The 136,960-nt window shown below is 53.6% G+C and overlaps 8 protein-coding genes across 16 annotated transcripts; 5 read left to right on the top strand and 3 right to left on the bottom strand.

Annotated features, from left to right (window-relative positions):
* The first annotated feature begins 1,490 nt into the window (after nucleotides 1-1,490).
* LOC308346257 (cytochrome P450 1A2-like) lies at nucleotides 1,491-6,985 on the top strand. 5 transcript variants are annotated; one of them, XM_080808995.1, is made up of 8 exons: nucleotides 1,492-1,544; nucleotides 2,400-2,611; nucleotides 2,738-3,230; nucleotides 3,774-3,894; nucleotides 4,366-4,455; nucleotides 4,720-4,843; nucleotides 5,740-5,826; nucleotides 6,553-6,985. In XM_080808995.1, exons 2-8 carry the CDS (start codon nucleotides 2,412-2,414, stop codon nucleotides 6,848-6,850), a joined length of 1,413 nt encoding a protein of 470 aa, XP_080665121.1. In that variant the 5' UTR covers nucleotides 1,492-1,544; nucleotides 2,400-2,411; the 3' UTR covers nucleotides 6,851-6,985. The 5 variants fall into 5 exon arrangements, with proteins under 5 accessions (XP_080665119.1, XP_080665121.1, XP_080665118.1 ...); XM_080808994.1 differs by having other exon boundaries at nucleotides 1,496-1,544; nucleotides 3,759-3,894; XM_080808993.1 differs by having other exon boundaries at nucleotides 1,491-1,544; nucleotides 2,400-3,230.
* Nucleotides 6,986-34,061: 27,076 nt separating this feature from the next.
* CSK (C-terminal Src kinase) lies at nucleotides 34,062-52,680 on the top strand. The gene is made up of 13 exons (XM_080807811.1): nucleotides 34,062-34,447; nucleotides 47,653-47,732; nucleotides 48,095-48,208; nucleotides 48,326-48,438; nucleotides 48,802-49,021; nucleotides 49,798-49,891; nucleotides 50,079-50,144; nucleotides 50,228-50,327; nucleotides 50,423-50,513; nucleotides 50,957-51,030; nucleotides 51,116-51,311; nucleotides 51,431-51,517; nucleotides 51,792-52,680. The coding sequence occupies exons 2-13, from the start codon at nucleotides 47,718-47,720 to the stop codon at nucleotides 51,972-51,974; spliced, it is 1,353 nt and encodes a 450-aa protein (XP_080663937.1). The 5' UTR covers nucleotides 34,062-34,447; nucleotides 47,653-47,717; the 3' UTR covers nucleotides 51,975-52,680.
* A 5,400-nt stretch (nucleotides 52,681-58,080) lies between these two features.
* Nucleotides 58,081-69,946, top strand: LMAN1L (lectin, mannose binding 1 like; the record flags this gene model as incomplete). Its single annotated transcript, XM_080809375.1, has 13 exons — nucleotides 58,081-58,258; nucleotides 61,187-61,341; nucleotides 61,458-61,565; nucleotides 61,657-61,715; nucleotides 63,036-63,135; nucleotides 63,499-63,619; nucleotides 64,431-64,486; nucleotides 65,078-65,210; nucleotides 65,513-65,664; nucleotides 66,730-66,797; nucleotides 67,886-68,009; nucleotides 68,637-68,768; nucleotides 69,815-69,946. The coding sequence occupies 13 exons, from the start codon at nucleotides 58,081-58,083 to the stop codon at nucleotides 69,944-69,946; spliced, it is 1,518 nt and encodes a 505-aa protein (XP_080665501.1).
* Nucleotides 69,947-70,995: 1,049 nt separating this feature from the next.
* On the top strand, nucleotides 70,996-74,941 carry CPLX3 (complexin 3; the record flags this gene model as incomplete). Its single annotated transcript, XM_080808437.1, has 3 exons — nucleotides 70,996-71,159; nucleotides 72,332-72,419; nucleotides 74,717-74,941. 3 exons carry the CDS (start codon nucleotides 70,996-70,998, stop codon nucleotides 74,939-74,941), a joined length of 477 nt encoding a protein of 158 aa, XP_080664563.1.
* A 5,516-nt stretch (nucleotides 74,942-80,457) lies between these two features.
* ULK3 (unc-51 like kinase 3) lies at nucleotides 80,458-87,455 on the bottom strand. Its single transcript, XM_080809192.1, has 16 exons — nucleotides 87,312-87,455; nucleotides 86,521-86,661; nucleotides 86,314-86,434; nucleotides 85,648-85,752; nucleotides 84,809-84,952; nucleotides 84,511-84,593; nucleotides 83,852-84,007; nucleotides 83,598-83,703; nucleotides 83,357-83,397; nucleotides 83,040-83,142; nucleotides 82,846-82,910; nucleotides 82,682-82,760; nucleotides 82,559-82,599; nucleotides 82,142-82,189; nucleotides 81,742-81,808; nucleotides 80,458-81,624 (listed from the first exon to the last, which is right to left on the bottom strand). The coding sequence occupies exons 1-16, from the start codon at nucleotides 87,411-87,413 to the stop codon at nucleotides 81,608-81,610; spliced, it is 1,419 nt and encodes a 472-aa protein (XP_080665318.1). The 5' UTR covers nucleotides 87,414-87,455; the 3' UTR covers nucleotides 80,458-81,607.
* A 607-nt stretch (nucleotides 87,456-88,062) lies between these two features.
* Nucleotides 88,063-110,297, bottom strand: SCAMP2 (secretory carrier membrane protein 2). The gene is made up of 9 exons (XM_080807416.1): nucleotides 110,148-110,297; nucleotides 98,247-98,315; nucleotides 97,729-97,827; nucleotides 95,825-95,942; nucleotides 95,147-95,275; nucleotides 94,277-94,436; nucleotides 93,144-93,245; nucleotides 89,853-89,973; nucleotides 88,063-89,648 (listed from the first exon to the last, which is right to left on the bottom strand). Exons 1-9 carry the CDS (start codon nucleotides 110,202-110,204, stop codon nucleotides 89,514-89,516), a joined length of 990 nt encoding a protein of 329 aa, XP_080663542.1. The 5' UTR covers nucleotides 110,205-110,297; the 3' UTR covers nucleotides 88,063-89,513.
* Nucleotides 110,298-113,468: 3,171 nt separating this feature from the next.
* On the top strand, nucleotides 113,469-121,904 carry MPI (mannose phosphate isomerase). Of its 3 annotated transcripts, none has more exons than XM_080809296.1 (8): nucleotides 113,469-113,527; nucleotides 114,016-114,143; nucleotides 115,064-115,264; nucleotides 115,979-116,120; nucleotides 116,469-116,651; nucleotides 118,448-118,621; nucleotides 119,565-119,767; nucleotides 120,121-121,904. In XM_080809296.1, the coding sequence occupies exons 1-8, from the start codon at nucleotides 113,512-113,514 to the stop codon at nucleotides 120,337-120,339; spliced, it is 1,266 nt and encodes a 421-aa protein (XP_080665422.1). In that variant the 5' UTR covers nucleotides 113,469-113,511; the 3' UTR covers nucleotides 120,340-121,904. The 3 variants fall into 3 exon arrangements, 2 of the variants coding, with proteins under 2 accessions (XP_080665422.1, XP_080665423.1); XR_013967177.1 differs by having other exon boundaries at nucleotides 113,494-113,527; nucleotides 119,468-119,767; nucleotides 120,121-120,838; XM_080809297.1 differs by having other exon boundaries at nucleotides 113,520-113,606.
* Nucleotides 121,895-127,686, bottom strand: FAM219B (family with sequence similarity 219 member B). 3 transcript variants are annotated; one of them, XM_080809298.1, is made up of 5 exons: nucleotides 127,426-127,686; nucleotides 127,122-127,209; nucleotides 126,367-126,444; nucleotides 125,906-125,954; nucleotides 121,895-124,455 (listed from the first exon to the last, which is right to left on the bottom strand). In XM_080809298.1, exons 1-5 carry the CDS (start codon nucleotides 127,637-127,639, stop codon nucleotides 124,288-124,290), a joined length of 597 nt encoding a protein of 198 aa, XP_080665424.1. In that variant the 5' UTR covers nucleotides 127,640-127,686; the 3' UTR covers nucleotides 121,895-124,287. The 3 variants fall into 3 exon arrangements, with proteins under 3 accessions (XP_080665424.1, XP_080665426.1, XP_080665425.1); XM_080809300.1 differs by having other exon boundaries at nucleotides 125,796-125,954; nucleotides 127,426-127,674; XM_080809299.1 differs by having other exon boundaries at nucleotides 121,897-124,452; nucleotides 127,426-127,672.
* Between the last annotated feature and the right edge of the window lie 9,274 nt (nucleotides 127,687-136,960).

The raw sequence follows: 136,960 nt of genomic DNA, 5'->3' as shown, positions 1-136,960 counted from the left end.
TATGCTACAACATTGATCTCCTAAGAAGATTTCCTACAATATCCTCCCACATAACAGCAATGCTATGTTCACACCTAAGAAAATTCACATGAGGGCAGCCTGGGCAGCTCAGCCTGCTAGGTGTCTGCCTTTTGACTCAGGTCATGATCCCAGGGCCCTGGGATGGAAACCATCCCCCCAGTCTTTGCTCCTCCCTCTCCCTCTGCCCCTCTCCCCAGTTGTGCGCATGCTCTCTCTTTCTCTCTCTCTCACATAAATAAATTAAATCTTTTTTTAAAAAGGAAATTAATTAATTAATTCCATAATATTTTCTAATCTCCTGCCCATGCTCAAGTGCCAAAAATGTCTTTTGCAGCTTTAAAACATTTTTTTCTTGAAGTCTAGGGTTTAGCAAAATTTTACATATAGCATTTGGTTGTTCTGTCTCTAGGTTCTTCATTGTAGGAAGGGACTTTTTAAAATTTGTTTATTTATTTATTTATTAAGATTTTATTATTTATTTATTTGAGAGAGAGAGAACACGAAAGGGGGAAGGGTCAGAGGGAGAAGCAGGCTCCCCACGGAGCAGGGATCCCTATCATGGGACTCCGAGATCACGACCTAAGCTGAAGGCAGACGCCCAACGAACTGAGCCACCAGGCTCCAAGGACTTTTTATTTTTTAATGACAGTGACTATTTTGAAGAATCTAAGTCAGTTGTCATGAGGAACAGACCACAGCACGGATATTCTTCATTTGCTTGTTTTTTTTCAGATTTTAGTTATTTGAGAGAGAGGGAGTAAGAGAGAGCATGAGAGGGGAGAGGGTCAGAGGGAGAAGCAGACTCCCAGCAGAGCTGGGAGCCCGATGTGGGACTCGACCCCGGGACTCTGGGATCATGACCTGAGCCAAAGGCAGTGGGTTAACCAACTGAGCCACCCAGGCACCCTCTTCATTTGATTTTAAGTTTCTTGTCATATCTTACCAAGAGGGAGGAGGGCTGAGGGGTCACCCTTTAGAATGCAGGGTACTTCTCATCTCTTGTTTTCAGATTAAGGACTTGGGCTGAAATTCAGAGGTGTCCGGAGCATGCCTGTTCCCTACCTGGTTTTGCAGGTGGCCAGAGGGGTCCTACAGAGCACCCTTCCTGAGAGGAGGGAATCAGCCTGCTCCGAGGGCTCAGACAGGGTCTCTCCTCATGGGGGCAGTGGCAAAGGAGCCTGGAACAATCCAGGAGACTTTTGCTCCTGGCACCCTGCCTGCCCTGGAGAGAAAAGTCTATTGATCTTGGACCCTGAAAAGAGCTGGGCATTCCTCCCTAGGAGCATAGCAATTCTCTCTGAAGAGCTGCCCTGGGCCCTGGGTAGTAGGCGGAGCTGAGGGATCATGGCCCAAGGCCAAGGGCTGACCCTTCCAGTTTCATGTGGTGACTTTCATATCAGGTGACCAGGGTGGCGGGGCCAATCTGACAGAGGGTGGTATTTATAAAAGGTCCCCTCCCCCAAAGCCAGAAGCTCTGTACCAGCCTCCACAACCCTGCTCATCTCAAGCACGTGCCTCTACAGGTACCTTTCTTGGGCTCATTTTCCAGTCCCTGGGACCTCCCCACTCCCCAATATATCCTGAGACCCAGTGGGGATGGAGGAATGAAGGGACCCTGGGTTAGGTGTAGGAGGTCTGAGTTCTAGTCCTTCCTGCCCAGCTCCAGACCTGTTTCTCCATTTTTCATTTGGCAGCTTGGACAGGGCCATCTCTAAGGACCCTTAGCATGATTCAAATGGAGAGATGGGAAAGGGTCCCCATCAGGCATGAGGGCAGCCATGGCTCTGTCTGTAGCCCAACCTCAGCCTCTAAGATTGTGAGGGGCTGGGGAGGAGATGCTCTTCTTGGACGTGGTAAAGAAGGCCTTGGGGGAGGGGACATCACCAGTCATTTGCATCAGCCCTGGGTGGGACCTTAGCCTGCTTGGTGTTGCTGGGTGGGAGCAGCAACCTGTTCCCTGGGTACGAGGAGGTATTAGCAGGAAGCCAGCCTTGGCAGGGACCCTTTGGCATAATACCCAGTATAAGCCTGAGCTGGGGGCTGGCAAGGGTGCGTCTCTGTTTTGAAGTGTCATTTGCCTCCCCTCCAGCCTCAGAATTGGAGACGGTGGTGATGGGCAGAGGGGAGGGTCAGGACTCAAAGTGCAGACACTCAGGTTGGGCATTTCGAGATTCTTTTCCAAGCCTCAGATTCTGCAATGCTCTCAGGGTGAGCTCCTATGACACAGGAGCCATGGTGGGTGTCACCTGGCCTTTCTGGTGTCCATCTGGGAGCCAAGCACCGAACATATGTCAGTGTTTATTGCTTGAGTGAGTGAACGGATGAAGGAATGAATGGCTCCGTCTTGACATTCAGCCTGGCTCCTCCGTCTTCTCCAGCAGTGAGCACAGATGGCCTGGTCCCCGATGGCTACCGAGCTGCTCCTGGTCTCCGCCGTCTTCTGCCTGGTGCTCTGGGTGGCCAGGACCTGGCAGCCTCGGGTTCCCAAAGGCCTGAAGAGTCCCCCAGGGCCGTGGGGCTGGCCCCTGCTGGGGAACGTGCTGACCTTGGGGAAGACCCCACACCTGGCACTGACGAAGCTGAGCCAGAGGTACGGGGACGTGCTGCAAATCCACATTGGCTCCACACCCGTGCTGGTGCTCAGCGGCCTGGACACCATCCGGCAGGCCCTGGTGCAACAGGGGGACGATTTCAAGGGCCGGCCTGATCTCTACAGCTTCACTCTGGTTACTGATGGCCAAAGCATGTCCTTCAGCCCGGACTCCGGACCAGTGTGGGCTGCCCGCAGGCGCCTGGCCCAGAACGCCCTGAAGAGCTTCTCCACCGCATCAGACCCGGCTTCCTCGTGCTCCTGCTACCTGGAAGAGCACGTGAGCAAGGAGGCCGAGGCCCTCCTCAGCAGACTGCAGGAGCAGATGGCAGAGGCTGGGCGCTTTGATCCCTACAACGAGGTGCTCCTGTCCGTGGCCAGTGTCATTGGTGCCATGTGCTTTGGGAAGCGCTTCCCTCAGAGCAGTGAGGAGATGCTCAGCCTTATAAGCAGCACCAATGACTTTGTGGAGACGGCCTCCTCTGGGAACCCTGTGGACTTCTTCCCCATTCTCCGGTATCTGCCTAATCCTTCCCTGCAGAAATTCAAGGCCTTCAACCAGAAGTTCTTTCGGTTCCTGCAAAATATTGTCCAGGAGCACTACCGGGACTTTGACGAGGTGAGCCCAGGGTGTTGGTGGTGAGGGGGCACCCTGCAGGGCCTGGGGGTGGCCCCTCTCACCCAGCCTCCAGGTACACACACAGCTGAGGGGCCGCCAAGGCCCAGGAAGGCTCTGGAATGCGTTGGATCAGCTGAGTGGCCTGGGACCAATGCCTCTCCCTCTGGGGCCTCCGTTTCCTCATCCAACTGCTTCCCTCTCAGGGTTGCTCAAAGCCCCAAAGATATTTGCCTGTGAATGAGGCCCTGGCAGAGTCCTGCAATGTGGGGGGCTAGTATCAGGAGAAGGCTCTTGTTTTGCAGGAATCTGAACCCAGACATAAGCTAATCCGCAGCTCAGGTGGCACTCGCTTCCCAGTACTCCCCCACAAAGCCCTCCTTTGAAATTTGACCCCGGGGTTATTGGGAGGAAGGGCACCCAGGCTGCTATCAGCTCCCCCTGGAACCCCAGCTTACTGCCTGGAGGCCCTGTGGGAGTGCCATGGGAGGAAGGGCAAGGTCCGACCTGGAAGCGCCAGGATACCCCAAGCTTGTGTCCCCACAGAGCAACATTCAGGACATCACAGGCGCCCTCCTGAAGCACAGTGAGAAGGGCTCCAGAACGAGTGCTGGTCACATCCCCCATGAGAAGATCGTCAACATTATCAACGACATTTTTGGGGCCGGTAGGAACCACACCCATGCCTTTTCCATCCACCAGTGCCCGCTGTCCACACACAGACTTGCCAGGCCCCTGAGTCCGTCCGATCATGGGCTAACCACACAGCATATGGTGTGGGACACAGACCCCTGGCCCATATTCAGGGTCTGAGTCCAGGTGGACCCAAAAACTCCCAGTGGAAATTCAGCTAAACCCCTCTGCCTCTGGGCCTCAGTTTCCCCACCTGAACAATAAGGGGTTCTCTAGCCTGTAAGTCTAGATCCCTGTAATGCCAGCAGCTAATCTTGAAACTAGTGATTCAAATTTGTGTTGAGGAGACCGGGTCTCTACCCTTGGGAAACTCCTGGGGATTGGAGAATGTAGGGGGAAGGAGGCAGAGAAAACCAGAATTGGTGTGTAAGTTCTGGATGCTTAGTAAATGCTGGTTTCTTGTTCTTGTCCTCCTCCCTTCCTCACCTTGTGCCACGCTGGCCAGGATTTGACACCATCACAACGGCCATCTCCTGGAGCATCATGTATCTTGTGACAAACCCTGATATACAGAGAAAGATCCAGGAGGAGTTGGGTATGTGGTTGAGATGCATGAGCTAAGAGAAGTCTTGGGATCCCCAGGTCATTTTTCCCATGTACATATAGCTGTTTTGTGCCTACTATGGGTCACGCCTGGACATACAGTGGTGCCCACCCTTGCCCACCCTAGAACGTGCTAGAGGCAGGGTGGTTAGCAGGCCTCACATATAAAACAGGCATAGTACCATGTAATAGGGGACTTTGACGCCAAGAGGGCAGTCAGGGCAGCCCTAAGCCTTGTCTGGTCTGTGTTCTGCAGACAGAGTGATTGGCAGGGCCCGGCAACCCCGGCTCTCCGACAGACTTCAGCTGCCCTACCTGGAGGCCTTCATCCTGGAGATCTTCCGACACAGCTCCTTTGTCCCCTTTACCATCCCCCACAGGTAAGGCCAGCTTATCCTGCCCTACCACCTTTATAGTCCTCGCCATGTTTCTTCCTCCCATCTTCTTAGCCCTGGCCCTGGCTCAGAGCTTGGCCTCCGTTCTGGCTGTGTCACCAGGTTCCTTACAGACCCTCAACCTCTAGGCTGCCCCTAAGCAGTCCAACCATGATCAAACCACCCAGCTGTCAGGAGAGAGTCACACTCCTGACCTCAGCTCTCCTTCACCTCTGCGCACATTCCCTCCCTGCAAGTACTCTCAACCCAGCCAGGCTGGCCTTGCTGGACCTGGTCGGCAAGACGTGGTCAACCTCCAATTTTGCTTATGCTGGACCTCCTGCCTGGAATGCCTTCTAACCTCTTCTGCTACCAGAATCCCATCCTTGCCCAAGGTCAATCCTGACACAAACTTGCCCTTCACTGGCAGGCTTTCTTGACTCATCCAGCTGGCACAGCTTCACTCTCTGATAGACTGTAGGACTTCCAGTCATTTGTCCTTGATCGTGTCCTGGGATTTTAACAATGTCAAGAGAGCTAGTGAACATTTACTTCTACCCAAATGTTGATCTAGTTATTCCCAGACTAAAAGGCCCGACTCCTCAGCGCGGGAGCCCAGGGTGCCTGTTTCTCGGCTCCAAAGGATGGCCAAGAGCACAGCTGGACACAAGCGAAAGTTTAGTAAACACTTGCTGAGGTTGAAGAACAGGAGCTGAGGGAGGGGGAGGACAGTTTCACCCTCCCCTGCTCCTGATACTTCCTCCCAGTGTGGGATATGGAGACTGTGGAGACTGTGGTGGGCAAGCTATTGGCGTTGGGGGTGGTTAGTCGGAGAAGAAGGTTCCAGAGACATGCCCCGGTGTTCCTGCCCTGATCCTGACAGAGCCCTCTTCCCTCCTCAGCACGACAAGGGACACGGTACTGAAAGGCTTCTACATCCCCAAGGAACGCTGTGTCTTTGTAAACCAGTGGCAGGTCAATCATGACCCGTGAGTATACCTCCCCCACTGAAAACTACATAAGATTCAGCAGACAGGAAGGCTCTTTGTCCCCCTAGGAACTGGGTATAAATAGAGGAATGGGGCCTCAATTGCCATATGGACTCTGTTGTAAGTAGCTAAACTTAGGTCCGTGTTTTTCAAACATCGTACACAGCAAATGACCAGAAGGTTGGTTACATTAGGGGACCTCATCCCCCAAGATTCCACTTTGGTAGGCAAACTGGAGTCCCTCAGGCGATTGTGATGCCAATGGCCCAGCGACCTCTCTTTGGAAAATCCCACTCTGCCTGTAGGTAGGGGGACCATATAATTTACCATCCAAACGGAGGCACTCCTGAGTGTGAAAAGGGATGCTGTCAACAATGACTCGAAAACAATAAAGCGTAAACCAGGATGTACTGCTGATTCCCCTTTATATCGAGTAGGCTGGACATAATGTTTTCCTCCTTTTAATTTCTTTTAGTTGAAGCGTTATTTTTTTAAAATAACAAATAGATAGGATAAAGCACCATTTGCAAGACCAATCGTTTTAGAGAGAGCGTTGTAAAAGAAATAAGCATGAAAGTACAGTTTGGTTCCTCTCTTCACTCTCTTCTCAGTACTCTCAATCTATTCTAACACTTGTGCCACCCACAGAAGTCTCTCCCAAGGCTTTTCTTCCCAGGGTGTCCCCCACCCCAGCCAGAAATCCCATCTTCTCTGTTCCTCTTGCAGAAAGGTGTGGGGAGATCCATCTGAGTTCCGACCAGAGAGATTCCTTACTGCTGATGGCACTGCAATCAATAAGACCTTGAGTGAGAAGGTGATACTCTTCGGCATGGGCAAGCGCCGGTGCATAGGAGAGGTCGTGGCCAAGTCGGAGATCTTCCTCTTCCTAGCTATCTTGCTGCAGCGACTGGAGTTCAGTGTGCCAGCAGGTGTGAAAGTAGACCTAACCCCCATCTATGGGCTGACCATGAAGCACCCCCACTGTGAGCATGTTAAGGCACGGCCACGCTTCTCCACCAAGTGAAGAAGGCACCAGCCAAGGCACCATGCCAAGGCAGGGGGAGGGGTAAGGATCATCCATGGGGCCTCAACCCTTGTTTTTTTCCTTTTTCTTAAATAAAAGCTTTATGGAGGTATAATATACATACCATACAATTCACCTTCCAGTAGCTTTTAGTATGTGCACAGATCTTTGGGCATTCCTGGACCCCGTTTCAACATCAGGGGGAGATCCACACACACACAGAACACCAAGCAATTCTCAAACCCCAACAGGGTGTCCAAGAATTCAACTCAATTCTGACACTACCTACCCAGAGATAGTATGACACTTCACAGGTTAAGAACTCAGTCCTACAAGACTGCCCGTCACCCCTGACGTCAGTTACCAGTCACAAGCCCCAGGCTGTTACTTGTGCTTCTGATCAACCAATTTCAGATTGGAGGTTCCAACGACCTCCTCCTTAATTTGTTTAATTTGTTAGACTGGCTCACGAAACTCAAGGAAACACTTAGGTTTACCAGTTTATTAAAGGATTTGACAAAAGGTATGAATCAGTTGCCAGATGAAGAGATACACAGGGCAAGGTCTGGGGAAAGAGGACCTCCGTGCCCTCTCCAAGCACCCCACTCTCCCCATTTTCTGTGTGTTCACCAACCTGAAGCTCTTGATCCCAGTCCTTTTGGGATTTGATGGCGGCATCATTGCATAGTCAGGACTGACTAAGGCTTTAGCCATTGGCTGACTGATCCTCCAGCCCTTTTCCCCTCCCTGAAGGTTAGGGAATAGGACTGACCCAACACTCTAACCACATGGTTGGATCTCCTGGCAACCTGCCCCTGCCCCTGAGTACAATCCAAATGTTACCTTCATTAATATACCAAAAGATCTCATCATCATTCTCAACACCTAGGAAATTCCAAGGTTTAGGGGAGCCAGGAGCCAGGATCTGTGGGCAAAGACCAAATACATATGAAAAATATATGTTTGGTCATCTGAATGACCAAATATATATTTCTTATAAATCACAATATCAAAACAGAGGTGTACTACTGTACCATAATCAATTTAAGAACCTTCTCATCCACTGGAAAAGAAATCTCATACCTGTTAGCAATCACTCCCTATTTCCCCTTAACCTAGTTCCATATCCCACTAGTTCTAGACAACTACTAAACTACTTTCTGTCTCTATAGATTTGCCTACTTTGGACATGTCATACAAACGCAATTATATAAGTGGTCTTTTGTTAGTGGTTTCTTCACTTAGTGTAATGTTTTCAAGGTTCATCCATGTTGTAGCGTGTATCAGTAAACCCTGGTTTCTTGAGTCCTAAGAGAAGGCCCAGGTTTGTTTCCTCGATCACTGATGGGTACATTGTTCACTGCTCTCTCTTCTCTCCTTTCCTTGTTTGACCCAAGTCTTTGAACACTTGTAGGGAATATGAAGGAAGTGACCCACCCTTGTGGCCAAACCCAGATGGCTGAATGGGGATCCCTCATGTCCCATCTTCAAAACATCTGACTTCTTACAAGACCTTGATTTGTTCATTCACAGCTAGGGGAGCGGAAGCTCCTAGGAAGTGCTTGGGTTATCTGCAAAAGGCCCGGGTCTCATCAAAGGGCACTATCAAAAGATTGAAAACATAAGCCACAGAATAGGAGAAAATATTTGCAAATCATATATCTGATAAGGGATTGATATCCAGAATATACAAGTAAATCCTACAAATCGACAAGAAAACAAACAATTCAATAATGGATAAAAGAGGGTGCCTGAGTGGCTCAGTCATTAAGCATCTGACTTCGGCTCAGGTTATGATCCAAGGGTCCTGGGATCCAGCCCTGCATCTAGCTCCCTGCTCAACAGGAACCCTGCTTCTCCCTCCCCCTTTGCATTCCCCCCACTTGTGCTCTCTGTCTCTCTCAATCTCTCTGTCAAATAAATAAATAAAATCTTAAAAAAAAAAATCTATGAGGGGCACCTGGGTGGCTCAGTGGGTTAAGCCTCTGCCTTTGGCTCAGGTCATGATCTCAGGGTCCTGGGATTGAGCCCCACATCAGGCTCTCTGCTCAGCAGGGAGCCTGCTTCCCCCCCTCTCTCTGCCTGCTTCTCTGCCTGCTTGTGATTTCTGTCTGTCAAATAAATAAATAAAATCTTTTTTAAAAATCTATGATTGGTGCACCAAAGACAAAGTGAAAGAAATCTACACACACCACTACACAGATACACATACACTATATACAAGTTAAGAAAATACAGAAAATAAGTAATTGTGGTAAGTACTACAAAGAAGACTGTCCACTCACTGTTTTTTTTTTTAAAGAAAAGAAAAGCTACACAAAACTGACAAACTTTTAGCTAGACTCACCAAAAAAAAAAAAAAAAGAGAGAGAGACTCAAATCAATAAAATCAGAGGAGGCTTAGAACTGATACAACAGAAATACAAAGGGTCATAAGAGACAACTATGAACAGTTATATGTCAACAAATCAGAGAACCTGGAAGAAATGGATAAGTTCCTAGTAACCTGCTATGCTGTCTGATTTTAAACTACACTACAAAGCTATAGTAATCAAAACAGTATGGTATTTGCATTAAATTTTACACACAGTGTGCCTGGGTGGCTCGGTTGATTAGTGGTTGGCCTTCAGCTCAGATCATGATCCCAGGGTCCTGGGACGCCCCCCCGCATCGGGCTCCCTGATTGGTGGGGAGACTGCTTCTCCTTCTCCCTCTGCCTGCCACTCCCCCTACTTGTACTGTCTCTCTCTCTGTTGAATAAATAAATGAAATCTTTAAAAAAATGATAAAAAATAAATAAAATAAAATAAAACAGAGCTGTAGATAAATGGAACAGAATAGAGAGCCCAGAAGTAAACCAATGAAGGGCACCTGGGTGGCTCAGTCACTAGACTATGTGGCTCTTGATCTCAGGGTTGGAAGTTTTTTTTTTTTTTTTTAAGATTTTATTTATTTATTTGACAGACAGATCACAAGTAGGCAGAGAGGCAGGCAGAGAGAGAAGGGAGGAAGCAGGCTCCCTGCTGAGCAGAGAGCCCGATGCGGGGCTCGATCCCAGGACGTTGGGATCATGACCTGAGCCGAAGGCAGCGGCTTTAACCCACTGAGCCACCCAGGTGCCCCATCAGGGTTGGAAGTTTAAGCCCCACACTGGATGTAGAGATTACTTAAAAATAAAATCTTAGGGGCGCCTGGGTGGCTCAGTGGGTTAAAGCCTCTGCCTTTGGCTCAGGTCATGATCTCAGGGTCCTGGGATCGAGCCCCACATCGGGCTCTCTGCTCAGCAGGGAGCCTCCTTCCCCCTCTCTCTCTGCCTACCTCTCCGCCTACTTGTGATCTCTGTCTGTCAAATAAATAAATAAAATCTTTAAATAAATAAATTAATTAATTAATTAAATTAAATTAAATCTCAGAGGGGGCACCTGGGTGGCTCAATGGGTTAAGCATCTGCCTTCAGCTCAGGTCGTGATCTCAGGGTCCTGGGATCGAGCCCTGCATCGGGCTCTCTGCTCAGCGGGGAGCCTTCTTCTCCCTCTCTCTCTGCCTGCCTCTCTGCCTACTTGTGATCTCTCTCTCTCTCTGTCAAATAAATAAATAAAATCTTTTAAAAAAATAAAATAAAGTCTTTTAGAAAAAGAAAAATTCATGCATATATGGTCAATTAATCTAAGACAAAGGAGTCAAGAACATACAATGGGGAAAGGACCATCTCTTCAATAAATGGGGCTGGGAAAACTGGACAGACACATGCGAAAGAATGAAACTGAACCAGTATCTTAACCCATATACAAAAATAAACTGAACCAAACTGGACCAAAGATTTGAACATAAGACCTGAAACCATAAAAACTCCTAGAAGAAAACATAGGCTCCTATGTTTTCCTTAGCTCCTTGACATTGGTCTTGGAGATGATATTTTGGGTTCTCAAAAGCAAAGGCAAGAGAAACGAAAATAAACAAGTGGAACTACATCAAACTAAAAATCCTCTGAACAGCAAAAATAAGTAATCAACAAAATGAAAGTGCAGCCTACTGAAAGAAAATACTTGCAAATCATATATCCATCTGCTAAGTGGTTACTATCCAAAATATATAAAGAATTCATATAACTCAATAGCAAAAAATAAAAGGAAACAGTAAAAATGGACAGAAGATCTAAATAGACATTTTTCCAAAGAAGATGTACAGATGGCCAAAATGTATTGAAAAGATGCTCAGCATCTCTGATCATCAGGGAAATGCAAGATAAAACACAGTGAGATATCACCTTGCACCTGCCAGAATGGCTTTTGTCAAAAAGAGAAGAAATAACAAATGTTGATGAGCATGTGGGAAAAAAGCAACCCTTGTGTATAGTTGGTGGGAATGTAAACTGGTAAGGCCATTACTGAAAACAGTATGGAGATTCCTCAAAAAAATAAAAACAGAACTCCTATATGACCCAGCAATTCCTCTTCTAGGTATTTTTCCAACAAAAACAAAATACTAACTCGAAAAGATGTATGCGTCCTCATGTCTGTTGCAACATTATTCACAGTAGCCAAGATACGGAAGCAACCTAAGTGCCCATCAACGAAGAATGGATAAAGAAAACGTGATACACACACACACACACACACAACAGAGGAATATCATTCAGCCATAGAAAAGAAGGGAATCTTGCCATTTGTGACAATATGGATGAATCTTGAGGGCATATGCTAAGTAAAATAAGTCTGACAGATCTCATCTGTATGTGGAATCTAAGACAAAAAGTAAATAAACAAATCCAACAATCAAACAAACTGAGCTCATAGATAAAGGGGACAGATTGATGGTTTCCAGAGGGAGAGGGTGGGGGGCGGAGAGTGAAATGGATGAAAGGGGTTAAGAAGTACAAACTTCCATCCATTAAGATAGATAAAATCACTGGGATATAATATACAGCATGGTGACCATAATTATCTATACTGTATTATATATTTGAAAGCTGCAAAAACAGGGGCGCCTGGGTGGCTCAGTTGGTTAAGCGTCTGCCTTTGGCTCTGGTCATGATACCAGGGTTCTGGGATTGAGCCCTTTGTTGGGCTCCCTGCTCTGCAGGGAGCCTGCTTCTCCCTCTCCCTCTGTCTGAACCTCTCCTGCTTGTGCTCTCTCTCTTTCAAATAAATAAACCAAATCTTAGAAAGAAAGAAAGAAGGGAGGGAGGGAGGAAGGAAAGGGAGGGAAGGAAGGAAGGAAGGAAGAAAAAGTTGCTAAAACAGACCTTAAAAGTTCTCATCACAAGAAAAAAATTGTAACCATGTATGGTGGTGGATGTTAACTAGACTTACTGTGGTGACCATTTTGCAACATATACAAACATTGACTCATGTTGTGCACTGAAACTCACACAATGTTTTATGTCAAATTTATCTCGGTTTAAAAAAAGCTAGTAAACAACATGTTGGTGAGGACATGGAGAAATTATAACACTGTGTATTACTGATAAGAATGCAAAATTGTATAGTCACTGTAGAAAACAGTTTGGCAGTTCCTCCAAAGGTTAAACATGGAATCACCATATGACCTCCCCCTCAATTCTGCTCTTTAGGTATAGACTGGAAAGAATGGGAAACATGTGTTCAAAAAACAACTTGTATAGAAATGTTTATAGCAACATTATTCTCCATAGTTAAAAGGAGGAAACAGCCTAAATGTACAACAGCAGATGAACAGATAAACACAATATCACATAGAAATAGAATGGAATATTATTTGGCCATAAAAAGGAATGACATCCTTACCCGTGTTACAACACAGATGGACTTTGAAACATTATGCTAAGTGAACTAAGGTGCAAAAAGGACAGATAGCGTATGATTCCACTTGTGTGAAGCACCTAGAATAGTTAAATTCAGGGAGATGGAAATTAGAATAGTGGTTAGTTACTAAGAGCTGGAGAGGGGGATACGGCATTATTGTCCAGTGGGTAGTTTTAGTTTGGGGTGATGACAAAGTTCTGCAGATGGACAGAAGTGATAGTTGCACAACACTGTGGGTGTACTTAATGTCACTGAATTATAGGCTTAAAAATGGTTACAGTGGGGGCGCCTGGGTGGCTCAGTGGGTTAAAGCCTCTGCCTTCGGCTCAGGTCATGATCTCAGGGTTCTGGGATCGAGCCCCACATCGGGCTCTCTGCTCAGTGGAGAGCCTGCTTCCTCCTCTCTCTGCCTGCCTCTCTGCCTACTTGTGATCTCTGTCTGTCAAATAAATAAATAAAATCTTTTAAAAAATGGTTAAAATGGTAAGTTTTTTTTTTAATTTTAAAATGGTAAGTTTTTTAAAAAAGATTTTATTTTTAAAGAATCTCTACACTTAACGTGGGGCTCAGACTTACAACCCTGAGGTTAAGAGTCTCACACTCTCCAGACTGAGCCAACCAGGTGCTTCTAAAATGGTAAATTTTGGGACACCAGGATGGCTCAGTTGTTAAGTGTCTGCCTTCGGCTCAGGTCATGATCCTAGGGTCCTGGGACGGAGCCCCACATCGGGCTCCCTGCTCAGCGGGGAGCCTGCTTCTCCCTCTCCCGCTCCCCCTGCTTGTGTTCCCTCTCTCTCGCTGTTTCTGTCAAATAAATAAATAAAATCTTTAAAAATAAAATGGTAAATTTTGTCATGTATACTTTACCACCATTTTTTTTTAAGCAAGTAACGCAATGAAATAGTGTGTCAATAAAAAGAAATGAGGTACCAAGACAAGGAAAAGACAGAGAGGAATTGTAAATGCATATCATTAAGAGAAAGAACCAAGTCTGGAAGTTTACCTACGTTATGGCTCCAACTATATGACATCTGGAAAAGGCAAAATGATGGAGACAGTAAGAAGATCTGTGGTTTCCAGGAGTTTTGGGATAAGGTATGTGGACTGGGGGAGAGATGAGCAGACGGAACGCAGGATTTTTAGGGCAGTGAAGCTATTCTATATGATACTGTAATGGTGGATACATTTGTCAAAACTCTCAGAATGCCCAACACAAAGTGAATCTTAATGTAAAACTATGAATTTTAGTTAATAATCTAAATATTTAACTAAATATTTAGCTGAATATTATTTAAATATTGTATAATTTATAAATTATAAATTTAAATTTATAAATTATAATAATATATTATTATTTAAATATGTTATTTAAATAATATTTAGTTAAATATCAATACTGGTCCATCAACTGTATAATAGGTGCCTATTGATGCAAGATGTTAATAATACGGAACCTGGGGGCACAGTCGGTTAAGCGTCTGCCTTCCACTCAGGTCATGATCCCAGGGTCCTGGGTTCGAGCCCCGAGTCAGGACTCCCTGCTCAGCGGGACGTCAACTTCTCCCTTCCCCACTGCTCCACCGCACTCATACTCTCTCCTTCTCAAATAAGTAAATAAAATTAAAAAAAAAAAAGAAAGAAGTTTGCTATGTTCTTTACAAAAAAGAGAAAGCTGTTCATCATGTTTTATCTCCTATGTGTGAACAAGGCTCCTCCCTTCTGCAAAACAGAAACATGAAAACAGACGGGAAAATAGAGCATGCTGAGATTTGGGGCTTCTTCCCCACCCCACCCCACCCCCCGCCCATACACACCAGAAGGACCACCTGCCTCCTTAATGCCCCTCTGGCCTCAGGCTCTTTGCAAGGACACACTTTTATGCTGGAAGGGACCAACTGACTAGTGTGTGACTCCAGAGTACCCACATGGGTGTGAGTGGGATGGAGGAAGGAACATGATGGTGGAATCTTCGGGAAGGGTCCTTGAAGGACATAGGACACAGAAAGAATGGCTGTACCTCTCCAGCTATCATGACCCCCCACTTTCTAGGATAAACTCATCCAGCAACATGGGCAGTAGACTGAGTCTCTGCCAAATGAATCCTACTTTCTTTTGGCCCTTATCACCGTATTAGAGATGCGTTCTTAGGAAAGTAGCTACTCACAGTTCAAACTTAATAAGGTGATCTAAATGGTAAGCAACCTGTAGGTGTTTAGTCCTGGGTAAGTTCACAGAGTGTTATCCCAGCCAGCACCTCTCCCCAAGCAGCTGTTATACACAGCTACAGGATCTCAGTTCTGGACGCTTCTATCCGAGCAGTCAGCACAAAGACTAAGAGGGCTGAGCAAAAGGCCGCCTTGACAGACAGGAGCTGCTACCTGACAGACACCTTCTACACTCTTGTTGACTCATTCCTTCACTGTCGCTTTATTTCCAGTCAAGCCTCGGCCTCCCCTGTCCTACAAACTACAATTCTCTGAGATGAGATGACAATGAGCCAGACCTTCATTTCCAAAGTGTTCCTCCAGTGCCTCTAACATTCTGGAAACAATTATGGTTATCTGTGGCTTTGAAAAATTGATAAATTTAAGGAGTAAAATCAGCTGGAGTCTGTGCTAAATCCTGGAGGGAAGAAAAGCATCTCACTTGAGCTCCAATTGTCTGTATCCATGCCCATCCTCAAACCGAAAGCAAATCTCCAAGGAACCTCCCTCTGAGAGAAAAACCTACCTTGCCTGTCAGATGGAAGAGGTACAGCTCTGCCCCAGGGAATACCAGCCTGAGGGGGACTACAGAGCCCTGCCCCGGGAACTTGAGACTGAGCTGGCATGACCCTTTCCTGGACACCACGAAGTGAGGGAGGAGACACAGCCCGACTGGGGGGCTCCACTCTCAGGGGGGAAATGAGCCTGCTCTGAGACTCCCAGCCTGGAGGGGGAGGCAGCCCAGTCCTGGGAATCTCAGGAAACATGGCCTTGTCTGAGGAAGGACACATTGCCTTGTTCTGGGAGCTCCAGTCTGAGGGGCACATGCTTTTATCCTTCAGAGCCTTTACCTGCTGGAAAACCACTGATGCACCCTTGTGGCACACAGGAAGGCCATAACAAGCCACACTTTGTCAATTGAGGATTCAGCCAAACCCCAGCTGAGTTTCAGGCCCAGCGGTCACTCACGGGTCACCACCCTGGCCAGCTCCCTGTGATCAGGAGTTGGCTTGAGCTTCTCACGCACACCTGGCCAATGTTTAACTCACCCAGGGTGGCCCAGGGCTCCCCTCTGGCCAGAGCCAAAGTCAGAGGAATTGGACAAAGAGACGTTGCAACCCCTCACCCCTGCTAGCCATTCCTGCCCCTCACAGCAGGTTGGAGGCTGACCAGAACAATTGTGGCCTGTCCCTTCCTGGGCAGGCACAGGACACACACCATTCCACCCTCTTTGGAGATAGGGAGTCCCCGTCTCAAAGCATGCTCTGTGACTGGTGGGGGTAGGGGGACACTCAGGGCTGTGACACCTGTATGATACAGAGCCTCCCCCCAGTAGCCAATAGAACCAGAGGGCTTGGAAAGGCAGCTTGATCTGTGAGAGAGAGTTGGAAGGAACTCAAGCTTTGAGAGCCCTGAGCTCAAGTTCTAGGTGTGGGTGACAGGGGGCAAATTCCTCCCTATCCCTGGGGCTCTAACCCCAGTTTTCACCCACCTCCAAAGACTGGAAGCCCAGGCCAAGAGCAACCCACCCTCTCTATCAGCCACCCCCCCCTCAGGCTATAGACAAATGCCTACGTGAAGAAGCCACTAGAACAAAAATTAAGAAGTGGTAACAATAAGATGGCAGAAAGCCTGACCTAAACCCTTCTTGCCTACATACCAACCACCACCAAAAACCCTTGCTTAGCGGATATGATAACCTCTAACCATTTACCCAACATAAAAGGATATTAATGAATCAGTAACTAAGCCCTCGGGTTAATACTTATTTATAATTCAATCACTCCAACACAATCAACATCCCAACATACAAGTCAGTTTTCACTGAGTTGGAATTGCCGCTGAGCCAGGTGGTCCTGACTTAGTCCTTTTACGATAAGGGTGACCTCTCTCCCAGAATCCCCTCAGGCCCTATGCAAATGAATCCAGAGACGCCCAGCTAAGCTTCAGACCTAGGGCAACTTGCTCCCCCAAGGAAAGATGATCCATTTGACAAAGAAATCTGGGGAGGGTACAGACTGAAAGAAGGGTGGTGGGTGCACACCTGGGAAACCAAGCAGAGGCTGGATTTTCCTGGAGTGAAGTTTATTCGGTTCAGAAAGTCCGTCTGTGAGTCTGCCCTCCACCTCATCCCGGCTCTTGTCCCTGAATGGGGACTACCACCAGAGGTCATCACACCCTCAGCTGAGCTCCCCAGACTCTCCATGAGCCCTGCCCTCAAAGTTAGCCCCAAGACCCTGCGTTCCACTTACGCCCCTATGACATAACACCGCAGGCTCTGGGATCCCCCTGGAGCTGGGGCCGTAGCAGTGGGCTTGCAGGCTACGCAGAGGAAGGGAAAACCTTGGGGTAAGGAGCCTGCCTCGTGCAAAACCCTCAGCTTGCACTAGAGAGGGGGGACGCCTTGGGTCCTCTCTGAGGCCACCTGTGCTCTCCTCGGAGGTCCCCCTGAGCCAGCAGATTGCTCTGGTTTTAGAAGGATCACATGGAGATATTTGATAGGTTCCCCCAATGCTGGGCTTTCACCTCTGCACCTCCTACTTCCTTCTGGCGAGGTAATTAATGATTGGAGTGCAATTCCCAGCAGGGCCTAGGAAAGGAAAGGAGATAAGGGAACAGGGCGGCTCACTGAGAGGTCCAAATCCCAGCTCACCCACTAGCCTGGGGTGGTTGCATAACCTTTCTGAGTGTAGCTTTTCTCACGGTGCAACTGGGGATTACGTATAGTCGTGCCCCACAGGCTGCTGGGAGGCTTGATAAGATATGGTGTGTAAAGTGCCAGGTGTTAGGTCGATGCTCCACACGCACACACGCACATACCAGGAATGCTGGGAAGGGTCGTCTCAGGGCAAGACTAGACCCATGACATGCGTGCCGCCTTTGAGGCTGTGTATACAGCAGGTGCACATATGTGAGCCAGCATTCCCGGACCCTACACCCTCTCACTGGGGGCTTGCCAGGGCCTGGACTCAGCCCACTTCCTTCCGCTGCTCCCCCCACCCAGAAGCTGGGGAGGGCTGGGGGTACTGGCGTGCCAGGGAACAATAGGCCCCCAACCCCTTCCGGCTCATTGCGTGAGAAGGAGCTGCCAGAAGGAAACTTACCTCCTGTCGGACGGGCCACCCGCCCCTGACGCCTGCCCCAGGGACGCCTGGAGACCCCCATGCTGCTAAAGGGGAGGAGTTCCGTGTACTCCAGGCCTCTTGCTGTGGGTGCTTTCTGTCACTACCGACCATCCTGGACTGGCTTCCCGGACTGGCCACGAGGCTTTCTGCACCCCCTCTGGTAAAGACACCCCTGCCCCCCTCCCCAAGAGCCCGGGATTCCTGTCTCATCCATCTTGGTGTCTCTAGCACGTGGCCTAGCTCGAGCAGTCCCTGTGAGGGTTGGCCAACTGAGTGAGTGAGCGAGTGCAGGAAGTCAGTCCAGGACGGTCGGTCAGGAGCCCAGTGCTGAACCAGAAAAGATGAGAGAGAGAAGGATCCAGCTTGGGCAAGACTTATACTGAGGACAGTGATGAGATCCGGGCCTCAGAAACTCCTCCAGAGAGCACAAGGCCTCCTGCAGTAGTTGGGGGGGACCCACTAAGGATGGGCTTGCTCTCCCTCAACAGTCCTGCAGGGTTTCACCTGCAGAGCAGTAACTTCACCTGCACCCCGACTTTCTCACTCCAGGTGGGTCCAGCATCTCCCCCTGCAGACTAAGGCTCTCTAAGGTCCGGGAGGAGGATGGGGGAAGGTGGGGGGCTCTTCCTCCCCAATGCCTGTCCACACGCAGCAGCATGCCCTGGAGGGTTCACTCCAGGTGGCCTAGTGACCAGAAGGTCCCAGAGCACAGCCTTGTCTGATGTGTCCTGGAAGCCAAGGTCTGGCTGGATCTTGCCCCAGCTACTTGTTTTCCACGGGTGCCCCCCACCAACCCCCGAGCCCTGGGCAGTGTCTCTGCTTCCCCTGCCTGGGGAGGTGGCACCACTGGGTCCAGGTCTCCAAGGTCTTGGTGTGACTGAGGCCAGTGAGCAGCAGACAGAACATACCTCCCAAACCTGCCTAATTAACCCACAGCCACCCCCACTGTGGAGGAAGCACGAGTCTGGGGACTGAGAGATCGCTCCATTCTCACGATTCTCAGCTCCGGGACAAGGTCTCTCAGGCACGTGAGTGGGCGGTTCCCGTGGCCCGGAGGGCACAGACGATAGCAGACACACCTGCAAACACACGCCTGGCTGCAAGCACGCATGGACTTGGCTGGGGTGCCAATCCACTGAACACACCTGGCAAACTCACGCACCCATATACCGCATCGCTCCAGGCTCACACTTCCCCATGGGCACCTACCCACCGAGAGTGGGCGCCCTCTCCCCCCCACCCCACCCCACCCCACCCCCGCCACAGCCATCTACCCACACCCCCAGGACCAGCACCTGATAGCCACTCCGCACTGGCCCACCAGTACTCTTGGGCCACCCCAGGACCTACATCTTGTGGACCCATACCCTGTCCACTTTGGAGGCTCAGAGGACATTAGGGTTATACCAGGACTTTGGAGATGAACCCCAGGCAAAGCCCAGGAATAACCTGGGCTGTGGGGTCTGGCGCTGTGTAGCCAATGATTTCTGTTCTCAGCAATCCTACCAATTCATTCATTCACTTATTCATTCCCACATGTTTTTATTACCAAGTATTGTTTCCAATCATTGTGGGAAAGAAATGTTATTGAATAAATAATGTTGAAAAAAATCCGATGCTTACCTCCTTCCTAACGCCAAAATAAATTCAAATGGATCTAAAATTTAAATATTGGTCATAAGACCCCACCAGAAGAAAACAAACAACTGATTTTTAAAATAATCTGAAAGCGGGGCGCCTGGGTGGCTCAGTGGGTTAAGCCTCTGCCTTCGGCTCAGGTCATGATCCCAGGGTCCTGGGATCGAGTCCCGCATCGGGCTCTCTGCTTGGCGGGGAGCCTGCTTCCTCCTCTCTCTCTCTCTGCTTGCCTCTCTGCCTACTTGTGACCTCTCTCTGTCAAATAAATAAATAAAATCTTAAAAAAAAAAAAGAAAAAAAAATAAAATAATCTGAAAGCAGAGAAAGCCTTTTTAAATTGGACCCAAGTCCAAAAGCTATAAAAGAAAGGATTGATTTTACTACATAAAAATAAATCATTTCTGCATTGAAAAGAATCATAAACAAAGTCAAAAGACATAGAGTGAATGTGTGCTGGATATCTTCCATTTTGCCCCTTCAGGTCCCCTCTCTACCCTTCTCTACCCTGCTCTTTGTCGTGGGAAGCTGACTTGCAGAAGCCTTATTCACAGGCTCTCGTGCCCTCTGGTTTCTAGCTGGGTTCATGGAATGGAAGTTGTAATGGAAGATGGGGGAATGTGTCCTTTCAGGCTTCCCTCCCCAGGCAGCTCTCTCCCTGGGGCTCAACCATTCCCTCCAGCAGCATCTTTTGGACAACTGAACTGCCTCTCAAGCCCCCTCGATTCCCTGCCTACACCCTTGTAAATAATCCCTGTATTAAACCTCAAATTAAACTGATTTAAGAATGCCCTCTGTTTCCTGCTGGAACCCTGCATGACACACAGATAAAAGGTTAATTTCCTTAATATGCAAAGAGTTCCTACAGAAAAACAATAATCTAATAAAAGTGGACAAAGAACATGAACTAGTAACAGAAGAGGAAAATACAACTGAATTTTAAACTATAAAAGAGATGCCTGGCCTCACTTACATATAATAAGAGAAATATAACTTAAAATGAAAATGACAATTTTTCACCAGTTTGGCAAACATGAAATGCCTGATAACACTGTGTTGGCAAGGGTCTGAAAACAGGCACTCACATTCATTACTGTTGAAAGTGAATTTTAGTTAAAAATTAAACCTCTGGGGCGCCTGGGTGGCTCAGTCAGTTAAGTGTCTGCCTTCGCTCAGGTCATGATCCCAGGGTCCTGGGATCAGAGTCCCATGGTGGGCTCCCTGCTTGATGGGGAGCCTGCTTCTCCTTCGTCCTCTATCCCTCCCCTCTGCTCATTCTCTCTCTCGCTCGCTCGCTCAAATAAATATTTTAAGAAAACACATCTCTAAAAAAGGAATTTGACAATACTTGTCAAAATTCTAAAGAATAGGGGCACCTGGCTGGCTCAGTTGGTGGAGTGTGTGACTCTTGGGGTTATAAGTTTGAGCCCCACATCGGGTATAGCAATAACTTAAAAAAAAAATCTTAAAAGAAAAAAAAAAGGTATACCTTTGACCCAGCAATGTCACTTCTAGAAATTCATCCTCCAGTTAAGCTTATGCAAATGACAATATGTTCAAGGATTTTTTTTTGGGGGGGGAGGCAGGGTCCCATTAATCCCAATAATCTGAAAATGACTACATAAATTATAATAGATCCATACAAAATGTTATGCATGCTATGGAAGATTCTCCAGGACAGTGTGTCTAGTTTTGTTACCATTTATGGTTTTTTTTAAGATTTTATTTATTTGTTTGACAGAGACAGTGAGAGAGGGAACACAGACAGGAGGAGTGGGAGAGGGAGAAGCAGGCTTCCCACTGAGCAGGGAGCCCGATGTGGGGATCGATCCCAGAACCCTGCGATCATGACCTGAGCCGAAGGCAGATGCTGTGGCGCCCCACCATGTTTTAAAAAGCAGTGTACTAATATATGCAGAGACTATGCTGAAAAGATGTATGAGAAAAAGTAAGGCTCTTCTCTAAAGAAGGCAATCACATCTAGAGGACACGAGTTTGAGGGAGAATTCATCCTTTTGTAACTTTTGGATTTTGGACCCTGTTTATAGATTTTCTATTAAAAAAAGGAATTTATATTACATTGATTGAACATCTATTATGTACTAGGTGTTGTGGAGAGGAGGCAATAAAGAAGGTTAGTACAGTTCTCTTCTGGTCTCCTGGAATTTACAGTCTACTAACAAGACAGATACTAAAAACAATAACATACAAATAAATACCCAATTACAAATTATAATGAGTGCTATGAAGAACCAAGGGTGTGGTGTGCCTGGGTGGTGTGGTTGGCTCGGTGTCCAACTCTTGGTCATGACCTCAGGAGACCCAGCCCAATGATGGGCTCCACACTCGGTGCAGAGTCTACTTCAGATTTTCTCTCCCCTGTCCTTCCTCCCTTTGCCCTCCCCCCCATTGCCTCCCTCCCCCGCACTCATGCTCTCTCTCTCTCCCTCTTTCTCTCTCTCTAAAATAAACCTTGGGGTGTCTGCTTTTGGCTCAGGTCATGATCCTGGGGTCCTGGGATCGAGTCCCACATCAGACTCCCTGCTCAGCGCAGAGCCTGCTTCTCCCTCTCCCTCTGCTGCTCCCACCTGCTCTCACACTCGCTCTCGTTCTCTCTCTCATAAATAAATAAATAAAACTAAAAATAAATAAATAAATAAATAAATCTTTTTTGAAAGGGAGGGGACGCAAGGGTGCTATGAAGAGACAAATACGGACGATTACTTTAGCCGGGTTGATCTAGGCAGGCTTGTCCGAGGAGGTAGGGAGAATTAAGTCTATTCCTAAATGTCAAGCTGGAAGGCTTCCTCAAAGCTTGCCACAGTGGCAGTCTTCAGGTTAATAAATTTTGTCCAGTACCAGGGCTCGTTCAAAGGAAATATTCCCACCTGCCCAGCCAAAAAAGTCAGACTTGTGATCTGCGGGAAGGAGAGTGGCCCTTTCACGCACCCCACACAGCTCTGCATCCCTCTCCCAGGTTCCGGCCTTCATCTGCCGTCCTCCCGCTCCCACCCCACCGCAGCCGGGAGCTGGAGCGGAGAGAATGTGGTCCGGGCCGCCCCCTGGTGGCCACTTAGAGAAGCAAAGGCTTCCAGGAGCCGCTGACGGGAGCCCGTCGCCCTGGCGACCCCATCCCATAGAGACGACTTAAGGAAAAGTATGTTCATTTTGCAAATGCAGCTTCTCTCTCTCTGACAAATAAACAAAACCTTTAAAAGAAATAAAATTAGATAGGTAGGTAGATAGATAGATAGATAGATAGATAGAAGGAAGGAAGGAAGGAAGGAAGGAAGGAAGGAAGGAAAATAGGAAGAAAATTTCTGTAGACAAGAGATTGGGCTGGTCCCCACTACCTTCCCCATCATTCCCTGGTTTGATCTACAAAGACCGACCCAAAGCAGAAATTCTCTATCCAACTCCCTGCCAGGAGTTCAACTTACTTCCAGTTTCAGGGAATCATTACCCCTGAGGCTGACCCATCATCTTTTCTGTGCCGGGGTGACCAGGAACACTGCTGGTGTAGACCCTTCCTGGCCTCCAGGAATACTCCCGCTGCTTCCTTCCTGGAGCAATGGGTGAGCGAATGAGGGTTATAGGAGCCCCAAGGGCCCCCGAGAGAGCTGCCCGCTCCAGAAGCGCCTCCACCCTCGCCCACCTCTTCTCAGGGATCTTCTGTTCCAAGAAATGAAATGTCAGAATCCAGAAGATACGTGTCTGGAGTCCGGATGTTCCCCTGAGTCTGCCTGAGAATCTGCCTGGGGTCTGGAGCACCTGCTTTCTGCTGGGCCCCTCCTGCTGCCTTGCCCACTTGGTTCTCATGACACTCTTCGAGGGCAGTATCCTCATGCCCACCAGGCAGATGGGGACAGGGGACAGAAGGGAGGTCCCTCTCCCAGGATGACCCCACCAGTCATCTGCAGAGTTGGACTTGACCTCAGCTTTGCTGGGGCCTCCAGCAGCTCACGTAGAATTCCTTGCACCAAAGCATGACCCCTGGGCCTATGCCAGGCATGCTAAGAAAGCTCAGGCCAGGAGTTTGACCCTCATTTGCCCCCTCATGCCCTCCTTCCCAGGCCTGCCTCCACCCATGCCCCAGCTCTGCCACCCACCTTGGGCTCTAGGACCATTCTGCCCAGACCCTCCTACCTGGACTGTTTCTGGCAGGAAATCACTTTGTACTGGCAACTCCTCTCTTCCTCAAGGGAGGACTGGCAGGCGAGCTGTAAACCTCTCCCCCAGCTCACTGCCCTCTCATGCCCAGCAAACCCAGGACCTGTGGTTCGCCTCTGGAACCACTGTCTGAGAGCCTCTCGTGGGGTAGGAGAGAGAGCCCAGGCTTTGGGATGGTCCTGCAAATCACCTCTGTGAGCCTCTTTTGCTATACAGGTGAGATCTAGAGACCACTGTTTTCCTTGAAAGATAATGATCAAATGAGATCAAGCATACAAAAACCGAGCACACAGTAAGTGTTCCAAAAAGGGTGCCGTCCTTCTCGCCTTCCCTTGCTCTGTTATTCAGGAGAAACCCGGCGAGGTCAGCAAGGTCCCCCACTTAGCACGTGCTCTGGAAAAAGCCCTCCCAGAGCCAGGCGGACAGCCGCTAGGAGTGGTTCCCCGAAGGGCTGATTTCTGCCTTTCTGTGAAGGGATGACCAACCCGCCCAGGCTTTCCGGAAGTGGCATTGTCTCTTCCCCTTCCAGCTGCCCTTTGTTCCCTGTCCTCATCTACATCGGCCAGGCTTGCCCACAGCATGACTTGCAACACTCTCAGTTGGAGAGGGTCAGCTCTGGCTCTGGCCCTAGTTGAGTCTGGAACAGGGTCCTATCCAGGCCCCTACCTGCCAACTGTTTCCAGAAAAGACCTGCCCCAGCTCTGGAGACAGGGCTCTGTGACACAGGCCCGCCTCCCTCGCCTCTCGTCTCCCCTTTTCCTTGGGAATCTCCTCTCTGGCCACCAGGGGGCGCTGTTCCCCCTCCGACCCGGTGAGCCCACAGACCAGCACCTTCAGAGCCCAAACTCGCTGGAAAAGAGAGCAGAAGGCAAGTCATCGCAGGGAGTGCAAGAAGAAGAAAATGACCTTTGTCTAATCGCCCTTATGAATCTGACACTTCCCACGCAGGACCTTACCTCATATTCCTGCCACACGATGGGTGTGGGGGCCGCGCTACTGGGGAGGCTTCGAAGTGACAAACGGAAACTGACCTCCGGCTCACAGAGGCAAGAAATAATCGTGCTGTGACCAAAAGCAGCAGCAAAGGCAGACAACCATGCTGGGGAAGTGGCAGTCCCCCGAGGGAGACAGCCACAAGAAGACAGCTAAGATCAGGCCTTCGGTGTGGTTTGAACAGGATGCTGTCCCTGGCCTCTCAGAAAATAATCTCCAAGGGTCGCTGGTGTTAGGGCACTGCGTCCCTCCGCCACACACCCTCACCCTAGCTGCCATGAAGCCTCGAGTTCTCTGGGCCACGAGCTCAGGGAGAACCGCTCGCTTCTCCCAAGCTTTGGTCCTGTCACCCCAACCTTAATCCTTCACTCATTCAACCAACACTAGGCCCCTGTCAACAGGAAGCACCTAGAACCCAGGCTCCCAGACCCCGGTGGGCCTGACTTCTCCCCAGAGCTGCTACTCTCCCTGCTGCCTGGCCAGTGGAGCTGGGGGTTGAGAGCCAGCTGCACTACCGGGGACTGAGGAACTGGGGTTGCCTGGCCCCAGTGGTGGGGAGAGGGTCTTTAGGGGACAAGACGGCCATCTCTCCAACCAGAACTGGCCCTGCCATGGCTCTGTGCCACCTTGTGGACAGACAGAGGAAAAAGAAGCCAGCCCCTGTCCTCAGAGAGCTCAACCCCCCCAGATACCCACAACTCAGAACTCAACTCTGGGGGCACCTAACAACCAGGGTGTGGGGACACTTCCCTCCAGGCCCCCTGCAGCCCTTCAAGCCTCATTCCTGGTTCAGGGGGCTTCTGGAACCTCCTTCAACTCAGGGAGGGTCCCCTCTCTGCCCAGCTCCACTCCGCTCCCAACCAAGGGAGGGGTCTTTCCAAAGCTTCCCTATTCTCTCACAGGGACAGGGGTTGGCACACAGGCCTAGTCATAGGTGCAACACCTGAGCAAGAGGGTTTGCATGTGATTTGCAAATCTTGACCCGAGGCTCACCAGCGCCCAACTACTCCAGCTTGCCTCCCAGGCCAGGAGAACCTCCTGCTCCTTCTCCGTGCCAGCCCCCACCCCAGGGCAAGTTTCCGACCTTTGCACCTTGGAGAACCCCAGGACCCCTCTTCTTGCTTTCCCCCAAATTGTTTCTTCACAGAAGGCAAAACAGCATTAACTGGGGCATCCAATCTGCAAAGCAGAGCCTGGGCACATCTGGATGGAGGTTGGTTCAGCTCAAAGATGACACTTGGCAGGTGAGAGTCTCTGAGCTGCACTGAGGGTAGGGGGCATCAACCTAGAAGAGGGTTTGTGAGCCTAGCACTCCAGGGGACAACCAAGGAAGCTCTGGCCCTGCCTGATCCCAGGTGTTCTCGAGCCTGGAGAGTAGTACTAGTAAACACACCCTAGATATTTGGTGAACGGCTGAAGGAGGGCTTGAATTAGTAGGGCATTCTGTAGTCAGCTGGAGTGGCAGGCCCAGACAGAAGCCTCAGGGAGCAGTGCTGAGAGCTTAGAGGGCAAGGGATAGGGGGAGCCAGGACCACATAGCCTGTTGGGAGTCAGAGCAAAAATTCTCTTCTGCCTGTTGGAGAGTGAGAGCGTGCTTTGTGCCAAAGCACTGGGTTCTGTGGTTAACTTCTCATGGTCACGGGTTAACATCATAAGTACTCTGTGAGGTGGACCTCCCGTGCCCATTTTATGGAGGAGGAAACTGAGCCTCAGAAAGGTTAAGTGACTTTTGCTTAAGGTCACACAGCTGGGCAGGAGTGAGGCCAAGACTCTAACACAGAGCTGCAAAAAGAAATTCGGTGAGGGGTGCCTGGGTGGCTCAGTCAGTTAAATGTCTGCCTTCCGCTCAGGTCATGATCTCCAGGTCCCGGGATTGAGTCCCACATCGGGATCCCTGCTCGGCGGGGAGCCTGCTTCTCCTGTCCTTCTGCCTGCCGCTCTGCCTACTTGTTCTCTCTGTCTATCAAATAAAGAAATAAAATATTTAATAAAATAAAATAAATTGGGTGATAAGGATGCAGTGGCATCCTGGGTCCTTCCTCCCCTACCCAGGATCTGACGACTGAGCTCCCTCGCGGAATCCCTCTTAAGTTTCTGTATCTGCAAAACGGAGATAACAATGACCCTTACCTTGCGAGTATATTGAGAGGATGAAATGCCCATTAAGACATGTAAAGTGGAAGGAAAAAATGAAACAAGATGGGATCGGGAGGGAGACAAACCGTAAGAGTCTCTTAATCTCACAAAACAAACTGAGGGTTGCCAGGAGGAGGGGAGTAGGGAGAGGGTGGTTATGTGATGGACATTGGGGAGGGTATGTGCTATGGTGAGTGCTGTGAAATGTGTAAGCCTGATGATTCACAGACCCGTACCCCTGGGGCTAATAATACATTATATGTTAATAAAAATAATTAATTTTTTAAAAAGGGACATGTAAAGTGCTGGATGTCTGGGTGGTTCCATCAGTTAAGCGCCTGCCTTCAGCTCTGGTCATGATCCCAGATTCTCGGGGAGCCCAGGATCGAGTCCCGCATTGCACAGTGAGGCATCTGCTTTTCCCTCAGACCCTCCACCGTCTCATCTCATCTCCACTTTCTTTCTCTCTAATAAATAAATGAATAAAATCTTTAAAAGATGGGGCACCTGGGTGGCTCAGTGGGTTAAAGCCTCTGCTTTCAGCTCAGGTCATGATCCCAGGGTCCTGGGATCGAGCCCCACATCAGGCTCTCTGCTCAGCGAGGAGCCTGCTTCCCTTCCTCTCTCTCTGCCTGCCTCTCTGCCTACTTGTGATCTCTGTCTGTCAAATAAATAAATAAAATCTTTAAAAAAAATTTTTTTTAAATCTTAGAAAGAAAAAAGACATGTAAAGAGCTTAGGACAGCACGTTGTTAGCCTCTTATGAGTGTTACCTAGTTATTATTATTATTGTTACCTCAAATTCATGTTATTCATTCAACCAACCTCTGAGCACTGCATTTTAGCCCCCAAGAGCGGATCAGGAGCCCCCACAAAGGGATAGTCAGGGCTGCAATGGTGACAGGGCCCAACAGAAGGGAGGGATCTAGCCTTGGGACCTGGGCTGACCACTGGTGCTTCCCAGAGGACAGAAAGTCAGTCAATTCTCCACCTGTGAGGAGAATATCTTTAAAAATACGAAGGCACAGCCAGCACTATGGTAAAACCCTCAAAGAGCAGGGTCCCTCTGCCTGGGGAGGAGGTCCACAGACGCTCAAGGTCCCGGGAGGCTCGGCTCTGGGGCTCTGCCCCCATGCCCACCTGCCCTGTCCATCACTCCATCCTGGCCTCATCCTTCTTCTCGAAAGTTCTACCCCTTCGAGCTCCACTGCCTCTGCCTGCTTCCCAGGCTGGGTCTGAGCCCTCAGGTGAGGAGGCCTCTGCTCTGAACTCACAGCGCACCCGTACATCCCCTCTAGTAACTCTCATCACCTCGTCTCACACTGGGGCCCCAATCACCAGAACATTCCAAAAAGACAGGGACTGAGGAAGAGAGAAACATGTGCTATGAGGGCAACACTGAGACAGCTGGCAGGGACAACAGGCACCTTAACCAATTCATGCCATGGACTTCACTAGGCAGCCTCCACTTCCGGGAGGTTCTAAGTCAGGCAAGCCAGTACCCATGACTTTTGAGGGCAGACAACTGGCCAGTTAACCCCACTGTGGTGGGGAAGCGCCTGTGTGCGGGTGGCCTCAGGCCACAAGAGTGGGGTCTGCCAGTGCCCCAGTGACCTTTCAGTTGGGTCACCGCTGCTACCAACACCACTAATGCCACAAAGCCACCAAAACACCGCCACCAAGACTTCGACCACCATCACGTCAGAAACAAAGACTGACTTCCCAGGAAATTGCTGTGGGGCAAAGAGGGGCAATGAAGAGAACAGACCTTAATCTGACATTAAAAAAAAAAAAAATGCTTGCACAAGAGTAAGTGCTCAGTAAATATTGGGCATCACCATCAGTAATAATAACAAGTGCACCCAGCACATAGTAGGTACTCAGCAAACAGCAGCTGCCTGGACCTGGGGAGTGAGAAGTTGGAGGCGGTCAGCCAACAGCCACCTACATTCGTGCACGAGGAGTCGGAGCTGCAGGAGAGGGACAGCTGTGACCCTTCAGGACACAGGTAGGGAAGCTGAGGCCTAGACAGGGAGGCCTCGCCCAAAGTCAGAAGCAAGGTCTGTCCCTAGAGCCTTGGTTTCCTAGGCCAACACCTCATCCTCATGATGAACTCCACCAGCCCGAGGAGGGAGGTGATGTGTTGACACTCCTGGATTCCAGGTAGCCTCGCTCACTCCCAAGGACAGTTCTGTAAGGGTGGGAATTCAGGCTGAAGCTCGAGGGGCCCTGCGGAAGGCCAAGGCCTTGCCCCCACATGAGGCAAGTGCAGCTTCTCGACTTGATGGATCCCGGGAAGCCGGCCATCCTGCAAATCAGGAAGGGAAAGAGGGCCCAGGGGAAGCCCATCCTGGCCCCTGGTTCCCTGAGCTTTTAGCAGCTGTGGGCATCAACATGGCCACCCAGCCAAGCAGCCCCTGGCTTCCCTAGGGATCTCAGCCCTTGACACAGGTCTGGTCTCCCTGGCCATCTTCCCTCAAGACCCTCTTTCTACTGCCTCCACCCCTCACCACCCCCCACCACTCCTCGGGTCAGCGAGACCCCGCAGCACGGCAGTGCCATTCACCGCAGGCCTGAGTGACCCCTGAAGCCCACACCCTTTCCACTTGGTCTCACTGCCACCCGGGGGTCCCCAGCTGCTATTTCTTATCAGTGCCCCTAAGCCTCTTCCCCAGGGACAGAACTTTCTGAACTTTCCGTCTTCCACACCCCCTTTCTGGAGGAGCCTTGTTCCTCAAGTGGAGATAGTGATGTCGAGGCCAAAGAACAGCTCTCAGGGCCGGAGGCCACCGGAGGTGCTGTCAGGCAAGGGCAGCTGTCACAGCCAGCTCAGTCTGAGCACCTGCTTGGCAGGAAGTTAGAAGGGGACTTTGCTGGAAATCTGCCTTTAATCTTGGCTTCCTGTTTTCTGCCCTGGGGGACCGCCCAGAAGGTCTGAGTTTCAAACCATTTCACACCAGCTTCTCTAAACTGTCATCTCAGAGCCAAGGGGGAGGGGAGGAGGCAGGAGGGAGAGAGGAGAGGTCCTTGCCTTCCCAAGGGACCCTGGGAACACAGAGCAGTCCTGCCATAAAGGTGCTTAAACTCTGGACTTCCGGCAACCAACCACCAATCCAACTCCTCGGAGAGCTAGCCTTGCTTATGTTGTTAAAATGCAGCCAGGAGTCCTGAGCTCCGTGCTCCCCATCCTGCGTTTCCAGCCTCTCTTTTTTTACTCCCCCCAGGGTGGAGACTAGTGGCCCAGCCTGGGAGAGCGAATGCTGAGTCTACCAAGCAGAGCGGAGGTGCTCCTCTTAAATTTCCTCCCCAGCCCTAAAACCCAAGAACCTTCCTCCTGGGATGATTTCCTTGCCTACAGTCTGCTGAGTTCTGAGGCCATTTGGTGCTCCAGGCTTTGGAGGTCCTCAGACCCGAATCCCAGTCCTGGAAGGGTAGGACTCTGGGGAAGTTCTTTACATCATTCAAGCCTCAGTGGCCTTGTCTATAGAACTTGGCTCCAAACGCCAACCCGACATCTCCACGTCTCACAGGGGCCTTACCCCAGTTTGTCCAAATCAGCTCTTGAGCGCTCCCCACACTTCCCCTCTCCCAAGTCTTCCGCACCACGGCAAAGGAGCCCCATCTTTTCTCAGATGCTCCAGCCATACCCAAGGATTAGGCCTGTTTTCTCCTGTGGCCTCACTCCCCACAAACAGCACCCGAGCAAGAGCTGTCACGTGGCTCTTCTTTGTCCATGGGGGCCCATGCCCATCACCTCTGGGTCCCCACTAGCCTTATAATAAAATCCAAACCCTGGGGCACCTGGCTGGCTCAGCTGGTTAAGCATCTGCCTTTGACTCAGGTCATGATCCCTCCTGGGATCAAGCCCCACATAGGGCTCCCTACTCAGTTGGGAGCCTACTTCTAACTTTCCCTCTGCCCCTCCCCCTGCTTGTGCTCTCTCTCTTTCTTTCTGTCAAATAAATAAATACAATCTTTTAAAAAATAAAATAAAATAGGGGCACCTGGGTGGCTCAGTGAGTTAAAGCCTCTGCCTTCAGCTCAGGTCATGATCCCAGGGTCCTGGGATCAAGCCCCACAATGGGCTCTTTGCTCAGCAGGGAGCCTGCTTCCCCCCACTCTCTCTCTCTGCCTGCCTCTCTGCCTACTTGTGATCTCTCTGTGAAATAAATAAGTAAAATCTTTTAAAAAAAATATCTAAACTCGTGTAATAAGACACCTGGCCCACAAGGCGCCCCAGGATCTGGCCCCTTCCTCCAATACCTCTCTCCCCAACTTGTGGGCTGTGTCCCCTTGGCCTTCTGACCAACCTTCAAGCTGCTGAGCCTCTGTGCCTGGCTCCGCTAGTCTGTGCTCTTCCATCCAGCATTCATGCCTTCCTGTCTTCCGCCACAGCATCTAATCACCCCATTTGCTTATCCTGCTGGGCGAGAGCCATGGGGGCCTTGCTTGTGCCTTCATCTCCAGCCTCCAGGACCATGGCAAGCACTTAGTAGGTGTTCAATAAGGGTTTGTCAAGTGAGTGAATGCTAAGGGACTGGGGCAGTAGGAAGTTAGCTCTCCCCCTAGAGCGCACCCAATGGGCCAGGGTACTTTATTGGTTTGTCTCCTGGACCTGGGGTTCAGGGAGGGTAAAAAAAAAAAAAAAAATGTATTTCATTCTGCTGTGGAGAGGCAGAGCCAAGATTCAAACGCAATTCTATTTGACTCCAAAGTTCACACTCGTGGCCGTAGCAAACCAAGGGAGAAAATCAAATGTGTAGGGGATAAAGGAAGATGGCTTGGTGACAAAACTGGGACAAGAATTAGAACATTTTCCCCAAATCCCCACAGTCCTTTCCCATTTCACCAGCTGACCCTGTGGGGGGAGGGGAGCTGTCAACTTCTCCCTTTCAGAAGCCTTCTGCAGAGCTGCTACTTTCCTCCAGGCTGAGAGGTGGCCCCACACAGCTCTCCCTTATCATTCCATCTTGACCTCAGAGGAAAGAAAGGGAAACCAACCAGGGCTAAGCACCCTCCCCCACCGCCACCCCCAGGGCGGTTATCTTGCTGAATCTGCAGCATCTCTCATGAGCATAAGGATATTTTGAGCCTCATCTTACAAAAGAGGAAACTGAGCTCAGAGACCTTAAGTAGTTAGCCCAAGGTCACACAGCTAGTCAGTGGCTCAGCTGAGATTTAACTTAAGATTTGAACCCCCAGTCCGTGCTTTTTTTCCATTACACCACAGCACTCTCTGAGACTGGATATCTCCTCAAAGGGTAGAGGTGTGATTACTACCTCCCCCCTTTTTAAAAATAATTAATCAATTTTTGAGAGAGCAGGAAGAGTGCCCATGTAGAGGGTGGGGGACAGAGGGGGAGGGAGAGAGACTCTTAAGCAGGATCCACTACCCAGCGCGGAGCCCAACGCCGGGTTCGATCTCATAACCCTGAGATCATGACCTAAGCCAAAATCAAGAGTCAGACACTTAGCCGACTGCACCACCCAGGCGCCCCTATTTCCCTCCTTGAAGGGCTAGCCCCTTACTGGGAAGCTGGCCCAGGGGTGCAGTGGGTCACAGGGCAAGCCTGTGGTTTGTCTGGGGAGGCACACCCAACTCGTGCTCCTGGCATTTGAGGCTCTCTGCACACTCAAAAACTCTGTCTCTCCAGCTCACTCTCCCCAGGGCCCATTACTGTCCCTCTCATTCGTTCAGTCTGGGTATACTACACTTTGCCAGTATGCCTCATTTCCCCCACCAGACAGTGCCCCTCCTCTCTGCCCACCCAACCCTGATTCTTCCTCCAGGGCCCAGTCCCTAAGAAGTGTCTTGATGCCTCCTACCTACGCAGAGTCTGGTTTCTCCTCCATCACTAACCACCGCCCCCCGCCCTCCCAACACACACAACCACACACACTGTCTGCTTCTGTAGCTCAGAGCAGACCACTTCCCTGCTCCTCATTAACTATGACATGTAACAGTGGTACTTAGCTGAGGGCTGATCATGTGCCAACCACTGCGCACTAAGCACTTCAAATGATTTAACTCATTTCCTCACCACAAAGCCTTAAGAAATTGGTGCTATTATTTCCCCCATTTTACCAAGTGGGGAAACCATAGCACAGAGTTTAAGTAACTTTCCCAATGTCACACAGCTACTGCCAACAACTTCATTGCCTCCAGGCTGAAAATAAAGTCCAATAAAGTCCCACGATGTTCGTTGGCTCTCTTGTCCCTGCAGAGACCCCCATCTTCCCCCACTCTCCTGAACCCACCCAGCAAACTGCAGCCATACTGAGCTATTTAGGGTTCCCTGAGCCTTCAAGTCATTCCCTGCCTTCCTCCTGGCTGTTGTTCCCCCACCTGGGCTCCCAGTCCTACTAAGCCTTCCCGCTGGCCCTCCCCTCTTTCTTCTTCCTGTGGACTTCCCACACCACCTCTCCACCTTTCTCAGCAGTTTCTTCGCACTTGTTTGTTGGCCTGTCAGTTATCCTACTGAGAACCCCCTGACAGTAAGGTGAGGTGGCCTAGCAGACTTCAGAGCAGAACCTGTCACGTTGTCACGTTGTCAGAGCCAGGAAACATTTGAACGAGTGAATGAATGCTTACTAGTAGCCGCGAATGAGGCCTACTCTTCACTACAGATCCGAGGACAGAAGCCCAGGTCACGCCTCAGTCGCCTCTGCATCGGGGGACCGGAGCCCAGAGAAGGCTCTGAGGTCGCCCCACTGCGGCCTGGTGGGCCCTCGCGGGTGGGACCTTCCCGAGCGTTCAGCGCGGGCCCGCAGGTGGGGGCAGGGCGTGGGCGCGGACACACCCCCCGCAGTGCCGCCGGTGCCCAGTAGGGGGCGCCGCTCCTCCGGCCCACGCCCCGCCGCGCGCCGGGCAGGCCCCCTCGCGCAGGCGCGCTGCCGCGGGCGGAGGATCCGGGCCGCGCTTCCTCTCGCCAGGCCTGCGAGCTTCCTCCCAGCGGAGCCCCGGGCAAGCCGAGCTTGGCCGCCGCCGCCGCCGCCACCGCAGCCGTCCTCCCGCTCCCGCCCCACCCCGCACCCTGCCCGGGGGGCCTGCCGGGGTGGGGTCCGAGCGGGGCTGCCGCCCCGCCGCGCCGCCGTCGGGGCCGTCCCCCGGCCAGCCGTCCCTCCCGCCCCAGCCAGCCAGTGGTCGCCAGAGCCTCCGGGGCGTGGAGCGCGGGGAGACTCCGCGGCCCCCGATCCAGCGTCCGGGGCAGCCCCCGGCAGCCCGCGCGACGTTCCAAACTCGAACCTCGGTGGCGGCGTTCGGAAGCGGAACTCTGCCGGGGCCGCGCCGGCTACATTGTTTCCTCCCCCCGACTCCCTCCCGCCCCCCTTCCCCCGCCTTTCTTCCCTCCCCGACCCGGGCTGCGCGGCCATCCCCCTGCCTCTGTCTGGCCGTCCCTCCTCCCCCTCTTTTCGCACCAATACCTCTTTGTACCGCACCCCCCCGGGGACCCCTGCGCCCCTCCCCTCCCCCCTGGCCGCATGGACCGTCCCGCAGGCCGCTGATGCTGCCCGCAGCGAGGTGGCCCGGACCGCAGTGCCCCGAGAGAGGTGAGTGCATGGAGAGTCTGGAGGGGGTGGGCGTCCGAGTGCTTCCCGAGGGAGTGAGGGTGGAGGTCGCGCGTCCCGCTTCTGTTGCTTCCGTTGCAGCTGCGGTCACGTCCACTCCCATCCCCCACCTCCCTTACACCCCTCCTTCCCGGTTCGAATTCTCCCGGGAGTCACTGTCAGCCCGACTGGGAGGGGATCTCACCAAGGAGGTGCTGCCCTGTGAGCCCCACGGACTTGTCTCTGGCCACTCCGAGTCTGTCCGCGCTCCTTGCCTCCCCCTGTGTCAGGGCTGGCTGGAGCCTGGAGGGAGGGGGCAGCATGGGTCAGGACCCTGGAGAATGGACACTTTGCCGTTCCCTGCCTGTCCAGGCCCTCCCTGCAGGTCCCCTAGCCTGCCTTGTTCTGAACCCTCCTTCATTTCCTCACCGAGGAGCCAGCTGGCTCTTCTTAGGAAGCCCAGGGCCCACCACCTCCCTTGAACTTGCCAGAGGTTGAGCCTCTCTGTCTCCCAGAAGACCAGGCCTAAGCCAAGGGACCTGTGACCCTTGGGTGGGGAAACTGGGCAGGGCGTCTATGTGGGTGGACATAACACTGGGCATTAGGACGATGCCCCCACCTCCTGGCAGCCTGGTCATTTCATTCTCCCAGACTCCTCAGGGCCCAGGCCAGGTGTCAGGAAGAGGCGTGTCCAGCCACCAGAGCCTTGGAGCATAACTAGAGGTTCACCTCCCCTCCCATTTTCGGGACTAGTGTACTGAGGCTCAGGGGATGGAGTTGCTACCCCAGGTCTCTGGCAGAGTCAGGCTGTCTGTCCTTTCATTCTCTGCTCCACAGAGCTGGACTGCCGTGGGTGGAGGGAAACCAGGCAGGTACCTTCACCCACCAAGGACCCAGACCCCCAGCTTGACTCAAGGGACTTTGTGGGGTGAACACGTGCTTCCCAAAGAGGGCTTCCGGGCCCAGCTCTGCCAAGGTCTGGGCTCAGGCAGCATAGGTACTACCCGTGGGATTTCCCCTGGGTGCCTGAGGTGGGTCCCACCAGCAGGGGATGTGGTGGGAAGGGGCGCCATGTCTGGTGTGGCCCTGGTACTCAGCTGAAACAGCCTGGTGGTCGTCCTGCCCCAGGCCTCCCACACATGTGGCCCAGCTGGCCCAGGAACATGAATGGGATCCAGATGGGGAAGGTGAGAGCCCCGTTTCCACAGCCTTGGCACAGGAGTGTTGCCAGAGTGGGCACCATAGGGGCTCTTTTCCAAGCTCCCCACACTTGGGTGGTTCCAGTGTCTTTCGTGGTGGGGCCCTAACAGGAAGAGGGCAGAGGCAGCAGGAGGGAGGCTGGGAGTGTGGTGGTATCCTCTTGCTTCCCGGAGGGTAGGAGGTTCCCTGGAGGATGTTGAACTGTGTCTGGGCCTGCTTGGGGCCACTGGTAGTTTTGTCCTGCTCAAGACTTTGCCCTTAATGTAGAGTTTTTTCCCAGTTGCCCTGACATGCATAGTGGAGGAGACCCAGATGTGGTGGGCCTGTGAGTCTCCCCACACCCAGCCCTAACTTCTTTCCAGCCTGGGGGCCTGGGGCTGAGGCCCAAAGGTTGGGGGTTTTCCTACGGACTGTGAGCTGTATGGGGACGACCCCTGGGTCCCCAGGCCTTTGTAGAAAAGGATCTGGCTTCAGGTTAGCACAGTTGCAGAGATGTGTTTTTTTATCTAGGGAGTTTGGTGTCTTCCTGCCTCTCGGAAGTGGCTGCTCTTCTCTCTGTGTTGGCTTAGGGGTGAGGAAGGACCAGATGATGGTCCCCAGGGCCACTGCAGGGGGCACCGGACCTCAAGAGGCTGAGCCACCGTGGAGCAGCCCTGAGTACAGATGGGGGCTGAGGCCCAGGATTCACAGTGTGGGACGCAGCTGCCTGAGCAAACTGCCAGCTGGCCTCATAAGGCAGAACAGCCTGGGTCCAGTTCTGGCCTCCATCTTTTGAGGCATTTTGAAGCCTTGACATGTAGTCCCCAAAGAAAGAGGTGTTTGGTCTGAGGGTCCAGGAAAGAGAAGGTAGGGAGAGCCCTGCAGGTGCTTGAGGGGCTGTTCCATATCTGAAAGGCCATCCCATGGAAGATGTCCCAGAGGTCAGGGCTGGATCTGGGGGCAGTCAGATCCCAGGGAAGCAAATGTGAGCTCAGAAGAAAACTATGTTCGTATTACTTTCTTAATGCATAAAGTAGCAACACAGCACCACAGAAAACTTAGAAAACACCACAAGAAACACAATTTCTTCATCAGAGGAGCAACTGTTTGCATTTTGGAGTTCCCTCCCTGTCCTTTCCTGACTTGTTTTTTCCTTCCTTGCTGTTGTCATTTGAATATGTGCACCATGACACCTTTTTTCTTTTCAGTTCTGTGTCTCTGGGCATTTTCTCACGCTGCCACACAGGGTGTAACTTCGCCACCGGATTCCAGGCCTCCCCCAAACCTCCCTGACTACTAAGCTCGTTGTTCCACGCCACGGTGGGCACTACAGCTGGTGGGACCACAGGCCCCCAGAGCAGCCTGGGGTATGGCAAAGGGCGGGCAGCTTGGCACCCAGCCGATGTGGTCCCGGGCCCAGCCCCACCGTTAAGGCTGGTCACCTCAGAGATGGGGATCCTTTGCCACGGGGTGGCCATACATGGGGCAGAGGGCGATATGAGGAGTCTGAGCGAACTAACCAAGGTACTAGAAGGTACCCAGCACCGCCCCTAGCCTCGGGTAAGCACTTTGTAAGGAGAGATTGGCATTGTTCACAGAGTACCCACTGCAGGCTTCCTCGGTGTGTGGGGATGACGCCTGGGCCAGGGAGGGCTAGCCTTGGTCCATGGAGCCCTTCGAAACTCTCTATTCTTGAGGTACTGGACTATGCTGGCCAGTGCCTGTCCCACCTCCTTGGCCTTGGCCTTCCCCGTTCCCCATCACCACGGCGCTGGCTGGTCCAGGACCTGGACCTGACCCTCCCTGTCCCCCTTTGGTCTCCCGGCTCCAGAGCTGACTGGACAAGGCCTCTCCTCTGAGAGCCTGCCTGCCTTCTCCCCCAAGCTAGCTTCTGCTATTTCCTAGGCCACCCCAGGTTTCCCTAGCAGAGCTGGAGGCCTACTTAGCTTGGGAAAACCACTACTTGGGCAATGAGCCCAGGCATCCTAGCCCCAACCCAGGGATGGCATGCCAGCCTCATCTCCCTACCCTTTCCCAGTGGTGGGGGTGGGGCGGGGAAGGGAAGAAAACTGGTGGTGGCTGGGGTGGGGTGGCAGGGTTTCTGGCCTCCCAGATGGGAGTTGGAAGGGAGCATAGGTGCTCTACAAATCAGTGGGGAAGTCCTGTGTGTTAGCAGCCTCCTCTTCACCAGGTGCTACCTGGGTCTGACCTGAGTGTATACAGCTGTGACACCCCCTGCTTCCTCTTGCTGGGCTTCTGCGGAGACCAGAGTAACTGGGAGTGCCCTCCTGGAGCCACGCCTTGAGCAGTAGGAGGAAATCAGTCTCAACTTGGCATTCCTGGGCCTGAGAGACCATAGCCCCAGGTGACCCTAGGGTTATCCAGGACTAACCTAGGCAGGAGGTCCTCCGCCAGGTGGCCCATTCAGTGCAGAGATCCCCCAGGCACCTGATCTCAGATTCTAGCTGCTAGAGTTCGCCTGTGGAGTGTCTCCCTCCTCCCTGGTCTTGGTGCAGGGGAAGTGGGCATTACAACTACCCTCCTGTCCTGCAGCTTGGGCTGGGATGAGGTCACTGGGTGGGGTCCCCTCCAAGATGCTGGCCTGGCTGGGGCAAGCCCTTTGGGTGTTTCTTGGTCCCCCCGCCTTGGTTGGGGACAGGATGGGTGGAGGAGCAGGCTGCCCCCAATGGCGGGCAGGGAGCACTGCCTTCCTCCCTCCTCTCCTGTGGGTCCCTTCATTCAAGGGCTGGAAATAGAATCCGCTAAGTAATGATTAAAGTCAAATTCAGACCTAAAAATAAAGAGCTGGTAAAGGAAGAGCTAGTGTGCTCCCTGCGTGGCTGAGGGGAGAAGCGAGCAGGGCGAGGCTAGCTTTCCGGGAGAGGCCAAAGCCTGCTGGGGGATCAGGACTCCTCCACCAGTGGGGGGAGGGCATCTCTTTTATCCGGCACCAGTTGGGCAGTCTAGCCACACCAGGGAGAGAATCCCATTTTTCCCCTGGGGAGACTGAGGCCCAGAAGGGGGAAGTGTTTTGTCCAGGCACTGCCCAAGAGCTGTCCTTGGCAGGCACCCAGGGACCTGAGGGCCCCACGCAGCCCAGTTTGTCCTTTCTGCCTGCTCAGTTTCTCTTCCTGGTTTTGAGGTACTGTGATGAGAGGAGCTTCTCATCACACACCAGCTATGCACGCCTCGGGGGTGCTGGGCCTCCGACCGCAGCTTCCCTCCGTCCCCCTGCCCCCCCCCATCTCCGCCCCTTCCGTGATCAGGGCCCAGAGCTGCAGGAACAAGCAGAAGAGAGGCACCCCCCCCACCCCTGCCTGTGCTGCTCTCCGCACAGTTGGAAGTTTTGTAGGGGTGAAAACCTGGGTGTCATCTGATGCCTGCTCACCCTGGCTGCTGCTTCTCAGGCCTGCCCAGCCCCACCCCCGGTCTCTCTGTTGGTCCTGGGCACCTGTGCTGGCGTCCTGTGCCATAGGGAGACTGGAAGGGAGAAGGAAGGAGGAACCCCGAGAGCTCCCCTGCTGGCCAGCAGAGAGCAGACTCAGAGAGGAGTCGGGGAGCCTGTGGTTCAACTTCCTGTCACGGCTGGTGGGGAGCTCAGAAGCCGGGGGTCTGCGTAGGCTGGAGCAGCCAGGAGGGCTTCCTGGAGGGGAAAGGCCATGAAAATCAAGAAGTTTTGAGCTCCTTGCTTGGAGTTTCTGCCTTCTCTAGGGTTGCTCGCTTCACTAGTAGCTAGATGGCCGTGGGCAAACTCTTGGTCTCTCCGTGCAAAGCAGAATATGGCAGATGATTAAGGAGTGGGCACATGAATGTAACCTCTGCTTCCCTGAGCAGGAGGGCCAAGCTCTAGGCAGATCTCCCTTCAGCTACCTGCTCTCACCTAGCTGCCCATTTCCAGAGGGTCATTTGTCCTGCCCAAGGAAAGGCTGGGGGTTTTTCTGACCAAGTTCAGACAGATCGGAGTTCAAATCCCTACTCTGCCCCCTTGGAAACTGGACAGCTGTCAGCCTGGTTCCTCCTGTGTCAAACAGCGATAAACAGTAAAACTTCACAGGGATTTTTGAGGATTAAGTAACTAACACAGGGTTGGGCCAGTGGGCCGTCATCCCCATGTTTTCATTCCCATGGTCTTGTGCCCATTTCATTTCATTTTCATCACCCATCCTGCCAGGGGAGGGTGTTGATAATCTCCTTCTCCATCAGGTGTGTAGCAAGACTGTAAGTCCTTTGTGTTGGGCCCCCATAGCTTTACCTTTTGAGCTATGTGTTTTGTGGGTCCCAGTCCTGAGACAGACCAAGAATCTGGGGGCCAAAGTTCTAGGCAGTTCCTGAGCCTCTGGGCCTCAGCCCCCCACCAGTAATGTGCATAGGAGACTTCAGGATAAAGGACAAGGACACTCATGATTTTTAAGTGGCTGTTGGAAGTCAGCGCTGAGAGGCTGTATGTAAATGTAGGCAAATGGTCATGCAAAGCCTGCAGCCTGTGCTGGGGGATAGGGGGACAGAGGCCTGTGTGAGGGCCCTGGGGAAGGCCCGAGTCCCTGCTGCCCAGTGCATGTAGGTAATTAGGCTCCTGAGCGGTAATTAGAAACCTTTCTGGGCCAGAAGTGTCAGCCTCACACCGCAGCGGTGCCCGGGGGAGGCGGCTTCCCATTAGCCTTCTCTCACGCCAGCCCCCATCTCTCCCAAACCACTAGAGGGGATTTCCGGTCCCAGGAGTCACTGGGGGCAGGAAAAAGACAGTGAGTTGCTATAATTTCGTTTCAAACATTTTTTAGCCATTAAGTCACCCCTACCCTTAGGGCAGGGGTCCTGAAGACTGAGGGAGGCCTAGGCGAGTGGGGAGGGAGGGCAAGCAGCACACCCAGGAGCCAAAGCAGGGCCATCCTTCCAGCCCTTTCTTCACCCCCAGGGACATCTGGGCGCCTCGGAGGGTCTTGCGTGCCAAACTGCAGTGCCTGACCCTGAGACGCGTGTGCAGTGGGTATGCTGAACACTCTGGGCCGCCCTCCTGGGTCAGCAGGCCCCTCCAGCCCCACAGCTTCACGGTCTGGTGTGTGGCCTGGGTGTCCTTTGCAGAACCAGAGGTGGGGCTGATCTTACTGCTGCCAAACCAGCCCAACTGCTGGCAGCCCCGCCCTCCTCAGGTGCTCTGCCACCCTATCTGAGGGGCGTGCCTGAATCTGGAAGCTCAGTTTTGCTTGTTATCTGTCCTGTGACCTGTCAGAACTTCCGGGCTGGTTCAGAACCTTGATGCACCCCCACCCTGAGCCGCCTTCTGCCGTCATTAACTCTTCCATACCACAGTTTTGGTAGCTTAATCCTGGCCTAGTCTAGCACCTGCCCCACGCCCTCCCCGCCCCCCAATTGCTTCCACTGAAATCCTCCCAGTTCCAGCTCCCCTCCCCTTCTTCTCAGAAGCTTTCCCGGGTTGCCCCTGTCTCTTCTGTCTGTGGGGACTCCAAGTACCGCTGGCCATGACTGACTGCCTGGTAGCCAGGAGGACAGAAGCAGGGCAACATTTTGGTGGTGGCCTTAGGCTGGGCCCACCAGGGAGACAGATGAGTGGGGTTCCTAGAGCCCCCTAGGGTCTCAGGGGTCCTTTCTTCCTTTCCATCCTGGCTCACCTAGCAGGGGCTGGTCCACAGTGAGGCTCCAGGAACCCTGGCTCAAACAATGAGAAAGTATAGTGAACCTGCTTGTTGCTCTGGCAGCTGCCCCTGCCCCCAGACTCTCCAGCTGGGTCCTGTGGCAGAACCAAAGTCTCAGGGGGCCGTGGCCTGAGTTCCCCCAGGTCTCTTGTGCACTTCCCTTTTCAGTGGGTATTTTTAGCTGGGTGTAAACAGTTACTGAAGGCTCCCACGCCCCACTGGGCAGTGGAGTTTTGGTGAAGGGGGCAGGGCAGGAGACCCTTGACCTGCCCCAGCCTCTGGCACATGCTAGGCTGTGGTGGTCCATGGCTGCCCCCAGGGCAGGGAAAGAGCAGCCTGGGAGTTTTTGGGCTCCCAGTTCTCCTCTCTTCCCCCCTCCCTGCCAGCCAGGGCTACCAAGAAAGGCCTGCCTGAGGCTGCAGCCACTGACCTCAGTGCTTGGGCACAAAGCCCAGCCTGTTCCCGGGACCCCAGCACAAGGGCTGCTGGGAGCAGAGTTTGGGGCAGGAAGTCAGAGTGAAGCGCTGACTTCACAGAGTTCCAAAGCCCCCGTCCCCTGGTCCTCGGCGGGTGTGCCGACAGCTGCTGTCCCTTTGGCGTTAAATATAGTCCTGGCAGTTAGGGGACCTTGGTGTGGCACGGCCTAGCTTCCTCTCCTTTCCTTTGTTGGTTCATTCATTCATTCGATACTCATTTACTGAGCAGCCACTCTGGGCTCAGCCCATGCTGGGGACATGAGTCAGCTCCCAGCCTTCCCCCCGCAGAGCTCCCAGGCCAGGATCAGTGAGGTTCTCACCAGAGCCCAGGGATGTGTGAGAGGCTGTGGAGGCCTGGAGCCGCGGGCACAGCTGGGGAACCAAGGAAGGCTCTTGGCAGGGGGGTGGGGTTCAAAAAGTGGTTTATTTTCAATCTTATTTTTAGGGAGAGGATAGTAATAGATACATGCGGTTTTTGAAAAAAGAGGAAAAAAAGTCAAAAAGAACAAAATAGCAAATACACAGTGAAAAGTAATTTTCCCTTAAACTTGACTCCCCCCACTTCCCAGCCCAGAGACAACTTGTGTTGCCAATTTCCTGGCTTTCAAGGATAATCCGTGTGTATTTGAGTTTAGGGATGATTTGTATGTCCCCTGCACCCTGTCTGTTTCCACAGCCTCGCATTCGGAGTATTTAAACCTACTAAGAAGCCAAACTAGGGCGCCTGGCCGGCACTGTGGGTGGAGCCCTCGACTCTTGATCTCGGGGTCGTGAGCTTGAGCCACGTGGGGCATAGAGATTACCTAAAAGATTAATAATAATAGGGGCACCTGAGTGGCACAGTTGGTTGAGCGGCGGACTCTTGATTTCCACTCAGGTTGTGATCGAGGCTATGAGATCAAGCCCCTCTTCCGGCTCTGCACTCCACGGGTAATCTGCCTGTCCCTCTCCCTGCACTTGTGTGCGCCCTCTCACATGGTCTCTGAAATAAAGAAATAAAATCTTTAAAAATATTGGCAATTATCATAAAAAGCTGAAATAATCATATAAGGAATACCCATACATCCTTCACGCATATTCACCAGATCTTAACATTTGGCCGCATTTGGTTTACCTCTTTTATATACCTAGATGTGTGTACGTGGGGCTTGGTGCTGGCTCGTTTGAGTGTCAGTTACAGCCATCTATCTTTCATTTCCAAGTCCTTTAGCATGCACTGCTTACATAATCAGAGCACCGTGATCACGCTTAAGAAAATTGCTGTTAAAGTTCCCTAATATTACCTAACATTTCCATTTTCCCAACTGTCATCCACTGATTTTTATAGCTACTATTTTTCTCCCTCTGAGCCAGAATCCAATTCAGGATCACTCATTGAATCTCGTTGTCCTGTTGCCTTTTCCCTTTTTTTCCAGCTTTATGGAGCTGTAACTGACATACAGTGTTGTGTGAGTTTAAGATGTACAGCAAGGGTACCTGATGTACGTGTGTTGCTAAACAGTTACCTCAGTGGGCTTGGGCAACACCTGCTCACCTCCAGTAAATTCCATTTTGTTGTTGTGTCCTGTGTCTCTAGTGTCCTGTTTCATCGAGAACATCCTCCAGCCCCTGTTCATTTGTTTTGTCTTTTCTTTAAAGATTTTATTTTTCATTTGTCAGAGACAGAGCATAAGCAGGGGGAGTAGCAGACAGAGAGGGAGAAGCAGGCTCCCCGCTGAAGAGAGAGCCCAATGTAGGACTCGATCCCAGGACCCTGGCATCACGACTTGAGCTGAAGGCAGGTGCTTAACCCACTGAGCCACCCAGGTGTCCCCTTTGTTTTGTCTCTTAAGACACTAACTTGGAAAGTCCTGGCCAGTTGTTGAGTCTGTGCCTGATGGCATCTTCCTGATTTTAGTCAGGTTGACGGGATCTGTGGGAATCCTACCCCAAAATCCTAGCAGGAGGCACTCGGTGTCATTTCTTTCATCTTTAATTCAGTTGCACGGTTAACAATGTATCTGCCAGGTCTGCCTGTCGTGCAGGGGCTGCTGCTTTCTGGGTAATCTGTGGGGTGGTCCCTGAAAGCCGTGTCCCTGTCTTGTTCCCCCCAGAAGCTTTTTCTTAAGCGACTTCAACTGGCTTTTTGCCGTTTCTGCTTGCTTCGCTGTCTGGTGCTCTGTGCTCTCAACCCCTAAAGGTCTGTTCAGGCCCCGTTACCACCGGAACTGTCATTCCCTCTTAGGGATAGCTGGCTGTCTCTTTACTTGATCCCTCACTGATGGACATAAAGATCATCTCCCAGTATCTTGCTGCCACAGACAGGGATTTTGTAGGCACACGTGAAACAGAAGCAATTCCTCAGGTGCGCCCCGGAGGTTGAGAGGAGGAAGGAAGTTCCTCGGGGTAGAGAAGAGGGAGGGAGTAGAGAGGGAAGGCCAGGCAGGGAGGTGGAAACAGCAGGCAGGACACAGGTCTGGCTGAGGTGTTGGAGAGCCAGCCAGCAAGTCCCAGAAGAGTCAAGTGACTTTCCCAAGGTCATATACACACAGGAAATTGGTGGCAGGGCCTGAAACAGGACTGAGTCCACCACTCCCAGAACAGTGTTCCTGTACTGCCTCCCAAAAGTGGCCTGAAAGGCACGCAGAACCCCTGTGTGCCTGGCCCAGGCAGGCTTAGAGGCCTAGGTTCGCCGCAGCCCCTCCCAGCCATTCTGGCTCTTCGTCTCTGACCCGGAGGGGCTTGGCCCCCCGCCCGCAGGAGGGAGACTGCTAAGCCGCCCCAGGACTCGGGCTCGGGCTTGGGACTTCACCAGGGAAGAGCTGTCAGAGCCCAAGGCTTGCACTTGGCATTTCCATGCAAAGGCAGGTCTTGCTCTTGTTGCAGGAGGTGCCCACTCCAGTCTCCAGAGGCGGCCCTGGCTACGGCAGGATTTTCACCAACACATTGTACAGATGAGAAATCAGGTCCTAAAGTTTTAGCCAGCAGAAAAAAGGGGAAGGACCAGCTCCTTCCCCTGCTTCCCCTCCTTCTATGGTCGCAGCCCCCTGAGGAACCCCCCCACCACTGCAGCCAGCCTTGTCCCTCCTCTGGGCCCTGCTTCTCTCCTCCCCTGCGCTCTCCCAGGCCCACAGCAGCTCCTGGGGCATGGTGCGGGGGGCCTTGGGGCATCTGACACCTGAGCAGGGCAGGGCGCTCACTTGAGGTGTAAACCTCAGGCAAGGCCACCTTGGCTCCTTGACCTTGCTCAGGGTCCCTGTCTGTAAAATGGGGTAAGAGTAGCCTCCATCGTTACAGGATTTGATGAGCCATAGCGTGCCAGGGACAGGGCCTCGCACAGAATAAGTGCTCAGAAAACAGGGCCTATTATTATTTGTATTATTATCATCATCAAGTCAGTGGGGAGGCGGCCGCCGCAGCTGCAGGCTGGGAAGGGAGTGTTTGCAAACTGACAGCCGGGAGGGTGACTAACGGTGCCCTGCCCTCCCTGGTGGTGCAGTGGTGGTGAGTCTGGGGATGGGGGGGTGGGGGAGGCATGGGGGTGTGGAAAGCTAGCAGAGCCCCTGTTCAGAAGGGCCTGAAGATCAGGGACCCAGCCAGCCCTCATTCGGGAACCCTCATTTGGGAACCCTCATTCGAGTTCTGGGCTGTCCACCCCTAACTAGCTATAGGGCTTCACTCAAGCTGTTCAACCTTGTGAGCCTCAGTTTCTACTTCTATAAAATGGGGGTAAGAAGCGCTCACAGCTCACCACAGTTTGTGGACCACAAGAGCCCAGTGGGTGGTTCCTGTCCTCAACTCAGTCATGTGAATGTGTGTTTGGGGTTGGGGGGGGTGGGGAGGCATATCTGCTCAGCTTTGTTGGGCCCCAGTCTCCCTGTGCAGACAGCAGAGATCCATGGGCTGGCCTCTGGGGACAAAAAGCACTGTGTATCCTGGGAGGAAGGGTTGCCTTTTTGTCTGCTGGGGCCGGGGGTTATGTCAAGCCCTGCGCCAGGCCTTCTCAGTCCAGGGGTCTCATTCTGCTCTGTCCACAGCCTGCGTGTGGGGCCTGTCCCTCTCTGCCTGTCAGGGTGAGGGATCTGAGGCTCAGAAGGGTTGAGTCATTCTTCCGAGTTGCAAACTCAACAGAGCCAGGTCTGCCTGACCAGAAGCAGGAGCGAGGCCTGGAAGGGGTCCTGGTTCTCCCTGGCTTCTGCTCTCAGCCACATGCTTCTCTGCTGAGGCCCTGGGAGCAGACCGTGGTTCCTCACTTAGGCGTTTGAAGCCCCTGCTGACCTGCAGGGTAGATGCCAGGCAGGCCACCCCCCCCCCTCCAAACTAGCCCCCGCTAGCAGACTGCCAGTGTGCCCGGATGGTCGGGGTGTGCTTGCCAACCCCTCCTGTAGGCTCACAGCCGGGCCCTTTTCTCTCAGTTGTCCCTGTCTACCTGACCCCCTTGCTCTGCTGTCACCCCAGCCCGGGTCACCCTTCCTGTTTGCCTCCTGTCCCTAAGCTCTCCATTCTTCAGGGCTCAGTTCTGGGGCTCCCTCCTCCAAGAAGCCCGCTGAAGCCCTGCAGTCCTTGTTCACCTCACACGCCCGGGCACATGCGCTCAAGCGTTGCCTCCCCCTACCTGGCCTGGGGGAGGTGGCATTGCAGCCTGGCCCTAGACCTTGTCCATCCTGTTCGATGAGCCCGGGAACAGGACTCCTGGAGGTTTTCTCCTGACACACTGCACCCATGAAGGAGTCTGAGGCCTGTCTGAGCCTCAGCCGCCTCAGTCTCCTGTCTGGCAGCAGAGAGCAGGAGCCCCAGCCCTGCTGCTTCCTGAGACAGGCGCTTGGGCTCGGGGCTGGAGGAAGACAGCGGCGCTGGAGGGGTGCCAGGCTAGGGCCGCAGAGTATGTGTGTGCGGGACAGCGTGGCTGCTGCTCTTGGAGTGTGGCTGGGCTGGAGGCTTCTTGGAAGGGCTCCACTTTACTGGAGTAAACCTACACACCCAAAAGTGCCCCCGTCATAAGGGTGCAGCTCAGTGAGATACCACAAGGGGAACTCACCCCCCTTCTGGTGGCACTAGCCCTTCCCGAGGGCAGTTGCCATCCCACACCGTGGATTTGGCCAGATTTTGAACTTTATGCAGTATAAATGGGATTACACGGCCTGTGTTCTTCTAGCCGGCTTCTTAGTTAATACCACTCGGGAAATTCGTCATCGTGGTTTCGTTACTCAGAGTGTTGGTGTTTGTCGCTGAGCAGAATACCACTCTAAAGCTGCACGGTTTGGCAGCTTACCCCCGATGGGCGTCTGGGCAGCCCCCAGTGCGAGGCTGGCGACAGATCGTGCTGTGCGAGTACTCTCATGCCCATGGCAGTGGACACCTGCCCCGTGTCCGCTTGGGTGTGTACCTAGCAGTGGGGTGACTGGGCCGTGAGGTCGGCATACCTCCGACTTCAGACATATTCCCCGGGCACGTTTTTACAGGCAGCAGAACTCAGAGGCTCACAGAGAACAAGTGATTTTCCCAAGTCACATTGCACGTTCCCCAGCTTCACAGAGCTGCCTTGAGCTCCCTTCCCCCGCAGACCACACAGCTCACATCCGGGCCTAGGGCTGGGAGTGGGGTCAGGTGGCACTGGTGCTGCTCCCCACCCCAGAGCTTCCTTTGCCTCTGTTGGCCATTCGGTCGGGCTGGAAGCCTCCATGGGCCTAGGGTTGGGGACCCCTCTGTCCCTGGCACTCTGTAGCCTTCATGCTCCTGCCTCCCCCTATCCAGTGCTCTCAGGCTGCTGAGGCTGGAAGAGAGGATGGATGGCCCTTGCCTGAGTCCCAGCTCTGGAGATCTTCCGTGCTTGTTCACATCTCCGTGGGGAAGGAATGGGAGCCCAGTGAATGGGCGGGGCCAGCTCCTCACCCCCTCCCTGTTCTTCCCCTTCTCCCTGCAGCTCTCATGGTACCAAGTGGCAGGGTGGCCTTCCTGTGACACGGGGAAGCCAGATCTTCTGAGAAGATGTCGGCAATCCAGGTACCACAGGGGTAGGAGTCTAGGGCAGTTGAGTGCCCCTCCCCCCCGGAGGGGTGCTGAGTGGAAGAGAGAGAATGAGGGCTTGCTTCGATCTGCTCCCCTTGGCTCAACCCTGGCTTTCCACAAAGGAAAATTCAGGGGGCGCTATTAGACGCAGGGCTCTCAAGATGGGAGTACAGATCTGGGGGTGGTGGGGGACTCTCAGCTGGAAGGCACCCAGAGTTCTTGGGGGTAGGGGTGGGGAGTGCCTCTCCTTGGCTCACGAAGGCGGGCCAAGAGGCTCTGACCTTGAGCGTGGGTGGGCAGGTGGGTGGAGATGGCCCCCGGGCTGCCTCCACCTGCCCACCTGTCCTGTCCTGCAGGCCGCCTGGCCTTCCGGTACAGAGTGCATTGCCAAGTACAACTTCCATGGCACTGCCGAGCAGGACCTTCCCTTCTGCAAAGGAGACGTGCTCACCATTGTGGCGGTCACCAAGGTAATGGGGGGCCTTACATGGCCACACCTCATCTGGCCTCCAGGAGTTCCTGCTGGGTCCGGTCTCCCCTGCAGGCGATGGTGGGCCTGAGAGTGTGTCTGGGCTCCCTCTCCCCAGGACCCAAACTGGTACAAAGCCAAGAACAAGGTGGGCCGTGAGGGCATCATTCCAGCCAACTACGTCCAGAAGCGGGAGGGTGTGAAGGCCGGCACCAAGCTCAGCCTCATGCCGTGAGTACTGCCCAGGAGCGGTCGGGGTCTGCGATGTGGGGAGGGAGGAGTACGGGAAGCCCTGGTTCCCCCTAGAGGAGTCAGGGAAACAGAGAGGCCAGAGTAGGAGTGGGAATGTGTGAAGGCTTCAAGACGAGGGGAAGGGAATGGGTGCTTGACCTCAGAGGTAGGGGGTGGGCCTGGGAGGACCGGAGGAGGAAGTGTGGGAAGCAGGAGATGAGGGCCTCCTACGCCTGGCTGAGCCGGTGGGGGCTGTGGTGAGGGGCCAGGCAGAGGGAGCACCTTGGAGAGTGGAGCCTGGAGGACGCATGTGGGGGTTGGTGATCTCGAGCCGCCGTGAGCCATGATCTGGCCTCCCCCCAGCTGGTTCCACGGCAAGATCACACGGGAGCAGGCAGAGCGGCTTCTGTGCCCGCCAGAGACGGGCCTGTTCCTGGTGCGGGAGAGCACCAACTACCCCGGGGACTACACACTGTGCGTGAGCTGTGACGGCAAGGTGGAGCACTACCGCATCATGTACCACGCCAGCAAGCTCAGCATCGACGAGGAGGTGTACTTTGAGAACCTCATGCAGCTGGTCGAGGTGAGCCGGGCCAGCCTTCCAGTTCCGTCCCACCTCTCTTGGCCCCTGGGAGCCTGTGTGTCCCCTGCCTTGACAAAGCTCCTGCTCCGTGCCAGGATTGCCCTCTGACCACCCACAGTGCTGCCATAGGGAGAGCGGCACTGTCCCTATGTCACAGCCTAGGAGACAGGTTCAGAGCAGTGCAGGGACCTGCCGCAGGTCACAACAGCTGTAAATCAGCGGTGCCAGGACTAGAAGCTGAGTCTGGCCAATCCCAGGGCTAGGCTTCCTTCCGGGCCCACAGAACTCCACGCCTGTCCTCCCGAGTTGCGCCCCGATGGCCCCGGGCTCCTGCACCCGCACCCATGTGCCCACGTGGTCCTGTAGCTCCCAAGGCCAGTGCTGCCAGCCCTGTTGAGGCCATATCTGGCTTCCAGAAGCCCCAGTGGCCCCCCCCACGCCTCCTGCTGCTGGGGATGGTCCCAAGCACATCTGTACTGAGATAGGGCTTGCCTTCTGCCTCAGGATGCTGATGAGGCCCGAGGTCCGGAGTGATAGCAACAGCCCTGTGTCTGTCCAGCATTTGGATGTGACTGGGAAGTGGGTCACCAATCTGAGTCTGGGGCCTACCTAATCCTTCCCCTGGCTGGAAGTGAGAAGCCCTCCTCCCAACCCAAAGCAACTCCAGGCTGGGTGGGCTCGGCCTCCACCGCCCTCTGGCGGTTAGAGATGGGCAGTGCATGGGAGTGGCTGGTGGCCCTCTCGGCTGGCCCTCAGTGCCTGCCCTGCCCTCGCAGCACTACACCTCAGACGCAGACGGACTCTGTACGCGGCTCATCAAGCCAAAGGTCATGGAGGGCACCGTGGCAGCCCAGGATGAGTTCTTCCGCAGTGAGTGCCATCCCCGCCCCCAGTCCTCACTTGACTCCCCGCCTCCTCCCACCCAGGCTCCCTGGCACTGCCCCCATCCCGGAGGCTCTGGAGACCTCCAGGGAGCGCCACACACACAGTCCAGGCTGTGACCGCTGTGAGCCCTGCTCTGGCTTCATCCCTCACTGACACCCCCTCCCCCCGCCAGGCGGCTGGGCACTGAACATGAAGGACCTGAAGCTGCTGCAGACCATTGGGAAGGGGGAGTTTGGAGGTGAGCGGGAGGGGGTGGCAGCCGTGGGGGGGCCAAGGGCCTGTGGAGAGTTCTGGGAACAAGCTCTAGCCCTCCTTCCCCAGATGTGATGCTAGGAGATTACCGAGGGAACAAAGTCGCTGTCAAGTGCATTAAAAATGACGCCACTGCCCAGGCCTTCCTGGCTGAAGCCTCTGTCATGACGTGAGCCAGGGCCAAGGGTGGGTGCGGAGGTTACCCCGGGACAGGGAGGAGATGGGGAGGCTCAGCAGGCTCTGACCACCCGCCTCCTGCCCCAGGCAACTTCGGCATAGCAACCTGGTACAGCTTCTGGGCGTGATCCTGGAGGAGAAAGGCGGGCTCTACATCGTCACTGAGTACATGGCCAAGGTATGCACCTGCCCGGAGGGGCCACCCCCATTCTGGAGCTGAGCACCTGGGCCTTCCAGCTGTCCCAGACACCTCACTGTCCTTGGGCCCCTGCTCCCTCAGGCCCCCCTCTCTCTGAAGTCACCTTTTGTCCTGACTTGTCATTTATTCCATGTGACAAGTTGGGTAGCTTGCCAAGCCTCAGTTTCCTCATCTGTGAAATGGAGATAGTATCAGAGTTCCCCTGAGAGATTTATGAGATTTAAGGGCGAATGCACGAAAACAGCTGAGTGTGGTGGCCGGCTCGTAGAACCTGGTACCCATTCAGCACTGAGTCCCGGCCTCTCTGCTCCTCCCCCTCCTCATATCGTCCTCATGTGTTCACCCAGCCCTGCCCATGATTCCAGAGGGCTGGGGGGCCAGTCTGACCTGGGGGGCCGCTTGGTCTGTCTGTCCTGCCCCAGGGGAGCCTGGTGGACTACCTGCGGTCGAGGGGTCGGTCGGTGCTGGGCGGAGACTGTCTCCTCAAGTTCTCACTGTGAGTGACGCAGCACCCACTGGGGGGGACCCTGGCCTGCTGCGGGAGCCCTGTCTGAGGGGACGCGTGTCCGGCTCTCTCCCAGAGATGTCTGTGAGGCCATGGAGTACCTGGAGGGCAACAACTTCGTGCACCGGGATCTGGCTGCCCGCAACGTGCTGGTGTCGGAGGACAACGTGGCCAAGGTCAGCGACTTTGGCCTCACCAAGGAGGCCTCCAGCACGCAGGACACAGGCAAGCTGCCAGTCAAGTGGACAGCCCCGGAGGCCCTCAGAGAGAAGGTGAAACGGGCCTGTCCCCAGAGCCTGAGGAGTGGGAGGTAGGGGTCCTGGGTTCCCCACCCCCCCACCACCTCCCAAACTCCCAGGATCTGACACTGCTCCTCCCACCCGCGTGGCAGAAATTCTCCACCAAGTCTGACGTGTGGAGTTTTGGAATCCTTCTCTGGGAAATCTACTCCTTTGGGCGAGTGCCTTATCCAAGAATTGTGAGTCGAGTGCTGGGGCTGGGTCATGGCCAGGGCCGGGGCATGGCTGGGGCTCACAGTGAGGCTTTTGGAGCACGGAGGAAGGGGTGGGCCAGAGAGGCAGCCTTCCTGGGCCCTGCCTTCTGTTCTTAGCCACAGAGCAGCCCTCAGGACTTTCCAGGAGCCTCCCAGGCCTGGCTCTGAGGCCTGGCTCTGAAGGGGATCCCTGAAGCGGAGTCGGGGTCCGCTGGGGAGTCACGCCCTGCACAGACTGACCCCACCCGCCTGCCCGCAGCCCCTGAAGGACGTCGTCCCTCGGGTGGAGAAGGGCTACAAGATGGACGCCCCCGACGGCTGCCCGCCTGCAGTATACGAGGTCATGAAGAACTGCTGGCATCTGGATGCCGCCACGCGGCCCTCCTTCCTGCAGCTGCGGGAGCAGCTCGAGCACATCAAAACCCACGAGCTGCACCTGTGACCTCTGGCCCCCTCACCCCCCACACCCCCTGACCCAGGTCAGGGGCCTGCAGGGACTGAACCTGGAGAGATTGTGGACCTGGTGCCCCCACTTGCTGGGCCCAAGCCTGAACTGAGCCCAGCAGGCCAGTGGGCCTCTTTCCTCTGCCCCAGCCTGCGCCCCCTCTGGCCCCCCAGAGACCCCGCCTAGGCCTGGCACCTTTTCTCATGGACCCACCCAAGGGGCTTCGGGAGCCCCGCCAAAGGGCCAAGAAGGGAGGAGGCTGGGGAGCGTGAGGCAGATGCCCTCTGCCATGGTCAGGCTTCTCCTGGCCTCCCATCTCTCGCCTTCTTAGAGTTTTATTCCTTTCCTTTTTTGAGATTTTTTTCCCGTGTGTTTATTTTTTATTATTTTTCAAGATAAGGAGAAAGAAAGTACCCAGCAAATGGGCATTTTACAAGAAGTACGAATCTTATTTTTCCTGTCCTGCCCAGGGATTGGGGAGACCAGGCCCCTCTCTAGGGACCCATCGCCCCAGCCTTGTTCCCCATTCCATGTTCCGTGTCCCGTGTCGCCTCGGTCGCCCCGTGTTTGCGCTTGACCATGTCGCACTGTTTGCATGCGCCCGAGGCAGACGTCTGTCAGGGGCTTGGAGTTCATTCGTGTGCCGCTGCCGCCCACCCACCTGCCTTGTGAGATGGAACCGTAATAAACCACTCCATGAGGACACCGCTGCCCAGCCTCGGCGCTTCCTCCGCCGAGCCTGCCTGTCCCGCCCAGCCCCCTGTCCCTGTGCCATCTTGTCCATCCCCCTGTCTCTGTGAGTGGGGCTGTGCTTGCCCTGGGAGTGGAGGGGGGGTGTGGGGAGCACGGCCGGGAGATGTAGCCGCCGCTTTGTGTCAGCTGCACGAGCGAGTGTCCTGTGTCTGCCGTGGGGGAGCCCTCACCACCAACCCTCCCCCACTGTCCTGTTGTGGCCCAGGCTGGGCCCCGAGGCCGTCCTGAGCTTGGGACCCCGTCCACAGGGTCCTGTGTATGGGGCCTAGCTGCCTCCCCTGCCCTGTTGCTCAGGCCAACAGCACAAGGAGGGCTGGAGCGGAAGATGGGAAAGGCAGCCAGCCCCGGCCAGATGGAAGCAGGGCGCCCCGGTTGGAGGCAAGATAAATGTCTCATGCCTCAGAAGGTGCTGCCCCTGGAGGGTGAGGGAGGGGAAGATTCTGAGCTGCTGGCAGTTCTCACGGTTCACCCCAGATATAAGAGCACCGCCACCTCCCAGCGCGTGCCCAGCCTTGTGCCTGAGGATACAGAGGTGGAGGCCTTCCCCACCCCACCTTGGGGGCCACAGATGGAGAATGAGGACCAGCCTTGGCATGTTCTCCCCTCACTCAGGTTGCCCAGGGTCAGTGGTCAGTGTAGAAGCTGTAAAGATTGGGGGAGGCTCATTTCATTCACAGAGACAGGCACCGGCGGTAGGGGGAGGGTGGGCAGGGGGGTCCCCTTGTCTGGTTGTGGCTTTGACCCGGTCCCAGCCAACAGGGCCTGAAGTCCAGGGAGGTCTCAGTTTCGCTGTGTGTCTCGTGTCTGTGCCTCAGCTCCCTGCAGCCCAGCTGCTGGCGTTGGCCCCAACCCCCCAGCCCAGAGCAGCAGCCTCCTCGCCTCCCCCAGTCCATCCTCTCTGCACATCACCAGCCTCATTTTTCCAAGACCACACTATTCATTCAATAGGAGATACTTGAATAGCTGCTTTGTGCTAGGACTGGGGCTCAGCAGCAAAACAGACCTTGTGGAGTTTCCAGTCAGGAGGAGTCACATATACAACTACAAACTGAGAAGTGCTATGGAAAAAACATGTGACGTGGGAATTGGGATCTTGTCTGTAGGTCAGGGAGGGCTTCCTGTAAGAGGCAGCATTAAGCTGAGATCAGGGTAAACAGGAGGTGTGGGGGTTGGGCAGCAGCATTCCAGGAAGGGATGCTGGGACTGGAGGGAGGCAGCTCCATCCAGGGTCTCTGGAAACATGGTGAAGCTACACAGGGAGATTTGAGGTGGAGAGGGGAGGCCAGAGGAAGGGTTGGCTTTTGTCACCCTGAGAGCCATGGGGTGCCAGTAACAGGTTCTGAGCAGGAAGGAACAATCACCCAGGCTGCTGATGGAGAAGTCCCAGGGAGCACAGGGAAGACTGATAAGTGCAGGAGGGGATGGCGGGAGTGGACAGCCTCCAGAGGGACAGGAGAAGCAGCTGAGTGAACTTGCCAGTGGCTTCATGACAGAGGTGAAAACAGGCCAGCCAGCAGGTCCTTTCTTCCCAGAAGACCGGAGTTTGCCCCTGGGTAGCCACAAGGAGGCCGCTGGGGACTTTAGCCAAACCTGAGTTTGCAGGGCTACAGATTCCAAGCCTGGCTTGGCAGTGTGAGTGATGCGGGAGAGTCACCAGTCTTGGAAGATGGAGCTGTAAGAAGAGGAAAGAGGATGAATTAGGGGATTTGAAGGCAGCAGAGGCGTGAGCAAATCTGATGCCAAAGGGAAGGACGTCTATCTGCAGGGGGAGTCTACATGCTGAGGGGACAGAAGACAGAGGTGTGGGCATGGCAGTGATTGAAGGGGGAGCCTTCCTTAGAGTGGGAGGGGTGGCTGACACCTGCCAGAGCACAGGGGGTGCGCCTGCAGTGGGAGCCAACTCCCAGGGAGGGAGCCACAGGCAGCACCGTGGTGATGGTCATGGTCAGCCCCGGGGAGCGTGGCAGGGAGCTCTGATTCAGAGTTTGCTGAAATCTATGGTGGGCTTTCGCCATGGCCAGTGTCGAACCACCAGCCTGACTTTGCTGGCAGGGCATTTTGAAAACTGGCCTGGGTTCAGAGCCCTGCAACGGTACATGGCCATGGAATCGGGACAAAGAACAGGTGGGGGCAGGCGGACAGAGACCCATGGGTCTGCAGCCCAGATAGCCAGGTGTTTCCGGTCTTTCCACCCAGTGGCACTCGAGTCTGCCCCATTCCTTCCTTGCATTCTCTCACTTGGCCTATGGCATTTCTGTTCCCTCCTTCCTTTTCTCTCATCCTTCTGCCGTGTGCTAGCTGCTGGCTTAGCATAGACAAGGAAGACACAGTGTCACCCTCATGGAGCTCATGATTAATAGGGATCCCACTCAGGCTCAACCTGGTGCCCAGAAATCTGGTGAGGTGGAGGGGGCAGGAGGTGCAGGGGCAGAGAATGGGGCGCTTCTGACCACGGAAGAGCATTGCCAGGGCAAAGGTGCTGGGGGGCCCTAGCCTCGTGCGTCTGGTCCTCAGGTGCCAATAGGGGACTTTCAGGAGCACATGAAGCTGGAGAGAAAGCAGGGCCCAGACCCCACCCAGCCCCACAGATCCCATGAGCTTTTACACAAAGACGGCCAGTGGTGAGGACCAAGGAGTGATGTGGTCCTTTCTGCATTTTAGAAAAATGATCCTGGCTACAATCTGGCCCTGGGAGTGGGAGTGTCCGGAGTGGAGACAGGGAGACAGTGGGGAGGCAGCAGCTGGCCAGGCAGGAAGTGACTGGCGACGGCCCGGGCTGGGGAAGCCATCAGAGGTAGAGAGGAAGGTGAACGCAGTCAGCATTTTACTGATCTGAGCGCTTACTACCAGCCAGGCCCTATTCTCAAGACCTTAGAGGTATCATCTCATGTCCCCCCTCTCAGCATGGAGATGCACGTTGAAGAAACAGGCTTGGCAACCAGAGGATCAGGCATGGTGGTCTAGGAGTGGCAAGAGGAAATTGAAGTGGTGGCTCTGATTTGACCAGGTGGGGGAGGGGCTGCCATCCCCGAGACCCTAGCCCAGGACAAGGATTGGCCAGAGGTTGGAGAACAGGAGAGCTCGGGCTGGGGGTATTGTCTGGGGGCCTTCGGGACATCCAGGTAGAGATGTCCCCTGCAGAATTAGGCATTCAGGCCTACAACTCCAGGAGCAGCCTGCTTGATAGCAGAGGTTTGGGGGTCATGAGCAGAGCAATGGCGCTGGAAGCTGTTGGCATGGGTGAACTTGGCAGGAACGCAGTTGGAGAGAGAGGAGAGGCACAAGCGCAAGAAGCCGCCGTGTGAGGGGCCAGGGAGGATGGGTGGTGGCAAAGGAGCCGCTAAGGCCTCCAGGAGCAAGCGGGGGAGGGGAGCAGAGGAAGTGGATGTTCCGATGCCTTCCACAAGGCAGAGACAGGTGGAGAAGCATCCACTAAAAACAAAGAACAGGGTCATTGTCAGGCCTTGCTGGAGCGGTTGTCATGGGGCAGTGGGGGCAGGAGTGAGAAGGACTGAGTGGCAGACCAGGGAGCCGGGCCACACCGGGGCCTGCCTTTCCACAGCGTGGCCGTGGCTGTGCTTGCGAAGGTGACAGGGACAGTGGGTGGAGGTGGCTGAGGGCTTAATGTTGAGAAATGAAGATTTCCTTTTAGTGTGTCCTAAAATTTTCCACTTACCGCCTTGATTTTAATTAATTTGTAGAGCTTCAGTAACTTAATCCTACTGGGAACTTACAAAGTACAGTGGAACTTCAGTTAGCCAGAATTCTTGGCAAATGAGCCAGCCACTCTGGAAAATGAGCATTTATTTGAGTGAAAATATTTGAAATGTAGGATTTCTTTTTTAAAACATTTTTAGTGTGGAAATAATCACATAAACATATGCAGTACAGGGAAGATTCTAATGAATGCCCACATCCTAACCATCCGACTTGAACAGCAGCTCCAGACCAATCCTGTGCCCTCTGTGCCCCCTTACCTCCCACCGAGCTCTAAGCTCTGGGACCCTTGGAAGCAGATCCTAGACATGATATCAATTCATTGGTACAGCTTTCCTACGTTTCTCTAAAAAAACATTTTTTAATACTTTATTTAATACTTATTTTAATTCATTTTAATTAAATTTAAATAATTAAATAATCATTTAATTAAAATTTAATTATATTGTCAATAATATATTAATATATAGTGATAATAATTAAGTATAAATTTAATTAAATGATTAATTTAATTTGATATTTATTTATTTGACAGAGACACAGAGAGAGAAGGAACACAAACAGGGGGAGTGGGAGAGGGAGAGGGAGAAGCAGACCCCCCACTGAGGAGGGAAGCCGACATGGGGCTCAATCCCAGGACCCTGGGATCACGACCTGAGCTGAAGGCAGATGCTTAACCAACTGAGATACCCAGGCGCCCCCAAAACATTTTTTTTAAATATATTTTTTAAAGAGTTTATTTATTTATTTGACAGACAGGGATCACAAGTAGGCAGAGCAGCAGTCAGAGAGTGACAGGGAAGCAGGCTCCCCGCTGAGCAGAGAGTCAGACGCGGGCTCGATCCCAGGACAACCCTGAGATCACTGCTGGAGCTGAAGGCAGAGGCTTTAACCCACTGAGCCACCCAGGCGCCCCCCAAAACACTTTTTAAAAACATGTAACCACAATACCAGTATTACTCTTAAAGTCTTTAACAATAATTCCTTATTTTAATCAAGTATTCATTGTTCAGATTTCCCCCAACAGTCTCATTTTTCCCTAATTGGTTGTTTGAAAGAAGGCTCCAAACAAGGTCCACACATTGCATGTGTTTGCTCTGGCAGGACTCCCTTTCTCTTCATGTAATTTATGTGTGGAGGAAACAGGCTGCTTGGAGGCCTGAGTGTCAGGAATGTGGGACTGAGCTGAGCGCCCCAGCAGAGCAAGCGGGACAGGGAGGGCTGGGGGTGGGTTGTGGATGATGACCAGACGGTCGGGACTCCTGTCTGCAGGAAGGAGGCAGGAGGTGGAGGCCCTGAGCAAAGGGAGAGGCTAGGGCTGCTGGGGGCCAGGGCCCGTACTTAGGATCCCTGATGCCTCGCGGCTGCCGGAGCTGATGGAAGGTGGGAAGATGGCCTAAGCCCAGGAACAGGGGCAGAACTGGGTGGGTGAGAGGCCAGGGGTCAGGCTGGAGATGAGGGAGGGGCTGGGCCTGATGTCAGGCCTAGAAGGAACAGGATGTCTGTGTCAGGGATGAAGGGAGAGGACAGTGCCAGAAACCAGCTCCTCCCCACCTGGCCCTGTCCCCGGAGCCCCTCCCTGCCCTGCCAGCTGCAGCTCCTCCCAGGGGCCCAGACACCAGATCCCTTCGAAATGCTGGTGGTCAGTGGCCCAGAGCCCTTGTTCTGCCTTCTCCTCCTCCTGCTCCTGGGCCCCTACAGCTCTGCGGGGGCCAGTCCTCCTCACAGAAGATTTGAGTACAAGCTCAGCTTCAAAGGACCAAGACTGGCGTTGCCTGGGGCAGGAATACCCTTCTGGAGTCATCATGGAGGTGAGGGGTCGGGTAGGGACCCTCTGGAGGGGCTGACCAGCTCTAGGTGGCTGTGACTCGGTGGGGAGTGGGCCTGCTGATGCCAGCTGCTGCCCAAGATGGGGCCAGGCCTGGGCAGGCAGTGGCCTCAGCCCCAGGAACCCTCCCAGGCTCGTCTTCCTTCTCCACCACCACAACACCACTGCCATCCACCAGTCTCCATTTCTCCCCTCTGCCTCTCTCTTTCTCTGCCCTAGGACTTCCCTCTTCTCCTTTTGCCTCCCCTTGGACCCCCTCTTCTTCCTCTGCCTGTTGGACCCATAAGCACACACACGCTTGCTCACATGCTGAGTCCCAGACACACAGATGCAAGGGCAACTCGGACCAGCACCTGCCTCCCTTCTCCCTGCACCTTGCTGCCCGGCCTGTGGATGTCCGTGAGAACTGGGGGCTGCTGGAGGGAGGTACCCTCATGGCCAGCTGTTTTGCCAGAGAAGGCACCAGCTCTGCCCTGTGTCTGTGTTGGTTGGAAGCAGGCGTGAGAGCATGCTTCAGAAACTTCAGAAACTTCCAAGCCTAGGCCTCCATAGTCTGTCTTCTACTTGATCTTGTTTAAAAAGGATTTTTTTTTCCCCTGAGGCAGGGCTCAGTCTCACAATCCTGAGATCATGACCTGAGTCAAAATCAAGAGTCGGATGCTTAACCCTTCCGAGGACTTACAAGGACCCATGTAGTACCAAGGAGCTTAAAATAGGAATGAACAAGACTCAGGCTTAAGGCTGAGGCAGAAGATGAGTCCAGGAACATGGCTTGTCACCAAAACAGGCCATGGGGTCTGCCCACCCTTCAGAGTTGGGCCATGGATCAGGTTCAGAGCCACCCAGCAGGCAAAGCAAAGAGAGAAAGCAGATCCACTATGTACTTCTGTGTCTGTGAGAAAGGGCATGATTCCTGACTGAGACCAGAACGAATATCCCTTTAAGATGACAGACTCTGTCAGAAGGGTCTTTGGACCAATTTTCCTCACAGAGACATGGGAGGTAAACAAGGAAAGGGGCCAATTCTCACAGCACCAAGCCAGACCCTGCCTCAGGCCTACGACGGCAGGGCCTGTAAAACACACCCTGCTCTGGGCCCGGTTGAGTCTGGAGTGTCCCAGACCCTATGGGGGAGCAGAGGCGCATTCTCCAAGATCACATGGTGACATGCGTCCTGTCCATTCGTGCATTCCCTCATCCTTTTATCAGACTTCCCCCATCACGGCCCTCTGTGCCCAGCCCAGAGACACAAGGCTGTCAGCCTCAAGGAGTCATAGTTTGCAGGTGAAGTCTCACAGACAAGCCACGTAAAGCTGAATGCATTAGTGCCCTATACAGCGGACCATCCTTGCCTCCTGCAAGTCACTTCAGAGGCAGTGGTGGCTTCTAAGGACCCCCAGGACATCTGACCGTGCCGCCTCTGAGCCTCCCTGCCCCCAGCCCTGGCCTTGCTGAGCAAACACCCTGGATTAGCCATCTCCGGAAACTCCTGGCAAGGCCTGGGCCTTGGGCCAGGTTCCAGGCTGGCAGGCCAGAGAGGTGGGGAACCAGCTGGGGTGAGGCCTCTGATCTCCTTATCCCTGATTCCTGCCAAGCCTGCCTCAGTTTCCTCCCCTTTCCCTCCTCCTCCCAGACAGGCCTCCCCTAGCCACAGCCACTGAGAATTCACACAGACACACACTCCATCCTCCACCCTTTCCTCATGGTAGGGCCAGCCAGTTCCCACCTTTGCTTTCATGCTTTCCCCTAGGTCCCCCACCCCCCACCAGAAAGCCCCCGGCCTCATCTGGCCACACCCGAGTCTCTCCCTGCTTCCATAGCCTGGAGTCCTGAACCCCAGCGTGGCTGTTCTTGCAAAGCACTCTGCTGTGTCCTCTGGCCTCGGGCACTTCCTTTTCCTTCTCAGGGCCTGTTTTCTCACCTGAGATGTGGAAAGGGGTGACACAAATCTCTCCTGTGGTAGAAAAAGCTGACGCTTGAACAACACAGGGGCTGGGGAGCCGAGCCCATACACAGTGCAAAATTAGGGTATAACTTATGAAAGTTATAAAACTTAACTGTTCATAGCTTGACCAAAAGCCTTACAGATACCCAGATGGCCAAGTAACACATATTTTGTATGTTATATGTATTATATACCAGATTCTTATAAAAAGGTAAGCCAGAGAGAAGAAGGTGTTATCAAGAAAATCATAAAGAAGACGGGAGCCTGGGTGGCTAATTCCGTTAAACACCCAATCCTTGGTTTTGGCTCAGGTCATAATCTCAGGGTCCGGGTATCAGGCTCCACACCCAGCACGGAGTCTGCTCGAGACTCTTTCCCCCCCACCCCCGCTTTCCTTTCCCCTCCGCTCCTCCCCCTGTTCACGCACGTGCTCTCTCACACTCTAAAAAAATTTTTTAAAAAGAAGGAAAAAGAAAATCATAAAGAAAAAAATACATTTACAGTATCATACTGTATTTATCAAAAACATTTGCATATAAATGGACCTGCGCCATAGGTGGCCCTATTGTTCAAGGGTCAGCTGTACTTGGAATCCCATGGAGCTGAGTTCGAATCCACTTAGTTCCTTAACCGTTCGGAGCCTCAGTTTCCTTGTGTAAATGGGGTCTTTAAAAAGCAGGCCGTACAGACTTGTAGAGAGGCTTGCATGAAAAGTCAGGTAAAGTACCACCCCGTGGGTCTGCAGTCCGTTGCCCTCCCCTGGCAAAGCCCGCAACCCCCTGGCTGTGCTGGGCTCCAGCTCCTCCTTCCTCAGTGGGTTCCCGCGTCCAACAGGCCTGTTATTTACTGGCAGGCCTTGGTGTTCCCTCCCTTCCCCCGCTCCCCGGTCCCAGCCCAGGCCAGAGAGACAATGATGGGAGAAGTGGGGACCGTGGGGCCCCAGGCCTGAGCTGCCCCGGTCCGCAGATGCCATGCTGGGCCTGGAAGAAGTGCGGCTGGTCCCGTCCATGCAGAACCGCAGTGGCGCCGTGTGGAGCAGGGTCCCTGTCCTCTTCTCTGCCTGGGAGGTGGCGGTGCAGATGCGGGTGACTGGGCCAGGGCGCCGGGGAGCCCGGGGCGTGGTGAGTGGCCCCAACCAGGGCCTGGCAGAGGGGGTGAGGCAGGGAGATGGGTGGTGAGCCTGAGGTTCCGCTGTCCTGAGGGACCCCCTGGGGACTGAGCCGCTGTGGACCCGCAGGCCGTGTGGTACACCCGGGACAGGGGCCAAGTAGGCTCCGTCCTGGAGGGGCCAACCTCGTGGGACGGCATCGGGATCCTGTTCGACTCCTCGTCTGAGGACACCCAGGTGAGAGTGATTTCCCACCCCCCACCATCCACACTGTCCCCCTCCTCCCTGTAGCTCAGGCTGCCTATCACACCCCCCTACCCCCGTGCAGAACAGCCCCACCGTCCGTGTGCTGACCAGCGATGGACACACTCGCTATGAGGCGCATGGGTAAGGCCCTGTCTGGACAGACTCCTACCCCTCTCCTGGGCCACGTGGGCCTCAGTGGTTACCCACACCGCCAACTCAGGCCCCTGCCCCAGCTTCTGATGGGATCCCCCTACCCTACCCCACCAGGACTGTCTCCTCCGCGAGGGCCTCTTATCTGAGCTGCTTGCTGCTGCCCTGAACTCCCTCCCGCTTTGTCCCAGCTGGGCCCAGTAACTGCCCCACTGAATGCTCAATTCGTTCAACCTAACAGCTCCCACTTGGTGGGGGACAGATGTGAAAGGACACAGGGCGGAGCCTGTGCTGAGCGCTCTCACTCACATCTCACCTGGTCAGCAACACTCCGCAGAAGGGGGCATTATTACTCCCCAGCTACAGGCAAGGACCTTCAGGCCCAGAGAGGTGGAGCGACATGCCGGAGGTCACACAGCTCTGTGCAGAGCTGAGATTTGAGGCCAGGTGGCCCACGCCCTGCCCCGCTGCCCCACCGCCTGCCGGCCAGCGCCTTCCCTTTCTCCCAGATGACGTGGCTGCCCTTCCCACCCAGCCCGGCTGCCTCCTCAGTGTTTCTCAGCAAACATCCCTTAGCTCATAAGAATTAGAGTAATTGCGGTGTTTATGGAGCAGAGCTTACCTGTGTCCCGGGCGCAGCGCCAAGCACTTTGTACTCACTGTCTTAGTTAACCCTCATAACAAGGTTATGAGGTAGTTTCAATTATTATCCTCATTTTAAAGATGGGGCAACTCAGGTCTGGAAGGACCTGGTAATTTGCCCAAGGTCACACGGGCCGCTGCTCAAGCTGTGGCTTCTCCCGGCTCTGGGCCGCCTCCCTCTCGGCTGAAGGCAGCGTGACTGCCTGGTCTACGCGGCTCTGGGCCCAGAGAAACTCGGGACCTCTGGGGCACACAGAACTCGCCTCGTGCTGCCCGGCCTGAGTCTGTCCTGCTGCTTCAAGCTTGGAGAAGACTTCCCAGAGGCACAGGGGGACGTGGAGGTTAAGGGAGGGACGGTGGGAGGATGCGGTGGGCCTGGGGGGCTGAGGGCGTCCCAGGCTGTCTCCCTGAGGGAAGAGTCACAGGAAAGGCCCCTTCTGTAAACTCCGAGTGGCAGCACTCTGCCTGGCAAGGCTGGCTTCCCTGCTCCTCGCTCTCTCCTACTAAAGAAGCAGACTACATCAAGAGAGACTCAAGCTAGACCATAGGGACACGTCCCATTCCCCGGGTCACCCAGTGGGGGGCGGGGGTTGCTGCAGGCCCACGCAGAGTGGCCCCTGGGACCCCCCCACCCCCGCCACCACCTGGCTGGATTCCAAGTGCCCACAGGGACGGAGCTGGCAGCGAGCTGGGCGCCTGCCACTGGGATTTCCGCAACCTACCATACCCCTTCAGAGTGCGGATCACCTACTGGGGGCAGCGGCTGCAAGTGAGTGCCCCTTCTGCTTTCCTGCTTCTTTGGGCAGGGAGGGGCTGACCGTAGGGCTCAGAGCTACAGAGCTGCTATGAGCGCACCCGTGACCCCAGCAGACTGGTGCCTGTGACACCACACGGGGTCTGTTGCACAGAGGGGCTGCACTCTGGTCCCTGCACACACTGCGAACTCCCAGAGCACACACTTAGGGGAGCTAGCGTGAGACCAGGTGAACGTGTCCCTCCTTGCCGTTCTGACATCGGGCCCCGTGGCCGCCTTTAGAACCAGGAGAGCCATTGGATCAGAGGTGGGGACGATGCCCACTGCTGGGGTCAGGGGGTTCCATGTGCAAGGGGCTCAGTTCTCTGTGCCCCTCAGGTGTCCCTGAACAGTGGCCTCACTCCCAGCGACCTAGAGGAGGTCTGCGTTGACACGGGGCCCCTGCTCTTGGCTCCTGGAGGTTTCTTTGGGGTCTCGGCAGCCACCAGCACCCTGGCAGGTGAGGGCCTTCTGGGCAGGTAAGAGCAGAGGAGTGCTACCTAATGTCCCATGACCCACCCTGAGCACACCCTCTAAAGAGCTCTGGGTGTGGGTCAGCCACTTCCTCTCCATGTGGCCTGCACGAGCCCTCTCTGGGCTTCTGTTACCATCGGGAAGCTCATGTCTGCCTTGCAGAGTTGCCTGAAGTCTCAAATAGGATAAAGCACAAGAAGTCTTTATTCCAAGAATGGCTCTATAGGTGCCCCTAGCTGGGAACTGTGGGGCAAGTGGAAGAGGGACATGAAAGACATTTAGGGGGCTGGAGCAAAAGGATATAACATCATGAAGAGTCCACGGAGGGACCCACAACTGGAAATCAGGGTGCAATTCGAGAGTGGCAGTTCTTGAAGGCCAGGACTTTTGTCTTTAGACTGTAGGCACTAGGGAGCCATGGAAGGTTCGTGAGGAGGAGAGTGACATGGTCAGAGCCATGCTGAGGAGGCGGCCATTGTGTGGTTGCTTCTGTCAGTAACAGCCACGCTCTGGGGCCCAAGGGTGTCACTCAGCCTGTTGCCCTAGCTCTAGCCATTCACCACGGGCCCATCTTTGGCTCTGTGTGTGAGTCAACCCTCACAGCGCCCCCCATCTGCTTGTCTGGCCCTCACACATTTTCTATGAAGTGAGCAAGATGGGGGCTAGAGTTGCCCAAAGTCACCCAGATCTCCTGCCTACCTGGAATGTAATGATGCCTGGGGGGAGGGGGAGGGCTGAGTAAGTGGGCCACTGGGTGGAGGGGGCGTCTTCCCTTCCCTTCTCTCTCCTCTTTCCAGATGACCATGACATCCTGTCCTTCCTGACCTTCAGTCTGAGTGAGCCGGGTCCAAAGGTGATGCCAGCCCTGAGCCAGCCTTCAGGGGAGAGCTGGGGGAGACACAGCCCAGGGACACTTCCCTGCCCCAGATGCTTCTGCTCACGCCATGTGCAATCAGTCCTGTCATTCCAGCCTTTATCTCTAAGACTATCTCTCTCTCTCTCTGAGCTTTGCTCAGAGCAGGCCTTGTTTCAGGCAGCGCTGGGGGCCAGAGGTGACCTAGAGCTAGGCCCTGTCCCACAGCACGTCCACAGCTGGCTGGGGGTTGTAGAAGCACGGAAGAGCGGTCCTGACCCGCCAGGGGGAGCAGGGATGGCCACCTGGGAGAGATGAGCTTGAAAGGGCGATAGAGGTAGCTGAGCAGAGGAGCAGCAGGGACAAAGGTCTGAGTCCTGAGAGAGCTGCTGGGGCCCAGGCGGCCGCAGGAGGGAAGGCCGTGGGGACTGGCCGCAGCAGAGCAGGACAGAAACAGCAGGGCCCGCTGGCTGAGCTGAGGGAGACCCAGCTGGGGTGCTCCAGGAGGGGGAATGGAGACCTTGTGGGAAGCTCCCCTCACCCGCAGACCTCCCATGGGTTTCAGGCCTGAGTTGTGTCTTCTTTTTCCAGCCTCCCCCACAGCCCTTTCTGGAGATGGAGGAGCTCCGGCTGGTGAGGCAGCTGGAAGGGCTTTGGGCAAGGCTGGCCCTGGGCACCGAGGAGCACGTGATTCCACAGCGGAGCTCTGAAGTCCAGGAAGAGGGTAAGGGAGCAGGGAGGTAGGGCAGGGTCCCATTTGAGCATTGCAGGGTCCTCTTCCCTTCAAAGCAGGAGCTTTTTAATTAATGGGGAGATGAAGATCTGAGGAGGCCATATCTAGCAGACCCTGGGTCCCAGGAACTCTGTCCTATCCCCACCCCACCACCAAGACATAGCTCTCCAGGGGAGAGTCTAGCAGGCAGAAGCCATGCCTTTCTGCTCCCCCTCTCCAAGGAGCCCCCAAAAGATAGGATCTGCTACCCTGTCCCAGCTGGCTGCCTGTTCCAGCTCTGCCCCAATCTCCAGGGGAAAGAAGCTTTGGGCTGGCAGAGACGCTGGGCAGACACCGCCAGACCCTGCAGGCTCTCCAGGGTCTATCTGAACAGCTGGCCCAGGCTGAGAGACAATGGAAGAAGCAGCTGGGGTCCCTGGGCCGGGCCAGGCCTGTGGGAGCCTGGGTGAGTGGCCCCTTGGGCACCCACGGCCCTGCCTGCAGGCCTGGATAGGACAGCTCCCTCGGGGACTGGGTCCCGCCTCCAGGGGGCTCCCTCTGTCCAGAAAGAGGGAGCACTCTACTTAGGAACGGGTCTCCCCCAAGGTCTGGAGGGGGAGGAGAGCTAGGGAGCAGTGCTGCAGGGGGCAGGGTGGGGCGGACCTGCCGGGCAGGGGAGCGTGCAGGAGGGTAGCCCACAGATCCACACGGCAGGGCTTGGGAGGGGAGATGCTGGGCATTTGGACGCAGGCTGTAGACATGTGCCAGAAATAGACTGGGTGCTAATTTGCATGTAGCTCCACATGTGATTTGGTTCACACATGGCTTGCTTCATGCTCAGATGGACCAGAATCCTCGTTTCATCCCCACTGCTCTCCCGGCTTCTCCTCCAGGGAGCCGTGTCCCATGGCACGCCCAGCCCGGGGCCTGAGAGCCCGGGACTCATTCAAGCTGTGAGATGCCGGGCAGAAGAAGCCCGTGGCTCCTGGGGGCTTGGCTGGGCTCTGGCAGCTCAGGTCTTTCATCTCTTGTCCTCAGGCCAGAGCAGCTGAGGCTGGGCTGCTGGAGGGGTGATGTGGGGATGGGGCCGTACTCCAAGGCTAGGCCCAGAGCTCCTCCCGCCAGAGTCTATCCACCGCAGAGAGGGGAGGTCACTTCTCCAGGCCACTCAGCAAGACAGAGACCCAAGCACTGAGAGTTGTTCAGCACTGGTCCCATCTTGCGCTGTGCCCCGGGGGGTGGTAGGTAGCAGAGGACTGGACTGGGCCTCTGCCTCCTTCAGGGGCAGAACCACTTCTGCAAAGGGCAGAAAGCCTGTGACCCCCAGGGGGAGGGGTTTGAGAGGAAGAGGAATCCAGAAGCCCAGCTGGACAGGGAGAGAAACTCAATGTGTCAGGTCATGTCCAAACTGACCAGGTAAGCTGGCAAGGCCTTCCAGAAGGAAGGGGCTACAGTGTCCTTGGGGAAGAGGGACTTCGGGAAGAGAGGGGCTGTGCTCTGGGCCCTAGAGGACAAGGCAGCATTCCTGCAGGACTTGGCCAAGGTCAGCGCCCTGCTCCATGGACAGAGGACTCTTCTCCAGGACCTGCAAAAGATGAGGTAAAGGCACCTGCCAGGAGGGGTCCTGGTGGGGGGAGGCAGAGAAGCCCTGCTTCACCCACTTGCTCAGCCTCAAGTCCCTCCATCGGCCCCCTATTCCTTTCCTCACTCCCTGAGCATCCAGCACGAAGTCTGACACATGGGGAGGGGCTGGGGCAGAGTTAGGTTTGTCCAGTGGACCTGAACTTAATTGAATCGAGTTTAAAGTCTGAAATTCCTAGTTTAAAAGTAACTCTCCCTGGGAAGAACCCCTCATGAGAGCCCCTATCGGAACCCCATCTTCCCAGGGAGGGCAGGTAAATCTGAACCCTCCTTCAGTGACAGCTCCTGGAAGGACGGGATGTTTTTTGTTTTGCTGGTTTTTCGTTTGTTTTTAAGATTTTATTTATTTATTAGAGAGAGACAGCACAAGCAGGAGGAGCCAGGCAGGGGGAGAGGAAGAAGCAGGCCCCCTGCTAAGCAAGGAACCCCACACGGGGCTTGAATGCTGGATCCTGGGATCATGACTTGAGCCAAAGACAGCCACTTAACTGACTGAGCCACCCAGGCACCCCATGGAGTCAATGTTTTAATGGCATTCTTGCAGGAACCATAACCGAGATCAGGCCCAGCCGAAGAGGGGGCGGTCCCTGACTTCTTTTTGCCCCCCACCAACATCCCACCCTAGGCCAAGCCTCAGGAGCTACCCATAGAGCTCTAGGCACAGGGAGGTCACCTTGATGCCATGGAGGAGGGATCGGGCTGGATGCTGGATTCTGGGTCCCTTACCCACATCTAGACACTTAGGGGTGGGAAGATGGATAGAGGGAGAGGAACTAAATCCCCTGGGGACTGGGGATGGAAAGCAAAGCCCAGGGAGCCTAGAGTTGAGACAGACAACTTTAGGAGACCTTCCTTTGACCTAAAGCTGTCTGAGGATACAGGAAGAAGGTTTGGGGAAAGAAGACCAGCCCCTAAGAAGGGGCCCTATGGATGGTGTCTGTTTCCCACCAGGTGCTGCTGTTAGGGATTATGAGAAGTGGTTAGGGGGTTTGGCTGCAACTAGAAGGCATAATGAGTCATCCCCCTTGGTTTCCATCCCCTACCAGGGATGCTGCTGCCCACGTGGCCTCAAGAGCACAGCTCTTCTATCTGCCGGTGGGCACCAAGCATCATTTCTTAGAGCTGGCCCAGATCCTGAGCCTCCTGCAGAAGGACCTTCAGGGCCCATTGGTGAGTGAGAAGGAAGGGGTACCAGGAGGACCCCATCCTTGAGGTCCGGGCTCAGCCCCCTTCCTCCAGCACTGCAGGCCCTCCTGCCCTCACGCTCCCCTGTTGGGACTGCTGGAAGGCACACGTATGTCTGTATTTGTGATACTCATGTGATCTTCTCTCTGCCCGCTCCGCTCTCTGGAAGCTCCCATGGACTCTCGATGCCAGTAGGGCCCTGAAGACCCTTGGCTCCAACCCCCCTCAGTGACCAGAAGGGAAATGGGAGTCCCCAGAGCTCAGCGGTGAAGCTCTCCCTTCCCTGTGCCCCATCTTGCTCTTACCTTTGCCCTCACCCTCACCCTCACCTTGGCTTTCACTCTTTACTTCTTCTTTCTCAACTCTAGAGCCTTCAGAGCCCTGAAGATCCCAGGCCCTAGGCCTTCCCAGCTGTTCCAACAAACAGAGCCATGGGAGCTAGGGTGGGGGAAGCAGCTTTTTACTCTGACCCCTCTCCAAGTTCCCTGGATGAGAACCAGGGTGCTCCAAGCCTGAGGAAAGGAAGTAGAGCCCACACAGAGCCCAGATTCCAGGTCCCCTTCTTCCTTTGGGTAGGAAGCTGGTCCAAGACTTTAGAATGTACCCTTTCAGAAAACAGCAGCCAAGAACCCTCGCCCACCTGGCCAACTCCTGGGGGCCTCCTCATGCCTACGGCCCAGAATGTTCTTGTTCTTCCTCCTCATTCAGACTGTTGGCTTCTTCTGTTATGTGCACTTCAGGTGGGTCTTCCCATGGGTAAGGCATCCTATGCCCACCTGGCATCTCTTAATTCTGGGTCATAGCCACCCAATTTGAGAGATGGTGCACTGAGGCCCAGGAGGAATGTGCCTGGTCTACCAGCTGGCAAGGAGTGGCCCTCAGGCTAGGACCCATTTTTTCTGATAGGCTCTACTGACCACCAGGTCAGCTCCTGGCCCCATCTAAGTCCTGCCCTCACAGAACTCACTTGCTGGTGTGAGAAACTGACGGGTAACTGATAGTTTTGTGGTCAGTGCCATGATGGCAGGAAGCTCAGGGGCTATGACAGTACAAGAAAAAAAAACACTTGACCCAGCTTGGGGCGATCAGAGCATTGACCTGGAAGAGACCTTGGATATGAGTCATCAAGATAACTAGAAGTTTTCCAGCCTGTCAAGATAAGTAAGGGCATCAATGCAGAGAAAAGGCATGGAAGCATGAAAAAAGCACAATATTCTGGAGAAAAAGTGGCAAGTTCAGTACTGTCAAAGCAAAGTATGGGACCAGTTTGTGAAATTGGGCAAAGAGAATTTAAAAGAGGGAGGAGGTCACTAACTCTGATTGGTCAGTGTTTGTGGAATGAATGAAACATTTAGATATGGAGAGTGTGCTAAGATGCTCAGAAATGGGACTGACAGTCCTTACTGGTGAAATTTCAAGACAAGAAGAATCAGTGTGGTCTGGGGTGGTCCCAGGGGAGAAGTGAAGTGTGCTGAGCTTTAAAAGCAGAATAGAAGAGAGGACAGCCTCCAGGTGAGAACAGCACAGGTACAAAGTGGAAATGATGACAAGCTTATGCATTATGTAGGCTTGCAATGGTGGCCATAAGGCTGGAGCCACCTGGACAGACCTTGAATGCCAGGGGAATAATGTGATCCTGATGGGATAGGCCAGGGGAGCCATAAAAGGCCCTAGAACAGGGGAGACTCTGGGGGAGAGATGCTAGAGAGGTGAATGTGGGAGGCTGTTCTTAAAAGCCCCAAAGGCAGAAATCCAAGTAACCTTCTTCTCCTTTCCCTGACAGTAGGCAGGAGCTGGACAAGAGCCTTTGGGACTGTTTGTCCACAGGCAGACCTCTGTGTCCTGCACCACGAAACCCTGGGGCCCTGGGGGTTCTGAGGAGGCAGCCTCTCTCCCTCAGCATTCACGCAAGACTCACCTGAAAGCCCTGAAGGAGGGGGTAGTGTCTGGGGGTAAAGAGCTTGGTCAGTACTCTCTCCTTTTGGGTGCCTAGCTCCTGCTCACACCTTACTTTTGGCAAGCGCCAGTCTTATTAAAGGTGATTTACATCTCCCCGTGCTTTGATATGCTCATTTACCTTCTGACTTCACCTTAATCCTTCTGAAGGCTTCCACTTTCTCTGGACAGGTAGCTGGCAGGGAGCTCCAAGCAGGCAAGGAGGTCAAGGACTGACTTGATTACCCAAACCTAGATACCCCACAAAACTTGAGCCCTAGAGGATGGAGGGAGAAGAAGTCACAACCGTGTATAATTCTATCCCCAAATTCCTCCAGAACAAAGAGTGGTATCTCCAGGTGTCCTTCCTGGCTCAGCCCAGCCAGCATCACCATGAACAACCTTCTCCCTCTCCACTTTTTGCAGCTCTAGAGTTCAGCGGGGCTGGCCTGTGAGGGAGAGCTCTGAGGCAACCCATGGAGATACAATTGGGATTCCCGCTTTCTGGTCTCCCTCTCTTTCCCAGCGTCCAGCTCATTGAGCAGCTGTTGGGACAGCGGGTTGGGGAGGATGGGGTACGGGCCAGGGCAGGATCTTTGCCCCTTGCTACCACTTGAAACAGCTAGCTGAAATCCTGGCTGTCAGGGACCTGAGAGGGGAGGGAGTGGGGGGAGACTGGGGAGCAGAGTTCCAGGCGCATCAGTGCAGCCCCTTTCCCTGGGGAGCGACCCCACCCCCACAGGCCCTAATCCGTTGTCAGCAATGCCCAGGCGGAGCTTGGCGTGGTAGGAGGCACGTGGGGGAGGCGGGAGAGCGGAGCAGGCACGTGGTCCAGCCTCCTCAGCCCCGTGCATGCCCCCCGCCCCCCGTGAGGAGGGGTTTGGGGAGGTGGGGGCGGGCCTGGGCGGGGGCGGGCGGCGGGAGGCTCAGAGCGTGGGGCGCCTGCCCGCGGCAGGAGCTGTCCGCGAGACCTAGTGCTGAAGTAGGTGCGGACGTGCCTGGCTCCCGGAGCCCGGTGCCAGGGCCAGCGAAGACCATGGCGTTCATGGTGAAGACTATGGTGGGCGGCCAGCTGAAGAATCTCACCGGGAGCCTGGGGGGCGGCGAGGACAAGGGGGACGGGGACAAATCGGCGGCCGAAGCGCAGGGCATGAGCCGAGAAGAGTATGAGGAGTATCAGAAGCAACTGGTGGAAGAGAAGTGAGTGGGATCCTTTCCTGGCTCCAACGACCTTCCCCCACCCCCTCCAGCCACCTGGCCGACCTCTAGGGCGGTTTCAGACCCCGAGTCCCTTACCCTACTTTTCTAGACACGGTAAGAGGCTGGCATGTGCTTTCTAGGCTGCTCCCAGAGCCACCCTATCTCAAACCCAGGACCCCGTCCCAGCTTCGCACTCCGGGCCCAGAGGGAGTGGGGGCAGGGGCAGAAAGGACGTGGGATGGGGTGGGGGCACGTGCATTTCTGACGAAACAGGTAATCCCTTAATCCGATCTGGTCCTAACCGTCTCCATCTTCCAACTGGAGCTCCTCTGAGCCTGAGCTTCTGAGAAAAGCGATGCCGCTGAGGGGGGTCAGAGTCACGGAGACAGATCTTGAGATGGGGCATTCATAGATACTGAGTCTCAATGTCCACTTGTGTGTGGGCAGTGCTGGGGCAGAGAGGCAGCTGGGGCTGGCCCCCTGAGCTAGGCTGCTTAAGTTCAGATCTAGGTTTGTCTTCTTTTTAGATGGGTGACTTTAGACAGGTTACCTAAACCTTCTGTGCCTCAGTTTCCTCTTCTGTAAAATGGGAGTGGTAACCATAAAACTTGCCTTATATATTTATAAGGATTAAATTATTTAACGCATGTAAACTGCATTGCACAATGCCTGGCACATGGTATATCATTAAACATTAGCTATTATTTCGCTTAATCCTGATAATAGTTTTGTGAGTTGCAAAAGAGGGAAGTAAGTGGCGTACCAAAAGTGGCAATGCAGCCAGGACTCAAACCCAAGTCTGTCCCGAATACTTTCCCCCACACGACACAATCTGTCAGGAAGGGAAAAGACAGACGGAGTTGGAGGCTGCGAGGGACACATATTAGGGTCTGCAGAGTGAGCGAGACAGGCTGACGCTCCTGCTGGGAGAGTCCAGTGGCAGGTGCAGAGAAAGGGCCGCGATGACGTGGGGAGAGGCAGCAAAGACTAACCGAGACCCAAGACCCGCCAGGTCGGAGCACCCTCCCGATACACAGCCACAGCCAAGTCAGGCGGGATCGAAGCTGTTAGCGCCGCGGGAAGGGATGCGCGGAGACCCCTCTGCCCTTCCCTCGCAGACCCCGCCCATTCTCTCAGCCCCTGAGATGACTCCGCCCCCGGTGCCCCCGCAGGATGGAGCGGGACGCGCAGTTCACGCAGAGGAAGGCTGAGCGGGCCACGCTGCGGAGCCACTTCCGAGATAAATATCGGCTGCCCAAGGTAAGCTTAGGAGCCTGGGCTGGTAGGCACATTGGGACCCTGAGCTTGGAGCTCCCCACTCTCTCTCCAGACTCTGGGCTCCGCAACTCTCAGCTCCTGAAACTCAGGGAGCTCTTGGTTGGATCCTTCTTTCTCAGAGGAAAGAAGACTCAGAGGCCGGGGCTTGTGCTGCAAGGAAGCCCAGACTTTCCAAGACTGATAGGTTTGTGTTTCTGGAGCCAGTTCAGGCCCCTTCTCTCCCCCATGTTCCCTTCCCCCAAACCCTAATCAGGCCCAGGCAGATGAAGAATCGGAAAGCGGTAGATTTTACCGCAAGGTTGAGTATGAGGTTGAGGTTGAGTACTCTAGGAGCTCCTGCACACGGGGCGGGGAGAGGAGGGGGACAGGGGCGGGGGTAGAGAATGCAGCATCGTCTGTGGTTCAGGCACTCGGTCTTCATCCCCTTATGTAGTCCCTCAATAACGTTTCCAGGTGGCTATCACCCACACTACAAATAAGGAAACTGAGGCTCAGAGAGATTACAAGATGACAAGACCACACAGCCAGCTAGTGTTGGAACGGGGTCAGAGCTCAAGCCTGTGAACACGGAACCTCGGGTTGCTGTAGGACCCCTGGCTGCCATCCAGGGTGGGAGTCCCTCTGCAGAAAGCAAAATGTCCCTTGGTTGGTCAACAGCCAGATGTCTCCTACAGGCATTACAGCACTGGATGTGCATGGAATTTTTGCCTAAGGAGGAAAGTGAGGCACAAGGTACTCCCAGTGCCCAGAATCTTCCACTTAAATTAGAAGATCAGACATGTGAACATCACATTCACTCATTCAACAAATGTTTACTGATCCCTTGGCTGCCAGACTCTCCAGAGGGCACCAGTCTCTCAGAGGGAAAACCAGTCCAGAAAGCCAGGAAAGGTACTGAGTTAAACCCAGCTAGGAATGGAGTCATTGCTCAAATGCTTGCACTAAGCCCATTAAAAGACACAACTCTTGCCATCAGAGAACCTGCATCTAATAAAAGAGGCAAGACTGGGTGCCTGGGTGGCTCCATCAGTGAAGCGTCTGCCTTCGGCTCAGGACATGATCTTGGGGTCCTGGGACCAAGTCCCGTATCAGGCTCCCTGTTCGGCTGTAAGTCTGCTTCTCCCTCTGCCTCGTCTCTCCCCCCTGCTTGTTCTCTCTCTCTCTCTCAAATAAATAAAATCTTTTTTAAAAAGCGGGGGGAGGGGGGAGAGAAGTCTTGGCTGTAACTGAGTAGGACATAAAGTGGAAAGGGCCAGGGTCCCCAAAAGGATAGAGAAATACAATGGCAACCAGTAGGTGTGCAGACAGAGCACAGATATTTGGGTCTGTGATGTAGGTTTATTTATTTATTTTTAAAGATTTTATTTATTTATTTGACAGAGATCACAAGTAGGCAGAGAGGCAGGCAGAGAGAGAGGAGGAAGCAGGCTCCCTGCTGAGCAGAGAGCCCGATGCGGGGCTCGATCCCAGGACCCTGGGATCATGGCCTGAGCCGAAGGCAGAGGCTTTAACCCACTGAGCCACCCAGGTGCCCCATAGGTTTATTTTTTTAAGATTTTATTTATTTATTTGAGAGAGAGAGCACAAGCAGGGGAAGGAGGAGAGGGAGAGAAAGAAGCAGACTCCCCACTGAGCAGGGGGCCTGACACAGGACTCAATCCCAGGACCTTGGGACAATGACCTGAGCCGAAGTCAGCCCCTCAACCGACTGAACCACCCAGGCATCCCCATGATGTAGGTTTAAAGCAAGTGCCCCTGCTTCCTACTTGTGTGACTTGCACAAGTTACTTAAATTGAGTAATTTGCTTACTTAAAACTGAGCCTCAGTTTCCCCTTATTTGTAAAATAGAAATAAGAACACCTACCTCACAGGGGTATTTTGAATGTCAGACATACAATAGGCACTTAATAAATGGTACCCATCACTACGATCAATACATCCTCCAGCGTAGGCAATGATCGCCAGCCTATGAACTAGCTGCCTGGAACAGTTTGATTCTTAAGCATTTCCATTTTGCTTTATTCACTATGTGAGTGTCTTCGGTATCTCAGAGTGAAGTTAGGTGGTATAAAATGCAAGGCGTGAAAGTGCAAGGTCTCCGTGTCCCAAGTGTCCAAGGCTCGATCCTGGGATGTGGGGGTGGGGGCTGAGCTCACCGGAACGTGTGGCTCGAGAATCTAGGGGCTGGGAGCCCAGGCCAGGCCTCCCCCCTGTCCCTTCAACTCTGGGTGTTCCTGGGCCTCCAGCCCCACTCTGCCTCCTCCCCTCTTCCCTTCAGAATGAGACAGATGAGAGCCAAATTCAGATGGCAGGTGGAGACGTGGAGCTGCCCCGGGAGCTGGCCAAGATGATTGCGGAGGACACAGAGGAGGAGGAGGAGAGGGCCTCTGTCCTCGGGCAGTTGGCCAGTCTCCCTGGCTTGGACATCGGCTCACTCAAGGACAAGGCCCAGGCCACACTGGGGGACCTCAAGCAATCAGCTGAAAAGTGCCACATCATGTGACTACTCCCCCTGGGGTTGCCCACTGGGGTGACCAGAGGGCTGGGCCCACGTGAGAGCTAAGAGCATGTCTCAATGTCCAGGGACCCACACCCCATTTTAGTTTTGTTTCCCCCCATCCCATGTTAGCTCAGGACCCTTCTCATCCATGGCCCAATCCTGCCTTCTGGTCTTTCCTTCTCCACTGGGACCAAAGTCCCCATTCCTCTCTTTCCCTCAGGACCCACCCTCTCTACTCAGCTTGGAGAGGCCTCCTAAGATTGTAGGAATATGCCCATCCCTCTCTGGCTGTGGCCCTAAGTTCCTGCACACAGGAGCGCCCATAGAGAGACCTACAGAGAGACGTGGAAACCATGGCATGTGTGGAAGCTTGGGCCACAGACACATCCTGGCAAACACAGACACAGACACAGACACACACACACACACACACACACGCCAGCCCCTCTAGACACCAACACTCAGACATGCTTAGAGGGATCTTTGGGCAGACACCCTCACTAGACCAGAAGCCCGAGGTTGAGCCTCCACGTTCATTCTCCGTGAAAGCCACTGTTCTTTTTGGTCCTCACTGCATCATCTCTAAAATGAGGATGGACTGGGTAATTTCTAAGACTCTTTCTGGCTTGGCCTCCTTGGCCCTCAGAGCCAACCCCGCACTCCTCCTTAGGCGGGACAACAGCTGCAGCCATAGCCAGGAGCGGCTGTCTCTGTGCCGTGGGCTCTGTCTCTCGGGAACTGAGCGATGCTGTGTGAGGGGCTGAGTGCCAAGGATGAAGCTGGCACTGAACGGTAGCCCAGGCGGCTCCAGGCCTTCTCTGGACCCAGGCCCAGGCAATTTCTGTTCTGTTCCTGTAGAACTCTCTCTGGATTCCATAGCTGGATCTCCTCCGTCAGCTCTGTGAAAAATAAAAACTTGAAATGATGTACCTATCTTCCCACTTCTTACAGACCTCCAGGAATTTTGGGGTTTGTAGCGCCATAGCCCTCCTCACCCATAGCTTCATAACAATGCCAGCCTCTGTAAGATGTTCAAGCCCTACCCTTCTGGGCCCCTGGGCAAGGGCGGGGTTCCTGCACAGATGGAAGGTGCCAGGTCCAGCCTGGGGCTGGGTGAAACAGGTCTGGGCTTTGAGGAGGGTGTGGTGTGGTAGCCAGCTGGATGGGGGTGAACGTGGACAAGGTCGGGCCTCCAGGCCATTACTTGGGACCCCAGGAGGGGCTCTGGTTCGATCGCAGCTGCCAGCTGTCTCTGGCACCAACGCCTATCCCCCCTTCTCGATCACAGTGCCAGCTGTCTCTGGCACCAACGCCTATCCCCCCTTCTCACCTCGGAGATGGAAGGTGTAATAAAGAGAAGGCAGGACAACCGCCTCCCAGTCCGGGCACCACTGTGTGGCTTTGAGCAGGTCTCTTTCCCTCTCGGAGCCTATTTTCCCTGCTGTGGAATGAAGAACTACCCCCTCCTAAGTAATAAGGTTTCAAAGGATGACTGTTTGTAAAGCCTTTGGCGTGTGGCAAACCATCAATAAATGACATCTGATTCCTTAAAAAACAAAGACAAACAAAAATGAAGAGCCCAAATCTCATCCTACTTAACTTGTGGGGAGGGGGTCCAGGAAACCAACCACCAGCTGGCCACCCCAGGGTCCTGAGCCGCAACAGGGTGCTACAGACCAAGCCCCGGTGTCCCTGCCTGGCACCAGCTTTCAGAAGCCAACCAAGCACGGCTGTAGGAGGGCTTGGTTTCAGGGCTAAGTTTCCACTGGGCCTCCCTTGTAAAATAAGAACAAGAAACATAAAACCTGTTCAGTAGGTAATGTGGGGAGAAACAGGTGGAAGAGAGAGGAGAGAGAGAGGATGAGGAACGAGGAGGGTGAAGACAGGGAGGGACACAGGCCCAGGACGGGAAGGCTCGAGCTGTCACGCCGAGCCTTCTCTCCCGAGCATCTCCCGGGAAGGGGCCTGGGCCTGGGCCCCTGAGCGGCTCCTAGGCTGCCCCCTGGGCAGTCTCTGGACAAAAACCCCTCCTGACCTTCCCGGAGTGGGAGGAGACCCAAGCCGGAGCCCCAGGCTGGGTGTGTGTGTCAGGGGGGAGGTGCGTGGGCCGCCTCGACCGCGTCAGCAGCAGGGCCCACGTCAGCACTCCACCCTCCAGGGGCCTTCTGCTTAATGGGATTGGACGGACCCTTTTTCCCTCAGTGGTTTGCAGGACCCAGATGAAAGAGGCAGAGGTGGCCGTGGGGGAGGCCGGGGGTTAACACTCACCGAGTCCTCACACACTGAGCTGACTGGGGTCTGGGGTCAGGGAGTGGGGGGACTGCTGAGCCTCCACACTTGTTTCCTCCTCACACCGGGAAACCTCAAGAAGCCCTGGCCTGTCTGTGTGTCCCTGCGCTGGAGGGAGGCGGCTCTGGGGCAAAAGGAGCCAGCTCTGGGGCCCAGGCAGAGATGGGCAGGGAGGACAGGCGAGGAGGAGGGGTCTCCAGGCTCTGCGGGCTTCTCCCGGCCTCCCCTCTTCCTTGCCCTGCTTTCAGGGCTTCTCTGCTAGTCCACGTCCTTCTCATTTGTGTCCCCCACCCACTTCCACCTTGTTCCTGCCTCCTACCCGGCCTGTACTCATACCCTCAGGTGGGGGGCCTCCTCTGTACCGGCCCCCAGTCCCAAGCCCTCAGGGCGTGTCTACAGGACTACCTGCCCACTACTCTCTCCCTGGCTGGTTTCTGCGTCCACTTACTCACACAGTCCCTTGGTCTGTGACTGGGGCACCCGCCTGGTGTGATGGGAGGGCCACAGAGAAAGCCACTTGCCCCCCAACTTCCCTTTTCACAGCCATTAAAACCCTGTCATCGGTACAGCGTAGTCTAGAGTAATTTACCTCCCTGGCCTTTTTCTTTCTCCTGTTTTTTCTTCCCTCCTCCCTTTCTCCTTCTCAAGCTGGCAGGCAGTCTGAGGATACAGGAGAGCTTGAAAGGGGGTGAGACAGCCCCTGTGTCTGGACCCCCTCCACACTTTCAGGAAGAGAGGGATGGCAAAGATGGCTGGCCTGCTCCCCTCACCCCACCCCCATTCTCTGGCCCTGTAATCTGGGCGATTTCAAGAAGATTGGTGACCCTGCCCTGCTCCAGTCCCCTTCTTCTGCCTTCTACCTACCCAGACAGCTCAGGCCTGGTTGTCAGAGGGAGAGGGGTGCAGAGGGAAGCAGTGACTTTCCAGAGGCCAGCTGGTCCCCAGGGAGGATTTGGGAGGATGTTGGGGTTTGGAGTTCAGTGGACTTCCCCTTCCCCCATTGGCCAGATGGTACCTCCTCAGACACAGATGCCCCCTGGCAGGCACCGGGGACATCTGGGGGAATGTTCGCTTGCTGAGCCAGAGGTGCCGGCAGTGCCTCTTGACCCAGCTGATGCCTGAGGTTGGGTTAGGGCCGGGGAGCTGAGTGAGGGGAGTGGGAGGGAGCCACAGAGCCTGCTGCCCTGCCTCTATCCCCGTGCCTGGGGACAGAACTGTTCCCAGAATCCTGCGGGGCAAGGCTCAGGGAGAGCAGGGGAGCCGGGGTGGGTGAGCTGGGGGACTGTGGCGTTAAGGCTGCCTCAGCCTTATTCGCAGGACCTCTGCCTGTGTGTGTGTGACCATGAGTGTAAGTCCATGTAGGGTCTGCACGCGTCTGTGAACCTGAACGTGGCTTTGGTGTTTTTGTGTGTCTGCTGCCCATGGCCTGTTAGTGTCTGTGTGTTAGTGCGTCTGTGGGATTTCAAGTGTGGGTAGGGGTTACTCTAGAGATGTGCTCCTCCCCTCATGTCATAGCCTCAGGACTGGGCCATCTCCCATGTGGGGGCTGGGACAGCAGCTGGCTTCTGGGGACTAGAGTTCTTCTAGGTAGGGGCGCCTGGGTGGCTCAGTGGGTTCAAGCCTCTGCCTTCAGCTCAGGTCATGATCCCAGGGTCTGGGGATGGAGCCCTGCACTGGGCTCTCTGCTCAGCAGGGAGCCTGCTTCTTCCCCTCCTCCCTCTCTGCCCACCTCTCTGCCTACTTGTGATCTCTGTCAAATAAATAAAGTCTTAAAAAAAAAAAAAGAGTTCTTCTAGATGACTGCCTGTAGGAGCCGAAGTCCTGGTCCTTCCGCTTCTTCCTACTTAGCAGAAGAAAGCGCAGGCTGAGCACAGGGAACCCTCAGTCTGCTCCAGAGGCCCATCGGCTGCTCCCAGGGCTGACCCCTTGGGAGGCAGAGGGACCTGAGGCTCAGGGGCTCCCCCAGCTTGGCCCAGTGCTGGCTCTGGGCTTGGGGAACTGAGCGGAAGTGGGAGGATGGGATGGGTAAGGCTCGCAGACGCTGGGGCATGTCTGCTCTGTTTTGCGTACTTTCAAAGTGTTGAATGTGAGAGACAGAAACTCGCTCCTAGGAGGAAAAACATGTCTTTTTTAAAGCAGATTAGCATATTTCCTATAGGTCTCCACCATTCGAAGAGAACCCTAGAGAGCGAGGCCCACCTCCTCTGGCTGGGCTGCCTCCTTCCTTGGCAGGTGGCTTAGACACGACCAGCCTGAGGCCCCAGAAGTTTCCTTCCCCTGGGCTTCCCCCACTGGCCTCGGCTTCCCCGGCCTTTCCTGTCCCTGAAGTGGGGCCCTCCTCCCACCCCCACCTGTAGGAGTTTTGGGCTCTTGTTCGGGCACAGCCAAAGGAGCACAATGCAGACATCACATACACACAGTGGGGTCCGCGGGCCAACGCTTGAGTCCATTATGCTTCTGTTCAGTTGGTCTTTCAAGCCCACCCTTCCTTATTCCCACTCTCCCTCCCATCCAGTCTTCTCCATCCGCCCGCCCACTGGGTCGTCACTCTCCTTCCTTTCCCTCATTTTTCTCATCGAGGCTTTCTTGAGCAGCCCACTCCCAGAGATAATCTGAAGTACATTCCTTTCCCTAAATCTGAAAATAACATTGTGTTGAACTTGTACTGTGCCAGGCTCACATACAGGAACTCCTTTCATCCTTACAAACCACCACCAGCCAGCCACTTACCTTCATCCTCATTTTACCAAGAAACCAGCTAATGGTGGCCCAAGCTTCAGGGCTCTGCCCTCTAGACTACTGCTTGACACTGCCCCCTAATGGCCAGGCCAAGGATTTGGGGGGAAATTAGGGCCCTCCCAGTATGGAAGCCCTTCCCTGGCCACACTGGAGGCCCCCCCCCAAAGGGGGCAGCTCCCTCTCCCTTAACTCCCCAAAGATGCTCCTGGCTGCTGTTCAGACCAAGACGTGGTAGGGGGAGAGCAGGCTGATGGAAACTGTTTCAGCTTGGGGTCTGGGGAGCTGGGTTTTGGCACTAGACCCTGGAGAGAATGCTCACAGCTCCGGCTCACTGCTGACTCACCAGTCCAGGGGACAAGGGCATGGGGAGGCCGGGGGCCTTCCCTGCTCTCCCTCAAGTTTCCCAGCATTTCCTGGGGTCCCTCCAGCCCCAGCCTGTGAACCAGGAGATACCCTCTCTATTTTTTCCAGAGCAAGAAGAGAAGCACAAGTTCAGAAAATAATTTAATAGAGAAACCATGAATTACATTCTTTATACCTCGCCTCCTGCAAGGAAGACGCCACCCGTCCCAAGGAGGCACTAAAGAGCCCAAAGATTACATATCATCAGCACCCTTGTGGACTTTTAAAAAAGAACCCCCAAATAACTCCACTGGGTGAACATTGTTCTCTAGATTAAAGTCACTTTGTCCTCTCAAAAGCCCATGTGGGGAGCTGAGGAGGTATTAACAGCGCCACTGGAGAGCTGGCGAGATCGGGCCCAGAAAGGGGAAAGGACTTGCCCAGGGTCACACACGGCAGGTAGCAGCAACATCAGACCCAGAACCAGGTCCCTGGATTGCTGGCTCTTCCTCAGGAGGTCTGGCAGCCTCCATGTCTCCCCACTCCAAGCCAGGACCAGCTCTGAGGCAAGTAGCGTTGAAGGATGAAGGCTGCAGACCGCTCCCCTTGTGCCCCCTGGGCCAGAGCAGGAACAAGGCATGGCTTTCTTAAATCGGCCCCACCCCTGAAAAGTACATTATTTTCACGTCTGAAAGATTATCTTAAAATACTCAGAGAGTGGGCGAGGGTCAGCTTCCAGGAAAACTGGGCACTCTGTGGGCCTGAGTCCACACCAAGGGGTGGGTGGTCCCTGAGGGTCTTGGGAGTGCCCCGTTCCCATGCAAGGAGGGAGGCGAGTTGCAATAAGGGTTTCCAGGAAGGCAGGGGTGGGCGCAGGGCACAGCTGCCTGCTGAGAGGGGAGGCAAGAACAGAAGTGCCTGCGGAAGGCCCCCTGCCCCGTTCTCAGAGCAAAACTAGAGGCCTCATGTCCCCACAGTGCCAGGCTCAGGATCCGGCAACCACCACATAACCAAAGTCACACAAAGGAATCTCTTCTCCCAGAGTCCTGGTCCCCTTCCCCCAGGGGCCAAGGCCCAGTGCTCCCAACACCGACATGGGCCATCAGACCTCCTGGGAAGTGCAGAGGATCCTGAGGGGGGCTGGGGATCCTGGGATGTGTGTGTGGGGGTGTCTAAGAGTTGCCCATCCAGGAAGCCTGTTCCATAGTGTTCCGGAGGGCCACAGAATTCTGGGCATCAGTCTAAGGGAGTGTGTCCCCAATTAGGGGTGGCTGTGGCCCATCCAGTCATCCCCCGGGGTCACTGCAGGGTGCACGCTGTGGAGAGGAAGCGGGGAAAGTCCATCTTAAGGCTCTGGCACAAAAGCAGAACCCAGGGCCGCCCCCAGCCCTTCCCCCTCCTCGGTAAGGGTCCGACTCCAGGGCAGGACTCACAGCTCCGAACAGACTCCGACAGCCCTTCTTTGTCCAGGGTCTCAGCGGCCCAGTGAGACTCCCTCATCTGTGGAACGTAAAGGCAGTGCAGGGGTGAGAGACAGCCAGATGCGGGCACAGGGCTGCACTGAGCAGCCGCTGAGCGACTGAGCATGAGTGCGAAGGACAGAGACGGCGATGGGGGGACCTTCAGAGGAAGACGGAAGGGGGAGACACACAAGGGGGTGCAGGGGACAGGCAGCCGCAGGCAGAGGGCAGAATGCAGCCAGCCCACAAGGGGGTGCAGGGGACAGAGAGCCGCAGGCAGGGAAGGGCAGGACGCAGCCAGCCCGCAAGGGGGTGCAGGGGACAGAGAGCCGCAGGCAGAGAAGGGCAGAACATAGCCAGCCCGCACGCCCACCTTGACCTGCTCCTTCAGGTATTCAGCTCGAGCCATGAGGTTCTGAACCTGCTGGGGGGTAGACACGCCCATGGGGGTGTGGACCGGAGGGGCCTTCAAACTGCTTTCCTCCTCACTCCCGACGCTCTCCAGAACCCTCCACACAACCCAAACCACGCCCCCTGAGCTCTTTCTCCGCTCCCTTCTCCAGGAGGCCTTTCCAACGGAAGCAGCAGCGCAGCCCTGTCTGTCCCCGTGCCCTGAGCCCCCGCACCTGAGCCCCTGATGGAGCGCGCAGGGCCCCGGGAATTCCCCAAGCTGTGAGGTCTGACTCCCAGCCTTGGAACACCCTGCAGGAAGCTGAGGAGGACCCCCAGCGCGGGAGCAGGGGAAGAAGGGAAGAGGAAGCCTCCCAACCCTCTGAACCACGGCAGGCACCTCAATGTGAAGCAGCTCCCGCCTCCGGCCTGGGGGCTCCGCTACAAAGAGAGGGAGGGTGTGAGGTGAGGGCTGGGCAGCCCGGGGCCTGGGGGCCGGTGGTGGTGGTGGGGGTGGGCTCACCTGCCAGCAGCACCAGCAACTCCCCCAGGCCATGCTGGTACAGGTCCAGGGCATCCTGTTCCCCACCGGCTTCCTCCTCCTACAGCCGCGGGGACAACAGGTCACTTCATGTCATGCCCTGCACTTTTCCTGCCCCACAGAAACCCCTCACACTGGATGCCTACCTTGGCCGTGGCGGCCGAAGCCACTTCCAGGGCAGCAAGGAGGCGAGGCTTGTCCCGGGCCATCTCTGGGATGAGGGCAAAGGCTCAGGGTGAGAGGAGCTGCCTGCTTTCCATCTCAGAAAACCTACCCCATGCTGCTGCCCCCTCAGGCTGGAGGGAAGCTGCTAGGGCCTGAGGCCAGGAACCGGGCCTACCTCTGAGCAAGTCACGTGCAGAAGTCCCCTGCCTAAGCAGGGCCTGATTGGAGGAGGAGACGATGGCTTTGAGCTCCTCAGCCCGGGACACATACTGCCTCACCTGCAGGAGGGGAGGGGCTGATAAGGTGCTGCCCCACCCCCACCTCCCTCCCCGGCACCCACCTCCAGGTTCTGCCCCACGCTGTAAGGACAGGGGGCCACTGAGACGGGCCTGACCCTTCCTAGGAATGAACTTAGTTCTAAGTTCTTAGTTCTAAGAGAGCCGGTCTGCAAAGACCCCAGGATCGCCCACCCCGGGAGAGTCCCTCACCCACCTTTGCCTTAATTGCTTCCTTCCGCTGGGCATCCACTTCATCTGCAGATAGTGGGGGTTTGCGTGAGGTGTCTGCTCTGCCCCCCCACCAAATCCTCTGGGACCCTCAAAAGGACCAAGTGCCAGGTTTACCCTCTGCCTCGTCTCCCACAAAACTCTGGGTGGGGAGCTGCTCCTGGAATCCATCCACTGCAGCTGGGGCTGCCCCACCCCTGCTGCACCCCAGGGCTCCCGGCACTCACAGTGCAGGGCAGGCATGAAGAAGTCCAGTGCTTGGCAGTAGAGGGATAAAGCGGCCGCAGCCTCCCCGTCCTGGTCCTTCTTCACAGCCTGCACCACCAGGGCGGTCTGGGGGGACAGGCAGGTCAGGTGTCAGGCCCACCCCCAGGCTCACCACGAAAGGAGAAGGGCAGGTCCCCGGTGCACCACCGAATGGGGTCGATGAGCGCCCCCCCCAACCTGCCCTCCTCCTCTACCCTCCCGCTGGCCCGTTTACCGCGCGGGCCAGGCTCTCCCTGCTGGGCATGTGCTCCAGGTCCACCCAGGGGTGGGTGAAGAAGTCCTGGAAGGAGATGCGATGATTGGGGTCCCGCTCCAGGAGCCGCTGCAGCAGGTCCCGGCAGTCTCGGGAGAGCGGGGGCCGCAGGGGGAGCTGCAGGGAAGGTGGGAGCCAGATCACAGGGGGCCCCAGCACCTCAGCCCCCAGCCCAGGGGCCGGTCAGGACCACCTGGTCCGGGGATGCCCCAGAGGAACATGTGTGCAGGGGGAGAATTGGAGCCTCGGGAAGAACAGTGACAGGATAAGGTGCTGGGTGCCGGGGGAAGCCATGCCCTCATAGGAAGCCTTGCTGTTGTGAACCCCACGTACTTGCTTCTCCTTCCCCCATCCCTCCTGGGAAGGCTGCGCCTGGCCTGCTGGCTTTGCTCCCACAGGGGGCCCGCACACAATCAGTGGGGCAGTCCCTTTGCGTCCTGTCTGGAGCTGATCTGGGTTCCCAGAACCCTCTAGAGCCTCAACCTCCCCTCTAGAGCACGTCTAGCACCACAAAGCCAGCCCGGAGCCCATGCCCCAGGCTGTGCAGTGGCAGCGAGGGCGCCGAACTCAGGGCCCTGAAGCCCTCTCCCAACAGGTTGCCAGGGCTCTTTGAGACCCACCTCGATAACCCGGTTGCTCCGGATCTTCTCCTCCAGCTCCGAGAACGACCTGGAGGCAAAGGGGGGCTGCCCGAAGAGGGCTTCTGTGGAAGGGAGGCAGAGGGCAGGCTGGGAGGGGACAGGGTCAAGCCTGGCCTGGCCCACACCTTGGGGTCGGGGGGCTGACACCTCTCATGGCAGGGACTCTGGGCCCACGGAGTCACATTCATAAGAACCCCTCAGGAGGGGCCCTAGAGAGGTCTTGCCTGAGGACACATGGTGGAGGTCCCGGGGTTGGGGCTGGGGACAGAGCTCTCACCGTACAGGATGACCCCCACGGACCAGAGGTCCACACGGGCATCGTACTGCCGCTGACACACCATCTCAGGGGCCATGTAGAGCGGGGAGCCACGGAGCACGTGCTTCTCGTCCCAGGGAGACATGTGCTGTGCGAAGCCGAAGTCTGCGGGCAAGAGGCCAGGCAGCAGAGCCCCGATTCTAGCTGCTGTAGCTCCTGCCCTTTAAAGCTTCACCCTGTGCTCCAGGGCAGGGCTCCTCCCCACCCGCCAGGCTCGCCAGGCTCACCGGGATCAATCCTACTCTGCGGCTTTTGCTCACCCCCTCTTTCTCCAAATCCTAAAGCCTAAAACACCCTCCTCCATCTTCCTCTGGGAGCCAGCCCCCTCAGGCATCTTTTTCCAGGAAGCCCACCCTGATCGCATCAGCTATGAGGATAAGGGCCCACCAGGAGTTAGAAGCTGAGGTTTCGCCTTGCTTTCTGGCCTCCCAGCCTCAAGTCCATTCTTGGCCACAGCCACCTCCACCCCCATCCTCCAACACTGTCACAGACTGAGTCACATGTTGAGCCCCAACCCTGGGGACAGACCAGCTCCCAACCCTGCTCACACAGTGAGTCCTTCCTGTCGTCACACATGGAGCCCTGGCCCCTTCCAGTCCATTGCTGGAGTCGAGTGAGGGGAGCCTGAGAAATGTCCTGCCTTTTGGTGGCGGGCCTGTCCCTGCATTTCCCAGCCTGTCATGGCTTGATGACTCAACAGAGGGTGCCATGAGAACTGGGGCTGCTGAGCGAGCCTGGGCAGCGTGAGGCCCCTGTACACCCACCCTCCAAACCTCATCCCTGCTGTTCCAGACTCACACCTGCCAGCTTAAGATGGGGCTTCTCCAAGGAGCTCAGCAGAATGTTCTGTGGCTTCAGATCCAGATGAGAGATATTCCGTTCATGCAGGAACTGCAGGGCACTAGCTGGGGAATAAGACCCACGCGGAGAAACAGGTCAGAGAAGGCCATCCCTCACGGGCCTCTCGCCACCCCGTCCATGCCCCTGCCAGCCTTATATCTGCCCCTTCGAGCCTGCCCAACTGGATTTCTACACTGGCTGCTCTACCAAATGTTTTAATACTTAAATATCAGGTTCCTGCCACTTCTAAGAATTTGCCCCCATCCCTTGACCCCTTCACAAGTCCCCTCCCCCTCCTAGAAGCCTCCCCAGCCCCCCAACCCTTAAAGTCTTGTTCTTTTCCTTGGCAAAGCACTTGAGTCCTACCCTTAGGCCCTGGAACATTCTACGAGTTCCTTATATTAAGTTCCATGTGTGGAAACCCGGACTCCCCACAAACGAGGGCTCCTCTCTCTCTCTCTCTCATGGCATCCTTAAGCCAGGATAGGCACGTGGGAAAGATGGGGCCCTAACAACACAAGCTGAAGCAGAGACAACTACTAAGAACGGCTCTAAGCCTGCAGTGGAGGGTTGAGGAGGACAGAGATCACGAGAAGGGGTATCAGGCGGGGGTCCGAGGCTTTTACCCAACTGCTGCATGAAGACACGGGCCACCTTCTCAGGCAGAATTCTGCGGGTATGAATGAAGCGAGACAGGTCACCCCCTGCGCAGAACTCCATGATGAGGTAGATGTTGTCGCTGTCCCACTGCAGTTATAGAGGCAGAGAGGCAGCTTGAAGAGAATGCCCCTTCTCTAGCTCCCTTTGGGGGTGGCCCCACCCCAGGCCCGCACCTGGAAGTCTTTCAGCTGTACAATGTGGGGGTGTCGGATGCCCTTGAGGATCTCAATCTCTGTCAGGAGGTTCTCCACAGATGCCTTGTTCAGACTCTTCTTGGCCACACACTTTATGGCTACCACCTCACGGGTGTCCTTCTGTGGGGACAGGAGATTTGAGGTTTCTGCCTTGAGAGGGACAGAGCCCATGCCTGGGCCCTCTTGCCTCATCACTGGGCCTCCCCACTCACATCAGCCTCCAGGCTTCCCAGCTTCCCCTTCCCAGGCCAGGGAGGCACTGGGATTCTGGAATCCCGGGCTCCCCACCCAGTCTGGTGTTCTCCCTAATCGATTTCATTGTATTCTAGAGCGCCCCCACGAAGGTGTGTCATTCAGTGTTCTAGAGCGGCGAACTCCGATTCCTAACTGGGTCCAGCCTTCTAGAACCCGGTCCCAGACTCCTTCCAGCCCACCAAGGATCCTCCCTGTTCTGCGCCTATCCTACGCCTATCTGCCAGTGACACCGAGCTTCACCGAGGCCTCCACCTGCCTCTCCAGACAAAACAGGGCTGTGTGGGCGTGCGTTTTTGTTTTTAAAACCTAAGGGTGGCAGTCAGCTCCCAGCTCCTCCACCGAAGCGCGGTCGGCCGCGGGCCACTGCTCGCACGCCGCATCTCGCCTCTCTCTCGCCGGACGCCCATCCGGGCTCGCTCGGGGTCTGGCGGGCACAGGGGCCGGGCCCTCACTGGTTCCCCAGCCCCGTCCCTGCCCGGCGCCGGGCTCCCCAGGGCGCCCTGCCCCGCACCCACCTTGGCGTAGGCTTTGTACACCGTGGCGTACGTGCCGCTGCCCAGGCGCTCGGTGAGAATGAAGCCATCCAGCCGCGGGGGACCCCAGGCGGGCCCCGCCATCCCCGCCGCCCGGTGCCCGCCGCTTCCTGCTTCCCGGCGCCGCGTTCTGGCGCGCAGCCCTGCGGTCAGGGCGCGCGGCCGCGGGCGGGACTCCACGCTGCCCCCAGCGCCGCCCGCCGGGACTGCAGCGCGCTGGGCGGGGCGCTATCCCGCCCCCGCCCCCACGGTCCCGCCTCCCCCAGGTGCTCCAGGTGCCCTTCCGGGTGCCACGCCACTGTAGATCACGTGGTGGGAGCACCGAGGTTCCCTGCGGTCCGAGGCCAGCAAGCGAGGTCGCTAGGAGGGGGGACGGGGGAATCCCACCCAGAATTTATGGCTCACGTGAAGGGCAAGGGGGTAGAAGTCCGGCTGAGCAGGTGTGCCCGGTAAGGGGTAAGAGTCAAAGAGGCTCCCCAGGCTGCCCCTCGGGCAGAACCGGCGGCTCTAAAGTAGAGATACTGGGACAAGAAGGTGCTTTTGGCCAAGTAGTGTCAAGGAGGTGCTTGGCCCCTTCCAGACCAGCCAGAGCAGGGGGGCCAGATGTGGAATCTTGAGTCTCCACACTAACCAGATGTGGAATCTTGAGTCTCCACCTAACCGCGGCAGCAGCTAACTCAGTGCAGGCTCTGTCGGCCACTCCCATCCTCCCAAGTCCACCAGACATGAGGATCAGCGTTGTCTGAAAATGTCTTTTTATTTAAAGCACAAAAATTGAGACATAACATATACATTTGTACATGAAGAAAAAAATACCGGAAAGTGTACAAAACCTTGGTCACTGCCATGATCAGTGGCTCTGGGGCTGAGTGGGCGGGTAGTCTGCACACTGCATGGGGTGGGCCCCAGGTCCCAGGCGCAGGCAGTTGGCCAGCTTTTTGAGAAGTCCCCTCAGGCCACACACCCGCCCCTGTAGATGGCCTTTAGAGGACAGGGTGCAGGTTTTATCTGTGGACTCCCAGGTGCCCATCACACGGGACACACCTGAGGAATCCCCAGGACCAGTGACAGGTGACCTAGGTTCCATGGGGGGGCGTACAGGGGAGCCCTCAGTAAAGTGGCTCATCAGTCCAGCATGAGGGATACAGTTCTGGACTGATTCTTCTGCCCCCCAGAAGAGTCATACACATGAGATATTGCTGAGGGGAGAAGGCAGAGTGGGGAAGAATCTGAGGCCACAGCTAAGGGCCACTGTCCCTCAGGAGGAGAGGAAATCGAAACAAGGCCAAACCACACCAGGATAGTCAGACTCCACCCCCCTAGACAACTGTCAGAGGCTGGGCAAAGGACTACTTGGGGTCAATGTCCTCCAACCCTCCCCATCCCCAAATCCCAGCCAACCCCACTGCACATTCAGTAAGTCAACAGAGGGGAGAGGGCAAGGGCTCAGAGAGGGCCACAGAGGGCACACATACCTCCCACACCAGGAAGGTGCAGGGGGCACTAAAGGGCTATAAATCTGGGAGAAACAGAAGGCAAGGAAGAGCCTGGGAGTGACCATGTCAGAGGCTCTGGAAGCCCAGAGACCACCTCAGAGTGATCTGGGGAACAGAGCTTTCCGTCCACCTGGACTGCAGCTCATCTAAAGGGGGACCTGGGGAGACTACTCCCACCTAGGCAGGAGAGAAAGGCAGGACTGTGGAAGCCAAAGGCTGGGCCTGTGGAGCCAGATACAGGCCAGGCCTGCTGGGGGAGGAGTGGAGTCCCAGGACCCTGGCAGACATAAAACTGCAGCTGGCATGGGCCCAGGTCAGCTGGTGATCCCAACTGTGTACACGTATGTGATGTGTGTGGGTGTGTGTGCGCGTGCACGCACGCATGTACCTGTGTAAGGGGAAGTGAACTACAGTCCCACTGCTTCGAACCTACCAAACCACCACCAGAGAAGGAAAGACAGCTTTTTTTTTTTCCTTTTTTCTCTTGTGTAAAAAAAAAAGTCCCTGTCCCTCCCTCCCCTCCCCTCGGGCAGAATGGAGAGCTGGTAGCTGAGGAAGGAGGAAGGACTGTGCAAGACCCTCCCCAGGTCTGTGCTGGGCATAACCACTGTTTAAGGCACCCACAGAAAGTGCAGCTAGAAGGCAGGCGAGAGAAAAGGCTGGGGTAGAGGAAGGAGAGTCAGGAGGGTTAGTTCCCCTGGAAGGCTCCTCGGGCAGCAGATGAGGCAGCACTGCGGAAGGTCCTGTTGCTGAAGATGCCCTGGGAAAACTCCTCCTGGGCCTGCTGGAAGCTGGCCCCCGTCCGGCGGTACAGGGAGTGCACCTGGGGAAAGAGGCTGCAGTGAGAAGTGCGCCCTGGGGGCCCGCCTGACCTCCCACCCAGAAACTTGGTGACAACAGTCACTGGACCTCTGGGGCCTGGGAGCGGGGAACCCAACTGCCTCCAGGGGTGGGCATCCCCGAGGCAAAGGCAGGAAAGAGCTGCCTGCTTCCTCCAGCTGCTGTTGGCCCAGCACCCACCACTCACCCGCTTCAGAAGGAAGAGTGAGAGCACAGCACACAGGGTGAAGAAGCCAGCCACCACCATCATGATGATCGACACAGCCAAGTGGTCTTCCTTCAGCGTAGACAGGGCTGCGATCCAACCACTGCGAAGGAGGGGGGAGGAGGAAGCCAGAGGGGACACAGTGAGAGGGGGCCCCAGAGGTCCCCATGAGGGGCTCTTTAAGTGGCCGCTGTAGACTGACCGGCCACCACCAGGCACCTCCCTGCGGCACAGAAAGCCTGGCTGCTCACTCCCGAAGCCCATCCCCTGGGAAGGAGGACCAGTGGCCAACCCACTGGATTTATCCTGTCACCTCAGCAACTCCTGCCAGTACCCAGGGCAGCCCCTCTGCCTCCAGTCAGTCATGTCGCCTTCCTGAGCCCCAGTGTCCTTATCTATAAGAGGGGACAGTCTCCCATTTCTGGACTTAAAAATTTACTACAAAGCCACAGTTCTCAAAAACAGTGCCATACTGGCACAAGGACATGCAGATCAATGGGAAAGAACTGAGAGTCCAGAAACAAACCGATACATCGACCATCAACTGATTTCTTTTTTTTAATATTTTTATCATCTTTTTTTAGATTTTATTTATTTATTTGACAGAGAGAGAGATGAGAGACAGACAGAGGGAGAGGGGGAAGCAGGCTCCCCGCTGAGCAAGGAGCCAGATGGGGGACTCAATCCCAGGACCCTGGGATCATGACCTGAACCAAAGGCAGAGGCTTAATCCACTGAGCCACCCAGGCACCCCCATCAACTGATTTCTGACAAGGGTGCCAAGACACCAGTCTTTTCAACAAATGGCGCTGGGCAGCCACACGCAAAACAATGAAGCTGGACCCTGACTTCAGCCAGGCACAAATCTAACTCAAGATGGATCAGAGACCTAATACGAGCTAAAGTTAGAATGCTTAGAAGAAAACAGTTCACTCTCCATGACTCTGGGCTTGGCACTGGTTTTAGATATGACACTGAAAACAAAAGCAACAAAAGAAAAAAACTGGACTTCATCAAAATTAAAACCTGTGCATCAAAGGACAGTATCACAGAATGAAAATATAACATACAGAAGGTGTTAATCTGATAAGTTAGTATGCAGAATATATAAAGAACTCAAAAACAAAATGGCAACCCAATTACCAGAGAGAGACCTGAATAGACATTTCTTCAATGAAGAAACACAAATGGCCAAAAAGCACATAAAAGATGGTCAACATCATTAGTTATTCAGGAAATGCCAATCAAAACCACACTCGGGGCGCCTGGGCGGCTCAGTTGGTGACACACCCTGGGTTTCGGTCTCAGGGTCGTGGGTTCAGGCCCCATGCTGGGCTCCACGTTGGGTGTGGAGCCTACTTAAAAAAAAAGACCACCACAGTGAGATACACCTCTAGGTTGGGAACACAACAAAATAAAATAAGCACTGTTGAGGCTGCAGAAAAACGAGAGCCCTCTTATACTGCCAACGGAAACGGTGCGGCCATATGAGAACCCTCCTACACTGTGGCCGCCCCACCACAGACTTAACACGTGACCCAGCAATTGCACTCCAGATACATACTCCAAAAGAACCCAAACCAGATATTCAAAGGCTTGTACAAAGATGTTCATAACAGCACTGTTCACAACAGCAAAAAGGTGGAAACTACCCCAGGGTGTGTCCACTAAGGAATGGACAGGCGGACGGAAGAGTATTTCGTAAAGAGGAGGGAAGTACTGAGCCATGTTACAGCGTGAGCCTTAAAAACATCACACTGAGTCCGGCATCAAAAGCCCCATACTGTATGGTTCCATTTAGACAAAATGTCCAGAGAAGGCAGATCGAGAGAGAGAGAGAGTGCGTGAGAGAGAGAGCGCGCGTGAGAGAGAGCAGCTTCATGGCCACCAGGGGCTCCGGGAAGGAGGGAACAGGATGCCTGTTAAGTACAGTCTCCTCTCAGGGTGACGCAAATGTCCTAGAACTAACTAGTGGATGGGGCTGCCTAACACTGTGGACCTACTAAACGCCACTGAACTTTTTACTTTAAGATGTGTTAAGGGATCACTAAAATAAATTTTATGTTCTGTGTATTTTATTTTACTTTTTAAAAGATTTTGTTTATTTATTTGACAGATCACAAATAGGCAGAGAGGCAGGCAGAGAGAGGAGGAAGCAGGCTCCCTACCGAGCAGAGAGCCTGATGGTGGGGCTCCATCCCAGGACTCTGGGACCACGACCTGAGCCGAAGGCAGAGGCTTTAACCCACTGAGCCACCCAGGTGCCCCTGTTCTGTGTATTTTATACTCGATAACAAGAAAGGGGGGTTCTATCCACCCAGCCGCGGGGGTCAGGAGGTGAGGTGGGGAGGCACTGGGAAGCCGGAGGGGGCAGGACAGGGGGCCAAGCCCGGACCAAAACGCCAGCCTTCTGACTCCCGGCCTGGGAAGCAAAGAGCACTTACACCACAGCCTGTCTTCCAGGATCTCACTGAGGGTAGTGAGTGATGACATTTTCAAAGAAAAAGGGGCAAGCCCAGAAACAGCAGGGTGAGATGGATGAGGGGTGGCAGGAGGGCAGCGGGCATGCTTGGAGCGCAAGGTGAGTCAGGCCCCTCCTTCTGCCCTGCATTTGCCAGCCCTGCTGGAGGGAAGGGACCAAAGTAGTGCAGCCCTTCCAGGCTCAGGCTCTAAGCCAAGCGGCTGCCTGACCTTTCTGTAATATCCCCTGTGCACTGGGGCAGAAAGGAAAACATCAGCCGGCAGCTTTTCTTTTTGAGGCTAATTTTGAGCTGAGGACTCCAGCACCCAGGAAACTCAAGCCAGCTCTGTGATCAAAGCCAGTCCAGAAGAGGCTGGGGCTCCAGCTCCTGACATTACAGGGTCTCTGGACAAAGTCCAGCACCAAGTCCACAAAGGCCAGGGCCTCTGTCGGCAGCTACCCAAACCCAAGGGCTCGCCTGGGGCCTGTAGAAGCAGCACCAGCCTCTGGGAGGGAACGGCCAGAGCAAAGGAAGAGGATGCAATTCTCCACAGGACGTAGCCCTGGCAGCCTAAGTGTTTGGGGCCAGTCCACCCACAACACCCCAGAAAGTGGTGAACAGGTGAGGCAGCGAGTGGAGACCGGTGAAGAATGGGAGAGGCAGAGGAGGACACCAGGCAGCCTGCCCCCCACCTTCCCAGCCAGAGTGGACGATGGGTCCTCTCGGAGGGCTCTGTGGGAGCGAGGAGACAGGGCAAGGGAGGTCAGGCCACCTCCAAAGCATCACCCCCTCATGCTGCCCCAGGACTCACCTGTCCCCCAGGCCAGGGATGCCTACCAACTGGATGATATAGATCCCTATTTGACAAAAAAATATGAAGAAGAACACGAAGAAGCTGAAAGAGTTGTCGGACCTGTGGAGAGAAGGGGAAACCCAAGGTCATAAGTGGGCCAGGGGTTCACTCCTCAGTATTCCTCGCTTGGCATTAGGAGCCAGAAGGCAGGATGGGAGCGCAGACAGCTCCACGGGATCAGCCACACTGGCCAGAGGACACAAACAGCCACAGCTATAATCAGAAAGGGCTTGCCACTAACTGCCCTCCAGTTTAAGGGGTTAATGCTTGACCCCTTACTCAAAGAGCTAATAAAGTTGCTCCCCCAGAGGATGACATAAAGAACGTAATGGTCCATTTTCTGGGGTATGTACCTGCATTTCATAAGAGACAAGGAAATCGATGCCAAAGATAGAAATACCCAATAATAAAACCACTGGCCTGGGTCAAATAAAAAGGTATTTGGGGAGCACAGAACTGTAGACCAAACCTCCATCCCCATGCCCTCGAGGGCAGGCATACTGCCGCGGAGTGCATGAGAGGGTTCAGCCACCGCCTGCCCCCTCTCCCTGGGGCCTGCTAGGCTCCCAAGCCTGAAAGCAGCAACTGGGAGGCACAATGCCACAAACGCTAGGGGTCTATGAGGTGGATCTGCTCAGGCTCACAGTATCTATTCTCCACCAGCCCGTCTACACTCAGCAGGCTCAAGAGTTACTGGGGAGGCAGGGGAGAGGTGGAAACAAGCTAGGAGCGATAAGCCCTGCAGAGCTTATCAAAGTGGACTCCCTAAAGCCTCGGAAGGGAGCTGAAGAAGCCCCGCCCTCTTCCCAGTAACGCAGCAGACTGCATGGGAGTGGATGGGAGCCCAAGGACCCCTCTCTAGGTCTCCCGTGCCTAGTCCAAGGACAGTGCCCAGAGCAGACCCCGGATACAACATCTCAGGAAAATGGCTCCTGACCCCCGTCCGCTCGCACTGTGGATGAGAATGGGAAAGTGGATTCCCCCACCATCCTGTTCTGCTCCAAGACTGGGATGGGGCCCCTGGGCATAAGGCCCTTGGCCTGCTACCTGGGATGCTAGCCATACACTCCCCTTGCCCCAGCCCCACTCACCTGAAGGCCTTATAGATGGGTCGGTACCAACAAAGGAAGGCACAGGGGGTGAAGATGATAAACCACAGGATGGAAAGGCCGAAGTCCACTCCCTTGGAGCTGTCAACTAAGAACCAGGCCAGGCAAGCAAGCAGGTTCAGAAACAGAGTCACTGAATGCACTGGGGAGGGTGAGGAGAGAGAGAGAGACAGGCTGGTGCCAAGGGGACAAAGGGCTCCCCGGCCCAGCAAACCAACCCCAGAGAGGATGTGAGGTCCCTACAGTGAGGGCATCAGCAGAAACACCAGTCCTTGGTCTGCACCGAGGCAGGGTGAGCTCCCAAATCCTGGTTTTTCTAGGGCAGCAAAACCAGGGACCAAACCAAGTTCCTAAAAGGTGAGGGTACAGCCCAAGCATATGAAGGAGGGCAGAGGGGGAAGGGGAGATGCAGACGCAAGGGCTGATCCCTGGGGAAGAAGTCTTTCAGTGACTCTTGTCCCTGGCCCTAGAGGGCCCGGCAGTAGAGCTATAGGGGGTCTTATATCCGCTCACACTCCTAGGAGCCAAGAGGCCTATGGGGAGGGAAGCCTTTGATAAAGGAGGGCCTTTCACGGGCAATGAGCCCCAGAGGAACTCTGCAGCCTCCTGCTAATCCCGCCCTACTCGATCTGTGGTGTGAACTGGGGTGAGTGGGCCCTTTCGGGGAGCTTCCCAGGACAGGGAGTAGACAGTGGAGGGCCAATGTGTGGGCAGAAGGCACCCCCCCACCCCGACCCCAGCCCAGCCCTGAGGAAGGCTGGAGTCTGCAGTGAGGAGCAGCCAGAGCACAGACAGTGCTCTGGAGTTACACCCCACATCCCCCTTGTGCTCAGAAGACAGGCCCGGACTCACACATCCAGAGATAGTACAGCATCTTGCATATCCGCTGGTAGTCGGCAGGGATCTCCACTGAGAAATCCTGATAGAAACAGGGCTTGACAGGGCACCAGAAGGGCAGGGGTGGCCAGTTGTTCTCTCTCACTGTGGGTGAACGAGCAATGCAGTCAGGCTTGGCCTCTGTAGCAGCCTGTGGGGTGCACACTCCTGGAGTTTATGGGCCAAACCAGGGCTCCCGGAAGGGGCCGGCAGGCGGGAGTCAGAGTCACTATGGTAGGGAGTGGGATGGGCAAAGTGGCATGGGGCACGAATATCCACAAGCCACTCTAAGATAATGGATCCCAAATGCACTGGGAAACAGAGCAAGGGGCCTAAGTCATTATTTTTAAGAACAACCAGCCCATAAACACAAGGGGTCATCATCACGAAGATGAGGGGGAGTCGCACACAGGACCAGTGCCCTACCCTAGCAAAACCCTCCAGAGCTGGGAAGAAGCATGGAAACAATCTATAGTTTGTGGACCACACTGCAGGTCTCCCGGCCTCCACCTCGCTGCCCTTCCAGGCACTGGCATCAGCGCCGCTGAGATGATCTAGAGCCCAACAGAGCTCCAGGGCTGCCCTGGCCCAAGCAGGCTCAGGGAAGGCTCCTGCGTCAGGCATGCTGGCCCAGAGGCTGGCAGCCTCCCTTACCGTGTAAGTTGGCCACCGTGTTCTGTAGCTCCCGCTCCTTGCGCTCTAGTTCGGCTGCTTTCCTGTCCAGTTCTTCCTGCTGCCGGAGCAGGCTTGCCTGCGCTGCGGAGGCCACGGCCTGGGGGACACAGAGGGTAGGGGCAGCCGGACACAGGAGACAGAGGGACAGCATCAGCCTGAGCTGAAGGTGGGAGGGCCTTGCCCCAGGCAGGGAGAGCCAATTGCAGCCCCATGGTGTCTTGGGTACCAGAGACCACCACAGAGATGCCAAGGCGACCTATCTCCTACTGCTCAACACCTCTGTCCTCTTAGGTGTTAACCAGCCTTAGGCAGGGCTCGTCTCCCCTGCTTCCCTGAGCTTGAGATGAGAAAACTACCCCCTCATTCTAGAATCCAGGCAAAGTTCAATTACAATTTACCCTTTGGGGTAACAGCAAAGGGAAAATGGCCTCACAAGAGACTAACCTGTACAGAAACCCGAAGAGCCACACCTCACCTGAAGAGCCTGGAGGGTGTGTGTGTGAAGGGGACACAGTGCAAACCTGCCAGCAGTGAGTGCAGGGGGAAGGCATTGGAGGGCAGACCAAAGTGCACCTAGGGCCTCAGGGATTTAAGCACCACCCCACCCCACCCCCAGGAGCAGCCCCCTGACGTCCACCTGAACTGCGACCGGGTACATCCCAGGCCAGCGCCCTCAGCTGGGCCCTGCTCTGCCCGGCTCTGGTGACATGCACAGTCCAAGCTTTATCCCCTGTCCAGGAAGAGCAAGGCCTCCCAGGGAGGCATGTAGGGAGCTTCATGTGAGGCATTCCAGTGCAGGGTCCTGGGCCCCGCTCCTGCCAGGCGCTACAGCCACGGGCGCCTGGCTCCTCCTGAAGTCTACAGTCCTTAGGCAGTGGATCCCAAACCAGTCACCTTGCGGGATGACCAGCCAGGCGTTATGTGTACATACGTACGTGTGCGTGTGCATGTACTCATACCCACACTCGCTCTCTCACTCTCTCCAAAAAGAGTCCTCCGAAGAGCTGAGGCTGCCTTCGGAGGTAAGTTTCAGGCCCCAGGGGCAAAAGCAGGACCAGAATTGTCCACGCTGGACCCTGCTGAGGGTCTTGGCCCTCCCTCCCAAGTCCAGTCAGATGGTGGGAGCAGCTTGGGGCCCATGAGAGTCCAAAACCCGGCTCAGGCCTTGCCCTCACTCAGGCTCATCTACACTTTGCCTACCTTTGGAAGCTTTCGCGTGTAGCTGTCTCTGAGAATACTATCTCCTCCTAGCAGCATCTGTCTCTCTGAGAACTCCCTCACTGCCAGGAGTCTGGTAGGCAGGAACTCGCTGGCCTGTCTAAGCAGGAGCTGCAACACACACTCCACTGAGGGCCACGGCCACCAGGGGTAGGGGGGATGGGGGGGCAGGGGGGCAGGGTAGCGAGGTGATGGCAGAGAGGGTCAGGCATGAGGCAGACCAGAGCCCCAGCATTTGGTGAAGGGACAAAGGGCAATAGGAAGGAAGACAGGAATAAAAGAGGTGAAAAAAAGAAAAGTGAGAGTGCGAGAGAGAGAGAGATTCTGGGCCCCGAGTAAGAGAGGACAAACCAAAGGCTCCAGGAGGATCTGGAACGGCACAACCGGGGCAAATGCTCTTGCTCAAGACACCGAGGACTCCAGCCTGGTAAGCAGAGCTTAGTTTCTGGTGGTAGTAGTGGGGCAGGGTGAGGATCGAGGCTGGCTGAGCAGACCCTCCGTGTGCAAATGACCTGCTCCAAGGTCAAGAGGTCCCTTGAAGGGGAGCCGGGAATGAAGGTGAAGGCCCTCTGTCCACCCCCTCCCCCAGTCTCAGGGCTCAGCTACTGGTCTGGGGGCTTCCCTTGCTGGAAAGGAGAGGCTAAAAGGATCTTTGTCAACAGTACCTGGGGGGTTGGCTGGGTTGGTTCCACTGAAGGCTGGAGAACCGCCGGCTGCGAGGGCCCAGGGAGCTGTGTGACAGGAACAGTTGTCGCTGCATTTGTCTGCATGGGACACACCAAAGGAGGCAGGTGAGTGGCTGCACCAGTCAGCCTGCCAGTGAGAGGCACTGCCCCGGGGGCAGGCCTGGGCCCACCTTTGCGACTTCCTGGCCATCAATTGAGCCTCAGGTGCTGGGCAGTGTGCTGCTTCACCCAGCACCTCTGGTCTCTTGCTGGAGCCCCAGCTCCCCAGCTCCCCAGCACAGTCCAGCTCTCTTCAGGAAAGGGCCCAGATCACAGATCCTAAGGGACGAACTGGTGACTTCTTCACCCTTCCCCCCACCCCAAGCCCATGTTAGGGCTATCCCTTTGAGGACGGAAGTTTCTCAGAGCTGTTTCTGCCTCTGCCAAGGCTCCTTGCCCCAGAAACCTAGCACCAGCCAGAGGGCCCAGGGACTCAGAAAGAGGGCATGCTCACCAACCTCTGAGAAGGGGTTAAATTCCGCCAGGCCACCCTGTGGAGCACTGGTCAGCTGGGTCACAGAGGGATCCTGGAAAAGTAACAAAAAACAGCCGTGAGACATCCGGGAGAAGAGAGAACCCTGATGAAGGGGAGGGACATCACCGTCCCTTGGCCCCTCCCAGGGATACCTGGCTGGAGGGACACTGCTGAGGCCCTTCCTGGTGCCCTGAAAAGCCTCTCGGGAAGGCTCCTGTGCCCAGCCCCTGCCACACCGGAGCTGTGATCCCTTCTCCCTTTCTGGAAAAGGACAAGTTCAACCCCAATGACTTCCCAGGAGAGACCCAGAACAAGCTTCCCACTATGAGACCTCGGAATAGATACCACCCATGTCCTTGTTAGTGTCCTTTCCAGATTCAAAATGGTTCACAGCATTTACCTCCAGGGACTGGGGGGGGGGGGCCAAGGGGGGGTAGTGTAGAGAATTATTTTTTACTTCATAACCTTTCTCTACTGTTGTATTTATTATTTTACAGGAAGCACTTATTCCTCTCCATTTTTAAAGGACAGTTTAAAGTTCTGGAACAAAAACGTGCTGCTGGCTGCCAGTGCTGGTTTTATTAAATCAGGCACACTTGCTAGGAATAGAGAGGCATGAAGGGCTCAGATGAAAAGCCGGGAAAATGTTTTTGGGTTTTTTTTTCTGGATTCTTTTCAAGAAACCCAAAAATGTCCTCAGAACACAGTCTCTTCCTGAGTTTTCCTTCCTGAGTCTTCCCTTCCCCATCTGACCTCTGCCAAGGCCAGCCCTCTGGCCTAGGGCCTGCACAGCACTCCCTGTCATCTCCTCCCCAGCAGCCCCCTGCTGGTCCAAGGTCAATGGGCAGTGGCCTCATCCTGCCCCCTCCGCACCCTCTATCATCCATCCCTTCCCCTCCCCCTTCCCCATGTGTAATAGGTACGGGGCTCAGGTCCAGTTCCACAGCGACGCCTGGGCTCTGGAAGAAAGAGCTGTAAAGGATGGGCTCAGGGCCACTGGACTCTGCCAAGTTCCCAGTTACAAGGCCTCCCCTGGCCCGCCTCTGTGTATCTAACCCTCCCAACCCCCAACCCTCACTACGGTCCACACGCTCCCGTTCTGCGGGCCCAGCTCACCACCCTCACCATGGCACTGTACTTGCCTTAGGTCTCAAAATGGCTGGCTCCCTATTACGTACATTCACAAAACCAAGGGTCAGCTGTGAGTGTTCTCTCTGATGTTTTTCACACACACCAATTCTCGTCTTCCCACCTGGGCCTCCGATTCCTGACCGGTGAGACTGGCTGGCTGGCCCCCGGGCCTAGCCCAGAGCTGGGCATGCAGCTCCAACTCCCTTCTTCTCTCTGGATACCTCATCTCTCTGCACCCCCACCCAATTTCCTCTGCGAAGAGGCCACCTGGCTATGTGCTCTCTGCTGGCCACCATCCTCGCCTAGTGGCCCCTGCAACTTGGGACAAAATGACAACGTGAGATTCAGAAGGCCAGATGAGCTGGAGGAACTGGCCTTGAGGTTATTCATTGGTTGAAAGACTAGCAGATTTCTCCCAGAATCACTAGGCTGGCTTCCTGCAAGAGAGATTTGGGGCTCGGGCTCTGTTCCCCTTTTCAACTCAGCAAAGAACGAAGCCACAGCAGACTGTGTGAGCTGAAGTCACTGAAATCAGATCCACCATCCAGGGAACTGGTTACCTGAGTCTGTGTCACAGGACAGAGGACAGAGGGGTGGCTCTGGTAGCAGTTTCGGGTGCTGGCCCACGTGTCTGCCTGAGGCACATATGTCTTAACAGGCAACCTCTAGACCATGAAGAGAGGTCATTTCCTTTACCAAGGTCAGCCAGAGGAGGATTCTGGGGGTGGGTGAGCTGACTACTCTGCCTATAGTGAGCTCTCTCCTCCTTTTTTCTATAATCTTCAGCACTTGGGGCACCTGGGTGGCTTAGCGGGTTAAAGCCTCTGCCTTCGGCTCAGGTCATGATCTCAGAGTCCTGGAATCGAGCCCCGCATCGGGCTCTCTGCTCGGCAGGGAGCCTGCTTCCTCCTCTCTCTCTCTGCCTGCCTCTCTACCTATTTGTGATCTCTGTCTGTCAAATAAATAAATAAATAAATAAAATCTTAAAAAAAAAAAAAATCTTCAGCACTTGGTCCTAGACCCCTCACCAGACTCACCACAAATACTGTCTCGGCTAGCAGGCCGTAAACCTCTGTGCCCAGATGCCTCTGTGTCTAGTTCAAACTTCCAGCTCCTAGTGTTTGGTGAAGGGCCTGATGTGGAGCAGAAGCTCATGGGATCTCGAAGCTGATGTTCGAGAGTACCTGCTGCGTGCCCTCCTCCACTTTCTCTGGGGAGGTACTGCCCAAAAGCTAGGGGGCGCCCGTGCCACTGCAGCAGCCCCAGGGCCCAGGAGCACCCTGCCTCAGAAGAGGGGCCTAGAACACTCAGGCAGGCCTGGGCTCCTTCTGAAAGATTAGAAGCTCAGGCCTGGTGGGAAAGGAAGGGAGCTGACACTTACTGAGGGTCTACTATGTACCAGGATTACACAGTGATGCCAGGGTGAAGTTCTAGTCACCCCAGAACAGGTCACGTTGTCAAGCCGTCAGATATGAAGGTTTTACCAGCCTTCTTCAACCTGATTCCTTGAAAGAATTATGGCCCAACGCCCTAAGGCAGTCACCGTCTGTAATGAGTTGCCTTCTCCCCCATGCATCTAAAATAGTTCTGGTACTAATCCATCCTTGAGAGAATGGAGAAAACCCTCACTTCAACCAGCTTCCGTGCTCTGCAGCTCAGCTGAGCAGCCCTGGCCGAGAAAAGCTACACCCCCCCATCCCCAACTTCAACAACGTGACCACCCTGCAAGGAATGATTCTCTTTGCAGCTGGAGAAAGCCCCAGCTCACAAAGGGGAAGTAGGTTTGTCCAAGATCACAGGGACAGTGGCTGAGCCGGATCCTGAATTTGTCTATCTCCAGGGACACAGTGGCAAGCCTGAGAAGGGAAGGCTTGTTCAGCAGTGCACCCCCAAAGCCTGCTGCAGTTGACAAACAGAAGGTGCTCCATGTGTGACTGCTCCTGAGGAACACAGATAGGGCATGTGACTGACCAGGACAACGGTTTCTGTTCGGTTTTTTATTCCTGGACTTCAGGAAGTCCTTGGGGGACACTCATGGCAGGAAACATGCAGAGTCTTGCACGAAAGACCACACTGGCTGGTCTGAATGAAGACCCTCGGCTTCTACTCCGAACCACAAATAAGAAGTCCACAGCAGCTACGTCCTCTCCTACTCGCCAAACGTCAGCTGACTCATAAGTGGGTCAAGTAGTTATTTCAAGAGATGGCAAGAGCTGAGTTTCACCTATAGAGAGGTAACCCAAAACCCACTTGGTACACAAAGGACTCAGACTGCCTGATGCCTTTTGCCGAATCTGTAACAAAGAAAACGCGCCTGCACTCAGTTCTTTCCATTCAGGGAACAGTCCGGGTGTGAGGGACACACCAAGACAAAGAGGGTGCATTGCCCTCCCAGAGCCAAAGATCGATGATTCTAGCAGAGACATGTGTGCACAGCACAAGAGCCCAGGGCAGAGTGAATAAGGGAGGGGAGGAGAAGGGAGGGGAGACCCCGGAGGGAGGAGAGTCCCACCACCGCTGGAGAAGGGGAACCCCTCATGGAGACGCAGTGTCAGGGAACAGAGGGAAAAGAGGCGGGCAGGCAGGCAGGCTGGAGCTAGGCCAGGAAGGGCTGGGGAAAAACATACTTGTTTCCAGTCTGGCAGTCACTTTCCATGTCACAGGTCCTGGCTGCACTTGAGCTGTGACTTTGCCATCCTACACTCCACCCAAGCTCCCCGTGTGGGATTTATTTCAGGCTCCAAATAAACACATTAAATAAAGACCTCATGAATAACAACAACAACAAAACACTCAGCCATTCTCTCTGAGAGGCAGTTACCAAGACTTTGGAACCTCTGTGAAATCCTATTTGCTTTGGAGACAAGGCTGTGTGTCATATGACAAAAAAGGACAATCGTCCCCAGACTGGCTGGCTGGGTCCCAAGTGAAAAGAGCCACAGTGAACCTTGGTACTCTCTTACCTGAGAACCCATCCTGGGGAAATAGGATAAAAATACGTAAAAATCTGGATCTGCAAAGGTATTTATTGCACCAGTATTTACAACAGGAGGGAAAAAATCAGGGGCGCCTGGGTGGCTCAGTTGGTTGAGCATTCGATTTTGGTTTCCGCTCAGGTCATGATCTCAGGGTTGTGAGATGGAGCCCTGCGTCGGGCTCCGAGCTCAGTGAAGAGTCTGCTTGAGACTCTGTCTCTCCCTTTCCCTCTGCCTCTCCCCCAACTCACTCTCATTCTCTCTAAGAAAAAAAAAAAAAAAATCCAGAATCAACTTAAACGTCCAATGACAGTGAGCAAAGAATGTTTTTGTACACATCCCCCCAATGATCTAAACAGCCGTTAAAAATCATAGCTACGGACACAGGGCAGCAACACAGAAAAGTGCTTTGTTTTATGAATCCCAAATAACAATTTTGTCAAAAGCACTCATATGAAGAGACTGGCAGGAAAATGCATCAAAATAGCAATGGTTTCAAAAGGCAAGAAATTGCAATGATCTATTTTGTCTTCCAAATTTTCCATGTGATTACGTTATTTTTCCCTTCAAAGCACACGTACCCACGCATTTTTAAAAAGAGCCTGAGGACCCACCAAATGAGCAAGGTGCAGGCAGGGCCTTTCTCTCCTGCAGCCCAGGAAAGTGAGGCTAAACCACCGGCTCCCAAGGCCCTCCTGGCCCTGGCGCCGGCGCCCCAGGCAGGGCCTGTCTGCGGTCACAATGACCACCTGCCCCCTCCTTCCACCTTTGTCTCCTCCCTACGCAAACCATCCCACACCAAGCACAGGGCTAGGATGCTGGAAAAAAGCCTTGGTTCCTGCCCTCAAGAAGCGGACAGTGCAGAGAACCAGTAGGCAGGAGGGGAAGTGTAGCAGGAGGCATTCTGGAAGCAGGCAAGGACAGGCACCTTCATGGGGAAAGAAGGGACTAAGCGCTGGGGGAGGCAGGGAAGGCTGTATACTCAGGCGCTGCCTGAGCTGGATCTTGAGTGATGACAGACGTGTAGCAAGCACGGAGGAGGGAGGCAAGAGCAGCATTCGCAAAGGCACAGCAGCTCTACAGGATGTGGGGCGACCCAGTCGGGGGCTGCCAGAATTCACCCAAGGCAGGACCAAGGACATTGAAGTTTACTGAAAACCCTGCAAGGGAGCAGCAGGCAGGACAGCAAAGGAGAGACAGTCTGCCACGAGGCAGGGCAGGGGAGGGGGGTGCTGTTGGGAAGGGGAAGTGAGGTGGTATGGGAACGTATGGAATTTTCCTTTTTTGGTACCTGTGCCTGGGTGTAAGCAGCCCGTTTGGTCAGCCGGGGCTCAGGGATCTTCTGCGCCGGGTCACTTAACAAGCCTGTTTGCATTCAGCTACAGGGGTCACTGTGGGTCCTTTTACCTGACTCAGGTTTCCAGTGCTCAAGTCTGACGCTTAAAACCAGCTTCTAGGGGCGCCTGAGTGGCTCAGTTAAGCATCTGACTCTTGGTTTTGGCTCAGGTCATGATCTCAGGGTGGTGAGATCAAGATGAGGGTTGGGCTCTGTGCTTAGTGGGGGATCTGCTTGAGATTCTCCCTCTCCTTCTGCCCCTATCCCTGCTCTAAAACAATCTTTAAAAAATAAAATAAATCATAAAAATAAATAAAAAATAAAAGCAGCCTCTACACAGGAGAAGGCTTCGATGGCTGTGGAGTGAAGAGTAGAGAGAGAGGAGCCAGGAATGCCAAGGAACCAGCCTGAAGCAGGTGTCAGGCCAGGCTGCCAGAGTTTGGACTCCACCTGTGGGCAGTGCTGGACAACTGGAGACGGGTGTCTGCCACAGTGAGGACAGTGCAGTGAGCGGGGAGAGAGGCCTGGACGGGATCACAGTCCACAGGGGTGACAGAGAGAACTGGCATGACAGCTGGGAGTGGAGAAGGGGGGAAAGACTCCAGACACCTCGCTTGGGGAGATGCCATGGGCTCTGCCACTCTCTGAGCCAGAAAGGGGGAAAGGGAAGTTGAGGGACAGGGTGGCCAGCTTGGGTGACTAGTGAACAAGGGCAGTGATCACAGGGGAAGGAGAACAAGTTTTTCAGGAGTGGGTGTGTGGGAGCAGGGAGAGGCCCAGAGAAGATACCGAGCTGGTCTGGAGATACCTACGGATGAGGTCTGCTTGACTGACAGGGAATCTGCAGGCAAGATGTGGGAATACTGGTCCGAAGCTCTGGAGGAGGTGAGGGCTAGAGTCCTAGATGTGGTTGGTTTATCTGTTTTCTTGAACTCACATCAATCAAGAGTCGCACTCTACCAGCTGAGCGAGCCCGGCGCCCCTAGAGCTCTAGACCTGGGATGGTGGGGACGGAGATGCTACTTGGAAGCCACTGTGGGAAAGGACAACTCCCCCCAACCCATCCCCGCCCACCCTGTTCTGACCTCAAGTATTCTAGCTGGCTGCTTCTTTCCAGCTGCTCCCAGGGTGCAGGCTGAAGACCTGAGGGCACAGCGTCCTCTGCCGGAACCGAAACTACCCCCTGAAGCAACAAGGGCTGTCTAAGCCACAAGACTCCACGTGTGACTGACTTGAAGACAATGAGCGATATTTTTTTTTTAAGATTTTATTTATGTATTTGACAGATAGAGATCACAAGCAGGCAGAGAGGCAGGCAGAGAGAGAGAGAGAGGAGGAAGCAGGCTCCCCGCTGAGCATAGAGCCCGATGTGGGGCTCGATCCCAGGACCCTGGGATCATGACCTGAGCCGAAGGCAGAGGCTTTAACTCACTGAGCCACCCAGGCGCCCCGACAATGAGCGATTTAACCATCATGGCCTACCTGGCACATAGCCACAGACCTTTGTCCCACACTTTCCGGAGATAAACCTGGAAGCCTTCCCTCCCCCCAACACTTTAGAGATGTCTTTGAGATGCTAGCCCACCGTCTTCCCGGGCTCGGCCTCACGGCAATAAACTCTTGTTTCACCACCGCTCATCTCTCTGCCTCTGGATTTGGTCAGGGGCAAGTGGCTGAACCTGCTTCGTTTGGGTCCCTGGGGCCACGTGGTCCTGCACCCCATGTGCCGGCTACAATGCAAGTGGAAGAACTTACTCAGAGAAATCTACAGTGAGAACAAAGTCAAGGACAGAACTCTAGGTGTCACAGCCTGCAAATAGGTGGAAGGTGGTGAGAGTCCCAGCATTAAAGAGGCCAGGACAGAGAGAATAAGCAGAGGGACTGGCCAAGCGACTGAGTGTGCCTCAAGTAGCGGACGTGTCCCAGGCCCACGGTGGGAGAAGTGGGGGGAAGACGTGACTGGGGCTGGGCGGCGACAGCATGCGGAAGCTTCGTTACCTGAAACAGGAACTACCTTCTCTTCCCATCCAGCCGGCTCTCTGCACCCCGCCTATCCCTGTCTACAACAGGACTCTGCCTTTCCTCCTCAGATCCTTCACAGCTCCTTCTGGCAAGTCTTGACTGCCCTCATCATACCCAGCATTACCGTGAACAGATCAGAAGCTCTGGCAGGTCATGTGCTGCTCATTTACCCTGTCTCCTGCGCAGGCCCTTGGAGCGGCAGGAGCTCAGTGATGTGCCTAAATGTGTCAGCATCTCAAGGGAGCACTGCTGGACAGGTCATGTCTTGCTAATGCACACCGCGCTCTTCTCTGAAAGAGTGGCGAGAACCCCTTGTTTGTCCTGATTAAGTATTATCACTGCTCAGAACACGGGATTATCCTACTCCAAGTAGCTGCAAAGACGACAGAAGTGTGGGGCTCCAGTTCCGCTATGTCTCTAGCCAGGCACTTTCTAGCACCCAGCCTGGCTCCAGGTGCCGCCAGCCCGAGAGGCAGGGAGACGACTCCCACCCCCCACCCCCTAGTCTGGCAGCTATCTGGACTCCCACTGTCTGAACTTCACCGTTTTCAACTTTCTCGAGACAGTGCTCCTATTCCCCAGGAAAGTTCTAACAGGCCCATCTGGTGGGTTTAAGAATCCCGGCAGTTACAGTCAAGCTGGAGGCCACCCTCTCTGGGAAGTGGCAAAGCCTCTGTGTCTGAGCAGGGAGCTTTGTTCACGCCCAAATCACGTTTCTGCCACCACTTTCTCCTCCCACAGGAGAGAAACGTTTTAAATCCTTGGGAAGCAGCCACACTGCTGAGATTATCTTTTAATTTCCAGGAGGCAAGTGTCAAAGTGATATTGTGTGATCTGGCAACGCTCACGACACTGAAAGGTTTTGTCTGTTCAAGTGCCGCCAGCCACTTTACTTCCCCCTCCTAGAGATCAACGCCGTCTGCCTGAGGCAATGTGGCAGATGCGCCCAGGAGGAAAGTGGCCCTGGCACCGGCCTGGGTGACCTGCCTGCCAGCAGGCTGCTGAAAACTCCAACTGGTGCGCCAGTGCCCACCTCCAGCCCTCTCCTTCCCCACCCAACAAGCCCTTCCTGAGAAGCTTTGGGGAGCAAACCCAGAGAGGGTGGAGCAGAGGCACCACAATAACAGGGGGGTGAGGGAGTGCTGGGGAGGTTGTGAAATCCGTAATCCTTGGCTTGCAGTTTCCTGCTTCCTCCTGGAAGTTTGGTAAAAACCTTTGCTGCGCTCTTGTGACAACTCTGCGCTCACAGCTCTTACTGGGCAGGGAGTTTGCTAAGAATCCCAATTATAACTCTAGGCAAAGAAGCCTAGGCTTCTTTAAACTTAAAGGCACAGCAGAAGTTGCATGGCCAATTACAAGAGCTGGCAGAAAAAGGATTCCATGGCTGGATAACTTTGGGAAGTGCTGGGTCAGACAAAGTTGAGCAAATGTCTTTACTGTAAGATTGCTCAGAGCCTTTCACAAAATAACAAGCCTTGCCAATCTGCAACAAAAATGGAATACAGAGTGATTCCCAAATTTATTTGACTACATAACCCTGAGTACCTTTCAGGACTGGTATTACTCAGAAGCTATGCTGCTAAAAAGTACAGTATAATCTGTATTATTCCAGCCCCACACACTGTGGTGGGGGGAGGGACTTGCGTAGCTAACACTAATTAGTGAGTACTAATTAAAACTCACTTAACTAGTACTAATCAACCCTACCAGTACTCTCATTTCAAGAATGGGGGCAGTTGGGGGACCTGGGTGGCTCAGTCGTTGGGCATCTCCCTTCGGCTCAGGTCATGATCCCGGGGTCTTGGGATCGAGCCCCACATCAGGCTCCTGCCTCAACTGGGAACCTGCTTCTCCCTCTCCCACTGCTTGTGTTCCCTCTCTCACTGAAGCGCGCGCGCTATCTCTCTCTCTGTGTCAAATAAATAAATAAATAAAATCTTAAAAAAAAAAAAAATAGGGGCAGTGATGACGAAGATACATTCTTTTCTTAGCAGGCCTAAATAACCCCAATGCAGTTTGTATGTGCTCCTTCCTGCTGCCAATTAGCTGGTAACTCTAGCATGCCCCATCCTCACCGGGTTCCTGGTTTCCTCCTCTCTAGACTAAGGGGTTACAATAGATTTCTGAGGATGCCCTGACTCTTAAACAGTCCACCATGGACTCTGAACACTAAGCATACTTTCATGACCCACCATGGAGTGATAGAAAACATGACTCTGCTCTGAAAGCTAGCTAGGTGTGACAGTTGTGGAGCCTATCGCCACTCCCCTTACTCTCTCCTGAGCTCTGTGCTAACACCCTGGGTAAATGAAGCTGGGCTCACACCCAGTCACCCCAGGGCTACACCCTCCCAATGTCCCAGCCCTGGCAGTCAGGGAAGCAAACACTTCCATCACAAGGACGGGGAGGGCAGCTCTCCAGGAGAGCTTGAAGGCCCCACGTCCAAACCTCCTTCTCCCCGTGGGGCTATGTGCCAAGAGGAAAAACCCAGTCCAGCGTAAGAAGGAGCAGAGTCACAGCCAGCCAGCTTCCGTCTTCCCACACAGGATTCCCCACCAGATGCTGCTCTTTATAGGACCACAGCTGCTTCCTGTCCTGCCATATCCTGGAGCTGCCTGACGGACAGACTGTCTCGCTTGAATGCAGAAGTTACTTCTACCACAATTTGCACAATCACTCCTGGGGCTGAAGATGCGGTTTAAGCCTAAGACTTTCAAGCTGCTATTAATACAGGGCAGCGCTCAGGCCAATTATCTCGTCCACTGCTACCGCTGGAGACAAATTCTCTGCATCTCCGGAGGACTGCCTCTCAGATAGAAACAGACATTTTATTTCTGATTCTGACAGGGAAAAAAAAAAAAGCCAACCATTACACAGAACGCATTCCAAGAGACTACTAGATCCTTACTAAAACTCAAAGTCCAGTGTTATAAAGCAGTTTTGTAATTAAACTAAACTCTTACTAGATGACACTGACGAGAAAAAAAGATGAAATGTTTTTTCTTTACTCAACGAATAGAGATGAAGGCATTATGTAGGAGACAAGGTCCCTGCAAAGTTTCCATCAAGAAGCATTAAGCTGCAAGAGGAATGTTCAGGACGTTACAAAGACCAAGCTACTAAAATTTGCCCTGAGGGCTCCCTTTGACTAAATACCTTGAGACCAAGAAAGAGGGATAGAATGTTGACTCTGATAGTATACAATTATTCCCTGCTGGTCTCCTTTGTCTTTACTCTGATCCTTGAAGGAATTCAAGGTGAGAAAACTCATGCAGAGAGTTGCAGGAGAACCCCTCTAAGTACTTCCCCGACACCTGCAGGAAACTTTGCAGCTGCCAGTGACCAGAATAAAATACAAGCATGATGAGTTAATGCGCCTGGTGACATCCTGACAGAGCAGAAACCTCGGGGCTCATAAATCACCAGTCAGCGCAATTAAGCTTCCCTAGAACTGGTTTTCAGCAGACATAAAATAAGAGGCACAGGAGATCTGGAGCTAACAGGCTTCACAGGCTTTCCAAAGCCCTTTACTGGGGAAAAAGAATACCCCTGCACCCTCAGATCAAAGGCAGAAAGGTTTCAGCTTTAAGTAGGAAGACTTCTTCCGCGATCCTTTGCTCAAAAGATCAGGCCAGCTCAAAGGTCAACACATCTCAACTACCCTAACAACACACACAGTTCCATCAGATCGCACTTCTTGCGCTTCAAGACCCTCAGGCCCTCCCCCCTCCCTAAACCTGGGCTCTCTCTCCTATCTAGCCAAATCCCAGTCCAAACTAGACCCGTGGCCAAGGTGTGGCATTCTTATCGAGTCCATATTTCAGTGTGCGTTGGCTACCCACCCTCTCCCAACCTTCCTTTCCTAGCAAATCTCAGTGGGTCTCCTACACCTTGTAGGCTAGTTTGGCTGTTCGGCGGAGGCTGGGGGAGGGGGAGGGGTGGGAGGAGAGCTGAACTTGGGATCTTCCCACATTCCTCCTTCCCAGTAGAGGCTTCCACCTCTCCATTATGTTGTTTTCATCCCCTTTCCTAACGTGACTCAAGGAAGATGTCTTCCCAAGACTGCGGGATGGGGTAGCCACACTTCCCCCTCAGTTGAAGTCGCTTCTCTCCCCGACACTAGGGGTCTCCCTGACCGCGTTTGGTTCAGTTCCTTTCCCTAGCAGGGTCCAGCCAGAGGGGCGACACCCGGGGAGCTAGAGGGTCCCACCACTTCTCTCCAAGCTACAGCGCCCCGCCCCCTCCTCAGTTACACCTGCTGCTAGTCCCGCCCCACAGACACTACGATAGGCCAGCCCTCAGAGCCCATTCTCCCATTGGGCAGACAGCTTGTCTCTTCTACGCCACGTCTCCCGGCCCCAGCGAAAGAGGCCCGGGCCGCGGCCTATGGCACTAGAGAGAATTGAGTTGGGGGCTCTACCTGGAAGGGGTTTACGTCCACTGGGTCTGCGAAGGGGTTGGTGTCGAAGGACGACATGGCGGTCGGGGGCTGACGAGCGAGCTCCGCCAACGCTTCTGCCTCCGGGCACCCAGACCCAGCGGCGTTCTCGGTGCAGACCCTCCACTTCCGGGAGCGAGGCAGCCGTTCTGGCGCAGGCGCAGCGCCCTCTCAGGGGGCGTGGTCCTTGACGTCACAGAGATCCGCCCCGCCCTCCCGTCCAGCCCACTACAGAGCGGCCGGTGGGCGCTCGGCTTCTATTTGGTCCTTACCTTCCATTGCTCCTTACCGGAACTCACTTGTGCTCCGCACTGGGGACGGCACCCAGGCGCGAGGGAGGGGGAGCCGGAGACGTTATCAGTACCCTCTCCAACTTCCTCTTTCCAACTTCATTTTGGAAAATTCCCAAGTAAACTCTGCTAAGTGGAGTCGGAAAGTTAAATCCTTAATTTCCCTCGACGGCAAGTTTGGAAAGTCGCACTGGTCCAGGCAGGAGACAAGTGTGAGCCCATTTCGGCGGGAGTGGGGAACGGAGTTCCTGACCCGAAAGGACTTCGCTGAGCTAGGCGAGGATTCTGGTGGAAGAGCCCAGCAGAGGGGTTCTTCTTCTTCTTCTTTTTTTTTTAAAGATTTTATTTATTTGACAGAGAGAGATCACAAGTAGGCAGAGAGGCAGGCAGAGAGAGAGGAGGAAGCAGACTCCCCGCTGAGCAGAGAGCCCAGTGTGGGGCTTGATCCCAGGACCCTGGGATCATGACCCGAGCCAAAGGCAGAGGCTTAACCCACTGAGCCACCCAGGCGCCCCGAGGGGTTCTTCTAGGAAGAACCGACCGTGCATCTGTCCGACACAGGTGCTGAGCCCTGATTCTTTTAGGTCTTGCCCTCTGCGGTCAAGTTTTATCGTTTTAGTGATGAGGATCCCTGAGCCCAAGACTGTTTTAGGGTCTTAGCTGGGATTTGAATCTGGACATCAAGCATTTGTTAAATGAATGAGGGATTTCAGCAATGGGGGAGATGCTCTCCACTACCCTTATTTCTTCATACTCTTCTGCTTTGTTCCTTTGTGCTGCCACCGAATCCAGCCACTATCATTCCTTACCCAGCTCTGGGACAGGGCTGCTAATTGGTCTATTGTTGTTTATGTTGTAACCAAAGATCGCTTTAAAGGGAACAAAATACTATAAAATATTATTATAACAATACCATTTATTTAAAATATTATTATAAAACATTATTATAAAATAATATCATATTATCTTAAACATTACTGCTTAAAGTCCTTCAATTATGTTCCTTAAAGACCCCAATTCTTGTATGGCCTCTAGGTTCTGTAGGACCCCCACCTATCCAGCCCTGCTAGTGGCTTTTCAGTTCCTCAAACTTCCCTTGTTCCCTCCTACCTGGGAACCTTTGCCCATAAAGTTCCCTCTTCCTGCTATGCTTTTAGCCCATGCCCTCATCAACCCTAGTTAACCCCTACTTATCCTTTTATGCAAGCTCAGATGCCCCATCTTCAGGAGTGGCCTCTCCACTCTATAGGTTAGATCACCTCCGCCCACCACAACAAATGCATATATTACCTTGTAGTTTTGCTTCATAAGAGGTATTGCAAATTGTAAGTATATACTCGTATTAGTGGTTATCTGTTTATGTCTATCTCTCCCACTAGACTATAAACTCCACAAGGGTAGGAGTAGGGTCTGTTTTGCTCACTGTTAAATTTCTGGCACTAACATAGTACCAAGGACATGATAGGTAATAAGTAAATATTTACTGTTTACCTCACCCACTTTTCTTACCCTCCTCTTTCCTGTCTAAATTCCAACTTCTCCCAGAAGGCTCATATGGCTGGGGGAGTGGGGATGAGGAGAAGGAGAGGTATTCAAAGGTAGGAGGTATGTGAGATGTGCTGTTTGTAGGATTCTTGTATTTTCCATTTTATTATTCCCTAGTGTATGGTGAAGCTTCCTGTGAAGTGCAGGCTGATTTATCTGAGCCAGGGTACCCTAGGCGAGGGGGATGTCCACAGCCAGGAAGAACATTACAGAGAAAACAGCACTCCTTCTTTCCCCTGGGCATGTGAGGTAGAAACTGTGCAAATTGGGGAAGGGGCAGAGGGAATCACAATCACGACTATAGTCCCTCATTCCAGGTGTCTCAACTGGCTGCCCTCCTCCTGGGCTGCTGACTGAGGTCCAGATGTCAGGGCCTATTTCCAGAGGATTTAGCAACATTACTCCCCAAACAAGGCCCAGCCCAACCTTCAGCGTTCAGAGCTCCAGGTTATTCTCCCTGGCTTGTGTGTGTGTGACATGTGAGCAGCTCAGCCTGGAGGAGCGACTGTGGTTTTGCGCCTGCAGTACTTAGGGCAGGGAGGATCAGTGGACCACTGAGTACTGACTGCCTTCCTGCACCTCACACCATCTCATCTCACTCTCCCACACACCTGTCAGGCTGACATGGTTATCTCCATTTTATAGAGGAAGAAACTGACACTGAGATGGTTAAGGGCCTTGCATGTGACATTTACCGTCATCAAGCATCAGTGAGTCCCTACTTAGATCACAGCAATTCTTTGCTACTGACTGTGCTACTCAGTAAAACCTGATGTTCTCACAGTAGCCTGCGAAGTTCTGCCCACTGCCTTTCTTCTCTGACCACCCCACGTGTACCCTGCACCCATACACATGCTCACTCTGCTCCACACACACACTGGCCTCTCTGCTCTTTACTCCAGAATAGGACAGGCACATTCCCAGGTGCCCAAGTTCCCATCGTGGAGTCTTTGCTCAAGCTATTTCTTCTGCCAGAACATTCCTCCTCACCTCCAAGTCTGTGCTCAAGCCTCCCCTCCTCAGTGAGACCAAGACATTTAAAATTCTTCAGCTTCCCACTCCCACCAACCCCCCTTACTTTCTGTGGCACTTGTCTCTCAACATACTGTATGATTTACTTATTTGTTATACTTATTTATTTGCCTGTCTTCCCTTCACCAGAATGTAAGCTCTATAAAGGCAAAGGGATCTTTGTCTTGTTCTCGGATGTATCGCCAGCCCATGGCATTTTGCCAGTGCTCAGTAAATTTGTGTCCGGCGAAGGAACGAACGAATGAATACTGAGACCCAGGACTGCGGGCGGGAAGTCTCTGGGCTGCTGGAGGCTCCTTCCTCGTGACAGCTGGAGCCGGGAGAGGTGTTCAGAGTGCGGGGAGTATTCTCGCAAAGCGCACGGGTCTCCAAGAAGGCTCTCGAGGAACTACATTTCCCATGAAGCTCTGGGAGCAGTAGGGCCGCGGGTGCTGCCGGGAAGGGCATACGTGCCAGAAGCCTGGGCCGGTACCCGGAGGATGGCGGTACAGAAAGGTGGGCTGTGGACTGGGGTGCTGACGGGAACGTGGGGGTGGGTTGCGTCTCGGGGATCTTTCCCGACCTGATATGCCAGGTGGGACCCAGGATTGTGACTCTGCGGAAAGACGGATGGGCTCTGGACAGAGAGGGGGCACCTGCGATAGGGATTGAGCCATTATTTCAGCGCTCGCAGGAGGGTCTTGAGGGGAGGAGCCACGCGTGGGTCAGTTCGAGACGGCGTGTCCTGTAATAGGTTCCGCCCGCTCCCTCCCCGTCCCTCCACGCAACTACCTCCCTCACGTCTGCGGAGAAGCCTTACTGTCGGCTTTACAGATGGGAACGTCTCGCCTGCGGAGAAGGGTCTCAACAACCTACAGACCCCTTATTTGACTTTGTCCCCCAGACAGAACCCTCAGCCCGTGTCTAGTTTTCCCAAGACCGTAGGGTCAGGCCTCAGGAGTGGAGTGGAAGCTGACCCACTGTTTCTGCTCCCCTGCCCCCAGTGTTCCCACTTTCCTGTACGGTGCAGCACTATGCCTGGGGGAAGATGGGTTCCAGCAGTGAAGTGGCTCGGTTGCTGGCCAGCAGTGATCCACAGGCCCAGATCTCAGAGGACAAGCCATATGCAGAGGTGAGACCCGGGTTGTATTTCACTATATATATATATATATATATATATATATATATATATATATATACACTTTCATTTTATTTATTTATTAGAGAGCACAGAGTGTGAGAGAACAGGAGTTGGGAGGGGCAGAGGGAGAGAAGCCGGCTTCTTGCTGAGTAGGGAGCCCAAAGCAGGGCTCCATCCCAGGCAAAGATAGAGCTGCCCAGGAGCCCCTGTATTTCGCTTTAACAGCAGGTGAGACCAAGGGATTTCTCCATTCAGAGGGCCTGGGTTAAATCATGTGGATCATCTGGGAGAGGGAAGCAGCAAAGAGGGAGGCTATTCTTGGCTCTTCAGATCCCAGAAAGTGATGAATCCAGATGGCAGCACCAAAAGAAGAGAGGTTTTGTCATCATAGGCTGAGATTTCTGGTACCCTCCCCGCCGCCTCCCGCCCCAAGAACTCTCAGCACTTACTGAATTTTAATTCAACCCTCTTGGACAATTAAAAGTTTTACTTTGACTAGCTTTTACATTTTAATAGCCTAATATATGTATTTTTCTTGCTCATTTAGGTGAGATAAAGCCAAAGCGTAGCAAGGCCTCTACTTCTGAGACTGGAATAAGTGAATGTTAACACTTCCCAGAGCCATCTGAGAGAGCTTTTTAGTGACCTTGACAGTGCAGGTGTCATTCTCATTGGACAGATGAGAACATTGAGACCGACTGACTAGAAATAACTAGCCCAGGCCTCCACATCTGGTTGCAGGCAGAGCCTGAACTGGGTCTCTGTACCACTGGTGTCCTGGGGTCTGCTGCTTTCCTGTATGCCTGTGATGGCATGAGCATTTATACCCAGGCCCGGGAGGCTCCACTCAGGATTCAGGTTGGTGGTGCCAGGTTCTTCCTCTTTCCCTCTCAAGTTTCCTGTTTTTCCAGTTGTGGATGGGGTCCCACCCCCGGGGAGATGCCAAGATCCTCGACAATCGCATGTCACAGAAGACCCTAGGCCAGTGGATCTCTGAGAACCAGGACTGCTTGGGCTCAAAGGTCAAGGAGACCTTTAATGGCAAGCTGCCCTTCCTCTTCAAAGTACTCTCAGTTGAAACGGCGCTGTCCATCCAGGCACACCCTAACAAGGTACAGGACCGGAGTGGGGTGCAGAGGCCAAGGTACAGCAGAACTCATGTCACGGCCCTCCCCCTACTTTTACTGCTGCGTTTTACCCCACCCACGTTGCACTCCACCCCAAAGCTAAATCTAGGCCTGATGACTCCCAATTTAGCTCTGGAAGGCTGGGTGCTGGTGACACAGGTTGGCAGCTAAGTCTCAGTGGACAGCTGACCAGCCCGTGTCAAAGAGCTGCTCCATGCCCTTCCCTGGGTTCCCCTCATGCAACCCAGGACTATTCATATCTGCTGTTTTCCCCGCTGGCTCTCTAGGAGAGTTCACCTTCCAGAGCAGGGAAGGCATCCTAGCTGCTGCCTCAGCTCCTAGGCATTTGTCTGTCCAAACTTCTCATATCTAGAGGGCAGAGTTAGACCCAGGAAGACAGGGATGTAGCCAGAGTCACACTGCTTGTTCGTGTCCGAGCTTGGCTTGGTGTTTTGGGCTTCCTGATTTCCAGTCCAGGCCTCTTAAAGTCTCCCCCAGATTTGGCCTGTGTTCCTGCCCCGGTTTGAGTGAACCCTGAGTTTCTACATTATGCCCTGACTGGGCTCATTGCTGAGAGTATGAAGCCAACTGCTGTCTGGCGACTGGGGAGGGTAGAGAGCAAGGGCCGGGTGGGACTGGTGTCCTGCTAGGTGATGACTGCACCTTGACCATCCTCCTCTTCCCCCGGCCACCCCACAGGAGCTGGCAGAGAAACTGCATCTGCAGGCTCCACAGCACTACCCTGATGCCAACCATAAGCCAGAGATGGCCATTGCCCTCACCTCCTTCCAGGGTTTGTGTGGCTTCCGGCCCATTGAGGAAATTGTGACGTTTCTGACAAGTAAGGTTGGGCAAAATGCTGAGAACATGCGTACTGGGCCTACGATGCGTGGGCAACCCCAGGCAGAGCTAGAACAGTGGCAGAGAACAGAGGCTAAGTGTCACAGGAGGTGAGGGGCTGGTTGGCCGGATGAATTCTTGAAGCCATGGGTTGGGCCTGTGAGACTAGGCTCAGGTGTGCTTGCTGAGGCTGGTGCTGAGCAGTCGGTTTTCACCTCCGAGTTTGCTTAGCACTGCGTGGCACCTTGGTGAGGGATGGGATGGGATGGGGAGGCCTCCTCAGACTTCCCGCTTCTTCGGGTTCCATCTTGTTGGTCCTGACGTGGGCCCTGGCCTGGCCTTCCTGCAGAGGTGCCTGAGTTCCAGTTTCTGATTGGAGATAATGCAGCGGCACAGCTGAAGCAGAGCTCGAGCAGTGACTCCCAGTCAGCGGCCTCAGCTCTGCAGAGCTGTTTCTCCCATCTGATGAAGAGTGAGAAGAAGGTGGTGGTGGAGCAGCTCAACCTGTTGGTGAAGCGGATCTCCCAGCAAGGTGGGTGTGGTGGGCCTGGGTGCAGTGCCCTGTCCTGCCTGGCCCCAGCGCAGACACTAGTCTGTGGAGCTTTGCCTCAAGTGGAACACCAAAATGGGCCTTAGATGACTTAGATGGGCTGTTAGCAATGGGCATTTCTTTCCGTCACTGTGGAGCAGGGCCCTCAGCTGAGTGCTGCTTCCTAACTGGCTCTAGAGGGCTGGAGACAGACGGGCCTGGACGGCTGGTCTTACCACCTAGGCATTCTGAGACGTCCCCGGGCCTACAGTTGCTCCCTGTGGTTGGATTTGTTCTGTGGGGCTAGAGAGCAGGAAGGGGACAAGGGAATCCTCATCTCCTTTTCTTGAAAGGCCTGAAGCCCAGAACTTTTGATCAGTAGATCTTTCCTTTTTTTTTTTTGGTGTATACATATACACATACATACACACACACATTTCCTTAAATACCTGCTCTGTGCCCAACCTTGTGCTAACTAAGGAGAGTTCAGGAAATGACTGTGATGGGTGTGGTTGTCACATTTGCATGGGAAGTCAGCGCAAGCAGTATAAACCAAGGCAGGAAGGACTCCGGCTGTGAGCTTATGGGGCCTACGTTTGTGATGAGGCCCTGTCCCCTTCCCTAGGAGACCCTGGAGCTCTTCTGGTTCTCTCTCTATACATTTCGCCTGCTACCTCTGAGCCACAGAGAATTATTTTATCCAAGCATATCCTTTGTTTTCTTTGTTTTTTTTTTTTGTTGTTGTTGTTTCATTTAGTTTTTGGTGTTGTCTCTGCTTCCATGCCTCCCCTTTCGGGCTTCTTGCATTCTCTACAGAACAGATTACTCTTGCCGGGAGCTCCCAGAACCCCTTATTTCTATGTGGGGTAGAGCCTCTAGCACCTGTGAGTCTATATCATTACAGGCACACTTGTGACAGCTGGGGTTTTCTCCAGGCTAGGGACCTGGCTCTTTGGCCTTTGTGTGTTTCCAGTACTTAGCACAGAGGTGGTATTCATGCCTTTCTGTGAAGACTCAGAACCACCCTCCAATCCAGACCAGCTGGTTTCTTCTTTTTGGCACTGACACATTCAGCTTTCATTTACTCATGCCCTCCCCACTTGTCTGCACACTCAAGAAATTCCAGATCACCTCCCTGCCCTCCCCTCATTTCCAAAGCCTTCCCCCACTACTCTAGCCCAGGCTGAGGACACATTTTTGGTCCTGGGCATATTCTGCCTCTTGCTCTCTGGGGTGACCAACTATCTCGGTTTGCCTGGGACTTAGTGATTTTCTGAGACACAGTGCTTTCTGGGCTAAAAAGGGAAGGGCCTGGTCTGTCTGGGACAGTTGTTCACCGCATATGGAACTCTTGGGTTATCCCCTAATAGATCAAACTCAACAGCAGTGGTTCTCAATCAGGGGACACTGGCACTTCTCTAGAGACATTTTTTTTTGTTTCATTAACATGGGTTGGGGGGTGCTGTATTGTGAGTAGAGGCCAAAGATGCTCTGAAACATCCTACAAAGCACAGGACAGCCCCCACAACAAAGGATTATCTGGCCCCAAACTTTAGCCCTTTCAGTGGCTAGAATAATCCTGGGCATATAGGCAGTCAGAATGGGGAAAATGGCATCTGTATGGGCTGGAAGATCAAGGAAGGCTGGCCCCCAAAGGGTGGGGACGTGGCTGGGAGAACACACCCACCTGTTTCTGGATTTCCCTGGGCAGGGACTTCCCCAGGACTTGATGGCCAGGGTGGGGCTGTGAACACCACTGAGAGTTCCTAAGTGGCCTTGGGGTGCTCTGTGACCGTCAGTGGCTGCTGGAAACAATATGGAAGACATCTATGGGGAGCTATTACTGCAGCTGCACCAGCAGTATCCCGGTGATATTGGATGCTTTGCCATCTACTTCCTGAACCTGCTTACCCTGAAGCCAGGAGAGGCCATGTTTCTGGAGGCTAATGTGCCCCATGCCTACCTGAAAGGAGGTGAGCCACACTTGTTTTTTTTTTAAGATTTTATTTATTTGACAGATCACAAGTAGGCAGAGAAGCAGGCGGGGGTGGGGGGATGAGGGGTGGGGGGGAGTGGAGCAGGCTCCCTGCTGAGCAGAGAGCCCGATGCAGGGCCCCCTCCCAGGACTCTGGGATCATGACCTGAGCTGAAGACAAAGGCTTTAAACCACTGAGGCATCCAGGTGCCCCTAAGATTTCATTTTTAAGTAATCTCTGTACCCATTGTGGGGCTTGCACTCACAACCTCAAGATCAACAAGAGCCGCATGCTCCACTGACTGAGGTAGCCAGGTGCCCCAAGGTGAGCCACGTTTTAGCAGTGAGCCCCATTACCAAGCCTTAGATAAAAGAGGGAGGGGGAGGTCGAAGAGAGACCTTTAAGGTCCCACCAGGTCTGACCTAGGCTTCCTGGGGTGGGCTGGGAAGTGGCCAGTAGGGATGAAGAATGCCAGCTTAGTGCTGGACACTGCTTGAGTCTTCACACGGACCTGTGAGGTCACGATACTCTCCTGCTACCCTGTCTGCATGTGTGGGAACAATCTGAACCCAGGCTACATTGAATGGAGGCTGTTCTCTCCCCTTCATCACCTTTGCCTGTCTGTCCTGTCTATCCAAAAATTTTTGTGAGAAAATACATTTCCACAGAAATGTGTCACATTTTGACTATTGGCTATATATCTACTCACAGATAGGATTCTGTGGTAGAATAGTCTGGGGAAGGTTGGGGCTCTTCCAGGGGCTAACATGACGTGACCTGTTTTCGGTATCTTAGCCCATTCTCCTGATGGTGCAGTTCACACATTTTTGCATAACTCTGCAGGGGGTTCATGGCCTTCAGCTTAGGAGGCCCAGCTCTGGTGAGCCAAACTCCAAGACATCCTTCATCAGGTTAGCACATGACAACTATCTGTCCCCAGACTGTGTGGAGTGCATGGCGTGTTCAGACAACACGGTTCGTGCTGGCCTGACACCCAAGTTCATTGATGTGCCAACCCTATGTGAGATGCTCAGCTATATCCCCAGCAAGGACAGGCTCTTTCTTCCAACTCGGAGTCAGGAAGACCCCTACCTCTCTATCTACGACCCCCCTGTGCCAGACTTCACTGTCATGAAAATTGAGGTGAGTGGAGGGTGGTGGTGGCTATGGTGAGTATCTTTCGTATGGCATGAAAAAGCCTGGCAAGGGCCACAGTGCGGAGTACACCTGGGGCAGCGTTCCCTTTCTTTTAAGCACACTTGGATGCTGGGTGTTGGGGCGGGGAGGGGAGTGGTGCCACACATGACAGCCACAGCCATGGGGCCAGCCCAGTCCTCCTTGTACCGGGGACCAGAGATGGGCCTCCATGCTGACAAGAGCCTGAGCAGTGGGGGAGAAGGTGGCCACGCTGCCCCTGAGATTGTCCTGGGCCTCCCCCTTCAAGCTGACAGGCACAGAAAATGAGCAGCACCATCCTGTTGTTTCTTCCTGCCCAGGTCCCTGGCTCCATCACTGAATACAAAGTCTTGGAAGTGGACTCTGCCAGCATCCTACTGGTGGTCCAGGGGAGAGTGACAGCCAGCAGTGCTACAGCCCAGACGCCAACCCCTTTGCAGCGCGGTGGGGTGCTTTTCATTGGGGCCAATGAGAGCGTCTCACTGAAGCTCACGGTGCCCGATGACCTACTGATGTTCCGTGCCTGCTGCCTGCTGTAGAGGCCACAGCCTTCCTGGCTCTCCTCTGACAGTTACTCTAAGTCCTGGCCGGCCTCTCCTCAGGCCCAGCTCCAACCCCGTCCCTGCCCTGGACTTGGGTATGCCCTCGAAGAGTGGGGGTAGAGTAGTGAGCTTGAAGGTAGTGACTCCAGAGCAAGCCTTGGACAAACCATTCTTCTACTGGGAGGAGGGCCCTGGTGAGGACCAAGACCTGAAACTCCGCTTGTATTCTCACCATACCCAAGCCAGGCTCTCCTCAGGAGGGAGGTGGCAGCTCTGTTCCAGCCCACAGCATTAGGCAGCTGGTAAAAATCTATGATTTGTTCAGCATCACTCACAGCAAGAGGGTAGGTAGTTAATTTCTAAGAACAGGGTTCTGGCCCTGGGACTGCCCATTTCCTCAGCTGCAAAGGAGGGGAAAGAGTAGGCCTGTGGACTAATACTATTCATTGTCGCCCTCTGGCTCTGTCAAAGCAATTAAAAGATCACTTGTGTTGAGGCTGTGAGAGCAGTCAGCCTTTAGCGTTCCGGTCCTTGAAGTGGGCTGATCGAGCCTTTCCTGGATTGGACGTCCAGTTTTTGCTTTAATTCCTGCTTCCAACAGCTCCCAAGGTGAGTATGTATGGAGCCCTTTAATAGGAACATATGGGAGGGGAAGCCCGCTTCAGCCTTAGTGGCAGAGCTTGCAGATGACCTTGGATCCTGCAGATGTGGAAGGTAAATCTAAAGACCGGTAGTGCAAGATTCCTTGTTTTCACTTGGCCTCAGGGCAGGGATCAGCCCACGAAGGCCAGCAGGCTGGATCAGACCACACCTGTCCCTTACGTTTGGCCCAGGGCTTTCAGGCTATAGTAGCAAAATGGAACCCGCACAGACTGTATGGCCTGCACTGGCCCTTCACAGAGAAAGTTTGTCAGTCACTTCTTTAGAACACGCTCAGTCGCTGTACACTTGGGGATTTAGGGACAGGGCGATCGATCCCATTTGTGTTGTGAAGAGAAACCTAGCTAGTTTTTCTAACCTGGCGGGAAGCGTACAGAACATCTCCTCCCCGTGCTTACCCTCTAGACGTGGATAAGCCTCTGCAGGAGGTGGCGCAGCTGTCTGAGGTCCTGTCACCCCAGACTAAGCAGAGCCCCAGGCTGTTCAGGCCTTCCTGCAGAGTAAGAGTTCACAATGGCACAAAAGGATCCTTCTGGGTGGCTGCCCATACTAGACCCCCTGCACAAGGGAAATCTAGGCAACTACCTTCAGAAAAGTTCTGGCCAATTTGTTTTGGGGTTTTTTCTGGCCTCCAGATTTTCTTCAGCTAAAAACAAAAGATGACCTGACAAAAGGAAGGGTCTGCCAGAAGGAACACCATCTGGAGAGAAGTGCTATGCAAAGTTCTGCTCCCTCCAATGGTGCCGGCCAGACAATGGTGCCTACCGGGAACAGCAGGGAGAGGGCGGTCCTAGGAGGAATGGCCACAACTGGGGCTGTGAGGGTCATTTCACAATTCAGAGGGCTGTAGTCTAGGCCTTGCTTTAAAATCCTATGGAACACAGACACAGCTCAACTAGCATGATTGTATTTATTCTTAAAAACTTCCAGAGCTATAGAAGCCTAAGCCAAGAGTTCTGTAGAGTACTCTGTAAACACCATACACATATTCCTCTGTGAGGTTAACTGCGAGTACACCCCTCTCCCCCCAGGACACTGTCACCTGCAGATTACCCAGCTCTCTGAATTAAGGCAGTTTGGCTGTAGGCACCTTGGTGCCTTTACTGGTGACATTTTAGCCTGGGACCTCTGGCCCCAAACAACAGACCATTTGTACCCTGCCTAGCCGCCGTGTTCTACAACTTTCCCCACAAAGATAATGTCTTCCACATGGAGTCAACCAGTTCTGGAACATCATCCAGGAACAGATGCAAATACATCCGTGTTGACGTAAAGTAACAACTGGAGGGCCTTGGTCTTGGGGTCCTGCTGCCACCCTCACCCACAGCTGCTGCTAACTAATTCAGTCCTAACCAACTTCCCCACACAGACGTGGACCCACTGGGCTTCCTGCCACCACCACCGTCTCTCCACACCGCCCTGCATCTGTGCCCTCTCTTCATGTGCACTCTGGCACCTCTGCAGAAACCATGACGGCCTGAAGACAGTCCCTGTGGAGGAGCCCTTGGCTCCTCCCGTCTTCAGATGCCTGTAGGCACAAGCGCCAAGGGCTCAGCACATGAGGCACCTGTGCGGCACTGCGGAGTCCCAGTCCTGAAACTGTCTGCGTCCCCAATTCCCCAGACCCCAACCTGAAGTGCCTGAGGAGGCCTCCATCCCATCTCCCACCTGCTGTGATGCTACTAGATGAGAAAATGCTAACCACAGCCCTCTGGGTACCATGTATTCTTCTCAACTTTCTATGATTTGACAGAAGCACCAACATAGAGGCCAATCAAGCACTGACAGGTTACCCTCGTCATCTGACCTCAGCCTTCCAATCACCTCATGGTGGTAGAACGAGAGTCCGTGTCAGCCCTCATTTCTCTAGATGCTGCAGGACACTGAATAAATCACCAGATCAGGCACTTCCTGTGTGGCGCCCACACCCCAATCCTGACTACCACGCCCCTTAGGCTGGGAGCCCTGTCCACTCTCCTTCAGTTCTCACCACAGCTCTAGATGAGCTGCGCCCCACCCCCGCAAAAAAAAGAACCACTGAAAACAAGTCTAGAGAGGACTGGTAGAGCAAGAGATACCATCTGGGGTGGGGGCGTGGTCACTGGGGGAGATTATGCCTGTCTCAGCTGCGTTCACACAGGGCTGAGGCTGGGGTGCCCCAGAGGTTTACTGTAAAGCCCAAACCTCCATATCTAAGGGGAGGCCCATGCAGGAGTGAAAGGAAGCCCTCTGCAATGGCCGATGATCTCAGGCAGGGGCCCTGGGAGCCAGCACGCGTCCCTCCCCCCCATCCTGTGAGCCTCTGCCCACGTCAAAGCCCCACACAGCTGGGCCAGTACACTTCTCACCCATTGCTATTCTCAAGTTTCAGAAGCTAAATAGGAAGGCACCTGACCGATCCCTGCCACTCCCTCTGCTGGTCACCCACACCTGCAGGCTTCCCGGGGAGCTCCAGTCCTTTCACCCAACCTTGACACTCAAAAGACTGGATGTTGAACCAGATAAGACCAAGGCAAAGAATGGTGACCAGGGAAAGACAAATAAATAAATACATACATAGCGGAGCAATTTTTCTCCAACTAGGGGTGCGCTGACCACAGTCATTAAACCTGCCCAGACAGTTTGAGCCAGCTGGGGATGGTCTGGGTCCAGGGATTCTGGAAGCCTTGATCCTGCTGTGCCATCAAGCAGTGTGCTGTGTTCCCTGCCAGAGCCAAACAGGTGCAAGGGGACGAAGGCCAAAGGGCCTTGCTTTATGCTTTCTTGAGGGTCCCATCGTGAAGCCAGGAAGACAGAGCATTGTGGGATTTCTTAAACTGGTCCCAAATAGTTCAGCTATTTTTTTCAAAGGCTCCCAGCTGCAAGCCATAAAGTGCTATTTTCTGCTTCCATACACCACCATCTAACATAGCCAGGGCACAAAAGCTCTTTCTCCATAGAGCAGGATGAATACCAGTCAAGAAGTCTGAAAGATTTCCTTAGCCAACTTTGTCACCACAAGAATCAGAATTCCTCTGTTCCTGCCCTTATTAAAGTGGTTTTTCCAAACTCTAACAGCAGAGGAAAACTGCAAAATTCCACCTATCACCCTATGGTCCAGATGGGGGCCTCTGGCCTGAGAAGCACCAGGTAAGGCGTTAACTGCAGGTCACTGACCTTCCAAGAGGGTCAGTGCCTCCAGTGATTCTGGGGATGACAGCACTCCCCACTGCACTCCGTGACCTAAGAAGGGCCCACAGGGCTCTGCAGGGCACGGTGAGCAGGGTCTGTCTTAGGGGGTTATGTCTACTGGAGGGTACAGGAAGGAGAGTCCCCAGGACAGCACCAGCAGCAGGAGCATGTTGAAGAGGCCATAGGCTTGGGAGGAATGAGGTCCAAGTCCTCATCATCTGGAATCTCATCCAGGTGATACCCATCCTGGAGCAGCTGCCGGCTCACATCCTGGTTCACCTGCTAAGAACAGAAGAGGAGAGAACTATAAGCCACATGGCAAAGCAGAAATGACTGCTGCCAGAAAGGCAGACCTACATGCCCTTACCAGAGCTTCCTGTCCATGCTCCACCCTCAGGCCAACTCCATGCATCGCCGGACTACATGAGGAAGTGTCCTCACCCAGCACCGAGGGGCCCCACTCAGCCTGAGCCAGCACCGTCCTGGCTGCCGTGTCATTAACCCCCAGGGGAGCTGTTCTCACTGAAGAATCCTAAGGCATTTGATGTAAATATGAGATTCCAGATTATGTTTGAAAGTCAACAGCCTGACCATTCAGAACGACTGGTCCCTGTGAACACTGAGGAATATGGGACAGTGATAGCAGAACAATGGGGGAGAAGATGAGTTACGCAGGATAAGGGTGGGGAGCAGCTTCGTCCCCACTGCTGGTTAAACACGTTAGCCTTTATGCCAGCAAAGCTTTGTTCTCTGCAAAGTGGAACCTGTCAGCCTTGCTTCACCAGTTCCATTGAGCAGAAAGAAATGGAGATCAGGAATAGTGTAGGACTTTCTCTGGCTCTTGGCTAATTTTTCTTTTCTTAGTTTAGTCTTAGACACCTAGATATTTGAGGAGGATGGAATTTACAAACTGCTTCTATTCTCTTTGGCAAAAATTCGAGGGGTGGCCAAGGGTTTCCAGAACAAGGAAAATACCAGTGGCGTTCAGTCATGTCTCTAGCACTCTGCCTCTATCTAAGGCAGTCAGCTGCACATGCCTCATCTTTCCATCCCTGTGTCTCTGGGACCGTCACTCTGGAAATGTGTGCAAAAGGCCAGCCCACTGGTATCTCAGTCTGAGTTCCCATTGAGGGAACAACTGAAGGAACACAAGTTGTTTGGCCTGAAGAAAAGCTTGGTAGAGGATGGCCATGGGAGGGACAGGAATGTTGACCACAGATAAAAGGCAATCAAACGAAGGGACCCTGGAGGGCAGGCTTAGGACCACTGATTCCATCCTCTAGGAGACACTTCAAATTAATAAGGAAGAATTCTCTAAGAGCTACCTGAAGAAGGAATTTGTGTGTGTTTGTGTATGTGTGCTGGAGGGAAAGCAGGCAGCAAGGCTTCCTGGAGAGAGTAAGTACTCAGTTACAAGAAGCATTCAAGCAAGCAGAGGCTGGTAAACACTCAGGTGGGATTTTTCACGAGGATCCCTTTTCTAAGTGGTCGCCTGGGCTAGAAGACTTGTGAGGTCCATTGAGCCCTAAAGATCTATGGTCTCTTGGATTTTCAACAGCTTTCCTCAGACACCTATACCTCTGCTGGGGGAGTAAGGCAGAACAGAAGATTGGAGAACAGACCGGAAGTCTGGCACAGTGCCGTGCACACAGCAGGCACAAGACAAGCATTTGGCAGTGGCGGTGACGCTGCCTGCAGCCTGGCCCCGTGCAGAAAGGCGCTCTGGACTTGCCTCTGCAGAGGAATACCCGGAGGAGTATCTGGATTCCAGCTCCCCATCACTAGGAGAAGAGGAAAACAGTCAGTTCAGGGGGATGCCTGTGGAACTCAGCTGCAAATGGCGAGGTGGAGAGCATGCAAGGGGGTCTGGAGGACTTGTGAAACAAAGACCATCACAGAACTCAAGCCCAGAATCCGTCCTGAGTACCACTGGCTCTTTCCATTGGCTCCAGCAGGGATGGGGTCACTGTCACAAACAATGAAGCTTTAAGAGGGGAGGATGATTCCCCCACGCAAGGTTAGTGCTCCAAATTGAAGGGCAGCATGAGCACCTGAGCCCTCTAACCCAGCTATCCTGGGAAGGGATAAGGCCCTGAAGAAGACAGCTCTGGAACATGCATGAAGGGTCTTGGACGAGATCTGCAGTTTTACCCAAGTCACTCCCCAAGGGATATTTTCAAGGAGACCACTCACCTGTCAGAGTCGAGGGACACCAGGTTTTCATCTGGACTCTGACTAAGGGCAGTATAGCCCTTGTTAAACTTCACTGACCTGAGGGGAGACAGGGAAGAGACCAAGCATAGATGAAGTCACAGTTCACAGAGAAAGCCAGAGTCCTTGCCCTTATGGAAAAAGGAATGACTGTAGTACGCCTGTCTGGCCTTCCTGTCACACAGCCATTGCTGCCTGCCCTGGGAATATGCACTTCCCCACACCACTCCCCCTACTGCTCCTGAGGAAAAGCACACCTACTCTTTCCAGTACAAGGAAAACTCCCCCACTTCAGCTTAGTTTAACACAGAACAGAAAAACTGCAAGTCCTGGGGCAAATCTCTTCTCAAGTTGGAGCTCTTACCTATAAGAGGCTCTGGAAAAGGTCTCACTCAGCCCTCAGACTTTACCATTCTGTTGAAAAAGAAATACAGCACTGGCTGTTCCCACACTGCTTTCTAATTTCACTCCTAGCGAACCCAGCCACTGTGCTGCTCCCAGACAATGATCCTATGCACCAGCAAAACTGTTATTCCAAAGCCCTTTTCTTGACATCATTACATCCTTAAAGGAAAAGAAAAGGTCATTCCTCTTCCCATTTTAAAATTGTGAAAAAGACGGGTTGGCGTCAGGTGAATCACTAGCTCGGTCTTAAAACGGGAGAACTGTCTCCCAGCCTGAGGACCAAGGCCTTTTCTGGAAATTGCTTGCACAGAGGAGGTGGCGCCTGCTGAGACCTTTTCGCTGAAGAGTCGGGGCGGTTCGCCGAGGCCCCCAGCATGCCTTTTCTCCGCAGAACAGCCTTGGCCAGATCCCGATGCTTCTCTGGAAGTCAAAGGGCCCGGGTCAGGGGGGTCTTCCCCACTCCGCCGTGTCTCCCAAAACGCCAGGAGCCCGCTTTCTCCGAACAGATTTTCGGGGACGGGAGCGGGCTGCAGCTTCCCCTCCGGGGTCGCCCCGGCGGGACTCCAGAGCCTGCCCGGGGAACCAGGTAGCCCGCCCAGGCAGAGACACCCCCCCCACACACTGGGCCGCACTCACGCAGCTTGGCCTGAATGGACGGCGCACGCGTCACCATGTACGGCCCCCTCTTCTCCACAACCGCCGGGAGCCGCTCCCCCAGTCGGGGGACTCCACTGCCGCTTCGCCCGAAAGGCAGCCCCGTAGCTCCCGCTGCGCAGTCCAGGGTCCCGGCGGGGCGCGGTCCCGGGGTAGACATCCATACCCCGGGCCCGCTGGGATCCGCGGTCGCCATGCCCTGGCCACGGCCCGCCGCGACGCAGAACCCCGCCTCTTGGCTTACGAGTCGTGGGCAGGGAGGGAGGCGGTCTTTTCTGAGAAAGATGGAGGTGCGCAGGCGCGGGCCGTGTCCGCCTAAGCTTTCCGGGCCAGCCTGCAGAGCGGAGGGCACAATTGTTCCGCACTCCCGGGGGCGGGGCACTTTCAGTTCCGGCTTTTGAGAGACGCTGCGGTAGTTGCAGTCGGCCGGAACCTGGGCATGTCGAAGCCAGTTCGGTGTCCAGTGGAAAGAAAATATCGATATTTATGTAGGGTCGTGGCTGCGCGCGCGCTGGGCGAAGCCCTTTACCCCCTGACGCGCACGCGCTCTCGCAGTGTCTCCGCGTGGGTCATCTCATCACATCCCGAGCTCCCAAAGGCGAGCCCTGGAGAACCTGGGTTGAACCGAAGAGAGCTGTTACGAAGGAAGGAGAAATTAAGCGCAGTTCTCCAGAAAACGAAACAGGTCGGAGAGGTTCAAGGCCTTTGAGCCCGTCGGACACTAGAGCCTGCGCTGATCCATCTAACATCAAACCCACGTTATTTCCAACACAACTTGGTGCCCGCCTCTCTCTAACCCTCAGTTCACACATTTTTAAATGGAGCCAATATCACTGCCTGTTGTACAGCGAAAATAAGTGCAAAATAGGCTGTGGAAAGTAGGGTGAAAGTGCACGGAGTCTGTGTGTGGTAGGGCACGGAGCTGTCATGGCTTTTGACTTCTCCCGCCCCCAAGGGATGTGCTTGTGGCTGGCTGGAAAGAAGTTCCACATCCTTGTAGGAACTGCCAAATTCCATGAGGCCGCCACAGGCTAATTGATTCGCCTCCACGGAGTAGATCAACAATATGAAATTTTGAGTCCCCAGGGCCACCCAAACAGTGGAGCAGGACTATGCCTTAGGCAAGATAGGGGGGAAAAACAAAAAAGAATTTAGCACTGGAGTTTTTGAAAAATCAGAAGCACAGAAGAATGTTAACTATTTTGGTAGATTCCACTCTTTAAAAACAAATTACTTATTTTAGAGAAAGAGAGAGCACGAGCAGGAGGAGCAGAGCGAGAGGGACAGAGAACCCCAAGCAGACTCCCTGCTGAGCACAAAGTGAGAAGTGGGGCCTATTCCACAACCCTGAGATCATGACCAAGCGGAAACCAAGAGTCCTTTGCCTAATGGACTGTGCCACCCAGGTGCCCGGACCCCTGTTTTAGACGTCCAGAAACAGCAATTTCATATGGCTCAACTTAAAAGTAAGCTCCAGGCCTAGTGTGGAGTGCCTTTACCGGGTTGAACTCAGGACCCGGAGACAAAGACCTGAGCTGAGATGAAGACCTGAACTGAAATCAAGACTCCACCTCTTAATGGACTGAGCCACCCGGTCGCCCCCATATGGCTCAACTTTGTACTGAATTCTCATGACTTAACGATGTAGCGGGTTGTGAGTCCTATTAGTCAAACGGGGCTTGGACTTCGTCAAATTCACCAGTTAAGTGGGAAACCGGGGATTTAAACCCAGCTCCCTGTAGACTCCGAAGACATGTTTTTCTCATGGCTATGCTGCCTGTTAAACTGATGGGGACTTCACCAGGGGCCAAAGAAAACGTGACCAGAACCCACATGATGTCACAAAATCTCTGGGAACTTTGTAGCAAGACTGTGAATGCCCTCATTTATGTCCCTCCTGGATCTCCCATCATTAATGCTCAGTTACTTGTTATGTGATTGAACATGTTCTGCCACTTACTGGCCAGGTGTTTAATTTCTTTGTATCTCCATTTCTTTCGCAGATGAATGGGGATAATAGTACCTATCCAACAGAATTGTGATGTTAAATTGTCAAGTACTCCGAATGACACCTCGCATGTAAGAGTTCAAGATATGTAACCTACGGGGGAATATGCAACTCTTAATTTCAAGGTTGTAAATTCGAGCCCCTGGGTGGGTGCAGAGATTACTTAAAAATAAAATCTTAAAAAAGAAAAAAAGTAAATTTAGAAAACTGAGTGTTCTAGGAACTTAATGTTTATTCTCACTTGGCTTTACACTCCCCAAGGGAGACTGCCTTATTTATTTTGTAACTCTTGTTTTGTTCCCTTTCACCTATTTGCCACACCCTGGCAACCACCAATCTGTTGTCTGTATCAATGAGCTTGAGCTTGGTGTTTCGCTGTTTTTATTTATTTTTTAAAAGATTGTTTGTTTGTTTGTTTTTAGGGGAGCCTGGGTGACTCAGCGGGCTGAGCCTCTGCCTTCCGTTGGGGTCATGATCTCGAGGTCCTGGGATCGAGTCCCTTGTTGGGGAGCCTGCTTCCCTCTCTCTCTCTGCCTGCCTCTCTGCCTACTTGTGATCTCTCTCTGCCAAATAAATAAATAAAATCTTTTTTTAAAGAAAGATTTTATTTATTTGACAGAGAGAGACAAAAGCAAGAGTGGGAACACAAGCAGGGGGGAATGGGAGAGGGAAAAGCAGGCTTTCTGCCAAGCGGGGAGCCCAATACAGGGCTTGATCCCAAGACTCTGGGATCATGACCTGACCTGAGCCGAAGGTAGACGCTTAACACCTGAGCCACCCCCAGGCGCCCCTTTTAAAAAGATTCTATTTATTTTGGGGGGAGAAAGAGAGCATGAGCTGGGAAAGAGGCAGAGAGAGAAGCAGACTCTCCGCTGAGCAGGGAGCCTGTTATGGGGCTCAATCCCAGGACCCTGGGATCATGACCTGGGCCAAAGGCAAACCCTTAACTGACTGAGCCACTCAGATGCCCCTATTTTTTTAAAAAACATTTTTATTTTATTTTTTAAAAGATTTTTATTTATTTGACACACAGAGGGAGAAATCACAAGTAGGCAGAAGAGGCAGGCTCTCCGCTGAGCAGAGAGTCCGATGCGGGACTCAATCCCAGGACCCCGAGATCATGACCCGAGCCGAGGGCAGAGGTTCAACCCACTGAGCCACCCAGGCTTTTTTTTTTTTTAAAGTAATCTTTAAATACTTTAAATACTTTTTTTTAAAAGTAATCTCTGCTCCCAATGTGGGGCTCAAACTTAGAACCCTGAGATCAAGAGTCATATGCTCTACCGACTAAGCCAGCCAGGTGCCTGTTTGTTTTTTAGATTACACATACGAGTGAGATCATACAGCATTTGTCTTCCTCTGTCCAACTTATTTCACTTAGCATACTGCCCTCTCAGGCTCCGTCCATGTTGTTGCAAATGGCAAGATTTCATTCTTTTTTTTTTTTTTTAAGATTTTATTTATTTATTTGACAGACAGAGATCACAAGTAGGCAGAAAGGCAGGCAGAGAGAGAGGGAGTAAGCAGGCTCCCCGCCGAGCAGAGAGCCCGATGCGGGGCTCGATCCCAGAACCCTGAGATCATGACCTGAGCCGAAGGCAGAGGCTTAACCCACTGAGCCACCCAGGCGCCCCATATCTTGACTATTGTAAATAATGCTGCAGTGAACACGGAGGGTGGTGCCTATTATCTTCTCAGATTAGTGTTTTCATCTCACCCAGAAGTGGAATTGCTGGATCATACAGAAGTTCTATTTTTAACTTTTGAGGAAAACTCTATACTGTTTTTCATGATGGCTGTACCAGTGTGCATTCTCACGAACAGTACACGAGGGTTTTCTCCACATCCTTGGCAACACTTGTTATTTATTTTTTTGAGAATAGTCATTCTAACAGGTGTAAGGTTCTTACACGATGGTTTTGATTTGCATTTCCCCAATTAGTGACTTTGAGCACCTCATGTGCCTGTTGGCCATCTCTATGCCTTCCTTGGAAAAATGTCTATTCGGGCCCTCCCCCCCAACTTTTTTTTGAATACAGAGAGTGTGAATGTGAGGGAGGGTCAGAGGGTCAAGAAAGAATCTCAAGCAGGCCCCCAGCTCAATGTGGAGCCCAACAGAGGGCTTGATCCCACAACCCTGAGATCATGACCTGTGCTGAAAGCAAGAGTCAAACACTTAACCGAACGCCCACTTTTAAATCAGAGATTTTGTTTTTCTTTCTTTCCTTTTTTTTCCCCTTTGCTATTGAGTTGCATGAATTCTTCATATATTTTGGCTATTCACCCATTGTCAGATAAATTATTTGCTAAGATTTCCCTCATTCAGTAGGTTGCCTTTTCATTTTGTTGATGGTTTTCTTTGCTGTCCAGCTTTTTTAAAGTTTTTTTTTCTTTTATTTTTTTAATCTTAGAGAGCACCCACATGTGCATGAGCAGGAGGAGGGGCAGAGGGAAAGGGAGAGAATGTCAAGCAGACTCCCTGCTGAGCGTGGAGCCTAATGCAGGGCTCCATCTCACGATCCTGAGATCATGACCCAAGCCAAAATCAAGAGGCAGATGCCTGACTAAGCCACCCAGGCACCTGCTGTTCAGCTTTTTAGTTGATGTAGTTTCACTTATTGTTGCTTTTGTTGCCTTTGGTTTTGGAGTCAGATCCAAAAATCATCAGGGAGCTTACCGCCAATATTTTCTTCTAGGAGTTTTATAGTTTCAGATCTTACATTCAAGTCTTTAATCCATTTTGAGTTAATTTTTGTGTATGGTGTAAGACAGTACACTGGTTTCATTCTTTTGAGTGTGGCTGTCCAGTTTTCTCAACACCATTTATTGAAGAGACTGTCCTTTCCTCATGGTATATTGCCTCCTTTGTTGCAAATTAGTTGACCATATATATGTGGGTTTATTTATGGGCTCTCTATTCTATTGACCTGTAATGTTTTTATTCCAATACCATACTGTTTTGATTACTACAGCTTTGAAATATAGTTTGAAATAAGGGAGCACGATGCCTCCAACTTTGTCCTTTCTCATGACTGCTTTAGCTATTCAGGGTCTTTTGTGGTTTCATGCAAATTTTAAGATTCTTTGTTCTATTTCTGTGAAAAATGCCATTGGGATCTTGGGAGGGAATGCACTCAATCTATAGATTGCTTATGTACATTTTAACAATATGAATTCTTGTAAATCCATGAGCATGGTATATCTTTCCTTTTGTGTCTTATTCTATTTCTTTCATTAATGTCTTAAGTTTTCAGGTTTTCACTTCCTTTATTCCTAGGTTTTTTTTTTTTTTTTTGAAGCAATTTTTTTTTTTAAAGATTTTATTTATTTGTCAGGGAGAGAGCAGAAGCATGGAGAGCTGCAGGCAGAACAGGCAGAGCAGGCAGAGGGAGAAGCAGGCTCCCTGCTGAGCAAGGAGCCTGACATGGGGCTTGATCCCAGGATCCTGGGATTATAACCCGAGTGGAAGTCAGACACTTAAGCGCTGAGCCATCCAGGTGTCCCTTTTTGAAGCAATTGTAAATGGGATTGTTTTCTTAAATTTCTTTCTGATAGTTGTTAGTATATAGAAACAACAGATTTTTGTATATTGACTTTGTACCCTGCAACTTTACCAAACTCATTTATTAGTTCTACCATTTTTTCCTTGGGAGTCTTCAGGGTTATCTATATGTAACAGGTTATCTGCAAATAGTGACAGTTTTACTTCTACTTTCCAATATGGATGCCTTTTATTATTAGTCTGGCTAGGACTTCCAATACTGTGTTCAATAAAAGTAGTGAGAGTGGGCATCCTTGTCTTGTTCCTGATATTCCAGCTTTTCACTTTTGAATGTGATATTAGCTGCAGGCTTGTCTTATATGGCATTTATTATATCGAGGTACGTTCACTCTATACACACTTTGTCCAGGTTTTATCATATATAGATCTTGAGTTTTGTCAGATGCAGTTTTTATCCTTAATTTGTTACTGTGGTGTATCACACTGATTGTGATTTGCAGACCTCGAACCTCCTTGCATCCCTGGAATAAATCTCACTTGACCATGGAATATGATCCTTTTAATGTACTATTAAATTCAATTTGCTACTATTTGTGGAGGATTTCTGCATCTTGTTCATCAAGAGTTAGCTTTTCATCCTGCTACCTCCCTCTGAAACTCTTTTTCCCATCTCACAGGATTCAGACTCTAACCTTCGATGGCTCCCATTACTGGTAGACGAGATAACTGCATGAATCTGCAGGTCTTTGTGGGGTCCCAGGTCACCAGCTCTACTTTTTTTAAAAAGATTTTATTTATTTGAGAAAGAGAGAGTGAGAGACAGCACAAGCAGGGGGAGAAGAGGAGAGGAGGGAGAAGCAGACTGTCTGCTGAAGGCGCCCAGCATGAGATTCAATCCCAGGACCCTGTGACCCAGCCAAAGGCAGGCACTTAACCATCTGAGCCACCCAGGCGCCCACCAGCTCCACTTTCATCCCCACACATTGTCACCTCCTTCCAGGGAAGATATATTTCCCAATCCTCACAACATTCTTTTTTTTAAATATTTTATTTATTTATATGACAGACAGAGATCACAAGTAGGCAGAGAGGCAGGCAGAGAGAGAGGAGGAAGCAGGCTCTCCGAAGAGCAGAGAGCCCGAAGAGCAGAGAGCCCGATGCGGGCTTGATCCCAGGACCCTGGGATTATGACCTGAGCCGAAGGCAGAGGCTTTAACCCTCTCAGCCACCCAGGCGCCCCTCCTCACAACATTCTTATGTGGCACTATCATACCCACTTCACATATGTATAAGGAAAGTGAAGTGAGGGTCACAGGGATTAACTCATCTGCCAAAGACCACAAAGTTGTGGAGGTGGGGGTTGAATCCTTATCTGCTTCAAATGCCTGTCCTCTTTTTGTACCAGTCCCGGGTGTGCCTTTATGTTACTGACTTTTATCCACACCCTATCCCCATTCTTATGTTGAAGCTCCAAACCCCAGCATAACAGTTCTTGGGAGATTAAGCCTTTAAGGAAGTGATTAAATGAGGTCAAAAGGGTGGGACCCTAATCCAATAGGACCGGTATCCTTTTTTTTTTTTTAAAGTTTTTTTTTTATTTGAGAGACAGACAGCACAGCAGGGGGAGCAGCAAGCAAAGGGAGAGGAAGAACAGGCTCGCAGAGCAGGGAGCCTGATGTGGGGGTCCATCTCAGGACTCTGGGATCATGACCTGAGCCAAACGCAGATGCTCAATGATTGAACTACCCAAGCACCCTAGGGCGGTATCCTTACAAGAAAAGGAAGAGACACCAGGGATTGTGAACAGAGGAAAAAAAGCCCCATTTCTTCATTATATTATTACATTATTATCTCCCATCAGCTGAGGGGTAAATATACAAATGCTAGGACATAATATCACATCCGTCTTGAGGGGATCTAACTGGAATCTCACATCACCTGTGCAGTATTCTTTATAATTTTTATTTTTTTAAAAAGATTTTATTTGAGAGAGAGAGACAGAAAGCATGAGCAAGGGGAAGGGAAATTGGAGAGGGAAAACCGGACTTTGCACTGAGTGTGGAGCCCGAGGTGGGGCTGGATCCCAGGACACTGAGATCATGACCCGAGCAAAAGGCAGACGCTTGACAACTGAGCCACCCAGGTGCCCCAATTTTTAATTTTTTTAAAGTAACCTCTACACCCAACATGGGGCTCAAACTCACAACCCTGAGATCAAGAGTCACACACTACTGACTGAGCCAGCCATGTGCCCCTCATCTGTGTAGTATTCTTGCCAAAAATTGTTTAACTGGATTTTAATAACGAGGAAGCAAACAGAATGCAGAATGTAGGGCATTCTACACCACCACTGCCTGGACGCTCCAGAAAAATGAACTGTATGTATTTTATGGCAAACTTTTTAAAAAAAGATTTTATTTATTTACTTATTTGACAGAGAGAGACACAGTGGAAGAGGGAACACAAGCAGGGGGAGTGGGAGAGGGAGAAGCAGGCTTCCTGCAGAGCTTGATCCCAGGACTCTGGGATCATGACTCAAACTGAAGGGAGATGCTTAACGACTGAGTCACCCAGGTGCCCCAAACTTCTTTAAGTATATTAACAGTATTGTGGTATCGTAGGAAGAGAAAAGTCTTTATTTCTAGATAGCTGCTTAAGTCTTTAGGGGTAAAATGCCATATCTACAATTTACTTTCAAATGATTGAGGAAAAAAGTGTATATATACTAGGAATAAAATAAATGTAGCAAACTATTAGTTTTTAATTTTTCAAAATAAAGAATAAGGAAAGAGAAAGTTCAAAACCCCATTCTGTTAGGGTAGAAGCCCTTTACATCATCAAGCTGTGGAAGCATACTTTTTCTTTAAATTGTGAACGTTACTTATTGTCTACTTCTTTTAGGTAGAACTAGAGTCCATTAAGCTAAAAAAGATAACCCGTTTTCTCCAGCATAGTAAAGGAGTCAATAAAATTTGACTTAAGACAATGAGGGAATTGACCTGACAAATGGGCATTTGACAGGAGCAAGAGATTTATCAATAGACTTAATTTACCTAGTCACCTTTGCCGCTTAGTAATAGGACTATGATTTAGAAGTTTGCTTGCTTTGAAAATAATTTCCATTATTAGGGGTTGACAAACTTTCTCTATAAATTGTCAGAAAATATTTTTGACTTTGTGGACTTGTGGATAGCACACAGTGTCTATCAGCTCTGCCATCGTAGTGCAAAAGCCACTGCAGAAATTGCACAAGGCAGGCGCCTGGGTGGCTGTGTCTGTTGAGTGTCTGCCTTTGGCGGGGGTTGTGATCCCAGTCCCCTATCAGGCTCCTTGCTCAACAGGGAGCCTACTTCTCCCTCTGCCTCTAGCTTCCCCTGCTTGTGCTTTCTCTGTCAAAGAAAGAAAGAAAATCTCAAGAAAGAAAGGAAGGGAGGAAGGAAGGAAACTGCACAATACACATGTAATTAACGCCACTGAACTGCACACTTAAAAAATGGGACTTCTGATTTCAGCTCAGGTCAGAACCCTGAGATCAAGCAGCATACTCAGCGTGGAGTCTGCCTTAAGACTCCCTCTTGCTCCTCCCGCTGCACTTGCATGTGCGCAGTAACTTCAGTCTCTCTCAAATAAATAAATCTTAAAAAAACAAAACAGTAAAACAAGAACAAAAACAAAACTTAATGGGACGCCTGGGTGGCTTAGTTGGTTAAGCATCTGCCTTCAGCTGAGATCAGGATCCCAGAGTCCTGGGATCAAGTTCAGCATCAGTCGGGGCCTGCTTCTCCTTCTGCCTGCCACTCCCCCCTGCTTGTGCCTTGTGCTCTCTCACACAAAGAAATAAATTAATCTCTGGGGGTCTGAGTCAGTTAGGCAGCTGCTTTGGCTCAGGTCATGATCCCAGGGTCCTGGGATGGAGCCCCAGAACGGGCTCTCTGCTCAGGAGGGAGCCTGCTTTTCCCTCTCCCTCTGCCTGCTGCTCCCCCTGCTTGTGCTCTCTCTCTGAAAAA

The sequence above is a fragment of the Martes martes genome (assembly GCF_963455335.1).
Source record: "Martes martes genome assembly, chromosome: 7".
Taxonomy (NCBI): Eukaryota; Metazoa; Chordata; class Mammalia; order Carnivora; family Mustelidae; genus Martes; species Martes martes.
The sequence above is the reverse complement of the archived record's forward strand: the minus strand, read 5'-3'. Positions and strand labels throughout refer to the sequence as shown.

Excerpts from the sequence above, each read along its gene's own strand:
- LOC308346257 (XM_080808992.1), top strand. The coding sequence starts at position 2,412 with ATGGCCTGGTCCCCGATGGCTACCGAGCTGCTCCTGGTCTCCGCCGTC. Across the intron at positions 4,456-4,719 it reads AAAGATCCAGGAGGAGTTGG|ACAGAGTGATTGGCAGGGCC; the intron begins GTATGTGGTTGA and ends TGTGTTCTGCAG. Across the intron at positions 5,827-6,552 it reads TGGCAGGTCAATCATGACCC|AAAGGTGTGGGGAGATCCAT; the intron begins GTGAGTATACCT and ends TTCCTCTTGCAG.
- CSK (XM_080807811.1), top strand. Across the intron at positions 48,209-48,325 it reads CCATTGTGGCGGTCACCAAG|GACCCAAACTGGTACAAAGC; the intron begins GTAATGGGGGGC and ends CCCTCTCCCCAG. Across the intron at positions 51,312-51,430 it reads CGGAGGCCCTCAGAGAGAAG|AAATTCTCCACCAAGTCTGA; the intron begins GTGAAACGGGCC and ends CCCGCGTGGCAG.
- ULK3 (XM_080809192.1), bottom strand. The coding sequence starts at position 87,413 with ATGGCGGGGCCCGCCTGGGGTCCCCCGCGGCTGGATGGCTTCATTCTC. Across the intron at positions 83,143-83,356 it reads AGGAAGCAATTAAGGCAAAG|GTGAGGCAGTATGTGTCCCG; the intron begins GTGGGTGAGGGA and ends CCCCTCCTGCAG. Across the intron at positions 82,600-82,681 it reads GTTGCTGGTGCTGCTGGCAG|CGGAGCCCCCAGGCCGGAGG; the intron begins GTGAGCCCACCC and ends CTCTCTTTGTAG.
- SCAMP2 (XM_080807416.1), bottom strand. The coding sequence starts at position 110,204 with ATGTCGTCCTTCGACACCAACCCCTTCGCAGACCCAGTGGACGTAAAC. Across the intron at positions 94,437-95,146 it reads GCTGTACTATCTCTGGATGT|TGCATTCAGTGACTCTGTTT; the intron begins GTGAGTCCGGGC and ends CACCCTCCCCAG. Across the intron at positions 93,246-94,276 it reads CCCATCTATAAGGCCTTCAG|GTCCGACAACTCTTTCAGCT; the intron begins GTGAGTGGGGCT and ends TTCTCTCCACAG.
- MPI (XM_080809296.1), top strand. Across the intron at positions 115,265-115,978 it reads TCCAGGCACACCCTAACAAG|GAGCTGGCAGAGAAACTGCA; the intron begins GTACAGGACCGG and ends GCCACCCCACAG. Across the intron at positions 118,622-119,564 it reads CCATGCCTACCTGAAAGGAG|ACTGTGTGGAGTGCATGGCG; the intron begins GTGAGCCACACT and ends ATCTGTCCCCAG.
- FAM219B (XM_080809298.1), bottom strand. The coding sequence starts at position 127,639 with ATGGCGACCGCGGATCCCAGCGGGCCCGGGGTATGGATGTCTACCCCG. Across the intron at positions 126,445-127,121 it reads CCCGACTCTTCAGCGAAAAG|GTCAGTGAAGTTTAACAAGG; the intron begins GTCTCAGCAGGC and ends GTCTCCCCTCAG. Across the intron at positions 124,456-125,905 it reads CCGGGTATTCCTCTGCAGAG|CAGGTGAACCAGGATGTGAG; the intron begins GCAAGTCCAGAG and ends TTCTGTTCTTAG.